The 144,179-nt window shown below is 42.9% G+C and overlaps 1 protein-coding gene across 1 annotated transcript; it reads left to right on the top strand.

Annotated features, from left to right (window-relative positions):
- Window positions 1-28,371: 28,371 nt before the first annotated feature.
- Window positions 28,372-87,476, top strand: dag1 (dystroglycan 1). The gene is made up of 4 exons (XM_030723860.1): window positions 28,372-28,875; window positions 60,364-61,113; window positions 84,171-84,632; window positions 84,724-87,476. Exons 2-4 carry the CDS (start codon window positions 60,688-60,690, stop codon window positions 86,569-86,571), a joined length of 2,736 nt encoding a protein of 911 aa, XP_030579720.1. The 5' UTR covers window positions 28,372-28,875; window positions 60,364-60,687; the 3' UTR covers window positions 86,572-87,476.
- The last annotated feature ends 56,703 nt before the right edge of the window (window positions 87,477-144,179 follow it).

Genomic DNA, 144,179 nt, shown 5'->3' with positions numbered 1-144,179 from the left:
AATAAATTATTCCTGTATGAATTTAATAGTCGATAATCAGTTGATTCTTTGGTTTGTTAAACTTGAACTGAAACAGAAAGAAATTCTTATATCTGTTACCAACAGCTGAAAGATTGTCACTTTCACAGATGGACAAAATGAAGCTAAATGACTGAAACTAATAAAGCTGAGACAACAGAACGGCCTTCCTGTTTTTGTTCCAATGAATGGACATGTTGACTTGGATGTGATGAAGCTATCAGCCGCCCTTAGAGGTGGTTCTGAGTTGTTGAGCCACACAAAAATCATGTGAATCATTAAGGATCACATGAGCCATGGTGTGAATCCTTTGGGTGACATTTCCCCACCCTGCCATCATGTGAGTTGTTAAGGTCACACAGGTCAAGGTGTGAGTGGGGGTTGAATCGTCTGGATAGGGATCTCCAGTCTGCGCTGTAGGTGGCTGGTGTCATAGACCCACCACCTCTGTTCCAGTTGGACAGAGGTGGCCTCCTTCACTCCTCTCTCAAACCATCTGTCTTCTTCTGTCTTCTTCCCCCTTTGGGTGCAGATTACAGCTGAATCCTATTCTGCAGAGCTGGCTGTCCTCTGTGTTGTGTTTGTGGAATGGTTGTTTGGTCTCTTCTATGTAAAAGTCCAACACTCTTCGCCGTATTGCAGAGAGTCAGAGATGGTCTCATTTCTTAAGGTGTGTTACAGTCTGGTTAGAAATGAGAAATTTTTAATACAGTACATGAAAAATGCACCTTTAATGTAAGCAATAATTATAGCTCACAGATAAACATAGTGTAGTAAATACCATAATAAACAGTAAAGCACATATATAAGTAATTGCACTGGGCTCTGTTAACCTCACAGTAACACAGCAGCAGCTTTGTCTCACTCTCAGGGGGGCAGGTTGGATCATGAAGGCACTAAGGAAGCCAGTTCAGCCCTTGTTTACTTCCCATGGATGAGAATGGTTCATTTAGCCCCCTCCTTAATTCTGGAAAGTCCCTTTGTAGGAGTCAACACACACTCATAGCATGTGTGCAAATAATCTGTTTATTCATTGCATTCTGTGGTGCATTAAATCGAATATTTTCAGCTATTAAAATACTTTCCTTGAGCTTTCGTACTGATGCATTACATGTAAATATTATTTGCATTAATGCAGCGACTTGTTATTCGCCTTCCACTTTGCCGCAGCCCACGCCTCAACAGTTCAGGAGATTTCTTCTTCTTCTGCTTCTCTGCCACAGATGGAAGGAAGACAAAGTGTTTAATCTGCATGCACATGTGCAGACAGGCAGTGTAGTAACAGAGTAAACACAACCCTCTGACCTACAGCACTCACACACACACACACACACACACACACACACACACACACACACACACACACACACACACACACACACCACACAGTGGTCCTGCAGCTTGTTTAAATGGCCCTTTGGAAAATGCTGTGTAATGAGAGGATCCATAAAGAGAGACATTCGGCTTTAAAACTGAATTAGGTAATTTCACACGTTGCCGCTTGCAGTGAGAACAGGTGACTGAAACTGGAAGACTTCAGGTCACAGAAGTGGATCTCTCAGTGTGACACATTAGGCCAAGAGTCTATTAAAACTTCCCAGAAAGCGTTGATTAGTACATAACATGCTGCCTGCATGACGCTGAGGATTAATGACGCGGTGAACGATCCAAACGATAAAGTCACGTGAATAAACGGATGCATCCTGGTTCCTTAATGTTTTTCCTTCCTCTGTCTTTGGAGTTTCTTTATCTAAAAATACCACCAGTGTATTTTTTTGCCTGCAGCAAGGAATTTCAGACCGGACTTTATTATTGTCTGTCTTCATTGTAACTGGGTCACCAAATATTAGTTTCTCCATGAACCCTGTGCTTTAGGCTCTGTGAGGCCACTGAGACAGTGCAAGGTTTTCCAAGCCATCAGTCCCTCCTTCTTAGCCTCATTTGTTGTGTTGTTCCATCAGAGGGACAAAATGAGGAACACATTCAGCTCAAACTAGCAAAACATGACCTAATGATTCATAATTAGGAAAAAACAACAGTGGGTGTTGCCCTAAGCAAAGGTGTTTCTTGGGATCTTGATCATGAGTGATGGTAAAATGGAAAACAATAAGCCGCCATAATCCACTCAGCGCAGTATGTGAGACAGCTTGTGTGCATGTCTGTGTTAAATGACATGCTGTGTTGCACTAAATGAACACAGTGACATGGATGTGAAGCAGCAGCCACTGCCAGATATATGATAACTTACAGCTAACCACTCTGGCTAATACTATAAAAAACAAATGCATGCCTGCCATCAGTCCCATTTTGTACATACATGTATACTCTCCCGTTTTTCCCAGGATTCTCCTAAACTTTAAGGCCATCTCCTGGTGGCTTCCTGTTTTGCTAATTCATAATTGGGATTATTACATCGATGCACTCAAAGTCAATACAGTTTAAGCCCGTCTGTCAGTGCAACCTTCCAACTCCTTCTTTTTCTTCCCCCAATCCCAGCATCCTCCTCTGCATGTCCTCCTTCACTACATCCATGAACCTCCTCTGAGCTCTTCCTCTTTTTCTCCTGCCTGGCAGCTCCACCTTCAGCATCCTTTGTCCAGTATGTCCACTGTCCCTCCTCTGCACATGTCCAAACCATCTCAGCCTTGCTTCTCTAACTTTGTCTTTGTCCCTCTGACGGACTCATTTCTAATACCAGTTTGTCAAGAGCACCTCGTCCATTGAAAACACTAGTACTGCCCCACCACACGCTCTCAAGAATCTCACCTCATTAACTTTAGCACTTAATGGCAGACCACGAGTTAAGATCAATTATGTCGCCTGTGTCACCGTTATTTTCCCAGACAAGTGTCCCTCTCCGTCGGGGTGATCAATGCGTGCCCTGAAGTACCAAAGCAGACGTCTTCTGTTTTCACATTCCTTCAGCCAATATTGCCCGTGGGGGCTGATGGGAGATAGGACCCCTCCTCAGTGGGAACAGTGGATCAATGGTGTGACTTTGCACGTTTCTCTGTAATTCACTGAATACCTTCACTGACCTGGCCTGTGTGGCCTGAGGACAAAACATTAGACACTGAGAGAAAGAGAGAGTGTCAGGAACACACAGGGTACCAAATACATTAAAATGGTCAGATTACAGATTTTAACACAAGACAGCAGCTCCTGAAATAGTCACAATATTTAGTCTATTACTTTGTGTTTCTGGATAAGAATTTCCTGTGTGTGTGTGTGTGTGTGTGTGTGTGTGTGTGTGTGTGTGTGTGTTCCAATGCATGGATTTCTCCGCCTCGTTTTCATTGAGCTAAATTTGATTTTTCTTCACACTGATCTGGTTTGTGTCCACGTGCAGGAAGTCAAACATTTTCCACTTTTAAATGGGGAAAAAGTCCTGATTTAGAGGCAGGAAGGGTCCATCCTGTCACAGCAAAGAGCAGAGTATCAGCAAACTGATCTGTAAACTGAACAAGTCACTTTGGTTCTTTTAAGCAATGAAAGGTTCAGGCATTAAAAATAATTTACTGAGGTTTAGGCAAGCTTTGGGTTAAAAAAGTGCCACTTTTTTATAAAGCTCTATTTTTGTGTTTGCCAGGTTGACTCATCCTGATAAAATATGCCCTGCAGACACAAAACATAACATATGTGCATTAGTGTCAAATAAAAAAATTAACAATTTGTCTGCACGTCGCCCGACACAAACAAATTAATTTTCATGACTGTTTCCTTTCATGGGTATTTATACATAACAAAACACGAGAAAACAAAAATGTTTTCTTCAGTATGTAAGAGAGCAGGATGAAGCTGGCAGTGTGCTTGGACACAAACACACACTCTGCATTAGTCTCTGTAAGGGCAGTAATTAGATTAGGGATCTGGGAGCCAATTGTATCTACAAATGGTTATTGATCTCACAACAGGTGCTGAACAAAAAGAAAAGTGTGTGTGCACTCTTGTGTTCAGGAATCCTTCTATTTATGGATCTGGGTACACGTGAATGCCTCCGTGTACATTAATGCCTCAGTGTGTTTGCATGTGTGCACAGTTACTTTGGAGTGTGTGTGTGTGTGTGTGTGTGTGTGTGTGTGTGTGTGTGTGTGTGTGTGTGTGTGTGTGTGTGTGTGTGTGTGTGTGTGTGTGTGTGTGTGTGTGTGTGTGTGTGCTGGGAGCAGAGGCTGAACCGGTGACATTTACAGCCTTTGTCTCCTCTGTCAAACCTCTGCTTCATCTCTGGGACTTTAATTTGCTAATTAGGCCACAAGACCCCTGTTTGTTTCCAAAGACCACTGTTAGAGTTTTACAGGATAACTCGCTGACAGGTGAGCATGCTGCTTATCCCAGTTGGCAATTAGTTGTTCCTCAGCACACGCTGGCATTTTTTCAGGACTCAGCCAAGGAGAGAAGTCATTTAATTACCTGTAATATGTTTTAATGTTCTCAAAGCCATTTTAAATTCACAGGTATTTGTGTTGCTGAAATTGGAGCAAAGACTAAAATGTCATGAGCGCACGAAACTCCTGACAAGTAAGGACAAGCACAGCGGTCATGTGGGCGTGAGCCCTCAGTTTAACTTTCCAAGGAATGTCAGAGGTGGTTCAGACTGGACTATGATAATTCCTCATTATCAGGTTGTCCTAAAAGCTCCCGGAAAAGCTTTGAGTTCTTCCAACATGCCTCAACAGGAGTCCTAACAGAGAATAGATGAGCTAATCAGGGTTTTTCCAGGCTCAAAATGAGCCTTTGGGGGCTGACTATGTGTGTAAGCACATGTAGTCTGCATGTAGTTAAGGCAAAGAGCCTGTGTTACCTGACTTAACAGAAGTCTGTGGATTTTCTTGGGATTTCAGGCATTTGATAAATGTTAAACCCTTCCTACAAAAAACAGATTTTCCGTTGCCGTGGTCCCTGGGTCTTGGACCTGGAGTTTTGAGTTTTGTGAGTTTCTTATTTGGGATTTGAGATGATTCATGTTCTTGTTCTTCTCCTTGCCTTTGTGTATAATATTCTCTTGTCCTTCTGAGTTTGTTTGCCTTTTTGTCTGTGTTAAGTTGGGATGTCTTAGTTAAGTTCACTGTGTGAAAGTCAGAAAACCACAGAAAACCATGTTTGTTTGTTTGTTTGTTTGTTTGTTTTCCTTTGGGCAGCGATAACCCTGCAAACTGAAACTCTTCTGTAATATAATGTTTAAATGATATAATTTAATCCTGCTAAACGGTAAACTGCAAAGATGTGACATGAAGGGGACCAGACCGAGCAAACTGGGACTGAGACCAAATGGAAGCAGTCAGATTAGGAATTACCTACTGAGGCCCTAAATTAATTTTGTATTCATGGATGAGAAAATGTTTCCAAAAAATGACATAAAATGTGCAGCAGTTTGATTAAAAGACAAAATCATTAAAGAAAATTTTCACTAAAGGGCCGCACCCAAATAAGAGTCTGTGCACTACAACATGAACTGTGTGGAGCATCTGATTTCAAACCAGAAAAATGTGTAAATTATTATTTTTAATGTCCAATAAAATCAAATGTCTCTGATTTGCTTTTTGTTTTTAAGCCTGAGCTCTTAAACAATTTGAACATTATTTTATTAGATATTCTTAAACATGAAAACAAATCGTTAGAATTCACAAGATTTTATTGATTTTTCAGGACGAAACCCTGTGTGTGTGTTTGGTTTCTTTAAATTGTTTTATGATAGGAGTATCAGCTGAGACACTGAAGAGGGTTCAAAAACGTAAAGAAAAGGATTAAAGATCCATTTTTGATTCTGCTGTCCACTACAGACTTCGGGACCTTCACTCGAGCTGGACATTTGTGCGACACACAGTAACGACATTAGCTTCAGGATTATAATTCTGCTGCATCTGTAAGAAGCTTCTCTTTGAAGTCGAGCAGATTGTGTCGTGAGTTATTCCCTCATTAGTCGTCTCCATCAGCCAAACATAAAGTGTCATCGTTTCACTTTCCAGTCGGGAATTGAGACAAATCTCTGTCAGTCTTCTTCTTCGTCCACATGATGTACTGATGGTGGGTTATGATAGCCGATGAGGCCGCACTGCGGGACGGTTGATGACCTGTGTAATTTGACAAATCGTCAAACAGCCGACGGGAGTAACGACCTTTTATCTCGAAGAGGAAAATCCCCTGATTTTGTTTCCGCAGTAGGATTTCAGAGTGTATGAGCTGCACTGTGACACCTCCAGGCCAGCTCCAGTCAGAGCGTCACTTATCTTCGAGCACAGGCTGAAAACTCATCTGTTGGAGAAGTGCATCATGTCCCCTTGTCCCCACTGAATCATATCCCCTCTCCCATATCTCCCTCCCTCTGCTGGCTACAATATGTTCTTATCTCGAACTTCACAGAATCGTTTCTGCCTCTCAGCTTGGCTTTTATTTCTCTCCTTTCTCTTTAAAGTGCTCTTCTCTGTTACATGGTAATTCTCTGGTCACTGTAATATTGTCAGGACACTCTGGCCTTGGTAACTGCAGCAGCATAATGCCTGAAATCTTGTGTTTACAGGGAAATTTCCATTTTATGTTTTTCGTATTCAGCTTAAAATCAGTCATAATTTTATTGCTGTGATTTTCCACCCATCACAACAGCACTGAAATCATGACTGTTTGCATGATTACTGCAATTATCACCTCCAGACACAGGGGAACAAACAGTTTCTTGTCTGACTGAATTTCGTTTGCTCTGTTTTTGCAGCTCTTGCTCAACACTTTCATCCTCGGATCTTTAACTGCACACAGCACAGTCCTGCAGCTGAGTGAGTGAGAGAATAAATGAATAGATGAAATAGGTTGGCTGAGATGTGCCAGCAAGCACTGCTGTGCAAAAGGCTTCCACCTACAGTCCTTTATAATTCATACTCTGTATATTCATAAGACATCATGTAGTTTATAAGGTCAGCCGTGCTGTGCTGCAGTGAGAGTGACTTATGACCCAGTTTCTCTCAAATTTATTGCTCATTCAGGGTGTGAAGAACAGATCTGGAGTCAGATTAGATTAAATGGTCATTTCCTTCTGCTAGTCTTCTGAAACATGGTGAAACACCCTAAACGCCCTTCTCAGCAGCCAAAGGAAATCTCTTTTGTTCTGTCGATTGATTTTAGGATTTGTATATGAGCTGAGATTTTAACAGGGCCAGAAGTAGGAAAAAAGAATTGTTTCATATCAGTATGTCAAAAGAACCGACTTAGTTTCATTGCTTATTCTTCTCCCAATGATATCTGTTCAAAATCCCGCCCACATGTCTGCTTGTGTTTCCCTGACATTTCCTTGTGCACTCCATCATCCACAGGTAAACACACGGATGCTTTGTTTGGGATTGTGAAATTCATCACTCCTGCTGCCATCTTGCTCAGAGGGTTCTGACCCCTTCCTGTTTAAAATGCCAAACTTTTGTGCTGCTTTTTAATGTTCTAGTGGAAAGCAACAATACAGAAATATTTCACTGATAGGAACATGTTTAACTTGACCCTTCTAAGCTGACTAAATGTTCAGTGACTGTCCCGGCACTAAATGAAGCTAACGCCAGCTTGTGTCAGGTATGTGCTGTGAGGTGTTATGCAGCCCTTATCAAAATGATCTGCCAGTGCTAACTCAGTTTCCTCACATCAACATGTAACCTGAGTCTGCACCTGAGGTGTGGCTGCAGAAACTTGCAGAGCTGCACGAGGTTGTTCATGTTTTGATAAAGTTAGAGGACACTGATGGAGCGCAGCGCTGACGAGGAGAGACTAATGACTCGTCTGCAGCTCTCAGTTCAAGTCAGACTTTGACAGGAAAGAAAAGTATTCAATAATGAAGGAAATCCATCACTTTTTACATTTTATACTCAGTTTCTTGTGTAGGATGTCCCCAAAAATAGCTTCAAAGATTATATTACAGAACTATTAGTTATTATCAGCATAAAATGACAATTTTGCCCTGAAAACCTGCATTTTAAACTTAACATAGATGTTGTAATAAACTGCAGTTTTTCACTTCGCCTCAGTCCATTTTATGCGAGCTTTGGCCCAGAGAAGGTGTTTCTGGATCATGTTCACGCTTTAACCTGCCTCCGTGGATGGCACGGTGAGCTCACACAGTGAGTTCTGTAAGTGTTCCTGAGCCCATGCAGTGATTTCCATGACAGAATCAGGCCTGTGTTTAATGCAGTGCTGCCTGAGGGCCTGAAGATTACAGTCATTCAATATTGATTTTCAGCCTTGTCCCTGGACACAGATTCTCTGAATCTTTTGATGATGTTATGTACTGCAGATGATGAGATATTCAAAGTCTTTACAGTTTTACATTGAGGAACATTATCCTGAAATTGTTCCACAGTTTGTAGATGCACTTTTCTGCAGATTGGTGAACCTCTGCCCAGCTTTACTTCTGGGAAACTCTGCCTCTCGGTTCATTTTTTTCATGAAATAATAAAATTTCTCCTTTTAAACATCTGTGATGTTTTCTGTGTTCTATTGTGAATAAAATATGGGTTTATGAGATCTCTAATAAATAAATAAATAAGTCTGTTTTCTGTTTTTATTTCCTTTTTGAATTGGGATTGTAGGAATACTACATCGTGTGACATCAGCAACTACATCCTGTCTGTCACACCGAATCTGTGGTTACAGCTTCCTGTGACAGGATGTGCCACCTGCGCACAAGCTGTTTCTTGTTTACAGACAGACACCAGCTGAGAAAATTAGGCTGTTTTCAGCCTAATAAATATGTTCAAACTGACATCTAAAAGCAAAGATTGAATGTATAAATATTCCAAAACTGAATGTAAAACATCTAAAATCAGACAGGATATAAAACTTCCTGGCAGCTGTTCAAACTTGGTGGATTTGTTGCTCAGGACCCAAGAAAGGTCACTATCAAGCTTGTGGTCATTTGCATGAGCGGTTTTCAAATCAAGGCTAAAAATATTTCCCATACAGCGACTGCTGCTTGCTCCACTTCGTGTGCTGGGGAGTGTCAAGTCTGTCTCTAACCCTAAAACCAGTCTTAGCCCTCAAACAGTATTTGGTGCACTTGGAGAAGGCATTTCTACTGTGTGCCTTATAGTACTGCTTCAAGAGTGTGATGGGTCCATTGTTACAGGCTGTGTGGTCCTTGTACAACCTCAGTGAGAGCTTTCTCCACACCGCAATAAGTCAGACGTGTTCCCCGTGAGTGTTAGGTTGCCCTTTGTCACCAATTGTGTTCATAATTTTTTTGGACAGGATTTCTAACCACAGCCAAGGAACGGAGCGTGTCAGGTTCAGTGGTCACTTTTTAGAGAGGACGTGGTCCTGTTACCTTCATCAGCTGGTTAACAGTAGAGTGACGTGGTGGGGATGAGGAGCAGCATTTGTGGTCAAGCCTGAGGTCATGGTTCTCAGCTGGAAAAGGGTGAACTGCCCTCTGCAGGATATGAAGGATTTTGCTATGAATGATGTTTCTGGTTCTCTGATCTGTGGTCAGGGACAAGCTGCTACCCCAAGTGGAGGAGTTTAAGTATCTTGAGGTCTTGTTCACGAGGGGAGGGAAAAGAGGAGCGGGAGATTGACAGATGGGTTGGTGGGGGGCCTGCAGGGATGTGGACTCTGTACCAGTCTATTGAGGAGAAGAGAGAGATACATAAAGCTTAGTTTTTAGTCACCACATTGCTTGTATCATGTGCCAACTGTGACATCACCACAGCCCCATCACCGTTTATACCAGCGCTGTGGGGGTGCCAGACTCACCCCAGTCATGAACAAAGGTGCTGCCAAAAGAGAAGCAAAGAAACTGCAGAGTTTTTTTTATCTAAAGTTTGCACCAGAAAGTCATCTTTTTCCAACTGTTGCAGCATCTCTGTAATCTGATAGTGGCGGCGCTCCTGTTCTGATGTATCACTGTAATGTTGGTAAAGACTGAAACTACAGTCCAGCTGCACCAGCAGCACCACATACACCAGGTTACAAAAATCATGAGGTGTATGACCAACTGGAACAACACTGAAGGGTGGCATGCACCAGTTCTTGTGACATCAGTTGTGGCTAGTGCCAACGGTCGCTAGGCCGATAACAGCAAGCATAAACCGGGCTTAACTTTTGTGCAGCACAGAAGAGTGTTTGACTGCTAGTTTATTCTTCACAATGCCGGACAGCCAGGAGGAAAAAAGAAAAAAGCAAGATAGAAAATAGAAAAAAAAACATAAGAATAGAGCACAAGTAGAAAAACACACAAGTTCACCAACTGCTGCACCTGTAAAAGAAAAAGAAGGAAAAAAAAACAAACGGCACCTGAAAAACAATATGATAAATGGACCGATTCTTATATAGCGCTACACTGCACTTTATGCAACATGTCTACATTCACCCATTCATACAAGCACGATTTTCTACACCTAAGTGCTTTCTATCTAACATTCACTCTCACACACACATCAGAGAGACACTTGGGGTTGAGTATCTTACCCCAGACAGAGGCCCCACAGCTGAAGGGCAAGAGCCCAGAGAACCAGAGGCAGCGAGAGCAGACTGTCCCAGCAGTAAATGGACCCGTTCTTATACAGCACTTTTCTGCTCTAACTGAGCACTCAGTGCTTATACAACACGTCTGCATTCACCCATTCACACCCATTCATCCAAGCACTTCCATCTGTAGCTAAGTGCTTACTATCTACCATTCACACATTCATGCAACTTGGGGTTCAGTATCTTGCCCAAGGATACTTTGGCATGCAGCCTGGAGCAGCCAGGAATCGAACCGCCAATCTTCTGATTAGTAGGTGAGCCACAGCCACCCCAAGCAGTCTGTCCCTTGGTGGATTTGTTGGCTTCGCTGATTGATCATCTGTTCCTGACCCCTGCCTCTTTTGGAATAAAGATCAGGATTTGGGATTTTTTTCCCAGTCTACTGTGTCCTGGGTTTGGGTCCTTTGTCCTGTGGAATCATTACAAAGTGGTTTGTATTGCCCAACCAGGAGGAGACCCCAGGGCAGACTTAGAACGTTGCTAGTGAGAGTACGACTGTTGGCAGGCTTGGGAGCTCCTCGTTATCCTCTGAGAAGAGCTGGATGGGGTGCCTGGGGAGAGGGAGGTCTGGGCAGCTCTGTTCAGTGTGCTACTCTGGTGGCCTGGATCCAGGCAAGTGGTAGAGAATGGATGTATAGATGGATCTTTTCAAAAGAGTAACTATGTGATTGTTAGTACGTGATGCATTTGGGGGATTTATGCAAATTGTAGCTCAATTAAGCAGAGGGAGGCTCCACTCTTTGTGAGATGAAGTCATAAATATAGCACAACAGTGCGTGCATTTCATGTACAAAGTAATATGTGTGTGTAGAGTGTAGCTGACGTGTGATTTTTTACCTCTCGTCTATTGTATGTAGGGTCACCAGATTTACCTCTTAATGTGGGACTGCACAGCATTTTTATTCCTTGTCCCCTTGTCCCACATTTTGAGACAATGTCCCATATTTTGACTAGTTCTTCTTTTCTAAAGCCTGATTTTTACCCGGTATATATGAAGGGAAGCCTTTTGATTGCAGTCTGTCTAATGTCATACTCATCAGGGAATGTTACAAGTCACAGTCACAAGCTTTGCAGATTTTGTTAAATATGATGGAAATTGCCACAAAGAAAGATGTTGCAGGAGTATATCCTGAGAAATAGAGTTATTGTTATTTTCCAGTTTCACACATGTCAAGTGACACAGCAGATCTGTGCCATAATTTGATAAAAAATGCAAAAATCCTTAGGTATGCCAATCTATGGGTAGCTCCAAACTGAAACCTAAAAACTGCTGAAATAACAGTGAATTAAAAAAGACTGTGGTAATATATAAAGATTGGCACCATGAGAACAAACTGAAGCTTCATTTTCTCCTCATTGTATTTACTTAGGAAGAGAGTTTGAAATATTTTTGGCCTGCACATGATAAATGACAAGTTGTCCCACACAAACACAGTGTTTGCCCCATATTCAGTGTGTTGGGATCTGGTCACCCCAGCTGTATGCAACAGAGGGTCAAATCTGCAGCACAAAATCTGAAGACACACAAAGCACACATTTCTGTATGTAATCAATCATAGACACGGTTCCACTGAAATCACAGGCAAAGGCAGCGCGTTAGCTTTGAAAAACAGGCACAACAATCTGAAACCATCGGAAATCAATGAAATCTAAACAATTCAGCCACAAAAAAGCACACACACACAAACACACACATCCCCATGTTATAGAGTGTCTCCGTCACATTAGGCCGTCTGTGTTTCTCTGCCCCATTTCATTCTGCCAGTGCTGAGATGAAATATTAACAAGGAGGACGACACCCTAACCCACATGCTGTATCGTGCACTGCCAATTTAACTCAGTGCTTTAGTAGGCACAGGAGCGGAAAACAACCACACACTCCGACGACATAGCTTTCCTTTTATTTTGTCACAATACAACCCACATTTGTCCAAATACTCAATAAGAAATGACAAAACCAGCCACCACAAAACCAAGAAGCCTAAAAATATTCCAACTTTACATTGAAAATAAGGTTTTACATAAACATGGCTGCTGCACAAACATGCTTGAGTATTAATGGAAAAAACCAAAGTGTGCAGTGGGTCTATGAGCTGCAGGATACCCCGACACATACTCCAATGAAAGCTGTTTCGCCTCATCGACTAATAAACGCCCACCAAAGATGGAGACTCGTCCTATCAGAGGTGCATTTTATCTTTCTTGTAGATTGATTGAGTGCACTGTGAAGTTTTCCTATCACATGCTCATCAGATAATCTGACACGCTCTGAATACCTGCCATTCAATAATCAATTTACTTGCTATCTTTCAAATTACAGTGTCACACCGTTCCTCTGCCTCGCCTGCTTTTTCTCCCCAAACATCTGCTATTCAGTAGTGAGATACCGCCTACAATTTTTCACATTATTACACATTCAAAGCCAATCTTCTCTCCCTCTTTTTCCTTTTCCCTGCAGGACAATTACAATATTTAAAGTATAATAAGGCTATATTGGCAGCAAATTTTCATAAAATTGGGGAGCACTTATTCGGAGGCCGATAGGAAAGAGATGGAAAGTGCTGGTGATGGTGATGGTATGGGAAGTGGTGGCACTGGTGGTGGTGGCACTGCAAGCAAATAGGATTTGAAGCCTAGCAAAACAGGAGGACTTTCCGGGAGAAGAGAGTTGTCACTTTTCATTAGATACAGTTGCACGGATGAAGCCCCGGCTCGCCTTCCCTGCATTCACAGTTTAAAACGAAGAGCTGAGCATCTGCAGAGATTTGCCTTCTTTTCCCCTCGAGTGTGTTTGTGTGCATAAATATGTGGTATTTTAATGTCCTACCTGTTTCCCTTGTGTCTCATTTTCTTTGTATACAACCTGTCGTTTGTCTTCCAATCTGTAGAGCTGAAAATGAGGGGAAGTTACTGTGGACAGCCAGCTTTCTGAAAAAGAAATCATTTATTTTGTTTGGTGGTTGACGGTTGGAGCATTACCAAAATTCAAATGAGCACAAAACCCCTGCCTCTATCATCCAAACATGAGCAGCTCTATTAGAAAAGAGCAACCCCTTTCTTAGAAAATCAAAGGTATAAACCTGTGTAGTCACTCATTAAGAAATCAATCACTGAGCTTCAATTATTGTTTAGCTAGATGCTGTTCTTTGTGTATTTCTGATAGAGTCAGCAGCTGAGTGTTCATAGAAATTTCCAGCAAATAATGCACCCTGTACTGTATGTAGTGAGGTGAAAGTACAGGCAAGAACTAGTTCATAGCTCAAGCACTTTGAAAGGAAACAGTAAAGTCGGTATGAAAAGTCAGCCATCACGGTGCGATATGCTTAAATATTGGGCCCATTTCCAGCTCCATATTTCATTCCTGAAATCTAGCGTAGTTTTACATGACCCACAGTTCAAATGAATCTTTCTCTGTCTTAGACTGGGCCTTAGTGCAGCCCCTCTGTGTGAAACAAACTGTCTCCCTTTGAGCCAACTTTCTTCTGATTGGAGGTTTGGGCAGCAGGTGGGTGGGCCATCAGTTTCTAAATGACCATATTAGGGATACATGTTCTGTTTGACATCATTTGTGTGTCTTTTGTCCTGCCCCCCCCCCCCCCCCCCCCCCCCCTCCCAGCAGATGACCCCCCCCCTCCCTGAGCCTGGGTCTGCTGGAGGTTTCTTCCTGTTAAAGGGAGTTTTTCCTTCCCACTGTCACCAAGTGCTGCTCATAGGGGGTCGTTTTGACTGTTGGGTTTTCTCCGTATTATTGAAGGGTCTTTACCTTAATATAAAGCACCTTGAGGCGACTGTTTGTTGTGATTTGGTGCTATACAAATAAAATTGAATTGAATTGAATCATGTGGATATGGGTTGAGATGCTCAAAGTTAAGTACACATTTTATGAATTTTGGTCAGAAAGGAGGATTATTCAGTGCATACTCACTTGAATTGAATCAGATCCAAGAGCAGAAAGCTATGATAAACTGAGCATTTAGAGCAGTCTCAAAGCTCAGCTTTAGCTGTACATACACTGATAATCAGACTTTACATGAGGAGAGGAAAACAAAGAGAAAAGATGCAAAATAGATGCTGACTGAAGTTCTTCTACTGAAATATTATTCAGCCAATAAACACTGACCTGATTATTAGAAGTTTTGACTGTGTTTAACATGAATATTCACCCATGGAACAGAATAAATGACAGGAAATCAGGAAAAGCAGAAGGTTCCTTTTGAAAGTACAGTTATCCACACAATTAGAGTTTTTGCAAGAAAGATTTGCTGTTTTCACTTTATACAGAATGGACATTTTTTCCTCCTCACATCTGGCTGACCAATGACTGAAGTAGGTTTGCCTACATTTCCTCAGAGATGGAACTGTACAATAAGCTTAAGGGCAGAGGTCTGGGTGACAGATGGGCATGAGGCAGCAAACCAGCGTGCTCTCGTTTCCAAAGCGTCTAACACCCCTCTCTGCACAGGTGTCCTTTGGCGTCTGTGCAATAATGCACCGGGTTACACTAGAACCATCTCTTAGTACCAGATTTTCACATATGGATGCTTTTAAAAGATTCACATTTACACTTAAGTATCATTCATTAACACGCATGGTTAATGTTATGAAGGGGCATATTTTAAACCAATCTGCAAACTTTTACTAAACCCAACCAAGTAGTTTTTGCTACCTAAACCTAACCAGTGGATGAAATCAGCTGGTAACATTTTTTTGAGTCTTTTCAATCACTCAAAGTGCTTTTACGCTGCACACCACGTCTATACAAAGTTCCTGAACCATTTGCCACCACCACCTCTCCAGCTGCTAAATGTGGACTTTGTTACTCTTTAAAAGAGGACCTTCACCTCTCAAGGTCCAGCATCGAAGCACCAACAACAAATTACACGTGCAAATCTCTGCACTGGACAGAAAGGCAGTAACTGACATTTATTCTTTGTCCCTCTTTCAGTTTAATTGCTCTTTTATTGTGAAGATAAATTGCTCATTAGTTTCTGGGTTTTTACTTCCCTCCTGTTTTCATTTTTTCACCCTGGTCTCAGTCTTGACGGAGTTCACCTGTGCCTTGTTGTCCCTCTGCCTGCTGTGTATTTAGTCCCTCAGAAAGTCCAACTGTTCTTCATCAATCACGTTGGGAGGACACAGAAATTTAACATTAATTACCATTATTTTAACAGACTTACAGACTTTAGCAAAGTGTTAGTTGGCTAACTCAAATCATACCTGAGGTGCATTTTCTTTACTATAACCATAACTGCAGAGGAAGCCAGAACTGTAACCTTTGGAGTTCTGCAGGTTTATTCAGTATGTTTTTGGATTCTGGGCCATCTTTGGATTAATGTGGCATCTAAGACAGTGTGTTACGGCATCAGTGAAAACCTTGGATTTAATACAGCTACAGATTTGTTCCTCTGGCTGGTGGCTGAGGCTCATGGGTGTTGTAGTAAGCAGAGTCATTTTCACACCAAACTGACAGATTAAAACAAGATTTCTCATGTGAGGCTGACCTCACTGAACTGATGGCTGAACAAAAGCTCACAGAGTGGTGTAAATACATTTTATGTTTATTCATAGTAAATATTCATAGTGAATGGCTTGAATGTAAAAAAAAAAAATGTAGCCTAGAACAAGTGGCCACTACACACTACTCTTTTTGCCTGATATTCTATGCAGTATATATAATATAGTTTACTCCTGTCTCCTCTTATTCTTTATATTTGTGGCAGGTCTTGCTATGATCATCCCTTCTTTCTCAGTGTCTCGCTCTCCAGCTCTTATACGCTCTCTGTCTTTGTCAGACTCAATATCCTTTCTACCTCTCTCCCCCTCTCTCCCCCGCCCTCCCTGGCTCTCTTCTCTCGGCTCCACTTTATGCCTCCACAGTGTTGGTTTACTCCTACTTCTCCTCTCATCCACACTTCTGTCATGTACCATCATGAATATTGAAACACCACCCCCTCGGTAAAGCATGGCCTGTCTGAAGACGTTAGAAGCAATGAATACCTCCTCCAGCAGCGAGCCTTTGCTCTGTGCGCTCAGCACGAACACGCTGGTAGTCCATTTGTTAGGTACAGCTGGAGTTCACAGACAGTCTGCTGACTTAAAAAAAAAGAGCAAATCAAATTCGCAGGAGCCAACTGGAGACACAAAGATGATACAGGAACAAGAGGGGGACCTCTAAGGGAGAAATGAAAGACTAAATATACACAACAGGGAGAGGGATAACAAGGTAAAGGAGACCTCAGTCAAAAAAATCTGCATCTTAAATGTTTCTGTTTCTGGTTCGAGCGTCTCCTGCGTTGGATGAGGTTCTCATCTTTTAAACAGGTCATGTTGTAAATCCAGAAAAGAGACCTTAAAGTCCCATAAAAGCAAATCTATGATGCTAACACAAAGTTAGTAGCAAGCAGTAGCAACCCAACTAAGCAACAGTGCCTGACTTTCAACAACAGGTAACAAAAGCAGTCATGAACAGATTTGCAAGTTTGGACAATTCTAAATGTGAAGCACCATTTTCACCCACTCTGCTGTTAGCTTTCTGCTAAAACTTCAACAATAACAAAGAGTTTCTGAATGGCCTCATGATTAGATTAAGGATTTGTGCAGGTATGCGGACAGACGAAAAGGTTATTGTTAGATTCTTAACTGGCAGTTATTCAAGAGCAACACAAAAGTAATGAAGCAGATCATTTTACAGGGAGAAACTTCTTCAAAACCAGCATGGAACGTGACCCCTGAGCTTACAGCTGCATCTTACAGTTTATTCAAGAAGCTTTCAAACATTTTCTCCCACATCATTATCCCTCATGTTCCTGCCTGAGTTGCTGGCACTCTGTCAACTGCCTTTCCCTCACTTTTCTGTCATCTTGCAGACACCCAGCATCACCTCAGCTCCACCTTCCTCAAGCCCCCACAAGGCAGTCAGGTCTGGATCTGTGGCAGTCTTGGACCACATGAGCCTGGATCACGGCTGCACCAAAGCACTCACTACAACAATTTTACACCCTATCCCTGGTCTGTGACGTGCTTTTTTCCTGTGTGAGAAGGCTTTTTTTTAGGGTGGGAATTACAGCTACTAAAAAGTACTTTTTCTTTGTGCTTTTACTTTTTTTTTGCATTTAGTGAGTATTTTACAGACTTATCTACCACCTCCTGACTCCTGAAGTCCTACAGAGACCTTCAAGTGACACAAAAACTTGTGCTTTTGATGATGAATTGGTCAATTGTTCAGTTTTGGCTCTGTTGTTTGTGGCATTTAACAATACATTTTTCAGTTATCTGTCGGAGCCTGAGAGGCATGGAACAATTTTTTGTATCTTCACAATTGGAACAATGTCTGCTGTCAGTTACAATAACACTCTCAAAGATGGCCTAGTTCTCGGACAAAATACCAACAATTTTCGAGATATGTTTCATCCCTCAGCCCCCTCACTCATAACTCTTCACCGTTTCTCTCGACTCCACTTCAGTGGATGCTTTAATGTCCTGTGATGTTCTGTACATTGTCAAAGCTAAGTACATACCATCAGAAATACTCTTTACTTGACTTTTCTTTCACCTTCGGACTTTAATATATAATCATTGAGTTGTTACAGGGTGGGCACTGTGAGTTTCAGTTTTACACTCCTACTCGTCTGATCTAAGAAACCTTAACTCCCAATTAAACGCAAATGAAATGAAGTGCATTTAATGAGCAGATTGAAGTTTCACATCTCACTCACTCTGAAATGAAACATGCATTACTTAAAAGTGACACCTACGCTCATCTCATCCTGCAGATTTAATGACAGAAGAAAGCAGAATCAAATTAAAGCAATTTTCTAAAGGACAGTCAACCACTTAACACCGACACAAAGATAACACCTGTACAGGTGCCAAAGAGGAGCAGAACAACAGTCTCATGCTCAGATCAGTTCACCTGCCAGTCAATAAAGGAAGAGCTTTTTTTTTTAAAGAGAGCAGAGAGAAAACTTCCCTTTAACTTTACAAGGTTTGTAAGGAAGTCCTGCACACAAAAGAAACAGAAAAGGAGAAAATACTTTTGTATTCATTTAAAATATTGAGAATTAGTGAGGAGCATTTGTTATCTAACCAAGAATTAAGCTTTTTTTTTTGTTACACATGAACTCGATGTCAAGAGAATCACTTCACTCTTCCATCTATTTTCTTCTTCTCCAGCTCCGAGTCACAGATGGACTGGTGCAACATCTGCATTTATGGGTCTCCTGTGGTGGAGAGAGAGCCGAGCATGAAAGTGAAGCTGTTGATTTACTGCTGAATGTTCTGACCCTCATCTCTGACCATGAGCTGTGGATAGTGACCAAAAGACTGAGATCAAGGACAAAAGCAGCAGAATGAGCTTCCTCTGAAGGGCGTCTGCGCAGCCTCAAGCTGTTTCACACCAAATGCAAACCTCCTTTTTCTTTGGCTGCAGTCGCTGGAGGGTTTTTAGAAATTTGTTCTTGTCTGGAAATATTCTGTTTAGTTCAGAGATACAGTACCAGTCAAAAGTTTGGACACTGTGAACAAATCCTGGCTTTAGACCAGACGTTTGCCTGTACTGTTCTCACTTCACTGGATATCACACAGACTTTGTTGTGGGAGCTGACGGTTTAAACTCCATTTAATGTCCGATCCAATTTTGTGGCCTCACATTTAATGTTTCAAAAACGGGTCCAACTTATTGCCGGCAATACGGACCAAGCTCTCGCTGCAGTTGTACAGGTGGTACACGGTCTGTAACAACAGGCCAGACACCCCATTCTCCCAAAGCACCCCCCACAGGATTTTCCAGGTCCACAAAGCACATGTAGGATGGGCAAACTCCCACACCCACTCGAATGTCCTTGAGAGGAGCTGGTCCAGTGTTTTGTGACCAGGATGAAAACCACATTGTTCCTCTTGACTCCGAGGTTCTACTAACGGTCTATGTCAGGATCCTCTGCAGTATCCTGACATAGACCTTCCCGGGGAGGCCAAGGAGTGGGATCCCTGTATAGTTGGAGCACACCCTCCTTCTTAAACAGTGGAACCACCACCCCAGTCTGCGAATCCACCTCAGACCTCCATGTAACATTGCAGAGCCGTGTCAACCAAGACAGCCTACAACATCCAGAGCCTTCAGGAACTCAGGACAAACTTTGTCCACCCCAGGGACCCTGCCACCAAGCAGTTGTTTAACTACATAAATGACTTCACCCTCAGTGATAAGCATCCATGGTCTCACCAAAATCCTCCCATACCCGAGTTTTTGCTTCAGCCACTGCCAGAGCTGCACTCTGATTGCCCTACCGGTGCATGTCAGCTGCCTATGAAGTCCCACAGGCTAACCAAGCGCAATAAGACTCCTTCAGCCTGACATCTCCCTTCACTTCCAGTGTCCTCCATCTGGTTCTGAGATTATCACCACGACAGGCGCCAACAACTTTGCAGCTGCAACTCCGTGCAGCCGCTTCAGCAAATGAGGTGCGGAACATGGTCCATTCAATGTCCCCAGGCTCCCTCGGAATACAATCAAACCTCTGCTGGAGGTAGGAATTTAAGATCGCGCAGACTAGGGCCTCTGGTAGGCATTCCAGCTAACCCTCACTAGACGTTTGGGTACACCAGCCCCATCCATCATCTTCCCCCCATCACCTGATCCAGCCCAATACCAGGTGGTGATCAGTTAACAGCTCAGCTCCTTTCTTCACCAGAGTGTCCAAGACATACGGCCACAGATCTGATGACACAATTACAGAATCGATTACCTATCTCCAGTGACATTCAAAGACACCAGCTTCATCTGACAGACCAGCAGCATCTGACATTCCAAGATGAGAAAGCATCAAAACTGCGGAGGACACTGACCTCTGTTTATGAATTGTTCTCACATCTAATACATAAATTCATCTTTCTTTCTTTGGAAGCTTTGGCATAATAAGCAGATTCTTAATGTGTTTGATATTTTTGAAGTTTCATTTATTATTAGTTCCAAACTGCACCAGACTTTCTTGAAAATACATATTTTTACACCTAAAATGCTAATTTTTTAGTAATTTTAGTAATTATTTTACTATTCAGGCTTCAGGCACTGTACAACTCTGAATTAGATAAGCAGAAGAAAATGGATAGATGGAAATAAATTGAAATATGCTAAGTGTTTGAATTGGTTTTTTTTTAATAGACTAACAAATTAGAGTAACACATTACAGGGAAAAATCTTTATGCAATGCTTAAAAATGCTAATTTCTTAGTAAATTATGAAGAAAGTTTACATGAAATACTCAACTGCTGGGATATGTGGAGTTTCCAGGAAGTTTTCCAGGAAATTATTTGTTAATAATTAGTAATTAAGCAATTATCATTTACTCCTAATTTTCTGAAAACTGTCCATCCATCCATTCATTCTCTTCCACTTATCCTGTTCAATGTCACAGGGGGGCTGGAGCCTATCCTAGCTGTCATAGGGCGAGAGGCAGGGTACACCCTGAACAGGTCGCCAGCCTGTCGCAGGCCAACACAGACAGACAGACAACCATTCACACTCACATTCACACCTATGGGAAATTTAGAGTGACCAATTAACCTAACCCCAGTAAGTGCATGTCTGTGGACTGTGGGAGGAAACCAGAGTACTTGGAGGAAACCCACGCAGATACGGGGAGAACATGCAAACTCCACACAGAGAGACCCGGGCCAAGGCAGAATTGAGCCCAGACCTTCTAGATGTCATTGTAGCTGTGAGGCAGCAGTGCTAACCACCGTGCCACCGTGCTGCCTCTGAAAACTGTTAATTGTTAAAATACAAATTTTAAGTAAATTATGAAATAAAGTTTCCAAGAAATCAGCTGAAAAATGTTGGACTGGATTTTGAGCTCCTCTTAAGGCCCCACTGAAGCTTCTTTGAGCCTCAAACTACTTGTGATGAGCAGGTCAGTGCTTTGTGTGGTCGGTCCGACCGCCTCCAGTGTATGAACCAGCGTTTGTGCCCGTCAGATAAATGCAAGACACTGCACAGAGTGCTGTGAAGTGCTCTTCGGATAAAGGCACCATATAAATGCAATCCATTTATCCTCACCTTATTTCACACTCACATTATTGCTTATTGTATACTCACTTAACAGTGCTGTGTTCACATACTCTGTTCATCACTGGCTCAGATTTTAGAAAGTGACCTTCCTGTCAGTGCTCTGTTTCTTTAACAGCATCTTCAACGGAATAACACCGTGTGCCACACCAAAAACAACTCGTTAAAAATGTGTTATTCACACATCAGATCAAAAGTCTGTTTTGTTTTTTTTTAACCCTGGCATGTTTGGCAGTCTTCACAATCAGAATCATGATCCAAATGCACCGCTGTGCCAAACATAATTCCTTTTACAAGAAGAACTCTATAAGTTCTCTATAGGCTACTCTTGCTAATGTTTTTTTTTTTTTTATTTATTTATTCATTTCTAATACACAATATTACTGCCAGGTCTGACAGGCAGGAAGAAAAGAGTAAGAAGAAGAGAAGAACAAAAAAAAGGTACAGGGGAGAAAACAGAAGAAATAAGGGGACAGAGCACAGGTACACATGCATACACACACACACACACACTCACAATAGTGCTGTGTTTTGTTGCATGTGTGTGTGTGTGTGCATGTCTCATGACCTGGATGACCTGGATGACTGAGAATCTACACAGACATACTCAATAATGAGGACAAGAAGCCACAACAACACCCCCCCGGGATCTAGAGGCAGACAGGGAAAGACCCAGGGGACTGGGGCAATCCACAGCCCACCAGGAGCTCAAAAGACCCGAGGCCAGAGGAGGAAGAAAGTAGACCCCAGATGGAGCACACACAGCCAAAGGGCAAGAGGTCCAGAGAGCCAGAGGCAATGAGCAGCCCACCCCGACAATTGCCACCCAGCAACGCAACCCCCCATGGGAGCTGGCCAACGGCCACACCAAGACATCCGGCCACACATCCCAGGACCTACAGGCACCCAGGGGGTGCCAGCAACAATCAGTGGGGAGTGGTAGGGAGGGGTAACTCCCAGCCTCCACAACTATGTCCCACAAAGGCCAAGGCTCAGTAAGCCACAGACCCGGGCCCAGCTGTACACATACACACCCACACACAAAAACAGACAGACCACATACTCATACACACAAACACACATATACAGGGGTTGGACAATGAAACTGAAACACCTGGTTTTAGACCACAATAATTTATTAGTATGGTGTAGGGCCTCCTTTTGCCAATACAGCGTCAATTTGTCTTGGGAATGACATATACAAGTCCTGCACAGTGGTCCCATTCTTCTTGCAGGATAGTGACCAGGTCACGACGTGATGCTGGTGGAGGAAAACGTTTCCTGACTCGCTCCTCCAAAACACCCCAAAGTGGCTCAATAATATTTAGATCTGGTGACTGTGCAGGCCATGGGAGATGTTCAACTTCACTTTCATGTTCATCAAACCAATCTTTCACCAGTCTTGCTGTGTGTACTGGTGCATTGTCATCCTGATACACGGCACCGCCTTCAGGATACAATGTTTGAACCATTGGATGCACATGGTTGTCCAGAATGGTTCGGGAGTCCTTAGCAGTGAAGCGCCCATCTAGCACAAGTATTGGGCCAAGGGAATGCCATGATATGGCAGCCCAAACCATCACTGATCCACCCCCATGCTTCACTCTGGGCATGCAACAGTCTGGGTGGTACGCTTCTTTGGGGCTTCTCCACACCGTAACTCTCCCAGATGTGGGGAAAACAGTAAAGGTGGACTCATCAGAGAACAACACATGTTTCACATTGTCCACAGCCCAAGATTTGCGCTCCTTGCACCACTGAAACTGACGTTTGGCATTGGCACGAGTGACCAAAGGTTTGGCTATAGCAGCCCGGCTGTGTATATTGACCCTGTGGAGCTCCCGACGGACAGTTTTGGTGGAAACAGGAGAGTTGAGGTGCACATTTAATTCTGCCGTGATTTGGGCAGCCGTGGTTTTATGTTTTTTGGATACAATCCGGGTTAGCACCCGAACATCCCTTTCAGACAGCTTCCTCTTGCGTCCACAGTTAATCCTGTTGGATGTGGTTCGTCCTTCTTGGTGGTATGCTGACATTACTCTGGATACCGTGGCTCTTGATACATCACAAAGACTTGCTGTCTTGGTCACAGATGCGCCAGCAAGACGTGCACCAACTATTTGTCCTCTTTTGAACTCTGGTATGTCACCCATAATGTTGTGTGCATTGCAATATTTTGAACAAAACTGTGCCCTTACCCTGCTAATTGGACCTTCACACTCTGCTCTTACTGGGGCAATGTGCAATTAATGAAGATTGGCCACCAGGCTGGTCCAACTTAGCCCTGAAACCTCCCACATTAAAATGACAGGTGTTTCAGTTTTATTGTCCAACCCCTGTAAGTCAGTCACACACTCACATACACACAGATCATACACTGACACGCCCTTCCTCATTAAACACAAAGTGTGGGTGAGCAGGTACCAGCACAGAGCTAGCAGCGTCCTGGGAAGCAGCTGTTCCAGCCCCAAACCACTAGCCAGCCCCACCCCAGGCAGGGTGCAAGAAATAGGGGTGTGAGAAGACCCGCCCATCCCCTCCTCCCACCCGACGTGTTTGGGGTGATGTGTTGGGTGTAGGTGCTGGTGTATGTGGGTGTACGTATTGAAAAGAATGTGTATGACGGTGTGAAAGCTACGGTGCTATTAAAATTGGATACACAGATGTCACATGAGCACTGACCAACAGCGCTCATCCACCCCCCCCACCCCCACACACACCCAAGGCCCTCAATGTCTAAGATGTAAATAAAATTGAGGAGCAGGCAGCAGTGAAGAGACAAGTGAGGCCACCTCAGCAGCTCTACCCACCAACCACTGTGTGATACACCTGGTCCATTTTTGGCATCTTTTTACCTGTCATATGATGGCATACTTGAAAACCTTCAACTCTTCTGGGAAGGCTTTCCACAGGTTTAGGAGTGTTTATGGGAATTTCTGACCATTCTTCCAGAAGCACATCTGTGAGGTCAGACATTGATGTTGGAGAGAAGGCCTGGCTCACAGTCTCCACTCTGATTCAAAGGTGTTCTATCAGGCTGAGGTCAGGACTCTGTGCAGGCCAGTCAAGTTCTTCCACACCAAACTGGCTCATCCATGTCTTTATGGAGCTGCTTTGTGCACTGGTGTGCAGTCATGTTGGAACAGGATGGGGCCATCCCCAAACTGTTCCCACAAAGTTGGGAGCATCAAACTCTCCCAAATGTCTTGGTATGCTGAAGCATTAAGAGTTCCTTTCACTGGAACTAAGGGGCCGAGCCTGAAAAACACAGCTAATTTTAATTAAATTACATTTTATTTATACAGCGCGAATCACAACAAAGAGTCGTTCTTTCACAAATGTTTGTAGAAGCAGTCTGCATTGGTTTGATACACCTGTGGCCATGGAAGTGACTGGAACACCTGAATTCAATGATTTGGATGAGTGATTGTATAATTTTGGCAATATAAAGATGATATACACTATACTGATATACAGCTGACTTCCTGATAACTTGTAATGTGGCTAAACCTCATAAATGCACTTTTTGATAATCACCTGAATGTTAAACTTTATTGTACCACCTGGGAGAGCAGGTGAGATCATTTTAGTGGTGCTGACAGGATTTGGAACGCTTTAACTCTCAGTGGTGCCTCAGAGTTTGATTGATTTTGGGAACAGAAGAAGAGTTTGAATGCTTAATAATGGTCAGGGTTTATTTTAAAATATAAATATAAATATAAATGAAGCTAAATTCAAAATATGAGCTGATTTGGTCAAAGTTACATGTCAGATACTATCTTTTCCATTATGAGTTGTTAATCATGCTTCTTCACTTCACTGCAGTGCACAGATATCGACAGGACCTGCATGATGATTATTCACATCCTGAATCAATGTCATAATCATCACAGCTCCACAGGAGGAGGCGCTGAGTAAACGTATTGATTATCCGCTCATGATTAGAGGGTGAATGCTTTACCGATAAAACTGCAGCATGGAAGCTCACCTGAGGCCGTGCTGCACCAGGAGAAAGCGGACCACAGGGAGATACAGGGAGGCGCAATTCAGTTTAAAACTGTAGTTACTTATTATTCTGTGAACTTTAAAATATGAATCTAATCCTGGAGATAACCAGCAGTATAATAATCACTCAAATAAATTCCAGCTGCAACATTAAAGTGATATACACATTAATGAATGAATAATTATATTATGAATATGATTCTATGTGATGAATACTTTTACTTTAGATACTTTAAGTATATTTTGATGCTATACATGTAGACAATGTCTCCTTAATTTACATTAATGCATTTAACTTCATAAATACTAGTTTTTGTATTTTACTTGCTTAAATTGATTTTTCTGCCATTTTCATTGAGCATATTTGTGCATACATATTTTTCAGTTATTTGTGTATTCTCGTGGATGTGTGTACGTCACACAGACCGACGTGACCGAGATTCCCGCAGTGACTCCAGGTCAGAGTTCACGTTCAAATGTTAACAAAATCAGTGTTTCTGTAACTGCACGGTGTGGGGCACAGGATGCAAGAAAACCCCTGAGACAACAGCAATATTAGCAAGAATAAATAGTTATATTTTTAAGGCATAAAACTTGCCTCTGTGTAGGAACTGAGTGCATACAAAATATTGATGCATTCAATTAACTATTCAATGGTTCAGTGTTTTGGGAGCCACTGATTTGGAGTCTTAAAATCCACCAAGGTTTCAAAAATTTACTTAAAATGTACTTAAAGTGTTTGAAGTAAAATTAGTGCAAAAATCATATCCTTGATATTATTGAGTTATAATTATTGATTCATTAAGGTGTATATAAATTTAATGTTCAGCCGGAGGTCATTTTAATTACTGTTATACTGCCGGGTAGCTTCATCTATTATAACGCAGGATCATTTATTAATATAATTATATTTTAATAACTACAAAATCAGAAGTGACAGCAGCTTTAAAAGAAATGCTTTGGAAGAAAAACTACAATACTTCCATCCAATATGGCAGTATAATACAGAAATACTTCAATAAAGTACATACAGAAAACGTACTGTTACATTTCACCTTTCGACTGATGTGTGGTAAAAATTATCAGGACTCTGATCAATTATATTATAGTTCATTATAAAGTAATCATTTCAGTCACTGAAATCAAAATTAAAACTAGATTTCTGAAAAAAACTGTGTGTGTGTGTGGGGGGGGGGGGGGGGGGGGGGGGGGGGGGGGGATATGCCTGGACAGGTCACCAGTCCATCACAGGGCTAACACATAGAAGCTGACAACCACTGACACACACATCCACACATAATGAAGCACCCACACTGCTGAATGGGTGTCTGACTGTGGCCTCCTGGATGTCAGATAAAAAGTTTGAAGAACGACTGAATGGAGAGAGGATGAAGAGCAGAAGAGACGAAGATGATCAGATGGAAGGAAAGTCATCACTGTAGGCAGAAAGGGGAAGATTCACCTGAGTCCAATCAGTCAAAATAGCCACGATGTTTGGTTACTTGTTTTATTTGAAAGTGTCGCCCTGTCCTGTCTGATGCAGCTTTGGTGCATCTGTTTACTGACACTTGATGTCCACATGACTGTGGATGAGCTGACTTGTAGTGTAACATCTACTCTGCAGTCTTAATATCTGCTTCTGACAAACACCCCCCCCCCCCCCCCCCCCCCCCCCGTATTATGATCACTTTAAAAGCTAAAAGTAATTAACTAAGGCAAACGAACTGAGAGTGAACAGAATCTGAGCTAACAGTGCTCACTTGCAGAGCACCCCAGGGTCCATTCTCAGACCTTTGTGCTCCCTCCTGCTCAGATTTTAGAATAATATAATATCTCTTACCGTAGGTATGCAGATGATACACAGCTGTAAGTATGAGTGTCACCACGCGATAACAGCATGCTACACTCAAAAAGTGCACTGAGAGGATGTGCCAGAATTTCCTGCACCTAATCCAGAAACGACCAAAACAGTTGTTTTCACCCCAAAGGAAAAAAAAAAAGTAAACGTGTCGCCTCTGTGGAAAACATGATGCTTCAACTTCCAATCAAGCCAGAAATCTTGGAGGAATTATGGACTCTGCCATATAAAGACGCGCATAAAACCAGCCAAATATCAACTGAGAAAAAAAATAGTAAAAATGAAAGTATTTCCAGCTCAAGTAGCGTCTCAAAGGATAGATTTTCAAATCCTTGCACTGGTTTAAAAAGCATTAATGGACTTGGACGGAGTTCCACTTCAAATCTCCAGAACTGTGAGGTGATCAGGAAGAGGCGCACACTTCCTGAACACCCACGATCGGCTCAAACTGTCGCTTTATTTATTTATTAGTTTTAATTTTGAATCATTTAGTTGTTCTTGTTTTTTTAATCCTGTTGCTATAATATAATTATATTTACGGATGTATATACACGATTTTCATTGCAATTGGTTCGTGTCTCATGTATTTCTCTCGTTTCGCCCCTCTTTAAAGCGCTCTGGTTGTATTCATAGGGCTACACAAATAAATTTGACTTGAATTAAACTCAAAATGAAATAAATAATTGGAAAACATAAAATTGTGATAACTCTGCTCCCACCCCATGCCCCCCCGTGGACAAGCCGCCGGTGTAGAAGTTGCTGGGCTGAAAAAATGAAAGGAGGTTCGGGGGGAAGCAGTTTGGAGGGTGGAGTAATTCAGAGAATGCAAGACACTGCCCTCTCCCTCTCTCACCCTCCCTCTCTCTCTCTCTTTCTTCACTCCTCCTCCTCCTCCTCCTCCGGGTGGAAATTCATCCTTCAGGCTCGGTAGCGGACATTTGTGTGGAGGACCTCGGGAGTGCGGGACGTGTTGAAGCTCTGAGGTCCACAGTAGCAGCAGCAACTTCTCCTGCCGGGTTCGTCGGCTCTGCAGTCCGGCTGCAGCTGACTGAGCCGCTACACAAAGCGATGTGATTTATTTCCTTTCTCTTTTTATTCTCGCCACTCAGCCCGTCACATTTCCCCGTTTTCCTCGGAAATTTTCCAGCTGCCCGTTTTTTCACTTCAGCTCCGGGCGCTGTTCCACTCGGAGCTTTAAAAAAAAAATCTTTTTTTTTCTTTCCTGTCTAACTTTGGAGGAGATCCGACACCGAGCAGAGAGCCTATATTTGTCCGCTCGACTCCCGAGTGAAAGGGAAGGAGGTAAACCGAGCTCCCCTGTCGCCTCCTCCGCCACCAGCCTCCGTTTTCCACCGCGGCGGCAGCAGCAGGAGCGGAAGGGAAAGAGGGATTTAGCGTGGATATCAGGGAGGAATATAACCCCGGAGGAGCCCTCACGGTCAGTTTCTTTCTTTTTAAATTTGTGCCTCTGTGTTGCGTCCCGCTGTCGCTCCTGTGCGTCACTTTGTCGGATGTGTGGCGTCTTTGCTGCGCCTCAAATGTTCTCCGTGCCTGCGTGTTGCTGGAAAGAGAGAACGCGTCTGTTCAGAGATTCACGGAGAGCGAATGACACGGACTCCAGCGCGGCTCGGCTCCCTGACCGCCCCCTGTTTGTGCTGGTATGTTTGTGCGTGAATTCGGTGCGTTTGGAACACATCCGGGTCCGCTGCGCGGCTCTGGAGACGCCGTGATTTACAGCAGCAGCGGCGCAGGATATTTTTAGGCGATCGCTGTGTTATTAGCTGGCTTGCTGGGCTACTTATCCCAGCTTTCACACGCCCATGCTCTCCCTCCTTCCCTCAGCTGCCTTCCGTGTTTCCTTCTGTCCTTCCTGAATCCCACCAGGCTCAGTCCTCTGGCTTCAGAACCGAACAGGTGCATTTTAATGCCAGGCCAGGACGGCTGTGGTCCAAGAGGGAGAGGAAGAAGGGAAGGAGGGGTGCCTCTCTATAAAATACTCTGACTGTATCTTTCAGCTATATTCGGGGTTCATTTTTGGCATCACGTGAATGCACAGTGTCCCCTGAAATCCAGAACCCCTCTCCGTGTAACGTGGACTCGGAATGAGGCTGAGCTGCCTCAGTAGTGGGTTAGTGACCTCATTGTTCCTCAAACTGCCTCCTGGCTCCTCCAGTGTTTCTCTCTGGACTCTGGTGGGGTCGGAAGTTGGTTAAAGTGCATCAGATGCGTGCAAACGTGCCGGGTGACATGGACGCAAACCTCCACCTTATTATGAGCACCACAGGTTTGCAGGGAGCGCCGCTGTGTGAAGGAGAAGCAGAGGAAAGGCGACAGCTGCAGGTGCTCCGAGTCTGCCGCCACAGAGAGATGTGAATAACGCAGAGCGCTTTTAGAGGTGAAGTAGGTGCGCACCGCAGGGTGTTTTCACCCAACTCTTCGTCATTCCTCTCACGTCCTCTTCGCCATGGAGACGTTTGACAGTCTGCCGCGGTGTGGAGATGTCTCCTCTGACCGAGAGACAAAACGGAAAGAAGGAGAGGAGGATGAAATCTGAGGGGGAAAAGTAGCAAGCTGAGCAAGGCTGTTATAGAGCCAGAGCCAGGGAAGGGAGCAGGGACTAAAAAATAGCTTTGGTTTAGTGTTCGTGGGGCTGGAGTCATTAATCAGTCAGTTAGCACAGAATCATTAAATAAATAAAATAAAAAAAAGAAACAACTGAACACAGAATTATAATTTTGGTCATTTTGAAAGAGACATTCCAAAATGTTTAGATTACTACATTCTGAAAACTTAATATTTGGGGTTTTATTGAAAAACTGGCACTTTGATTACATATTTTTATCACTTGTAAATCATATTGGGCATTTTTCACAGTTTTTGTCATCTTCCAGTCAAAACTAATATGAGCCAGACTGTGTTTTGTGCCACGGATGTGTGAGGAGATTTTAACTGCAGGATCTAAATGGGTCCTTCACACCAGCAGAGGATTGGAGAAATGTGTCCCTGTCCTGCTGCTGGAGGTAGTTTACGAGCTTCTCAGGTGTCCTCATAATGTTTTTACTGGAACCAGCACGCTGCTGGACCCCGAGGGAGCCCGATGCTCTGGACTCACTACAAAGCGGGTTTATTTCAGACACTTGGCTGCTTCAGGCTGACCTTTGAGGTACTGCAGTTTGTCAGCTCAGATCCTGGGTCTGATTAGCCATTAAACTTCATCATCTTTTCCAGAGTTTTAGGTTCTTTCATTCAGTTTTATTTTTCTTTCTGGTTGGTCCAAAGTAACTTGGCCCCTCTGCTTCACAGGCCCTAAATAAATTAAAGGACTCTGCTGTTCAGTAATGGGTAATTTGGAGGGTTTTGAGTGGTCCCATGGGTGCTATTATTCTCTGTCTGAAGCAGCGAGGAGGCCTGGAGGTCCACCTGTTTTCCTATTACCACCAATGGAAGTAGATCAATACCTTCTCAGTACATCACCATGGATTCTGTTCTCTTCTATTTTGTTGAGGCTTCAGTGACGTAAATCAGCCAGACCTGCAGCTGAGCACACTGTGTGAGAGTGTGTGTGTGTAAACAGGCGTCACGTTGATGGGACTGGTGTGTTTTGTACACATGCTGACTTTAATCCTGCACACTGAGAACGGTGTTTGTTTCCGTCTGAGAGGCAGGAACTGATCAGCATCGTGGTGATGATGGCGTGTGTGTGTGTGTGTGTGTTTCTACACTGGACTGTTAATTTGTTCACTTTGTGTACTGAAAGCTGTGAGTGTGTGTGAGTGGACTCTGAGGTCCAGTTGTAAAACTGTGTATGTGACCACGTTCCACTCAACGTTTGCTGCTGAAGTTTCCGTCCTTCCACACGAGGTCGTTTCAGTTCGTAAAAACATTTTTTTCTTTAATCACTCTTTTGTGCAAACTGGGGCTGCCAGTCTTTTTATTACCATTAATTACATTACTTTTAATCTCCTTCTGACAAAAACAAATGCATGTACAAAAATTAGGGCTGCACCAATATTTCGGTATGTTGGCAAATAAAACGCATTTATGTTGTGTTGCCGGTTAAATGTTCGTGAAGAGCTGCAAGATTTTAAAATGACACAGCTTTTTTTCTGGAAAAAATATAAATGAATAACAGCAGAATTTCACGGTCAGCGTTTCCCTGTGAAAATGTCTGTTATAACTTCAGAGGTCAAAGTTACATTTTTAAACGTTTTGTCTTGTTTAACAGTTTAATAATACCTGATGATGATCATATTAGACAAAGACAAGACAAGCCCCCCCCCCAGGAGAGCTGATGGAGGTCCGGGCATGTCTTCGTAGAGTGACACCCAGAGCCGGATTAGGGTTGAAAATGCATGGATGGAACTTGTTCATCAGCTAATCATTGCAGCTCTTGCAGAAATCTCAGCGTGTTGGTGAAAAACAGCATTTATTTAATTGGTCCAAGAGTCTGATTCCTGTTGAGGAATTGCACCTCAGTCTGTTACAACAGAGGATTCAAAAAGGCATGTGTAGCTGCATAAGGCAGAATGAAAGGGCATGGCATTTCTTCTTTGCAGGATGTCTGTGGCTGTGCTGCTTGTGCACGAGGAGGTTTGCCTGTTTTGGGTCACTGGTGAGTCGTCCAGGGTTGGTTGAGTTTGGTTTTAGGTGCTTGCTAAATAGACAAATGTTCATAAACTTGAAGCTTTGATGTTTTGAAAGAAGTCGCATACGCTGATTTTTTTTTTTTTTTTTCACGACATTGTTTCAGTTATTTGAATTTTGGTGTTCCAAGCTGGTGAAAATATTACAAAAAGAATGAATGCTAACCAAACTCTAACCCCAGGTGGGTCACCGGTGACCTGGTGGTTGTTGGGAAGTTATGCTGTGGATGCTCTGTTTTTATTAAAAATGTCTTTTCAGTCTGCATGGCCTGCAGACAGACGTGCACATGTGAAAACGAAGCTGAAAAAGGGCAAACGTGTTCACTTGACTCTCCCTGAGTGAGAAAAGCTTTAAAAAGACAGATTAGTGTTGCAGGCAGTTGCAGTAAATAACCTCGTCTTGTCTTTCTGCTGAGGACCACAGAGAACGTACACATACACTCAGAGCCATCAGCTGTGTTTGTCTGGATTTGTGTATCAGCTTCCACTGAGAGCTGCAACAGCATGAGGTGAGGAAGGTGAGAAATGTTTTGACATCTCCGTTTGTGGTGGTGAAAAAGATGACTTTTCTTGCACCCTGTTTTTCATCTTGTTTTCTGTTGGTTTCCTACAGAAGGGGTCTCTGTGTTAGCCTGTAAGGGTTAGTGAGCAGCGTGCATTTACGCTCGCCTCTGAAATGCCCCTCAGTCTTCGTTAAAACATGCGCTTCAGGCTTGAGAGGTTTGAATTACCTCTTGGAGCTGCTTGTTGTGATGATGAGTTTAATAGATGTGGTGCAGGCTTTGTGTTCTCCCTGCTGTGTGTTGGCAGACTAAAGCAAAGCCGGTGGGTCTGTCTTTGAGGTTTGGAAAGGAAACCCTGGAATTCAGCTTTGGGTTTTGGTCTCTACCCCCCCCCCCCCCCCCCCCCCTCATGTGAAGCTTACATAATCTGTAATGTGCTGAGTAACTTCAGACCAAAGGGCAACCTCTGGAGCCAGCGTGCAAACTGCAGTTCCCCTAATGTTCTCCAGCAGCGAGTCAGTCTCCATAGACTCTCGTGTGAAAATGTCTAACTTCCCAGCAGAAAAAAACGGGGGTATAGCCTGCCTCAGCGCCTCTGGACTGTTTTCCCCCTTCATAACAGCTCTGGTGGGGGGGGTTTCTTCATTTTATTTATAACTCATCCACTGGGGCAGCCAGGAATTCTACCACTGAGGTTCTGACTGGTGGACGACCCGCTTTACCTCAGGAGTCACAGCAGCCAAAACCACCATACAGGCTGGCTACAGCATCTCAAAGTCCTGCAGGACATTTATGAATCCAGGCTGCAAAAATAAACCTCGCAGTCTGATTATTAGGTTAGTATTTTTTTGTGTGCGTTTGTGTCTCTAAATCTGACAACAGCTTTGGTTTTGGTCCCATTTTCATCTTGCCAAACAGTCAGGCAGCCATACTTCCCCAACACTCCCACTCTTCTTCCTCTTCTGCCTCCGTCTCTTGCAGTATATCTTCTGTCTGAGATGTTCCCCATTTCAGAAATCAATATCATCCAAAGTAGGACCGAGTTCTCGTCGTGTTATGAAAAGCCTTGTGCATCTGCAGGATGATGATTCTAATCTTTGGCTCCCTGCTTTCTCAAACTTTAGGTTATGAAGCGCAAAGGGAAGATCGTTTTTTTTTTTTTTTTTTTAAATGTATTTCTATTTCTGAAGCTTTGGGTTGAAGGTAAAGAAAATGTGTGCATGCTGTGGAATAAGCCCACTTTATCATGTTGGGAGATGAGACTGAGATTCTTTAGGCGCTTTCCCTCCTCTCCTGCTGAGCTCTTGTGGGCTAAAATAGGGGGATGAGGCATCTCTAGCATTCCTCTGCCTACAGTTGACTACCATTCTGTCACTGTGAGTCATGCTCTTGCCACGACTCGAACACCACTTGTCGATGCGCGTTTGTCAGAACTTGAAAATAAAACAGTCATGGGATGTTTAAAGGGCCTCGCGGGCTTTAGAAGGTGTGGGACGGCGAGGGCTATTCTTGGTGTGAGATAACAGGGCTGGCGAGCAGATTCAGGAGTAAACTGGCCGAGCGCTGGGACGGGGCGCTGCTGAAGCTGCTGGTTTAAAGCACGGGCCTGTAACCGAACACACGGCCTGATGGCTTGCCTTGTGTTGCTCTTTGGCCGCCTCAGAAACGTTAGATGCTTCCTTTTTGATTAACAATCGCAGCTTTCATCAGCAGCAGTTCTCTGTAAAGCTCGTCCTCAGGGTTACAGCATTCAGTGCAGATCCCATCAGTCTGTCAGGGCTCATGTTGCCTTTCCTCAGCTCTGCAGTGGAGCCTTCAGCTGCTGTTCTCACTCACCTGATCGGCCGAAGGCAGTCAGAAGGAAGAAAGTTATTTCGGCACAAGAAATCTTTCCACAGTAGGAAGAACATTGTAGTTAATTTATATCAGAGTGGAAATTTTGTGCTGTGTCAGTGTTTTGTAAAAGTTCACAGCTATTAGAGTTGACTTAACAGTTTTGGATATTTCTGAATGCTTGCTTGGAGCCACATCAACCCACAAGTGAACAAACAACACCCTAATCAACACCTGTCAGCTTTAAATAATCATCACTGAAACTGCTGGAACGAGTGCTGTGAGTTCAGAGACTGCAAATCATTTCAGACTGGGATATATTTCTCAGATAGATTTTATTATTTTTTTCCTGCTCACGAAGTTACAGGATTAATTGATCCTGATGCCACTAAATTCATCAGAGAGGAGCTGCAGTGGGTGATGATAGCAACAGAACTCGTGACTGGTGTGACTGCCCTTCCACAGCGAGCTCAGCTGTGCGAATGCTTGCTGACAAATGTGAAGTGTGCTTGAACTGTGGGGTGTGTTTACAGCGGCTCATTATGGCACCCAGCAACAGGAAGAATCCTCACTATTTGGGACAGTACCACTGCAACATCGATTTTCTGTTGTTTATCGGGGTCCGTGTCACAGGGACTGAAGTCAAAGCTGCCCCCCCCCCCCCCCCCCTCCCTCTCTCCGGTGTGTCTGGCTCTGCCCCAGCAGCTGTTCTCGGAGCCACCTCACCTACAAGTCCGAACCACCTCAGCTGGATCGTTTCGATGAGGAGGAGCAGCATCTCTACTTGGAGCTCCTCCTGAATGATCGAGCTCCTCACCCCGTCTCGGAGCCCAGATACCCTTCAGAGGAATAACATTGCTGCCATGTGGCAGGTCATTGCCCAGAGCTTGTTGTCATAGGTAGAAATGCAGATTGTGCATCATATCAATAGCTTTGCTTTCACACTCCACTTGGGGCAGCCACTCCTCCTCCCAGACTGAAACCATGGCCTTGGGTTTGGTGGCGTTATCTCAGTCACTTTGCACATGACTGGAAACCACCCCAGGGAATTTTAATTCCAATTATATCTGTATCTTAATGAATTAAAGCAAGATAATCAAGATATGTAATTATTGCGCTGAATTTGGTTTCATAATGATGCTCTTGTTTCCTTTGTTTGTTGCTCCACTTAAGCCCAAAATCCCTCCCTGCTGGGCTGTGAGATGTTCACTACAGTTCATTCACTTATTTTCAGTTGATTTGCAATTAGAGTAAAAATAATGCTGTTTTATTAGCATGATAAATCCAGGATTCTTCTAATGCATCTGCATAATTGTATTAAGTAATTGAGATCTAAATACAGACTAAAGTATGGTACGGGTTTTCTGGCAATAATCGATGAGCCTTACCTGAGTTGGAGGTCATCGCTCAGTAAAGGCTGCTCCTTAAACTTCATGCATAAAGATTCTGAACAGACTCACCATTACAGTTTTAATATTTCAGACCTTTTATTGTAAATCATTCACAGCAGCGTCCTCCATAGATGAGAACAATCATCTAATCATCTTCATTGTGACATAAACACCTTTCATTGAGCGTCGTTTCATTTCCATCGTGTGTGTCTGCACATGTGGCTCTGCAGCTGCACGGTGGCAGTTTCTTGTAAATTCTCTGCCGGCGTGCTGCCGCAGCAAAGCTGAGCGATCAGAGCAGCTCGGTGCTCAGGCCTGTATGTCGCTGATACGGAGACCATTTTAGAGCTCGGGAGGGAGGGATGTCGTTCCCGTTGCGACGCCTCAGTGCTCGTACCTGTGGCGCTTCGCTGAGGCTCATATTTGTTTGGATTAGCTGCTGACATGCCTCATGCACATTAGTGGAATAAAAACATAAACATAGAGGTCAGAATTCCTGCTTTTAGCTCCTTGTTACTTCCCTCTATTTGTCCGGTTGGCTGTGGCAGCAGCAGATATCCCAGCACTGTCGTCCCCCCGCTCTGTGTGCGCGCTCACATGTCACACTTCTGATCTGGGAGGAGAGAAAACAGGGTGGCAGTTCAGTAATTAGTTCTGGGGCATTAACTGCTTATCAGTGGACACTTTTATTAGCCCCCCCGTTTTGGCTGGTTAGCCTTCTGGACATGGAGCCAAATGGCGCCCTGAGTTGTCCGGTCAACCATGGAGGAATTCCGCCGCCATGCCAGAACCCTCAATGCTGGGAGAGGACCTAATTGTGATTCAACATCGTTGTCGACACAGTGGCCACATGTTGCTCCGTGATGTTTTAAAGATGAAGCCTGATTAGCTGAAATATTTCTAGCAGCAAGCAGATAAAATGATACAACAGAAGCCTGGGTGGCATGGCCGTGTGGGGTTTTCTTAACAATCAGGTCATCGTTGATCCATATAGAGTTAGGACTTAAGCTTCAGAAACCAGATGTTCAGTTTGCTGTTTTTCTTTCCATTTGTGTCCAAACAGACAGAAAGTCTTTAAAATGAGCTGAGAGGCTAATCAGATGCATACCCTCAGTGGCTGAGCTGGTGGATGGTAAACAGGAAAAAGTGTTAAGTGAAATACCTGGCAGCTTCAGTTTGAGCAGTTTTAAATCAATATAGAAAGAACAGTGTGGGAGATGCAGCCCTTTAGCCCACAGAGGTCAAAGGTTAATGGTTCAATAGTAACTGGACAGATACGCATGGACAAAATTCATATCGTATTGAATATTTGTGAATAATCTCTTATGTTACCTCATAATGACCACCAGTTCACTGGTGACCCATTTGGTTAATGTCCATCTTTTTATCTTTGTCTGTTTGTTGGGTTTTGTTTTAATCACTCTAACGAGGCACATTTTCAGAAACAGGACGATGATACATGACACAGTCATACAGTCGGGGTTGCAGTGGTTCTGTTAAAAGTCTGTGTAGATTCATCCAGATCATAGTAGTCTCTGGAGCTTGAAAAAAGCTTGAAAAAATGACCCAGGGTCTCTCCACCATTTGGTTGAGAGCTGAAGAAGCCTTTCGGATGAGAGGTGAAACGTCTTCAAGAAACAAAAAGAAGTCCAGTCGCCTTTTTTCAAGCTCCAGAGAGTTCTGTTAAAAGGTTTGCCATCTGTGTCAACAGAGGAATAGATTATAAAAACTGATGGACAATAACCAAATCCAACCACCAGTGATAACTGAGACCACACAGTGTTACAGCTTCTCATTCCGGGTGGAAAAACCAAGGCCTGACCTTACCTTACAAATGTTAATCCAACATGGTGTTCTCCTGAGCTACAGTCCATGATGAAAGAACACCACCTTCAGTGCCTTGTAGTAGAACCTTTGAAAAAGCATTTCCTTAACTTACACTCAGAGTATTTCTCGCTGTGATCTTCAGATTTTGCGTTTCTTGGAGCAACATGAAACCTGTGTTGGAATCAGATTTCCGTTCTCAAATTGCTGTTTGACGTGCATCAGATCTTTTTGAAGTGCTGGATAAAGACCCGCGTGTGTGGGCACGCTGCTCGGTCATCTGTGAAGGAATTCAGCTTCACCACAAACAGCAGCTGCCATGGAGACCTGCCTGTTAGCTGACAGAGGTGTGTGTGGGGGGGGGGGGAGCCAGGCAGACACAAATATTTAAAATAACTCACTTTTACTTTCTTGATGATGATCTGTGATAGCAGCAGATTGAAATAAAAAAGAAAAACGTTTGTTTGCTTTTCTCATGTGTTTCTTATCTGACACATGGTGTTGCTGCTTTGCAGACAGTTTGCATGCTTTATTATTAAAAATTAATGACTGCAGTGTAACTGTGAGAAGTGAAAGAGACTCAGGAACCAAAGAAATGACACATGAAGAGGAAAAGGAACATTTTTCACATTTGTCTCCCGCGGTGGAAACACATTTCCTCTGGATGGATTTATGGTTCTTCTGCTTTTCAGTTTTATTTTTTTGCTGCACTCCATCTAAGAGGTTTTTTTTTATTAATATGAAAGCTGAACAAAATTAATATTTTGCACACAAAAAGAGATGGCATGCGTTTACAATGTCAGCTCATTTTTATAAACGAAGTTATCAGCAGAGATAAAGCCAAATATTAATGAGCAAAAAACAAACTGATGATTGTCAGGAGTTTAATCGCTGGAGGAGTGCTGCTTCTCAGATATGAGAATTTGCTGTTTTTCCTGTTTTAGATGATTTTTTTTTTTTTTTTATAAGCCACATACGTGTCACTTTAAGCTCTGAGTAACTCTGACAAGTTTGTGAAAGCAGGAGATTCATTGATCAAACAACCAGGAGAATCATCCATAGTGGAAACGATCGTTAGTTTCATGAGTGAAACATTTAGTAATGAGCTCCACCTCTGCGAGTTACAGCAGTAAGATGCTGATTACACACTGATGCATGATTAATGATGATCTAATGATATAATGCGACTCTCACGGTGACCATTTTCCTCCAGTGAGGTCTGTGATTTCAATTCAATTTGTCTGATTACACTTAAAATCTTTGATATCATTTTAAAAGGCCATACCCTCTGTGTGTGTGTGTGTGTGTGTGTGTGTGTGTGTGTGTGTGTGTGTGTGTGTGTGTGCGCGCGCGCGCGCGCGTGCGTGCGCTCGTGTGTGTGTGTGTGTGTGTGTGTGTGTGTGTCGTTGACTCAGGCAAACAGCTCGGCCCTTCCACCTGGCCCAGAGCTTTTAAAACCTCGGAGGCAGACAAATACAGCCGGCCGAGGAAATGAGACATGATGGAAGGTGACATGTTAAATCTAACAGTCAAACACCACCCGGCTGACTTTACACCTGCCCCTCTGTGTGTGCGTGTCTGTGTGTGTGTGTGTGTGTGCGCAGTTGGATTCTGAATAGGTGACATTGTCCCTGGCGTGGATTCAAACACGTACACACTCGCACACACAGGCGACACAAACAGGAGTAAAAGGCTTCGGGTTGCTCTCGCTCTGCATGTCTGGACGAGTCAGCAGCTCTCAAACAGGGACGCATTCCAGCAGCAGGAGGAGGAGAAGGACGAGAGGCAGGAAAACTCGACGTTTGATCATCTGTTTGCGTGTTAGTGTTACTGATCAGTAAGCTTTTCATAAATTACGGCGACATTTGGGATGAACTTACCAATGAACTGACTAGAAACTCCTGAGGATGTTGAGTTTTCAGCAGAGAGGACCAAAAACAGTGAAACATGGGTTTAAGTGATTATTTCACTCTGACATTTGTTGCTGGTTGCATTCTTAATAAAAGTCTAATCACTTCAGTATGAAACAGGGTCTTATTATTCTTCATGGTATTCTTCTTAGTGTGTTAGTGCTGCAGTTAATGGTTAGAATGCTTAACAGTCAATTATTTCTGTCGAGTAATCAGCCTGTTAGATAATCTAATTAACTTCCCAGCGCCGTGATGTCGGCTGATACTTCTGTCACCAAACAAAGCAAAGTCACATTTATTCTCAGCAACAATACTGGACCTAACAACAACTTTTAAAAACGCGCACACACCTTCAGCTCACGCAGAGAGAGAGGCAGCGCCGCTGCAGCGCATGTTAAACAAATGATGCTGACGTGAAGGAACCGAACAGCCACCTCAGCTGGCACCAAAATAACAATTACCAACACAAACCACCATCTTTGATACTGACAAACATTAAAAATAAGGCTCGCACTTTAAAAAAGGTAAAACAACAAACTCACGCAGACTGACACTCAGGCATGATGGGAAATCAGGGCCGCTCCCACAGATTGGATTAATTAACCAGCTGGACTGTGGTGACTGCACCCCCTAACAGATGTGTGTCCACGCTCACTGTCAGCTCTCTGCAGCTCCCTTAAAGGAAGACTGCGAGGGCCCCTGGTTTAAAAAGACCTTTAAAATAATCCACAATCAGTGGTGCATGCAGGTCCCACAGCCTACCCAATGAACTGATATCTCGCTTAGCGTCACATTTAAATGCCCCATGTAAGCATCATTTTTCAGCATGCAGGGTTATGGCTGTTTTCTTAGCTGGACAAGGGTCACCTGTGACCATCGGCTGGACACAAGCAGCAGAAATGAGCTTCCTCTGTAGTGTGCATGGGCTCAGCCTTTGAGGCGAGGAGCTCAAAGTAGAGCTGTTGCTCCTCTGCATCAAAAGGAGGGAGTTCAACATCTGACTGGGACCTCCTGGGGACCTCCTAGATGAGGTGTTTTGGGCACCCCGGGGCAGACCCTGGACACGTTGGAGAGATTTTTTCTCTGAACTGACTTGGGAACACTTTGGTTTCCCACCTGAAGAGGAGGTGGATGGGGGGAGAGGAATGTCTGTCTCTGCTTAGACTAGTGCCCCTGTGATCTGTATAAGTGTCAGAAGACGGATGGCTTATGGATTAATATTGTGAAGGGATGCATTTTTCCTGAACAGGCAGGTTTTTGTGCCTTAACCAGGAAGGTGAAAACAAAGCAAATCGTTTCCCAGTGGGATAATCTTGTGATTTCCTTCACCAGCACACATCCAGCCTCCTAACGTGGCCTTTTTAAAATAGAGATGTTATAAATCACAGTCCATCAAGTTTCTACCATCACGTGTATCTGACATGCAGGCAGCAGGAGGACGTGTTCGTCTGTAAGGGTGAAAATTCCTAAACTGCTTCCTGAACCCAACATGAAATGAAGCTAATGAACCACTGGTTTCCTGAATTTTCATTCGTCAATAATATTGACTTGTTAAATCTCCTTTTAGTATTAAAATTGATCGGGTGTGTTGGGTCAAATATAAATTGATTGTTTTATGATCTACTTTTGCATTTCTCAGTTCAGTGAAAGGCGCTGATGCGCAGTTGTAAGAGAGCCTGATACCTGCTGGATGATCCACTCCTGTGTGCTAAACATAAACTTGGCTGTGACTGTCGAGACTTTCGGGCTCAGATAAATCAGAATCTTCCAGCTTTCTGTTAAAGGAGTGCTTCACATTTCTGCAGCAGGAAGTAAACATGAAATGTGTCAGGGCGGATGAATGCTCATCTCCAATCCTATTTGCAGATTGTGTAACGGATCAGGATGTCATGACTCACCCATTCATCTAGTTATTCACCCTCCTATTCACCCACCCACCCTCCCATCTATCCACACACTCATCCACCCATCAAGCCGTTTATTCTCCCCACCCATTCATCCGTCAATCCGTCTTTTATGACGAGCAGTCATTCAGGGGACGAGCGCTGCCGTCTGCCAGCTTGCTCTGATGATTCACGTCCCGGAGACGCCATGGTGGCGGGGCAGGAACTCGGTTTGTTTGTTTTCAGGCCACGGGGACGGAGGAGGAATTTGGGAGTGACAGTGGATGTATTAATGGGATGAACTGATTGATAGAGCTGCAGAAATGCACAGCAGTGGGTGAGATGGAGAGAGAAATGGGGTTAATAGAAAGCTGGGGAGTGAGAGCAGCAGGGAAAATGAGCACAGAGGTGGAGGTGGTGACAGCAGGAAGATGGGCTGAGAAGGACAGGTGAATTGAGGAAAATTGCACAAGGGAGCAGTTCATTGCCCCCGAACGTCCTTCCAGCGTCCGTCTGCAGCTCTGGACCTCGGGAGGGACGGTGTTGTTTATAGTTGCTGCTTCAGTTTGTGGCTTTGTAAGTTTGTGGTTCGTACAGAGGTGAAGAGACTCGCTTTGGAAGAACCTCACAGTCTGGACTGACAAATGATGACACGTTTCTCCTCGTTGTTATTTGTTTCCTCCAGTTCAGAGAAATTGGAGGCGGAGCCAGTCATATTTTTGGTGGAGTGTGTGTGTGTGTGTTTTTCTTTTTTTTTTAAATCTCCAAGTCCCACTTCTAAATGATAACACTGTGCAGCCTTTTAAGTTTGTGAAGTTAATATGGCACAGTCATGGCTGCTGGCATAGCCCTTTTTCTTTGGATAACTTTTGGTTAACAGGCCTCACCCATAGGCCTCACCCTCACAGGCCTCACCCATAGCAAATATTCCCCACCTAAAAATGTCCCCCTCATGGAGCCATTTGGAATATCATCCTGGGATGGTAATCCTTTTACTGTGGAAGTGATCCTGAAGTGAATGACAGGTGGTGCTGGGGTGAAACAGAGCCTGTGAGACTGAGGTGTCGGTGTTCAGTCAGAGAGGACTGAGAGTAGGCCTCAGGATAACGGTGATATTTAGCATCACGTAAACCAGCGAGTGACACACAGACCCGCAGATCCTCCTATAAAGTGCACACATGTACATCCAACAAACACAGTCTGTGTCGTGTCTGCAGGGACTGTAGGCAGCAGACATACGGCTGCATGAAGCGATAGCTGCTCGCTCTCCCTGCCCTAATGACTCCTTCTCTCTCTCTGTCGGCTGAAGTGGGTCTCTTAAAGTGCAGTCCTGTACCTCCTGATAGCACAGAGCAAACAATGAATGTATTGGCCATGCTAGTGAGGGTGCTAGCATCTCAGAATAACAAGTCGAGAGAGGACGCTCTGGAGGAATTACTGCACTTCAAAGAAAATCCTCCTCTGTGAACAAACACGGCGCGGCCGAGCAGCCTGTCTTTGTCTTTACTTATAAATTAAAGAGGGAAAAACAGATGCTGATTAGTTTGTTTCTTTCCTGAGGATTGCACCTAGTAATCGTTTCTGCTCAGAGGCGGATATGGGACAAAATTAGATCCGCTCTAAGTGTCAGAACTTCACTGATGCGTGCAGATTTGCTAAGAATAGCACCCGCAAAAAATGGATTCCTGCAAACTTACATCTCAGTGAATGAACAGATCAAAAGTCTTTTTTTTTTTTTTTTGGGTGGTGTTCTTCATCATAAGGCTGTGAGGCTTTTGGACCTTATCCTGAACGTTCAGACAGCCGGGCTCGGCTGGAATCATAGGAATTCTGATTACAGGCCTGGCTCTGCAAAACTGAACACCTGGTTTGAGGTGAACTTCAAGAGGAGCTCTGCAGTAAATCCACCTGATGTCTCAGGACTTAAATGCAGAGCAGATGATGGCAGAGCGCCTTCAAGCGTCTGCATTTTTCCTGAGATCTAAGAGCACTTTGAAGGTTCCTAAAATGTTTATCTAAGAGGTCACTGCTGCTGTTTTTGGAGCTTTTACTGTTATTGCTTTTTCATTGGTCAGTTGTATATATTTAGTTGGGCTGCATGACTGAAATATTTTCATCATATGAATGTTCATTTCCTGAAAGTTGGATTTTAATAGAAAGTACATCAGGGTGATGGTTGGAAACAATTCTCCCAAACGTGCCATCTCTGCATGCAGAGGACTTGACGAGCAGAGCTGGAAGAGTCCATCCAGCTCTCCAGATCCCCCAAACTCACACTATTACTCACATTACGCTCCATTAACTTAGCAGGTGACACAAATTGGCGACTTTGAATGAAGCCAGTGTGAATGTTGTTTTATGAAGCGCTCTGCAGTTTTATGACTTGTTTTCTCCATTAAGAGCCTTTCTGAAATTAGGATTTTCCCTTTTATTAAAGAGACATTGCTCAGTTCTATTGAATTTAAAAAGGCTTCATTTTATTGTTCATGGGGTCATCTGCAAACACATACACTTCAAATACATTTGGGAAAAAATACAAAATACAAACACATTCACGTAGAAAAAGCTGAAACAAAGTTTAAACCCAACAGCATGAAGGCACATTTCACCAAACAGATTTCAAACCCACTAATGATGGATTTACTGTCACTTAAAGTGACTCACTTCCAGCTCCATATTTATTCTTGCACTCCACTACAGTAGCTTTACATGATTCACAATTCAAAATAATCCTCCTTATTCTGGGCTTTGGTGGCCCCTCAGTTCATCCTCTGTCTCAAACAAGTTGTTTAAGCTCCTCCCCTTTCAGGCAAGTTTCTTCTGATTGGCTGCCCCTCATAAACATGCACATGTCCACCGTCTGCGACATCATACAGAGCTGAGCATAGAAAACACAGATAAACTGAGCGTTCAGAGCAGTCTGCAGCCTCAGTGTTTGGGTTATTTGTGACGTCATTATTAGAAACTTTGGCTGTGTTTAATATGAACAGCCACCACTGGAACAGGAAATAAAGAAAAGGATAATGTGTTGTCACTAATCTCATTGGCAGTGTGAGAGTAGAGACACCTGTATTTACTCTGAAGCTCAGTCTGCCACCAAAAGCATCATTTACACCATGCATTTTGTTCTGTGAAAACAAACTGCTGAGGCTTGAAAAGCTATTTTGTGTTATCATTCAGAAGTGGGACTCAGAGCTTAATAAAAATTATGTTAAATGACAGCAAATTACAGCTGGTTCCAGCTCTAATGTCTTTGAACTGAGGAGATCATACGAGGAGAGCGTCTCACCGTTTGAGAGCCCTGCTGCGCGGCTGTTGCTGGTTAAGACTTTTCCTCTTTGAAAACTCAACATTTGAGCTTGAACTCGAGCAACGGTTGCTGTAATTTCCCCATTGTGGGATCAATAAAGCATCATCATCATCATCATCATCATCAACCTGTGGTAAAGAATAGGTCCACTTTAATAGATGAGCCCGGTGATTTTGAAAGGTTACTGGTTCTGATTTGCAGCATTACGGTCAATAAGGGAATCTTCCTGATGCAAAGGACAAATTCATAAAGTGTAATTAAACTCAAGGTCATCTCCTCATGCACCTCTGGACCTGAGGAGACCTTCAGCTGCTTCCATTACAAGTTCTGCATTCCTTCTTTCTTTTTGTTTTTTTTCCAATGAGCAACTCCTAATGTTCAGGCTCGAGCTTTCAACCTTTCACTCGCTGCCAGGCTCTCCGTCCTCCTGCAACCTTCCCTTTAATGTTATCAGTTTCTCCTGTTTGTGGGTGCTTATTACTTTTTTATATATATATATTTTTTTGATAACACAAGTGCAGCGTCACCTTCACAGAGCCTTCTGCAGCACAGTGCTCTTAAATCAAAGCACCCTTAAAGTCAGAAGTGAAGATCACATTTTAATTGACTGATTAGCATCAAAGAGGTTTCACACAGAAAATGCACAGAAATGCCGACGTTGTTGATGTGATCCAAAGACCAAAGCAGACACAGGACAGCAGAATAACTAAATTACCAACCTTGAATTGTTTGTTCTTAGTTTTTACCTGCGTGTCAAAGTTTCAGTTCTCTGCCTTTGTGTTCGAAGTCTCTGACCTTCTTTTCGTTTCAGACGTTTTCTCAGTCCTGTCAGAGACGAGCTTCCACCCTTCCTCTAACCCTGTTAACAACGTGCAGTCGTGGCCCTATCGCTACTGATGGCGTGTTCCCATCAGTAAAAATAAGCCACACTGTCTTAATAGTCAGCGAGTCCCATGTTCTCTCGTGTTTTCATTTGCAACAGTTTAGAGGGATTTCAGGTTTGATTCCTCGTGACATTTACCTAAATCTCTCCACGGCGGAGCGTTGAGTAACATTCAGCGCTCAGGTGAAAAACAAAAATCTAGTGATAAATATCAGCTGGCTGTCTCGCTCCATTGGGCTGAGATAAATTTTGTAGATGGGGGCATCTTTAGCCTGGCAAAAAATAAAAAATTGGAGCCGTGCTACCTTTAAAACCCTGCCAGCAAGTTGGAGGTCACATTGCTCAGGCTGTAAGGCTATCAGCCGTGGCCTGCTATTATCATAGAGATAAAGAATGGGGCCTCGGAGCTGAGACATCTGCAGTGACCGTGGAGGGACTTAGAGGTGGTGGAAGAGAGAGGAAGGGAGGTGGATTGAAGATACTGACTGGCTGAATGAGCGTCTGGCTGCAGTGAATTATCTACTCTGAAAAAAACACCTTACCGGCTGGCAGAAATGTGAATTACCGGGCGGGTGAGCGGCTTTCTGGCCGTATCACTGAGAGTACAACCGGCTGGACTCGTGAATGACTCAGTAACGCTAAATGTGTGGCGCTGCCTGGCAGGCTGATGGAGTGAATAAGTTACTTAAAAGCTGACAGACAGCCTGCCTTAACGTATGACGGATGGAGCTTCCAGCAGATTGAACAAATTAATAAATGTTATTGATCAGTGACCTGCTGACTGCTGCCGCTTGTGGCTGATTGACAGAAAAGTAGATTTTTGATTGATTTTTCTTGTTGCTGTTGGATATGACTCACAGTTTTCTAGATCTACACTACACACCAAAAAGCCAGAACATTTAAACCACCTGCCTCAGCTCCGACCTGCTGGGGCATGGACTCAGGACCTCTGTCACAGAGAACATTGGCAGTAGGGTTTGTTGAGTGGACAAATGTGTCTATCAGTTTCCCAAAAAAAATCATGTAAATTAAAGGTTCCTCATTTTCAGGATAAACTCCACCGACTAATATTGCCCATTGCAGTGGGTGGAGCTGGAGTTTGTCCCACAGTGGGACGAGAGACTAAACGACTGAATGACACCGAGGAGAGCCCTGACGAGTGACCTGACTACAGGGAAGCATGATGGGAAGGACTGGAGCTAGCTGGTTGGCAGTAAATGAGCTTTCAAAATAAGAGCGAGAGGATTATCCAATCAAATCAAAAGAATTGTTATAATAATTGTTAATGTTAGATACTGTAGTCTCCATTCTCATGTCCAACGAACTTCTGAGCTAATGAGCTTTAGCCTCTGTTAGGGAAGCCATCTGCATGTTGCTGGTGGGGCTCTAAACCTGCAGTTCCTCTAATGTCCACTGGAGGCTCCAGCCTCTGACTGACAGGTGGATGGCGACACAGGTGGCTGTAGCTGCTAGCTGTCTGCTAGGCTTCACCTCAGCTAACTGGAGTCCTTGAACTGAACCTCTGGACCTGTTGGAGCTGTTGGAGTCTTACTAGCAGACAAGAAGTCTGAGCTCCAGTTTTGGTGAGTGCATTTTATTTGGATGTAACTGAGCACTGTGGATGCTGCAGGTATCTGTAACATCTACATAAATACCAGGAGCTGAAGTACCCCACAGGAGCACTGCATTGTAACAGGAAAATCAATGCGTTTTACTTTCCAAGGTTATAGTGAGTTCCTGAACCTGACCTCCTTAACCTTGATGTCAAGTGATCCTGCATCCAATAGAAACTTTTAATGGTGCCAATTTGACATCATTCCACCATACTACCACCCCCCCCCCCCACCCCCCCACCAAAAAAAAAAAAAAATGCTAAACAAAACAAGGCTTAAGCTGCAGAAACATCATTCTGCCTCTTTGCATGCCATGCCCTAAGGCATTATGGGAAGTGTAGAAGATTAATAATAGGAGTGTCAAAAATGTGTTAATATGAAGTGACACTCTGCTGTGTGGACAAACATGGATGTTTTCCCTGCTCCTGAAGCTCTGTGTGGTAATAAAGTCAGATTTTTAAATTGTATATCACTAAAAACATACAGCTTATTCTGTAAATAACAATGAACGACACGCTTGGCTAATAATACACATGTAAATAAAGAGAGGAAAGGAAAACAGCCGCGGGCTTTAAATGAACGTATATGCAGCAGGCTGACTGTCTGCGCTCCTGCTCGCTGCCTGTGTATTTATAACTCGGCAGTGGAAGCCAGATAGGACAGACACAGAGATGAGAACTGATGACCTGCATCAGCTGGAGACGGGAGGAGATTCCTATCACTGCAAACTCATCACACACTGATACAGGTGACCACATGAACATGCAGTGTGAAGGGAGACCATCAGCATACATACAGGAAATATATGGCTGTGGTTGCTGCAGTAAGGAGGTCACTGCAGTGTGTGAAAACACGAGCTCTATCATCAGAGGTGTACCTGCTCACAGCTGACCCAGATTAGGCCTGTTTTATCTTGGTGGAGGAGGAAGGAGACGTGTTTGCAGTATGGAGCTAAATGGAGCCTGTCACAGACATGAAACACCTGAGGGCTCATGGAGATGGAGGTTTGGGGGGGGGTTTGTAAGTCCACAGTGTATTTAGCCTGTTTTAAGCAACCCAGAAAGAGAGTAGAGCCTCATACATCAAATTGTGTTTATAGCTAAATATGTTAATACGTACCAGTGATCTCCTCAACATGGAGCAGTACAATGAAACATCATTAATGCTTAAACAATTTGAAGATGCCACTGCCCTGTTTGCCAGCAGGGTGGTATAATCTCCAGTGAGTCCCTCATCCTGTGGGCAGACTCCACGTCCCCCTCTCTGGACTGCAGCTGGTGACGGCAGCCCACCGCATGAAACACTGCTCAGATTAGAGCGACCCTCCAGCTCACACGAGATCCTCAGAGCAGACCCAGGTCTGCTGACACAAGCTGTAGTCCACAAAGCTGGAGCTGTGTATGTCTGAACACAGGATGAGAGACTGTCCAGATAAAAGCAGCTCAATGATGTTGGGGACCACCATAGCAGCAGCGGGGCCAGTGAGCCGCTACGGAAAACACAGGCCAGAAAGGGCCCAGGTTCAACTGGCTGGCAGTGACTGAACTTTCAAAATAAGAGCAAGAAGTTCCTATTTTACCAAGCTAGAAGAGAACTGACCGTGGATGCTGCTGTTCTTGGACTGGGAAAAACAAAAAAAAAAGGAAGTTTTAGTACATTATGACTTAATAATAATAATAATAATCAAAAGTTAATTTGTTGATCTTGCACTTGGATTTATTCAAACCAAACTGTACTGCATAAATCAGCTCTGTCCAGAGTTTATTGCCTTGCTTGAACCACTTTTTTTAAATCCTCTCAAACACTTGTTAGTTTTAATCCACAAAGTTAAACTTTCAGTTTGTTCTTTGAAGTGTTTTCATTTGCGATGTTTGTGCTGTTGCCTCGCATCATTCCACTGCAGATTTTGGATAAAAGTTGGCTGTTAAATGTCTGATCTGTAGAAACCAAATCAAGAAACCGAGGCCTTTGTTCTTCATCTGTCAAGCATTGTCTCTCCTCCGGGAGGCGTAGTGCGTCCAGTGAGTGCTTTTGCTTAGTGCGTGTGGAGCAGGTACGTTTGTTAGTTATTACTTTAATGATACAATCTGTAAGATTCCTCTGAAAAACAGATCATTTGGCAGCTTAAAGCACATTAAGACCTGCTGTGCTGTGTGCTGATTGCCTGTTTTCTTATAGAAGAGTGCTAAACTGTATATGGAATCTGAAGGAAAACCCAAGACTGTTGCATTCAGCACTGGATGGATTACTCCCTCTAAAAGTTTCAGAAAATTCATAATTCATAGCTGTTCTTAAATCTTTTTTTCCTCAGACTTTCAAATGCAGTAATCTGTCAAATGTATGACAAATAATGTACTGTTTCTGCTTCGTGGAAGATGAACATGTGGCTGCGCGAGTCGAACCGTTTCATCTAAACTGATCCCCGTTTGTAAGCGCCCACTCCGACACCTTCTCCTGTAAAATGATTCATCTCAGAAAAATAAAGTGCTTAAGATTACTCGTGGAGCTAAAATAGATGCATATGAGAGTGGATTGTTTTCTGAATGACGAGTGAAGGTCAGACAGCCGGTCTAAAATAATGAATACGGTGCTTAAAGTAAGCTGTTTTTGGAGTTTAAAACTGAGAAGAGTTTCCACACAGCTTCCTTTAACCTCTGACTGAGTTCAAGTCTAAAAATAGTCGCTGTTGGCTTATTTACTTTTGCCAGAGCTGCCGAAGGGAAGGAAAGCAGAGCACATTTGGAGGGAACTGATGGCACCTGGGAGGGAACGTTCATGATTGAAGCAAACCCTTGGATTAAAGGGTGCAGATTAGCAAGACTTAAGGTGTGTGTGTGTGTGTGTGTGTGTGTGTGTGTGTGTGTGTGTGTGTGTGTGTGTGTGTGTTGGGGGGAGGGAGGGGGGATCTCATGTTACCCAGCTGTCATTTTCAGTCATGCTAGCAACAGTACCCAGCTGTCTGACACACACACGAGCAGCTGCTCCCAGCTGTCAGTGTGCCTCGGCTCTTTGCTGGTGGTCTCAGCAGGACCAGGATCACACACGTGGGCTCCTTAAACACACAGGTTTCTTTTTTCATTTGTCTGTCCTGAAGAAGCTTTAATATTGTAAAAAATGATCTCGTGTGTGTGTCTGTGTGTGTGTGACAGGACCGATTGTTTGAACTTGTCCGATGTTTGAGGAGGACTTTGAGTGTGTGTGACCTGCACGTTCGATCTTTTCCCTCATGAATCTGCTTTGCTTTTAGCTTCTCCAGCTCACTTCTCCTAGCCGTTCTCACACAGTGCAGTGTAGCCCAGAACCTCATCCACAGTCATGGTCAAAGGTTTTTGCAGTGGTACACGTTCTGTTTCACACACCCTGCCACTTCAGTTTTTATCTAGATAATGTTTTACACGTACAAGCAGGTGGACAAGCAGAAGCCCAGAAACTTGGAGCTCTGATAAGGCAGCGATGGGTCCGCATCAGGCAGGATTTGGCCCAGAAGCTGATATCTGCAGAAGTTATGAAGAAGAAGGGTGAACACTGTAGATACTTTGAATCACTGATTTATTTGCCAGTAGAAGCCTTTGAAACTTCACTGTATCACTGGAACATGTGAAAACAAATAATCTGAATAAAAACTGAAGCAAAAAGTGTCTGAAACACAAAATTTGGCCATGACTGTAGAGAACATGTGAGGAGATGTCTGACAGTCAGATCTGATGTTTGATGGACTTTAAGTAGTAACTCCATGTGATCCTGATCATTCATCATTACCTCTGTCCAGGCAGCTCAACCACACGGAGCGTTTCCAGTAGTGCGAAGCCGAGTAGTTCCATCGGGTTTGAAAGGAAAAATGTCCTAACATGATTCTCCTGAAACTGACAGTTCATTCACACACACACACACACACACACACACACACACACACACACACACACACACACACACACACACACACAAATCCATGTGTGCACTCACTGACAGCACATGCGGTTTGATGTGCGACCTCATCCCAACAAACTAAATGTCAAACATGTTACTAATGCTAAAAGGTGATTAGCATGTGAAGGGCAGATTCATTTTATTTGAGTTTTCCGTCTCCCTCACTAAGGAAATAAAAAGACCTGTTCACATGCTGCTTTGTTTGGGTTTCAGTGGGCAAACATGAAAAACATCTTTTCATTTTCCACAGAACTCTGTGTAGCTCCTGACTTTGACTTCTTCTCCCGTTGGGCAGCAAAAGCCGGGGGCATGTTTGCTCGAAACGCTGGACACTTTTCTGGAAAGGGTGGGTGTCCTGCAGGTTGTCTGCAGCCGGAGCTTTAGGCTCACAGAGATTACTGTACATGCACTGAGCTCATTATTAGGAACTTTGATCATGTTTAATATGAACATCATCCACTGGAGCAGGAGATACATGACAGGAAATGAGAAAAGCAGAGTGCATTGGCTTCAGTATCACAGCAGAAACAGATTGAACGTTAACAAGAGAGGAAGGTGTGTGTGCGAGAGAAAACACAACTTCAGCAGTGTAATTGGAGTGAAATGTAATTACTCTTCCTCCTACACATTCTTTAACAATAATTATATTTCCCCCTCCTTTCTCTCCCGATTTGTCTCTCCATCTTTCTCTGATTGTTAATTCTTTCATATTTCATTTTGCAGCCGTTGCACTGTTATAATTAGCTTACAGAGATTTGCAAAGCATTGCTGCATCTTCCCTTTATGAGCTGTTAGCCACACACACACACACACACACACTTTGTCCAAAACCTATGAGCTTTGGAAGCGGGCGAGTGAAAGCGCTGATGCTCCGGCGTTGCAAAAACACGACTCTAATCAAAGTGGACGTGTGTTTGGCTGCGTCCGCAAAAGAATTCCCAGGATTCTTCCTGCTGGGTTTGTTCTTATTTATTTATTTATTTATTTTCAGCTTTGCCTCAAATTAAACCCTCATTCTGATGAAGTTGAAGCACACCGAGCCCTCGGGTGGGGGTGGGGGTGGGGCAGCGCTGGACCTTCTCATTGATATGAACAATATTTTCAGACTGCAGGAAGTGGGTGTGCTTCTTTCATCTCGGTGAAGGTCAGGCTGAGGTTTCATTTGTTCTCTGATGAAACCCAGAACAAGGATGTTTTGAATGCTCCGATGATGGGTGGTGGATCTTGTTTTCCATGACAGGATTATTTGATGGATAAGGCTCCTGTTGTTGGAGATAATACATGGCGCTCCAGCCGCTGCAGGTAGCCCGCCCACACAACTCTAGAATCCAAACTTTCACTGGGTGTGTTTGTGGAGCTGGGAGGTCTGGAAAAGCAGCCCCACCTACAGCTTTGTTGTTGTGTCTTTGTACATGTTGACTCTGAATTTTGTCCTTGTATGTTGGTGTAAATTTATTGAAGCAGTAAATTTTGATGCATAGTTTCCACTAAACCCATGAACGGCACATTAATTTCATGTTACAGGCTCCAGTTTCTTATACATATGCATACACATCTGTGCAGACATCTGCACATTGCACAGTGGCTGTAACACGCTGACGCGGCGCGCTGGCTGCCGGATGGATCATATTTACGTCGGGGTCCCGCCCGTGAGCCGAGGTTGCTGTTTTCTTGTCCTTCTGTCGTGTTTTTCCCGCTCTCTCTCAGAACTCTTGTTTTATGAGGCAGGTTCACATCTGCTTCCAGCTGTCTGTCACTGAGATATTTCAGTGACTCCTATATCAAAGCCGGGAAGGCTAAGGAGTGGCCGGAAATTTCCGGCTGGGAATTGTTATTCCTGCCGGTTGGATTTGTGGTTATTGTTCTCAGAATTCAGTGTTATTAAAAATCAGTTCGTTTGTTGGTTTAAATGGAGCTCCGACTCCCACGGCTCTGCTCTGATCTCCTCTGCACTCTCTCTGTGTCATGACCCAAAACATGTTTATTGACTGTGGAATTATTAAGTGAAGTATTAAGTTTAATTCATTCAAAACCCTCAGTGGAAGAGTTAAAGAATCTTTGGTATAGCTGGCTTATCATGCATAATCATAAGTATTTTTTAACCTCTGTTTTCTTTAACTATGCTCACACAAAACTAATTTGACAGCAAATAAACTTAAAAACATTTTTAAAGCTTTTAAATGAACCTTTCACTTGGATTAGAGCTGCAGAAATGATTCGATAAACAGCAAGAAGATTCCAACTTCCGGAACCAACCGGGATATTTTTTCATTTGTCTTCAGTCGCGCTAAACTGAAATTTTGGGGGGATTTGGAGGGTTTTATTAAACACTGATATTTGAGTATATTGAGTACTGGAGTGTTGAAACCTCTGACGTCCTGTATTGAAGCCTGTTTAGTGTTTAGGCCGCCGCCATCTTGGTGTTTTGAAAGCTGGGGACACAAAGATTTACTTTACTCTAAACGGGGGCCAAAATTTTCAGAAAAAACATTGTTTATTCAATTCAACCTGAAATTAGCAACTGAGACCATAAACTCAGGGAAGTGTTAACTGAGTTTCTAAAGTAATGGAGAGAAGTAGGCTCATTGTCTCAATCACTGCTGCAAATTCAAATTTAGAGCCGGGCCTACGTACTGCGGCAGCCTGTAACAGGGTTAGAGGGTTTTCATAATCTGAAGGTAAAAGTTTGCATGGTGATGCTGGGGGGGGTCAGGTGACTCTGGATGCAGTTCTGAGTCTCTGGTTTGACAGTTGGGTGTTTTGCGCACCCCCATCATCCACCCGACCTCCTCCTGATGACGTGATAAAATATTCGCCTGAGAAAGTTATTCAGTTTCGGGGTTTTCTCAGATTTCGCGTTGGATTTTGCAGGTTTGTCGGGAGAGTTTTCAGTCTGAGGTGATCAGCGCAGGCGCGGCACCCAGACTCGCTCCTCGCCACCTTACGCGCTCGCGTACAGCACGTGGCGGCGAAGCAGCCGCAGCCTGGAGGGTGGATTTGCATTTCTATTATTCTGTAGCTGGAGCTTCTTCCTCTTGTTCCAACTGGAGCCAAGCTAATTACAAATGTAATTACGAGTGGGAATGCGGATTAACTTGAATGCATTTTAGAGCAGATTTTAGAGAGGAAGTGCCGATTGTTCAGTCACCAAGGTCCCCATTTGGCTCTTGATGCTTCCGTTTTTGAAATTCATCCATAAGTCGCCAATAATGAGGCCTAAATTATCACAAAGACACACGCTTCCCCCCCTCTCTCGCACACCGTGACAGAACAATGTGGACTTCTTATATCCTCACACCGGAAGAATAAGCTCTCTCTGTTTACGCACTGCAGATCAGGCTGGATGAAGGAACCGGTTAAATAGCTAAAATGTGCCTAATCTCCGTGCTAAATATCCAAATCGCATTGTAAAGGTAAACCACGCTGTAATCCTGACTTTCACTCACTGCAAACACAACCTGTAGTCTCGTCCCAAGGGAGCGCTACCCGCTGCTCAGAATGCCGCTCCTCTCCCGGGAGTGTGAGGAGGAATATTTCGGTTCGGTGTATCAGTGGGATGCAGATTTACAGCACTGGTGCTGGACAGCGGGAATATTTGCGTCCTGCACGGCGTCAGTGTCACCTGTCAGTCTGGGAGCTTCTTCAGGAAGGTGACCATTTTTAGAAGCGCGCCCTCTCTCTCTGTTTATCACGCCGCTCTCGTCCTGTCTGTGCCAATAATAGAGGCATCAGCTGTGACTCTGGGGGACTGAAAGGTGACGGGAGGGAGAAGGCAAACGGACGTGGAGTGAGGAGAGAGTGAAGGAGGGACGGGCAGAATTTTAAAGTGCCGTTGAAGTGCTAAGACGCCTGTCTCTGATTATCTGCCACGGGGGGATGCCTTTCTTCTAATTGGCCCCTGCGTGGCGTTTCTGTGCGCTCATTGGTTGCCCAGGGTATTTCCAACGGAGGAATTTCCTCACAGGTTCTTTACTATTTCATGCTTGGAGACTATTCAAAGTACAAGCCTCCACACAGGGGTGAAATTATTTCTTGTGGTATTTTATTAATCAAGACACCATGAAGACAACATATCCAGGTTTAGATCATCTTCACACACAGTATATTAGCTTATATTAATATAAATTAGTAGCTCTTATTTTCAGCATTTCATTTCAGTTTTATTTATATAGCAGCAGTCACCTCAGTGCCCACCCCTGCTACCGCTAGCATGAAATGACGCCCTGATCATCTTGGCGCAGACACTGGTGGGAAAACAAACTCAAACACAATAGAAGGTTGTAAAACGCTCAAAACAAAAGCTTTGGGGTCCCAATAAAGAAGACGGTCTTTTTGAGAAGCTGTTTGTACAGAGTCTTCCAGCTGTTACCATGAGCACGCCAAAGGAGGGCCGTGACATGGAGACAAAAACGGCATCGTGCGAGCATCAAACGTGAAGTCCTAACAAAGTGTCTTGGATCCATGCCACACAGTGCAGCTTGAAGTAAACGTGAACAATTTTAAAATAGCCGGTGTGCTGTTTTATCAGTGTGTGTAGGTGTGGTCCCTGTACACAGGAGGAGATCTCCAGCAGAGGCAGACTCAAAACCTTTGGGAGGGTGAAGGTGAAGATTAAAATATCTATAGTCTAAAAAATGCTGACCATCAGTTTTCCACAGTCAGATTAATTCAATTTTTTTGGCTCTGCCAGCAGCTATAACATACCCACAGATCAGTTTTCTTTAGAATATTGGAAGCCAGATTCAATGTTTGTTGTGATGGACAGGCTGACAGATGAGGTCAGGCAGGAGACTGTGATGTTTGCAGATGACATTGTGATCTGTAGTGAGAGCAGGGAGCAGGTGGAGGTATGCTCAGGAGAGAAGAGGAATGAAAGTCAGAGGTAGCACGACAGAATACGTCTGTTAATGAGAGGGAGGCAGGTGGAAAGGTGAAGCTGCAAGGAGCGGGGGTAGTGAATGTAGATGGGTTTAAATGCCTGGGGTCAACCATCCAAAGCAGCAGACAGAGAGGTGAAGAAGAGAGTGCAGGCGTGGTGGGGTGGGTGGAGACGAGTGTCGGGGTGATTTGTGACAGGAGAGTAGCGAGAGTGAAAGGGAAGCTTCACGAGATGGTAGTGAGACCTGCTGTGATGGATGGTTTGGAGACGCTGGCACTGACACAAAGACGGGAGGCCGAAAGAAAAACACGATCAAAATAGTTGCAGGTTAATTTTAGAGGTTTGAACACGTCGACAGTGACGGTGGGTGGAGCTGCAGGAAGGCTTCGTCGTCCTCCATCTGTCCTCGCTCTTAAGCTTGCTGTATGTTGTGTTCAGGGTGTTGAGCTGCACTCCAAAAAAACCTAAAATATTTTATTCCATTCATCTTAAAACATTTGGGTCGCTTCATTCTGATTAGCAGCACCCACAAAACATGTTTGCAGTTACCTGCTTTTAAAAAGTTTTACTTGTACAAAGGTACTAAGTACTGAAAGTACTACCCACCCCTTTTAAGGGTAAAACTATCTCCCTGAAAACTAATGTAGACCCCGAATGCAGCCGTCCTAAACTGAAGAATTTGGTGAATAGTTTTAAGGCAGACGGCAGCCACAGGTCTGCTCATCATTGTCCTGGTTTATGAGTCAGAGACGGAGAGAGTAGCATGGGAGCCATTTCTTTATAAAGAGGGAATGACATCAGATATTTTGTGGTTAGGCTCAAGCTGTTTCTGCCCACGGGGGCCGTTTGAGGAAGAAGAAAGGGGCAGAACTCCCACCTTCTTGTTAACACCGGACAGGAATGCATGCATAACTCGCTAAGTTTAGATTTCACTGGCAAGTTTTCACATTGTGCTCTCAAACTGATAATGAATCATCTCCCAAACCTCTCGAACGTCCCACTCCCTCTCTGCTTTTAGTCCTGCATCCCACCCCTCAACAATCATCACCCTCTTTCTCTTTTAGGCCAATCACCACCGTCACTAACCCCCCCCCCCCCCCCCCCCCCCCCCCCCCCCCCCCCCCCAGAGGAAGAGCAGCAGCAAGTGTCTGGTTTGTGGTTTATTTATAATGCTGGGCGATGGAGTCATGTCTGGATATTTATTCTGATCCCTGAGCAGCAGGGAGCACCTGAGTACGTCAGGCTGTATTTCAGTAAATGAACATTTGCTTCTTCCCAAATTCTTTTATTTTAGTTAGTTTAAAAAAAAAAAAAAAAAAAAGCAAGAAGAAGCAGAAAACTTGTGCTGCAGAAAAATGTTTTTGTTTTCTTTTCTGATATTCTGTTCATCATCTCTGGACCTCCAGGTCGGTGCAGTGGGTAAATGTTACACCGAAGCTGGGACAAACACCTAATCGACTGAAGGGAAAAAAAACCCGAAATATTTTGGGATAAACGTCTGGGGTTCAGGCTTGTAGTGTCGGCTCCACGTTTGCTTTTTAAAAGTGGATTTACTTTGACATCCTTCTTAGAAATACCCCCGTGTTCCTCACCAGTCAGCTGCCGTTACACTTGCATTAGTTTGGGTGGTTTTGCACAGTGTTGCCTCATTTCTTAGCACGCTGCAGCCGCTGGGGTTTTACAAGGAAATAAATTCAGCTCCAGGATTGTTTTTTTCTTCTGTTTTCAGGAATATCATCAGCTTACATAAAGACACAGAAAGGCTTTAGTGATGAACTCTGAATTATGCTGGAGAGTCCGTTTCTGACTCTGAACTCCAGTTTCAGTCAGCATGGTTATTTCAAGTAAATAAAACACACAAGCCGGTATAAATCAGTTAGTGGGTGAAAATTTGTATGTACGTAATTCCTGCTTCAGTTTCTTTTAAAACTCTTAAATTGTGAAATTAACTTCTTTCTAAATAAATGTCTTAAAAATACTTTTTTTTTTTTTTTAGGGGCCTGCTTGGGCAGTTAAAAACAAGAAGTAAAAATCAGAGATCAAAGTGATGCCTTCAAACTCAAGATTTTGTCTGATCAAAGATTTTCTTTTCTGGCAGAGAAAGCATCAAATACCATCTCTGCAGTGATTATTGCACTGTTGCTGACCAAACGACTTGGTGCATGTATGAAAGTGCAGATGTAACTCTTTGTTTCAACATTGTTCAGCCTTCAGTTTTTGTTTTTTAAGTTTTGATTTAAATTTGTAAATTTGCTCTTTAATGCTGGACATTTGAACGCTGCGGTCTGTGGGGGTGGACCCAATTTTGGTGGCAGCCTCTAGAGGACATTAGATGAACTGCGGCGTTTCCATCCCGCTCGGTCTCACGGCCCTTTCTCAGGCTAAATCTTTGAGCCGTGGGTAATGTTGGTAGATGTGCACAAACACAAAACTTACCAACATGTCATAGTGTGGTAGTTCTTTTTGGATTAGACCTCTTGTGATGCACCAGGCTTACTGTTTGAATCCAGCTGACCTCTAAGTGTTTTATCCTGAGATTTTGCTAGTTTCCCAGCCCACCTGTGCCACAGTGCTGGGAGATGGGCGGAGCCTGTTCAGGGGCGGCGTTGAAGGTGTTGAGGTAGTGACGGCTTTCTGTCCTGCTCTGAGTCAAAGATTTCTCTCTTTACCTCTCCGTGTGTACGTGCCTCCTTTCTGTGCGCTGACAGCTCCTCTTTATCCAGCTCGCTGGCGCTTTCACAGTGATACTCCCCCGCCATCGTCAGCCCTATTGTCATGCGATGAATAGAAAGGCTGTGTTTTTGATAGGTGAGTGAGCGCCAGGAGGGAAAAAAAGAAGAAAAATGGCCTTGAAGGTTTTGGAGATGTGTGGCGTAGCTTAATACTCTGGAGGGAGGACAGGAAATGTTTCAGATAAAGAAAGCCGTGCAAGGACAAAATGTAAAACAAAAACCATCCTGAAACAGAGAAGCAACTAAGGCAATCAAACAAAAGAGAAACTGATGACAGCAGAGAAAAGCAATAAGGCGGAAGAGGAAATGGGGGGGGGGGGATGTTGCCTCTGGCAGTGCAGTTGAAGGTACCCTACGTGAAATCAAGGGGGTTTATCTATGGTGGCCATCTTGGACTACTTTTATGAAGCCTCAGTAAAACTTTAAGGCTCCAGAAATAATTCCAAGGAGCTTCAGTGGAAAAAAACCAAAAAAACATTTAAAAGTAGAAAAAAAAAGCTGGACAAAAAAAAGGTAGAAATTCTGAACTTGAGTGAGAATTCCAGTTTTTTCCCCTTCTCGCTGCGGATTTTGATTCTTTGTATAAAAGCTTCAGCAGCGGGGGGATCGACTTGGTGGCGCTCCTGATTAAGAACAAAGTTTTGACCAAAGGTGATGCATGCCGAGGGTGACGCAGCGACAACAAAGGGTCCTTTGAGCTGGTTGAAAAGCTACCTGGGAGGCCTGGTGTTGCTGTTGCCGGGGAAGTCCTGCAGTGATTTCACTTTCTCCAGCGGGCAGCTGCTACGGGGCAAAGTGGAGTCACAGCGGGGGTCTCTCTTTCTCGTTCTCACCCTCTTTCTGTCTAACCAAAGCACTCGGGGAAATCGTTTGTGTTGTGACACACACACACACACACACACACACACACACACACACACACACACACGCGCGCTCAGGAGGGGATCCTCTCTGCCATGAAAGAGCCGTATGAATAACAACCTCTGCGTTCACTCTACACACACACACACACACACGCGTGCACACACACACACGCGTGCACACACACACACACACTCCCACTCAGTTTGACCCCAAACACAATAGAGAAGGCATGCATTCATTAGCAATTCCAAGAAGGCTTTGACTGGTTTGGCATTGTTGGCTAATCCAAGGTCCCACCGTATATCACCTTCACCTCCCCCTCTTCTTTTATCCATCTTAGTCTCCCTCTCTCTCTCCATCACACCTCTTTCACTCCTTTCTCTCGGCACTTTCATTCTCCAGACTCGAGTCATTGAATAACCCAGCAATGAGTGATTTAAGGGAGGAGGGGGTGAGAGAGAGCCAGAACTGCTGTAAGAACTAATCAGATTACTCCAGAGCATTGATATTATTATTCCTCCTTACACCCTCCCTTGGTGTTCACGATGGATTTCTATCAACAATGAGATTTGCGTTGCACAAATCAGTTTAAGACGCTGAACTTGTCGGTGAGATTGACTTTTGATTGAGTGTGAGCTTTAAGTTGGGCTCTTTAAGTTTCACTGGATGTTTTTGCCCCTCTGCCCTGAAAGCAGCTCCTCTAACCGTGCCTTCCTTCTGTTTCCTCACAGATCTCAAAGGTGCACGACACAATGGGACTCCTCTTAAACCTCTGAGGGGAAAGCACAAAAGACGGAGGGGAACAGGAATAAAGCCAAGTGAAGAAGAAAAAAGAAGAGGACAAAAGAGGAGGAGGAACAGAAGAAAGAGAAGATTCTTCCTCAGCGCCAGGCAAAAAGGTGGGCGGAGAAGGAGAGGGAGGGAGATTTGTAAAGAGGGATTTGCTCTATCTGTTGGGGGTGCATGCTCCCTCCTGAGTCCCCCCCCCTCCCACTTGGACATCCTCCTTTTTATTTTATTTTCTGCATCAGTGACAGTCCGACAAAAGGGGAAGAATGCGCAATAAACAAAGTTTGGGCTGGCTCGAGCCGAGCAGGGGCCTCGATGTGAGACTACCCAGGACTAGAGTCTTGCTGCTGGGCTTGTTTCTCGCTGTGGCCAGCTGGCTGCCAATGCCGGCCGCTGCGGAGATGGACATTGACATGCTTGGTGGCATGGTGTTGATAGAAGCAGGTGGAGAAAGTGAGAGGTTTGACGGAGGCAGAGGTGAGCTCGAGGCCTCCATGCACTCCTCAATCTTGCAGGACTTCCAGGAAGTGACAGAAGGTATCCCGGCGATGGATGTTGGTGATACGGTCGCGATTCAGCAGAACGGTGCTGCACCCACAGCCTTCCCCGACTCCTCAGCAGTGGTGGGTCGGATTTTCTGGATGAAGGTGCCAAATAAGATGGAGGATGTCTACCTGGGTGATATCATCAAGGTGAGTCTATCAATCAGAATCTTTAGGCTTTTATTCCCACATTTATTTCTGCATTTTCATTAAAAACACCTCTATATGAAGATTTCTTTTTACTTTAAATTGTATTCTGGTCTTTTTTCTAATCTTATTAAAATCCTTGTGCAGACTTGTGGCAACTCAAAAAGAGATACAGATAGTTCTCCTACATGGAGTCATTGCTCAAACGCTGGACACCAAATGCACTACACTGCCAAAAGTATTCGCTCATCTGCCTTCGCACACATACACATTTGACATCCCATTCTTAATCCACAGGGATTAACATGAAGTGGGCCCACCCTTTGCAGCTATAATAGTTTCAACTCTTCTGGGAAGGCTTTCCACAGGTTTAGGAGTGTTTATGGGAATTTCTGACCATTCTTCCAGAAGCACATCTGTGAGGTCAGACACTGATGTTGGAGAGAAGGCCTGGCTCACAGTCTCCGCTCTAATCCATCCCAAAGGTGTTCTATCAGGCTGAGGTCAGTCAGGTTCTTCCACACCAAACTGGCTCATCCATGTCTTTATGGAGCTGCTTTGTGCACTGGTGTGCAGCCATGTTGGAACAGGAAGGGGCCATCCCCAAACTGTTCCCACAAAGTCGGGAGCATCAAATTGTCCCAAATGTCTTGTTATGCTGAAGCATTAAGAGTTCCTTTCACTGAAATTTTTAAAATTTTGCAGTGTAATATCTTTGTTACTATAAACCCCATTGTCATTTTATTAAAATTACAAGACACAAGAGAATTATGAGCATTTCTACCTAGAACTCCCATAGGTGGTCATTTTGACCACAACACATTATTTACATTAATTTATAATAAATAAATATGATATGTTTAAATATAACTTGTAATCAATAAAAGATCAAAGAATACATGGATAATGCTACCAATCAAGTAAAGACGGTCGTGTCCACGGTCATAGCTGTCATATTGCCCATGTGCATATACAGCATAATTTGGTGAAACCGGATGCTTTTTGATCCCTGACAGCTACCGCCTGCTGTCGATGGGCAAAGTGTCGTTCCTGGTGTTCTCGTGAACTTGAAAAAAGGTGACTGGACTTTTATTTAAACCCTAATGGGCGACGTCCCCTTTGGAGGTGGTTGTTAACCCATTGTTAGTCATCATCACATGATCCAAGGTGTGAAAAAAATGTGTAGATCATGACCACAAAGGGAGACCTATGAGACCTTGTCACTTCAGGTGGCCTCAATAGGTCACCTGAAGTACAGTGTACGTGGGGTTTAAGGCACCTGGAAGGGGTCTCTAGGCTGTATTGTAGGAAGTTGACAGCTGGTGTCATAAGCTGCCACCTCTGTTCTATGATGGCTGTTCACAGTGGGCATAGATGGCCTCCTTCACTCCTTTTTTAAACCATCTTTTTTCTCGGTCCAAAATATGAACAGTGGCATCCTCAAAAGACGTGGTTATCCCACCTGGGCCTTCATCAAATCACTGAAGATGCACAGGAAAGAAAGTCAGACATCCCAGCCACCCTCTAAGACAAAAACTGGTCCTAAGGACAAAACTCCCAAACACAAGCTAAGCAACACAGCTGTGCAGTGCAGCGAGGAGTGCTCGGACCTTTACGCTGGAGAAACTAAACAGCCACTCCACAAAGGCATGGCGTAATATAGAAGATCCACCTCAGCATAACAAGACTCAGCTGTACTTCTGCACCTAAAGGATGAAGGACACTCGTCGAGGTTGCCAGTGTTGACATTTTGGACCAGGAAGGGAGGACAGCTTGAAAGAGGAGTAGAAGTGGTTTCACCTGAAAACCCTGGTGGTAATGACCCACACTTTTTTTTTTTTTAACACCTTAGCTCATGTACAAGAGCACATGAATAATACTGGGTCAATGACTGCCTCCAGAGGGGGCAACTCCCACTAGGGTTTATTTCTTGGATAAGAGGGGAACCGGTTTAAAAAAAAAAAAAAAAATTAAAGAAGTCCACTCACCTTTTGTCGAACTATTGAGAAAACCATGACCTGGATAACTGAGAATCTACACAGGCATATGTTCCCGCTACTGACATATTTAGTTGATTGGTGACATTACAGATCCATGCATTCTTGTTTTTATTGATTATAAATCCTTTTTATATGTATGATATTGTTTTTTTTTTAAATAAATACATTTTAGCAAATAATATATGGTTGTCAGAAAGACCACCTATGGGAGTTCTAGTGGTTTTTTTTTTGGTTTTTTTTACAGAGCACGCCTTGAAGTTGTCTTTTATTTTGAAGTTTATGAATCCAAAAAGTGCTGCTCACAGTTTTACTACTCACAACTTTGGGAGAGTTTTGGAAGGTGCAGCATTAAAACATCGGTAAACACTTGTGCAGTTAATCAGATTCTATTACTCTTAAATTCCCAGAAGAAGTAATTTCTGAAGTGGACACATAATGTGATTAAAATCAGATAATTTCAGTCATTTGTAAAAAAAAAAACTGAGTAAAGTTTTTGGCTCATTATCATGCTGCAGGGTGAGTTTGGGCTCATCAGATACCTCCCTGATGTTATGATTGATGAATATGACTCTTCAAACCTTCACTGTGTACAGACACAAAAAAAGAGGCTGCCTCAGGAGGTTGAAGGCATATTGGGGGTGTTGGGGTACAAGTGCTTCATCCTGAGCGAATAGGTTGACTCCAGATGAACTCCCCAGAACAATCAGAAAGGAGCCGTTTCACTAAAAAATATGTTGGGGAAATTATGCAAGTGTGTGCCATTGCTGAAAACCTGCCCGGAGGCGGCACATTTCTGAAGTCATTCACAGCAAAATGCCCTTTTTTAATTGCACCGCATTTTCCACAATAGCCAATTTTCTATAATATATGTGGCCTTGTATCTGAGTTAGAGGCTTCAGCGGCATTTCCCTTCTCTCTCTTCCTTCCTTTTTCTTCTTCTTCTTGTCCTCCACTTGTTTCGTCTCCTTCTGGCCCTTTTTTGAGTCTAATCCCAGTTATTCATTCACTGTTCTCTTAATTCCATTTATCTTCCTCTCCTCCTGCCTCCTTTTCCATCTCCTCTCCTCTCCTCCACCCTTGGATAATTGTTCCAGGCACACTTTCTCCGCTCACTCTGCTCTCACACTCGGTGTGATCTCTTTCAGCTCCCCCTCCTCCCATTCCTCGTTTCCTCCTCTTCATCCACTTCTCTCTCCAGGGCAAACCTTCAATATTTTCTTCATGCCATCCATCCATCCTTCTTTTCTGTCATCACTCGCACCTTCCTGCTGTTCATCCACCCCTCTCTGCCTTTCTTCTTCCTAATTATCACTTTTAACCTCCTCTCCTCTCGCCATCACATTCCAGCTTTTCATATCCTGTTGCTTACCCCCTCCCCTCTTCGCTCCCTCCTGCCTTCATATCTCCATTGCTTTTAAGTCCCATCTCTGCCCTCCACATCCTTCCTCCCTCAGCCTCTCCTTTCTTCCACCCCTGTCAAATCACATCAGATCATATCAATCAAGCTCCCCCAGCGACGAGCAGCATGGAAATTTACTTTAAACCGCCCCAATAAAACTCGGCATATTTGCACACAATCCGACTTCGGAAAGATTTTATTTCTGCACATACGGCACAAAAATGTCAGAGATGAATTTTTCAAATGCTAGGAAGGATTCACAGAAGTTTGGTTGTGTAGAAAGAGTTTATTTCATACTCAGTGGGAGCTTCTCTTTAATGTTTCATTAGTGTTAATGTTCTTTTACGGTTTACAGATGACTGAACGAGGCTGTTTGCTAAATTTTTAGCCGATCGGCACCAACTTGCTAGTGAAGAAACTGGGTGCTGTGTTCATGTCGGTGTTCGTGTGTGTGTTCGGTCTGGAAGTTTAAAGGGATATGATGTAGATTCCATGTGACAGCTGAAATAAACCCGCTGGGGCAGTCGCCTGGTTTATGAGGTTAGCTTTTTCTTTCTAATGTAACATTGGTTTGTGAGTCAGTGCGCTGAGTTGTGGCCCTCACCTTTGTTCCTCTCCTCCTTTCTTTTCCATCTTCCATCGCCTCCTCCTTCCATTGCCCTGACCTCCCTTCTTTATTTTTTAATCATGCTACTCATCTTCCTCTCACCCTTCCCATCACAATTTCCAGCTCTTCTGTTTCCTCCCTCCCACCCCTTCTCTCTCCATTTGTCCCGCAGGCGAAAGCTGTTCTTCTAAACCTGATTATATCTGTCACACTGGAAGCTTTGGGCTTCTATTAAAGCCAATAGGAGCTGACAGCGTGGGCAAATAAGCCAAAAAATGGAAGAAGTATAGGAAAGGAAGAATGGAGAGATGGGAGGAGAGGAAGAGAAGAGATCCTGACCTTAGAAGCTGCAACTTTTGTAAAATCCTGTAAATAAAGTCATAGATTAGATCTGCAGCTTGTGATACACCGTCCTGCTGAAGCGTCCTTGTGAAAGAGTCAGTGCCTCCTCCCTTCTTTGCTTTTGGACTTTTAGCCGAGCCAAGAAATCCCTACAACTTCAACAAAGTTTGTTTACCTCCCCCTCTATTTCTAATTTCAGCCCTGCGTCTCCCTTCCCCTTCACCACTGCTGCTCTGTCCTCAATTACAAATTTCAACACTTTCTACCCACCATCCCCTCCTCCTCAGATGTTAGTCCCCTCCTCCTCCCCCTCAGGTGTTTTGAAGGTCGGCGCTCAAGGTTGTGGAGCGAAAGGCCAAATCAATTTTTGTGCTTGCCGTTGCACTCATACTAATGGCCTTTTCTTATGAAAATCTGCCAGAGTTTGAGAGGTCTCCAGCTCCATGACAGCCTCGCCTGCTCATTCACCTTTAGCTGAGCAGTCTGGGCCCGTCAGTGAATGCACGGCCGTTTAGCCATTCATGCCACGAAGAGCTGAGGATTCTCAGCTGGGTGGGCAGACCGTCAACCTCAGAGGAGGTTTTAAAGAGGTCGCAGGGTGATTTAAGAAATCTGAAATGCAGTATAAGCCTTTACAAGTACATGTTATTTATATTCAGTAATATCTCTGAGAATGATGACATTTTCCTGTGCTCTTGCAGCTGCCTGAACACATTTTCTAAGTCCTTTTTTAAGGTTAATGTGACACACCGTTTCTTCATTAAAGGGTCAGAGTGAGTTATTAGGTGATAAACTAAATGGGTATTTCACCAATACTGATCTGATATTGGCCAATGGATGGCTGCATTGGTTAATGGATTTATAATGCTCTTTCTTACCCAGAGTCATTATGAAACAGAGAAAATGCAGTTTTACAAACGTTCTCGGAGGAGTCGAGCTGCGGTTCTCATATTTTTAATGACTCATTTAGGACACTGACAAACGATTCAAGGCGGCACAGAACAAATGCACGTTCAGTGTGTATAGTGTGGTTTACGCATTCACTTAACAAGTGAAAGATCCCTGGTTCGATCACAGGAGGAGACACAAATCCCTCTGGGGTTGCGTCAGGAAGAGCATCCAGCGTAAAAATCTGCCACTTGCCGAGCTTCCCTGCTGTGAATAGGGGAGCAGCCAAGAGCTGCTTGAGTGTGTCTCTCCAGTGATGAAGCTGAAGCATGTCTGAAAGCACATGATTAAACTGCAGCCCCTCCTTCTCCTTGGACAAGTTGCACCTGCTGTGCTAAACAACCTTTCCGAACTGCTTTTCCATCTCATGAAAGCCACTGCATGTAACAAATGCACATCTCCAACCACAGGATTGTCAGTCCTGTTTTTGTGGTTGTAGCTGTTTCTATGCTGGTTGCCAGTTGGCTTATAACATAAACAACAGTGGGTGGGGAGCTCTCTGGTGGACTGTATCATCAGGGACTCTCTGAAAACTGCTAGAAGCTCCAGGTGTTCGAATCTACCTGGTGGAAAATGACCTGAGAACTAATACTGCAGTGGCAGGCAGCAATGAAATGTGTATGGTTCAGTTTTCACAGGTTATCTGTTTGAGAACACACAGTGGTGAGCTGCTCTGAAGGGGTGGGGTGTTAATGGACCAGTGTTTTTTTGCTTGAACTCATTCCTGAAAAGTTCAGGAAAATATATTGACTTCTACTCTGAGTTCCTCTCTGAGCAGGTTAACTTGGTCAGAGTGGGGGGATTTTATTTTAGGTCTTTTAAACCTTTGCGACTTGGAATAGATGAAAAGCTTTGGCCCATATGTGCAAACTGTACGCCCAAACACGGAGCTGAAGAGAAGCCCTTTTTTTTAAGTTTGGCTGTGATCGTTCGCAGCGGCTGGTGAGGTGGAACCTTTGTGATTCCGGTGTCTGCATGCAGGTGCTGCTGGGACTCAAAGACCCTGCTGTGGTTCTATCTACTGTTATTAATAGATGTGGCTGGAAGTTTGGGGTTCCTGGCCAGCAGATGAGCACTCTCCGTAGCCTCATTACTGCAATTACCAGTGTAATTAGCTGATTGGCTGATGGGCTCGCTGGCAGGCAAAGCACGCTTATCCCCTTTTCCTTTTTTATTCCAGGAAATAACTGACGCTAGCTGAAAATTCTTTTGTACTTCAGTTCTCGTAAAAAGAAAAAAGCCAGCGTGGATATTTTATCTGTTTGCCTACGAGCGTATGTTGCATACTGCTTTGTTATCTCAATGTTATGATTGTGCATGTGCATAAAGATTAAAGAGATATACTCACAGCTAACCCTTTTATAATTACTTTGTGAAAGCACCCCCACCAGCACACCTCCAGCCTCTGCGTCTTTGTCCTCCATGTAAAAGCCCCCCAAAGCAAAACTCTGGATAACAAACAGTTTATTTGGTAAAACGCTGGTCTCGCTCTCCACGGAAGATCTGAGATCACACCGAGAGGAGGAGGTGTGAGACGGAGGAAGAGAGACGCTGACAAAGACACATGCTGAGTGTGGACATTGTTGGTGATGTCTTATCCAGTGATATCAGGATTACTTTATTCACCTGGATAGTTTAACAGGTGAGCCTCATCAGGAGTTAAACCATCATTCCTTCTTCTGTTTTTATAGATTAGAGATTAGATTAAACTTTATTAATCCCTTTTGGGAGGGTTCCGTCAGGGAACTCATCCTATTCAGCCAGTCGAAGCAGAGACTCCCAAAGCTCTCTGTCCCCATCCGCTTCCTGCTCCGAGACGTAACTTGTCCCCTGAAGGTACAGCGTCCACAAAATTTCAGGCACTGCACTAATCAGTCTGTCCAACTTCCCCCACTTGTGAACAAAACTCTGAGATATTCTGTCATGTCTCTAGTTTTGTAAGAGCCTCTGACTGCTGCCCAATCCGCTAAAGTGCCTATGGTCCTCCCTGCTGGTGGTGGACCTCCATGAGTTTAAATTCAATTTAACTTTATTTCTATAGCAGTAGTTAGATATATTGTATGTCAGCAGTTTTCAAACCACACCAAGTTGTGGCTAGCACCAAAGGTCATTGCGGCTGCATTCTTATCAGCACAAAACAGCCTCTGTGCCATCTGACAGTTCTGCTTTTGATAGCATATTTCTGGTTTCTTCTGCTTTATAAAGCAGTCCACTAACATATGACTTGTCTCCCTTATCAGACAGGAGAATATAGACCAGATGGTTTCTGGTTTGGATTGTTTAGTACTCTTACAGCATGAACCAACTTTTCCAACGTGACACACTTGTGGGCTCAACCTGTCTGCACAGAACGTCTGTTGTCAGATGGAGGCAGTGTCCAAAATGATTCCCTATTAGCACCACTGACTGAGAAGACTCAGGGAGTCATTTGCCTCCTGTGGTTGGTTCAGGGTCACCTGATCCAGCTCTAACTATAAGCTTGATCACAAAGGAAGGTTTTAAGCCTAATCTTAAAAATAGAGAGGGTGTCTGTCTCCTGAATCCAAGCTGGGAGCTGGTTCCACAGAAGAGGGGCCTGAAAGCTGAAGGCTCTGCCTCCCATTCTACTCTTAAGTATCCTAGGAACCACAAGTAAGCCAACAGTCTGAGAGAGAAGTGCTCTATTAGGATAATATAGACCTCTTAGTACTATCTTGGGCAGTAAAAATAAAGTTATGATACTCTAGGCCTGTCTTGGAGTCTTGTTGATGCTTCTTTGGGCTCGCTGATCTGCAGCAGGATGAATTTGAGGTGACTGGGCTCGTTCTTGATGAGACTGATGATGGGTCAGAATCTAAACATCCAAATCTTTCAAATTTCCTGTACCCATACAATAGAATAAGTGGATGCACACTTGTATGCATATTTGTGGCAGCGTGTTGCTGTGTGTTTGCATGGAGGGAGGAAGCGGCTGTGTGCGTGCGGTTGTCAGAACGCATCGACTCGCTGTTTGGATCACTCCCCTCTTGATGAATGGAGACAGTAGCTTGTTGTTGTTAACGGCCGCTCCCTCGGGGGCATTTTGGTGGGAAAACTAACTTTCTCTTCTCCTCCCCACTGTGTCCTTTTCCCTCCTCTCAATTAAATCTCTTCCTCCTGCCCCCCCCCATCATTTACTGTCTCTTTCTCTTGTTAAGTTTCCACCACTCTCTCTCCTCGACTGAAGGGAACTCCCTTTCTATTCTGTAGTTTATTTTTTTCTTCCACATCAGCAATCTGCCTCCCCTTTCAGCTACTGCAGATTAGCTTGCAACACAAGCATGAGTAAAAATTATTTTTCTTTCTTTGCCTTCTCTGTAATTTTCTCCTTTTGCGAGACTCCATCTGCATTTTCTTTTTGATGGGTTTTAAAACCACAGCATCATTCATTTTTCCCTCTTTCCATTTGCTTCCATCTCTTAACTTACAAAAACTTTTCATTTTGACTCTCAAGGCTCTCCTCTCATAATGACAGCATTGTCAGCCTTTGTCGTGGGCCTCTCTGCTTGTCCTGCATTTTTTTCAGTCTTTTCTTTTACAGACAGGCTCGCTCTGTAAGCCCATGTAGCTCTGGATCTGTTAGCTGGCAGGACAGCAGTGGAAAACTGGTATTAAGAGAGCAGGAGGGAGGAGGCGACCCAAAGATAAAAACACACCAGAACATATGAGTCACCCTAGCTGTAAGCTAGCACGCTGTGATCGTTTTACTGGCACCAGGATGGTGGTGGCCATGTTGCTATGTAATTAAACATACAGCAGGCGAGGCTTCTTGATTCATATGTTCCAAATTATATGCTCCTACAAATTCATTCAGAATTTGGTGGTTCTTAGTTTGAGACGAGGGTTGTGTGCTTCACATTCTGGGACTCAGTCCCTTCGACTCATAGTGGAAAGCTATTTCTCCGCTACTCACATTGATGCCTTCATGTCAGTGCTGGATTTCAGGGCATAATTTCCATTTGACCTTTAGCACACATAATTACTGCCAAACAGCCACTGTTTGACTCCCTAACCCCCCCCCCCCCCCCCCCCCCCCCCCTCTTCCCCAAAGAAAAGCAAGGCAGAGAAAAATGGAGCTAATTTCAGTGGTTTCGTTTCTGAAAGTAAATACTGTTTGTGTCTGATCGCTGCTGCTGAAAAATGCCTCCCGATGATGTTGTTTTGGTGTGTCCTTCTGTAGCCAGGCAACCACAGGTTTTGGGCTGGCCGGGATCCTCCTGCATGCTTGGTTGTCACCCAAAGGGGAAGCAGAGTTGGAGCGTGGTGGGATACTTTCATTGGTTTGGCAGGCGTGGTGAGCCAAGCCATATTTGGTGTGTGAAGCTTACAGTAGCAGTTTATATTTAGACGTGGTTTTAGATTGACCTATTAAAGCAGTGCAACACACAGCAAATTGGTGATCATCACTGGATGTGATGCTTCACTGTTTGAGCAGTCAAAGTTTGATAAGTACTGCATGCACTCATTTTTTTGTAGTTTGGCTGCTTTCAAAAAAGAAAAAAGAAGAGAAAAGAGAAATGTCCACACAAATGAGATTACCTTTCAGACAGAAGACCTGGGCTTTTGTCTGAGGTTTAAACCCAAACGATCCCAACCCTGAACACAGCTAAATGGCAAGAGAACCACGCGTGATAGAAAACAACATACCAACCAGTGCTGAAGTGCCTAAAGCCTGCATTCTGGTTGCAAAGAGAATGTCTAAAAATCGGAGAAAATAAATGTATTGCTCACCTGATTTGTGAGCTCAGTAGCCACTTTCCTGAACTTCATTTTGGAAACTGGGGTCAAAAGAGGGTAAACCCGCGATGCACTGAGTGTTTCTTTTCACTCACCTCTTTCACTGTTTATACCCCACTCTGCATTTAATCATTAGTTATTATTAATCTCTGGCTTTCTTCCACAGTGTGTCTTTTGTCCTGTCTCTCTCCCCTCTCCCCCCTCACAGCAGATGACCCCCCTCCCTGAGCCTGGTTCTGCTGGAGGTTTCTTCCTGTTAAAAGGGAGTTTTTCCTTCCCACTGTCACCAAGTGCTGCTCACAGGGGGTCGTTTTGTCTGTTGGGTTTTCTCTGTATTATTGTAGGGTCTTTACCAATAATATAAAGCACCTTGAGGCAACTGTTTGTTGTGATTTGGTGCTATATAAATAAAATTGAATTGAATTGATTGGAAGAGTCCATCACAAACCATTAGCCAATAAGCATGCAGTGTTTCCATCCCACTGTCGGCATGTTCAGTTTCAAAACACCAAGACACCAAAATTCCAGGCTTCTTTGACCAATGGGTGGCTTAAAACCCACCCTATTAAAGCAAGCCACCAGAGATTTAACTTGCACCTTTTTAGACAACCACTAGAGGGCTCCGACACAATTTGGATTTGGGATCAGAACATGATGAAGAATCCTGTGGACTACAAGTAGGTAGATAAGTTATTGTAACTGAGCTATAAAAGTTGTTAGAAGGAGCCTTTGGGGGACAGCTCAGGTTGAGCGGTTTGGAGACAAAGTTAGAGAGACAAAGCTGAGAGGATTTGTACATGTGTAGATGAGGGATAGTGGCTATATTGGACAAAGGATGTAGAAACTGGAGCTGCCAGGCAGGAGGAAAAGAGGAAGACCTCAGAGAAGGTTCATGGATGTAGTGAAGGACATGCAGAGGGTTGGTGTGACAGGGGAGGATGCTGGCATAGGGTGAGATGGAGGCAGATGATCCGCTGTGGCGACCACTGTTTTTACAAGAGTCATATGGTTCAAACGCTTGAAATCTCGACTTGGAACGAGGCCATCCGTGTTCTTCCTCTCATCTCAAACTGATTTTATTTCCGTCTTCTCTTCAGGCCGCAGCATTCGGCGTCACCACCACTTCAAAAGAAGGATGCTCTATACCACGTCTCTCATTATGCCCGAGCAATGCGTTTCAAATTTAATGGCCGGTCTCGACAGTAAAGCTCGTTAGCCGGATATAGATAGCTAATGTTTTATTCACAAAAGAAAAAGGACATAATTGCTGACCTAGGGACAGGCGAGGCCTTGGCCGAGTCGTTCATCTTTAAGGACGCGCTCGCTCTGTCAGGTTCCCCTGATGAAGACGGCTGGTGGGAAGCTTGAGTCTGTCAAACAGACGAGCAAATCGAATTGTGGTTGAGCTCCTTTTATTCACATATCAGAAGAAATGATGGGAGCTTAACTTTGGGTGACATGTGTTTAATTGTCCATTTTTTTCCCTCCATTGTAGCCGTGTCACAATGGATTTAACAGCGTTCTTATTTGGCCCACAGCTCTGTCTTTAGTTTACACTTTACTATGAATCGCTCCACTTTCTCACAACACTCTGCTGAGTGTCTAACTCTGCTCACACAGGACTTTGCCACACAATATCGTGAGCACAATTTTCTCATTTGTCACGTTTTGTGATGTAATTTTTTCAGTAGATGCGGCAAATCACAGCTGCTGACACTGAGAAGAGCGTACGTGTTTTCTTTGCAGCTACAGCGGGCTGTCACTGAGTGGTAGTCCCATCCACAGCCCATGTGCTCTTCTGCACACAGTATAGGACACACCATTGAAGCTGCCACATCTACTGCTGCCACTGCAAGCCACTTTGGAACCCACCTCCACCCCAGGTGTTCATTTTCATGCATTATGAAGGGCTAAACTGTGATCAAACACAGATAACACACCACACCAGCTTTATTTATAAAGCACTTTAAAAGAGCCACAGCAGATACAAGGTGCTGTATACCAAATGAGTAAAAATCTTAAAACAAAGAACCAGCAATTATTTAAAAATCTGTTAAAATGTTAAAACAAGTAAGATCAATGTCTGATGCCAGGTTGAAGGCCAAATGTCTGCAGTATCACGTCGTTGTTCCGTCTTCTCGTAGCGCGATCCCCACGCACAGACCAATGAACTCTTGGTTAAAGCATTTGAAGAGGTCAAATCCAATTATGACCAAGTGATCAGGCAAGAGTGTTTTCCCTTATTTATTGTTACTGACCCTCTCTAAAACAAGGTTAACTGTGCTGCCCCACAACAAGGGGATCTTGGGTTCAACCCCAGGCAGGACCCTCGCGTGTTCTTCCCATGCTTATGCAGGTTTTCTCCAGGAACTGTTGAGAAACCCGGCAGGTTAATGCTGCCTATCACAGCCCAGGAAGTTTCACTTCCTCTTCAAATAAAGGTTAATAAATCCAAACTGTGCTCCAGAAAATTGAGGTATAACCTGAATTGTGGTTGTGGAGAATTGTTACACACTGCAGTGAAGTCCAAAAACAGAGCTGTACTGCCAAAGCTGGATAGATATTCTTGGAATGATTATCTGATTGACAGATAAATCAGGCAACTTTAAGTTTTTTGCTAACGATCTAATTACTTTGGATAATTTTTAAGTCGCTCAGCCAAACTTTGCCATTTTATTAAATAGCTGTTAAAAATGCCAAATATCTGTTTCCTACATAGACTGTGTATAGATGATGGAAGTAGCTTAAACCGGCATTCTGTCTAATGGCCAGCAGGGGGCGACTTCTCTGGCTTCAAAAAGACTTACGGTCATGTGACCTCAGCAAACACTTCTCTGATGACTTTAGGGTCTCAGTCGCTAGCCTTACATCTTTGAACAAAAGATGAAGTTAAGCTTTCCAAGTAATGCCCTGATTAGAGCCAGAAAGGAGGATAAGACAGAGTTTATTGGCTAACAGCTTAGCCAGTGAGCATCAGTGTCCCTTGGTTTCTCAGTAAGATCCACCCCTCGCTCATCACATCCCCATATTTTAAATTGTGGCTGTAAGATAAATTTTTTTCTTTTATGAGTAAAAAAATTGAATAACCTTGTGTTTGTGAATCAGTAAACTGAATAAGTTTAAAAATGGACATGAACAGTTTACAAGATGCAAGGTGAGAAAAGGTGAGTTCAGGAAAGATACCTGGATAAAGAAATTTAAGAGACAGGGATGAAAGAATTCAAAGTTTGTGGAGGAGGAGGTACCTGTGTCATTTTAGAGGACAGCTTTAGAGAGCAGACCTGTTTCGTCGGATGGATCGGCTGACAGAAATTTAGGGCAGTCTCTATTCTGAGGAACGTGTATTTGTGTACGAGTGCTGCAGAGAAAGATGAAGATGTGGGTGTGTGTAGGTGTGTGTGTGTACTCATGCTGCTGTGCCTTCCTTGTGAGGCTGAGAGGAAAGAGATAGTAGAACATTTTCTACTGGTGAGGATTTTGTGTGCGTGTGTGTGTGTGTGTGTGTGTGTGTGTGTGTGTGTGTGTGTGTGATGGTGAGTAATTCTGGTGGGGCTGCAGCATTAGTCAGAGCTGAAAGTGAGAGTCTGCGAAAAACGAGCCACACGCTGAGACAGAGATAACACACACGCACACACACGTTTATTGTTTCAAGCACACAATACACGTGCGTGCACATTATAGGCAGTGTGTGTGTGTGTGTTTGTGTGCAGTTTTTCACTTTCTTTGCCCTTCCAGCTCAACTTCTCTCCCTTTCACACACACATCTGTCTCGGCGGGACTTTGTTTACACCCTGTTTCATTTTTCTTCCTCGCCGTGTCCGGCGTAGCACGGTAGGAAGTGAGGCTCCGCCGTGTTTGCTAAGTCGAGACTGCTCCTCAGACGGCTGCTGCAAAGGCTGCAAGCTGTGTGCTCGTCTCCTCGCTTGCCTTCCAGTCGTCCTTGTCATAACACAACACGCACTCTTCTGCAAGCTTTTTTTTCCTGCTTCTCACACGCGTCTTTTTTCTCCAGCAGGAGCAGCTGATGCATGCACATCTTTCTCTTTTCTTCCTTTGAATCTTTTACCCACACAGCTGGAATCCAACAATGGCCGGCTTCTGTTGGCTCTGCAGTCACTGCTCATTATTGTAACGGCTAAAAAAGAATGAGAGAGAGAGGTAGAGAGACACAGAGGGAGAACTGTGGAGGAGAGCGTTGAGAGTTTGCTGCAGGCCTTGGTGAGCAGGTTTGCCACAGTGTGTGTGCGCGATATAAAGAGAGCATATTTGAGCGCAGGTTTTATAGCCTAGAGCCCTCTTCATCGTCATACTTTAACGACTTTATAATAGGAGTGAATATGTGGTTGAGTGTGTGTAACGTGCGCACACATATGTGTTGGTGTATGTTTGCTTGTGTGTGTAACTGCAAGCTTCTGCGCAGCAGTCGCAAACATTTTAATGACTTTTTAAACTCCCGCAGCCTATAATGTCTTCCTGATGCAGCTGATTCCTGTGGATCCACATTGATCCTAAAATAGAGCCTATTAATCGGAAGGGTATATTTTTCCTGGAACGCGTTTCATCTGTGGGAATCCGGTTCAACTTTATTACCATGAAGTAAGCTCACCTTCCACTGGTGTGCTTTGTTTTGGGCTTCAGCTCAAAGCATGCAGAGTTCTGTATATTCATTGTGGCTTTTATATTAGAGGATCTGTTAATTATATTACAGCGTATAATGCAGGTAATGCATAATAACTGCAGATGGCAGCTGTTATTGGAGATTAAGGTGAAACGCTGACATTAACACTTTTCTTTTTAGTCATACTGAGCATGGAGAATCTTGTTTGATAGCCTAAAGGATGATTTCAACAACACTTTCTCCTGCCACAGTGTAACTGTATGAGGATGTTCAGTGTTGTGAACATGTAATGAGGTGAGTAAGTAAATCCAAACTCACCAGAAAGAACTCCAATACTGCTCAGTTGTTTACGTAGATAACTTCCTGCAGTTGTGTGAATGAGTGCACGTAAAGCAGAACTTTGCCATCACAAATCCCCTTTAGAAACAGTCGATTTTATATTAAATGGTGCAGAACTTTGAGCTCCTTGCAGACATTTTTCCATTGATTTGAAACACCAAACATGAGTGCATTCTAAGACTAACCTAACCAAGCAGTTTTGGTACATAAACCTAAAGAAATGGTGCCAGGAAACCAAAATAATCCTAAAATACCTAAAACCCAGATTTCAAAATAATGGTCCCAAACATAAACCTCTAGTCTCCTGGGTGAAAGTCTGGGTGTTTAATCCATACATGACTTCCTCTGAACGGTGACTGTTACCAGTCTTTATACTAACTCACCTGTCTTCTTAAAGGCTTTGTGTCTCTTTACTGTCATCCTGACTGAAGCTTTTCTCATACATGCACTGAAGTACCAGACAGAGGTGCACCGTACAGGTGTTTGACTCATAGTCCGTGTGGTGTTGGATTGCGTCGATGTGCAAACAGCATTTGCAGCTCCTGAGTGGCTGTCGTTCACGCTGCCTCGTCGGCCCCCTCACCTGCAGCAGACTGTGTGCCACAGGAGAGAACAGGTGACTGTGGAAAACGTCCTGACCTGATTCTCCTCACGCTGTCCGGAGATCCTGCCTCTTTTTCAGGTCTCAAACTTTTCCATTTTTAAAAATGTGGTTGTTTTTTGTTGTTTTATTTTTGTTTTTTGTTTTGGATTTTTTGGTGGGGGAGTTGGAGAGCTTGCAGCCCTTACTGCTCATACATCTCCAATTCCTGGACTGCAGTCTGAGTGTGAGAGTGTGCCTGCTGTGGAAGGGGCCTTGAATTAATTTTTAACAGCAGAAAATAAGCTCTAAGATGGATTTCCCCTTGTAAACATCTGCTTGCCTTTTGGTCACCCTAACCCCCCCACCCTCTTTTTCTATAGCTCATCCATCCATCCGTCCGTCTTCATATTTTCCACTGGAAACACTGGACTATGCCAGGCAGCCATTCCCTCTCGCCCTCTCTCTTTCTCCCTCTGTAGGTTTGGCTTTCCTGCCTCTCCTCACTCTCTGAATGCAACCTTTCTCACTCACCCCACGCTGGGTTTCTCTCAGCTCGCTCCACTTCTCCCCGCTTCGCATTTCCTTACACTTCCTCTGCTTCCCCCCATCATTTCCCCTCCTCCATTCCTCCTTCTCTTCCTCCCTTCATGCCCCCTCTATCTTCCTTCCTCTCATTCTGAGTTTCATTTCACCCCAAGTCATCATATCACAACGCTGTGCTCCGGCTGCACCTCCTCCTCCTCCAAAATATGAGGCTTATCTGTCGAGCTGTCACCGGGTCCGCGGTAACAATGGACTTCTTTCTCAGCCTTCGCCTCTTGCCGCAACAATGAGCTGCTTTCTTTCCACCGAGAGACTCGACGCCTCCTCGTAATATCTCTGTGTTTAGGAGATCTCTCCCTCATTTTCTCTCTCATTATTCTTGCTTGACCTCTTTTTCTTTCTTTCTCTCCATTCCTGCTTCCTCCTTCCTGTCTGTCAGTATCTCAGTCTGCCTCCCTCTCACTCTGCATCTTTGGGACTTCTTTGAAAGAGCTCTGTGATTGCATGTTTCTTCGGGGTAATAACAGTGTGTGTGTGTGTGTTTCATAAAGGCACAGTGTAGCTATGTGCCATATTACCAGGTCATTAGTGCAGTGAGTGTGAAGAGTAGGAAGGTGACGTTAATCATATACGTATCTGTGATCCTAAAACACGTGTTAGCTGTGTTCAGATTCAGGGGCGTCATTCTTAGAAGGGTCGTAGGTCACGAAGGCCGGAACCAAGCGGCCGTTAAATTGGACGGTCCAGCCTATGAAGCGCCGCGCCTGTTGCCTAGCAACCACGATGCTAGCAGCTGAGGGTGTTTTGGGGAGCATTGTTTGACAGATGGAGGTGAAAATCTTTCTTTTATCTAATTAGTTTCATTTTTATTGGGGAGGTTTGATCAGTGTGTGAGGCTGAGAGTCCACGGCCATTAAAAACAGACTCTGACCAGCACTAATGTTAACATCAGCTAACGCAGTTCGTGAGACTAGTGTCACTTCGCTTTAACAATATAACAGGGCCTACATCAGACATATTAATATATAAAATGTTACAAATGACCCGTGATGGACCGCAGCTCAGTTGACTCAAATACTGAGCTTCAAGAAAAATTGAAGGTGCTAATATTTCCAGTTCACATCTGTTTATACGTCATTCTTCTCAACTAGGCTTCATCTCAGACACAAATACTGTTCTTTTAATACATTTTAATACACAGCTACATTCGTTTGAAGCCTTTAGTAACTTATGTGGGGGGAAAAATCACAAGATGTGATCATTGTGCATGTTTCTGATCAAAAATGAAAGGTAAGCTGATATTCTTTCATGGGGTGAGAAAATCATACCATTTCATAACTGTCTTCAGTCAGACGGAGCACATGTCTGAGCTGGAAACAGGCCGATTCAACAGGACAGAGATGATACAAACATGACTTCTTTGTAAAATATAATGTAGATTAATTTACCTCAAATCATATTAAGGATATAAATATGTGCAGAAGTCATGACTGTAGCTGTAAGATTCATCCAATTATCCAATTATTACATTTATTTTTGAGCATGTTTTGTTGCTGATACTCACATGCTTGAGTTTTTACTCTTCACTGCTCCTTATGCTTTTTTATTTAAAGGACCCTTTCCACTGAAAACAGCCATGATCCCACTTTGACACAATTATTTTAATGTCAGCTCAAACGATGGATTATGGATCGATGAGAAGCTACCTGAATCTTTTCCCCTCAGAGACGCCACAGCTGAGCTGCCTCAGCCTGTCCTGACTCGGCAGCTAACAAAAATGGCTGCAAATCTTATCAAAATGTGTTAAGTTCTAGAATTAAAAGACAATTTTAACTTAGCACATGTACATAGTTTGTGAGGAAAAATAGGAAAGGGGAAACAGGACAGAACCAAAATCCTGCAGAAGTGTTTGGCTGTATCTCCAGTGGGATAAAAGCTCTACAACGAGAGCACAGGAAGAGGATGAGGATTTCCTCATTTACTGCCTGGCTTATTATTAGGGGCTCTGTTTAGGATGAGAGCTAAACTAACTGGAATATCCCAAATTAAATTGTTAGAAGCCAGCTGAGGTGGTTCATCTGCCTCCTGGACGCCTCTTAACCCTTTACATCCACCCCTGTGGTAGTAATAGGGTTAAATTAGGTGGTTTTGGGCATGTCCGGCTGGAAGGAGATTCAGGATGTACTGGTGAGATTATGTTTTGGTTGGACTGGGAAGACTTCAGTGTCCCCTTAGACGAACTGGAGGAGGCAACTGGGAGAGGCAGGTCTGGGTATCTCTGCTTAGACTTCTTCAACCCTGAGTCAGATAAACAGCAGAGACTGGGTGGCTGGGATGGATATTAACACCCTTTAGGTTCAACTATGTATGACGTCTGTCTCACTTTGTGTTGCATGGTGAATGTGTGTGTCCTCTCTGACCCCAGGTGTCAGCAGCATTAACCCTGTGATGTGATTTCAATCAGAAAAGTCAAGTAAACTTGTAGATGAAGTCGATGGACTAAAAGATTTAGTAACATAAAATAGAAATGCTCACTGAGAGTAGAATGCATCATTAACGAGCTCGTTAAAGTATCAACGTCCATATTTGTGTCGAAGATCAATGAGAATATTTAAATATAAAAATTTCAAATTGGATTTTACATTTTTATTTATTTACTTAATTTTGATCATATATTGGAGTTTTACACTGATGAAGAATACTTTCTGCCGCTCTACAGCCTCTGTAGCACCAACCGGCAGCGCTGTGGCTGCTCCGACTTTTTTGTCCAGGCGTCTCACTTCGAGCTGCAGCGACTGTAACTCTGAATAAAAAAGCTGAGACTGCAGAGAGCGAGCCCAGTGATGCGCAGTAAAATAAGGATGATGCCAGTGATATGCGATAATGTCTCCTAGTGTTTCATGCCTGTCGTTCACACAGACTTCAAATACATTTTCTGCCTAGTTTGTTGCAGCACAGCGCCCGTCACTGCAGCCTATAGCGCTGATAGTCATGGTGGCTTTGTGGCTGATGTACATGTCAGGAGGGGGCCACGATGAAACAAGCCCCAACTTTGATGAGATTATCACATATTTCATTTTAATTAAGTCTTTTAAGTTGGGGGGGGGTGGTGCTGCACTTGGCTGATGGTGACAGTCAGACCTCTTCCTACACGTCAGTGATTCGTTCTTTGAATCAGCCACAATGCTTCCATCTCCGAGGGCTGTTCAAGAGCACCAACATTATCATTAATTGTACACGCTGCTTAACGCTGTTGTGTTCATCCTTAAATGTTAACACTCAAAAGGGCTCAAATGATTTCCATGCTGTAAAGTCATTGAGCAAGGCATTTAACTGATGCTCTGAAAGGTCGCCATCCTGCTCGGACAATTGTTGTTGCTTCTCCTCCACCTTAATAAGGTCCCAGAAAGTAGTTTAGTCGCCTCCACTCTCCTCCTCCTCCTCCAAGTAATCCTTAAAAGTTTTCCCCGGCTGTTTCAGAGGGGCTTAGGCTGTAACCTTGCCAGAGGTGTGTGTTGTACGGGAGGAAGAGCGGAAGCCAGAGGAGCCTGTGAGAGCACGCGATAACCTTTAGGGCCAAACATCAAGCTCCTCTGTGCTGAAGCCTTGTGCCAGGAAGAGATATGAAATATTTTTCTTGACATTTTGAGGTGATTTGATGTATTTTTCATGTTCTTTTAGGGAGGCAGGAAACTACACGCTTTTGCTGGGTTCATGTAGGAGTTAAAAAGCTGCTGTTGTGTTTTTGTTTTAACATACACTGAGCCAGGAACGCTGACTTGGAGAGCTTTTTGGTTCATAGCTTTGGGGAATGTGCTGTGGAGGGGATACACTCACTCAGTCACAGCTGGAATCACGCCTGCACTCTGAGTCTGTGTGTCGTTCAAGTCAGGAAGAAAAAAATGATGTTTTTTGGTAAATAGCCACTTCTGGACCAAACGGGTCTGAATACCTTCCAAGCTCGATTTTTATATTGCACCATGAGGAGGATTTTTCTTGCATATAAAACCTATGCAGGAAGGAAAATCATCAGGACTGAGATAAAAATTAAACTAAAGTGGAGTTTAAGCACTTCAATGTATTAAATCCCCCAAAATAACAGAACAGTGCATTGACATTGACTGACTGCCTAAAGGCCATTATAAGCCCTGTGTGATGAGTCAAAATCACCTTTAAAATCTTTCTCATGAGTGAAGGATCGTAAATGCCTCAAAAGTGAAGAATAAGTCATTTTTAACCCCATATTCTTGTTTCCTTCATTCAGTTTATTTTTAAAATTGAAAACTGAAAAATGTAAACTAAATTACAGAACCCGAGTCGTTTAGCACTGCAGACGAAGATCCCAACGGATGTTTTCCTATTGAATCCTATACGAAATAAACCAAAAGGATTTTCGTCTGATTCAGGTTTATCCTCTGGGATTAAGCTGTATAATAGTTTAAAAGGTGTAACTTTCAAAATTGTTTCATTTTTTAAATCTTATACAATTAAGGATTTCAGTTAACTTAAGATTTTTAAATTCTTTCTTTTTTAAAAAATAAATTACCTTTTGCAGTCCACTTGCATTACCTTCCCATATATTCACTTGAATAAATGTAACTTTTATATGAATTTTATTATTTGTTTTAACATCCTGTTAAAAGGTGATATTTTTACTGAGGTTCGTCGAAGAGCGCGTGAAACCGGCTCGTTCCCGTAGTCCCATCAGGACAACCAGCAAAGTGCTCACGGGGCTCCTGTACGGTACCAGCTGTGATATTTTCATGATATAAAGGACCTGATAAGTGAAACTGTCACCCATTGTTTTTCCTCACACTCATTTAATTAGCAGCTCTTAAGTAAGTGGTCACCCGTCTGATTTTTGGACACAAATTAAGCAATTTACTGAGCAATTAGAGAACAGTTAGGATGAGATTACTGCCTGACAGCTCGCTTGTCCTTCGTCGTCTCTTTGTGATTTAATTTGCAGTGCCGTGTCAGGAGGCACTCAGTCTGAAGTTCTGCATTTGGAGAACACTTTGTGACAAATTCAATCAGCCGGCAGAGCCGACATTCGAAGATTTTAGTTTCTTGATTTCCAGCCATCAACCAATTCTCTGATATTTTGGTCATCTCTGCTGCCTGCTGGGGAGCATCACAGAAAGCTGTTGGTTAAAAAAGTGTCAGTTATAACAGGCCCTGCATGCTTTTCTGTAATCTATAATTATCTAGGTGGACAGAACTGTATCTATAATTTGTGTTTTCCTGCAGTAATAATTTTCAAGCTGAATTATGACATCCAGAAATTAGCTTTTATCTGCCAGAGAAGAGGACCATTAGATTTTAATCATGACTTTATAAAATGACAGCAGAAAAAAAAGGACGACAAGAATAACACAGAAAGAAAGAGAGGAAGAGGCAACAAGACAGGAAACTGAGCATGAGAAAAGCAGGCGAGGCAAAAAGAAAAAGCAGGAGGATATAAATCAGATAATTGGAACAACATATTTACACTTTGCTGTTTCCACTGCTTCTGGAAAAATGGAGGAGATCCAAGAGTTTCTAGGAAACAGGGATGAGGCTTGAAGACGTTTGTCCAGCAGGGGACATGAGCAGGATTGCTGGGGGTATTTAAAGGAATTGTTGTCCACGAGGAGCTAACTGGTAAAAGCCCAGCTGCTGGCAATGCCAACGTGTGCATGCATTTGATTTTTGTCTAGGTGGCCACATGTGCTGTTCCTCTCATGGAAAATAGTCTTGGATGTGTAACTTTGTGCGTTCATGTTCCACTGTTTATGTGTCTGTGTGTGTTTGTGTTTATGTGTGTGTTTTCCCCCGGCGGTGCCTGTGTGCTGGTTAGACCATTAATGATGTGTCTAGGGAGCGCTGCCTCTACATAATTTATCAACCAGGATTTATTAGCTGCAGAATTAACTTGTAGGGGCTGCTGGGAGGTGGGGGTGGGGGGGGCACAGGATGCATTTGCTCTTGTTTTTGAATTTATGTGCACGGATGCATTGTCACTCCCCTGTGATCCACTTCTCTCCATCAGCCTCCTGCCATGTGGGCGTCCCCAGCCGTATAATTGGCCAAGTTATTTTAATTTTAGTCGGGTTTAAATTACAATTCTGTTGAGTGTGTCTGTATGCGTTGAAGGAGGAAGGCTTAAACTGGATTTATGGTTAATGTAGAGGATATGTTAATGCCATCGCAGACACCTATGACACAGTGATTTATATTTAAGCGCTGACATTCATGTAGACTGCTAGCAATATGCGCTTCGAGGGGCAGGTTCACAATTACACGAAGAAGCCACATTTATATCGGTTTAATTGCAGAATTAAAGTAGAAAGGTCACAAAAACGACATACCTGTCTTCTGCTATTATGGGAAAGAAGGCAACGGTACCATTGGACTGCTGTCAGAATTGACTAAAGATCATGTTTGATTAGTAGCTAAAGCAAACCATAAAACACTACATCTCCAGCACCCCCTCCAACCCCATTTTTAGGATGTTTTGTAGACACACGCTATACCCATTAAGCTAGCTAATGTATGGTAAATGGACTAGCTCTTATATAGCGCTTTTCTACTCAGTCAGAGCACTCAACGCGCTTATACAACACGTTTTACATTTACCCATGCACACCCATTCATACAAGCACTTCCATATTAACTAAGTGCTTTAATTATCTAATAATTAAATTAGATAAGTACCTTAACCCCAAGTTAAGTACCTTAACTTGGGGTTAAGGTACTTATCTACCCAAGGATACATTGGCATGTAGCCTGGAGTAGCCAGGAATCGAACCCCTGACCTTCCGATCAGTAGGTGACCTGCTCTACCTACTGAGCTACAGCCACCCCCAATGTATATAATAATGCTGCCGTTACCTAGGAAATCGATGGATATTTTAAGCCTTTGTGTGTTCCCTTCTATCTTCCAGATCACAGAGATGGGTAAGGACTTACTCCCAGAGTGGCTGCACTGGAATGCCAGCAGCAGAATCCTGCAGGGTCTACCTTTGGAAGAGGATAAAGGTGTCCACTACATCTCTGTATCCATCTCCAACCACACGAAATCCTCATCTTCTTCTGAGGTGTTTTCCATTGAGGTGCACCCTGAAGATCATCTGGATGCAGATTCAGCCCAGCTGACATCCAATCAAGCTTCCACTGAAGATGATGTGCAGCCGTTCATGTGTGGCAATGAGGAACCGGTCACGGTACTGACAGTGATCCTGGATGCTGATTTGACCAAGATGAGCTCAGAGCAGAGGGTGGAGCTCCTGGACAACATGAGGAGCTTCTCTGGTGTTGGACTTCAGCACATGAAGGTACTCCCTGTGGTCAACAACAGGCTGTTTGACATGTCTGCATTCATGGCTGGCCCTGGGAATGCCAAAAAGGTGAGTGAGTGAGTGGTAATGTTAATGAGTGCATAAGTAAAAATGTAATAATTAGATGTTTAGCAATTCAGTAACAATTATGTCTCTCCAGGTGGTGGAGAACGGCGCTCTGTTGTCCTGGAAGCTTGGCTGCTCGCTGGACCAGAGCACAGTCCCAAATATCAACAGTGTCCAGGGTCCTGCAAAGGAAGGCACAATGTCAGCCAAGCTGGGCTACCCTGTGGTGGGCTGGCACATTGCCAACAAGAAACCTCATTTCCCCAAACGCGTGCGACGGCAACTAAACAACACTCCAACACCTGTTCTGACTGTGCTTCCTCCAACAACTGCAGTGGAGCCACCGGCGAGAATCATCCCAACCCTCTCCTCTCCCTCTATTGCTGCACCAACTGAAAGTTCTGCTCCCCCCGTGAGAGGTCCCGTCCCACTTCCAGGCAAGCCTACAATCAGAGTTCGTGACCCTATTGCTCACACCCCAACTATGGGACCTCCTCAGCCAACAAAGGTCATGGAGACCACCAGCACCATTCCCATTATGCCAACCATGAGCAGGCCCACCCATGTAGAAGCCACTCCCACACCAAGCACAGCCATAATAACACCCACATCTACCAGAAAACCTACGAAGAAACCCAGGAGGCCCAAGACGACCACACCAGCATCCAGAGTGCCAAAGACCCCCGCAGCAAAGACTCCTACAAGCACCACACCATCACCTGGTGTTATTCCAGATCCATACAACGAGAAGCCCGTCTTAAGGAACCCCATCGACCAGGTCAATGCATTGGTGGGCACATATTTTGAAGTCAAGATCCCATCTGACACATTCTTTGACAAAGAGGATGGAACAACAGATAAGCTGCGTTTAACCCTTAGACAAAACCACAATGAAGTGGTGGCAGAGGGCTCCTGGATCCAGTTCAACACCACCAGCCAACTTCTCTATGGTCTGCCTGATGTCCACCATGTGGGAAAACACGAATACTTCATGCAGGCAACTGACAAAGGTGGTCTCAATGCAATTGATGCTTTTGAGGTTCGTGTAAACCGCTGGCCAACCAATGATAAAACCCCTGTGATATTTATGGCCCGTTTTGAGGGTGAGCCACGGTCAGTAACAAATGACATCCACAAGAAGATCCTGCTGGTTAAAAAGCTGGCATATGCCCTCGGGGACCGCAACAGTAGTACGGTGAGTCTAAGGAATATCACCAAAGGGTCCATTGTAGTAGAGTGGACAAACACCAGCCTCCAGCAGCACCCGTGTCCAAAGGATCAGATTACAGGCATGAGCAGGACACTCGCTGATTCTGAAGGAAGACCGTCACATGCCTTCAGGTACACTATGGAACCTGAATTCAAACCACTGGACGTGAAGGTGAAGGGAAGGGCAAGCTGCCGAATGCATTCTTTCATCCCACCAGGAGAGATTGATATCCCAGAACCTCCAGCTGTCACTCCAGGTCTGGGATCAAGCCGGGATAGTGCAGATGACGTCTACCTCCATACGGTCATTCCTGCCGTGGTGGTGGCAGCAATCTTGTTAATAGCAGGAATTATTGCAATGATCTGCTATAGAAAGAAACGAAAGGGCAAGCTTACCATCGAGGACCAGGCCACCTTCATCAAGAAAGGCGTGCCAATTATCTTTGCAGATGAACTTGATGATTCTAAGCCACCTCCATCCTCCAGTATGCCCTTGATTCTCCAGGAAGAGAAGCCCCCACTTCCACCCCCTGAATACCCCAATATGGCCACACCAGAGACCACTCCCTTAAACCAGGAGCTGCTAGGGGAGTACACAGCTCTGCAAGATGATGACCCCAATGCACCTCCCTACCAACCACCACCTCCCTTCACCACTCCCATGGAGGGCAAGGGCTCCCGTCCAAAGAACATAACTCCGTACAGATCTCCACCTCCTTATGTGCCACCCTAAGACTTAATTAACCCTCCCCTGCTAGGGTGGAGGGAGAGGATGCCTGAGGAACTCTGACGGTTTCCTTTCTGGTGTTTGTCTATTTGGACATTTACAGGGAGAGATGGTGGTGCTAAAGTACAAAACAGCTTCAAGTGACTTTGGTTTGGGACGGGGGGAAATGAGTTGGGTGGGTTTTACAGTACACAGGAAGGGACTACTGTTTTAGTGGTAGCCCACCTATAATAGTGGCCTAAGACAAGCAAATTCTCATCACACTGGCTTTCGGTTTGACCAACTGGTCTGAAGCAACAACTGGGAGATATGCTCTTCCTTCCCAGCATTTTCTTTTCTCCTGAGTTGATTTTTGGATTCTGGATTATTTTTCATCTTTAGCCCAAGATTCTGGTTCTTTTCTTTTTGGAGTGTTCTGAAGCGTTTGCCTCACAGCTCTTCGTCTGCCTGGCTTTTAAATAATGCGAGAAGACGGTGGGTGACCTGTCAACAGACCACTGCAGGCAACGACCCGCGTTTTTAATAAAGCAAGAGTGAGATTCTTTGCATATGAGAGAAGCTATCAGGAGGATCTCAAGTCAACCCTGCAGACGACACAAGACAATAGGAGGCCCGTGTGTGTGTGTGTGTTTGAATGAGTGGGCGTGTTTATTCAGATTCAATACGGTTTGCCTTTTAACACTAGTTGTCTGTTTTTATCTTTATTCACAGTGTCTAGTAAAGATGAGAATAACAAGGTAGCCTAAAAAGATTTAGAGATGAATAATAAATAATTTGTTTGTTTCATTGGTTTTGAAATTCACTGTATATCTGGAAGATGTCCTGAAAGATTGTTCTATTTTTGTTTTGTGGAAGAAAGGAACTGCCTCACTAAAACAACCCACAGGAGCTATATATATATATATATATATATATATATATATATATATATATATATAATTACTTCATGTGTTATAGCAATTGCCACATGAACCATCCTCCCTTCAGTACAGCTAGCAGACTCAATCAGATTTAAGCAACGAGGAAATTTCGTTATGTCAGGTTGACACGAGGACTCCTGTTTTTATTGAGATAAATTATTTAACTGTCAGAGTTTAATGTGGAAGCAAAAATGTTGTTTTAAGTTGGTGGAATCTGACAGGGTTTCTTGAGGTTAACGTAGCAACACAAGTTTTGCCCTTTTCCACACACACCCCACTCCTCCAAGTCGTACACTAACAGGAAGAACACCCCTGCAAATAATTTTGGACCAGGGATCTTTTTTTTCTTTTGTGTGTGTAGCGAGGCAGTTCTTCTCTCCACTCAGAAGAGAAACGTGTGCCATTCCCTCACGGGACTGTACAGATATTCACATTTTAGAGGTCACAGAGGAGACGATGGAGGCAGAGATGAAAACTTTTAGATCACTGAAAGAAAATCTTTTTAATTTTTTTTCTTTTTACAAGAGTTTTTGATACAGCCTCAAATTGATTGATGATTAAAAGAAAAACATGAGTAATGATTAGTCTTCTGTGATTTGTAAAACCTTAGCTTAGAAGTTCAATTATTGATTCAGTTATGTACTTTCTTTTTTGTCATGGGTCACATGTTTTCAATGTTTTACTTTACTCTGTGTGTTTGCATTTAAAATGTATCTCCCACTATTCAAAGATGGAATGACCCATATTTTATGTATTCAAAATTTTTATTTCTATGTCCTTATGTTTGCTGATGAGTTTCAGTTGAAAGTGACCCTTTGCAATAATAATGTACGCTGCAGTCGCGCAGGATAGAGCGAGTGTCTCGTACGGTCATAATGTTGTTGGGATTGCGGATGCCAAGGCTTTTATTTTTTTGCTTATCAAGTGTGTAATAATAAAACCAACTGGTACCTTAAACAAAAGGAAAATCACCCCTTTCTTCATTTTGATTGAACCCGTCTTTGCTGGTTCTGTTGGGAGTTTTGGCCCACGGAAAATGGTTTATCCGGTCACTCTCCGCCATCAAACCCTGAATGATGTTTATGGATGAGATTTTTGGTCACTGTCACTTTTCTACTGCTCCCACTTAGCCTTGAATTGATAAATCAATCTGTCTGAAGTCCACAAGAGGTTTTACCTCCCTAGGCAGCTCGCTGCCTGGCAACCATCTGTAGTCTTTGGACTCATTGGAACGGTTGTACTGCTGTCCTTTTTGTACTAAATTATTCTGCTATTGAATGACTAGTTGGACAATTCAGTTTGAAAGCTCTGCCCATTAAAAAGGCTATGCTGTGAAAACAGTCTCTCAGTTCAGTCTGTCTTTCCACACACTGCATGCAGATAATTTGCATTGATTACTTGGAATATTGATTAGATGTAAACAATTTGCCGGCTCTGTTGCACCTCTGTGATAATTCATGACAGAGTTTAATTTGGAAGTAGAGGAAGCAATGATCAATGTATTCCCAAGATGTCACTAGATGCTGAAATGGATAAACCAATTCTAGTGATGACAAAGATTAATGGAGGATTTATCTCAGTTTGATTGACACAACCTGTGAGGTGGCTCAATGTGTGCTGAGGATATGACGAGATTCTCAGCCTTCATATGAAAATGAGAAATGTAGTCATCTGAGGGGTAAAAATAAAGGGTTGAATCAATGTAACTCTACCTGCTGTCTTTCTGATAACTTATTATAGGTCTAAGGGTCTAATTAATTGGTGAGAACCCCGCCCTTGAATTGGGGGGGGGTCAGCAGAAAAAGGTGAATGTTTATTGGTTTCAGTTCTATTAGGGCAACGCGCACTCAGATAAAGTTAGGCTCACCAGTGAAACATGAAGGGTTAGACTGCAGCTTAGCCACAAGCTAAACAAGCTTAGCTTCATAAAATATTCACTCTGTTCATGCAGTTAGGCTTTTCCATTTGGATGTATCTTATAAGTAAAAATTTCATGTAAAGGGGAAGATCTGAACCCACCCCTTAGTAGTTCACTGGGATGCAACTACAGAGTGAGAATAATGGGTTGAAGTCATAAAGTCGGCTCTCATTTCACCCGGTTACTGTGATAACTGATCATAACTTGGCCCAAAGCAGCTTTAAAACTGTGGTGATACCTGTTATCTTTTAAGGTTTTGTTTCACCAAGTAACACAAAAAAAGCCTATCTGTCAGATTTACTTCATAGTTACACACTGCTGTGAAGAGGTCAACACTATAAACTTAAACTGCACACATACTTTCTGATTGGAGAGAAAATAAAAGTGCAAAGTTACATTAAATGATGAAATGGAGGCCAGTAAGATGAGAAAAGCACAATATAACTGCCAGTTCATTTAAGGAAATCCCTCAGACCGCCCACAGTTTGTTCTGCTGCGACACCGCACAGGTCTGAAGGACCTGATCCTGTTTTAAAAAAGGTGAAGTGCTGTTGGACCTGTGAAGCAGTTCTTTTGACTCAGTCTATTCCTGTCCTGTCTGTAGCTGTTAAAATAACAGTGAACACAAAGGAAAAAAGGAACAATCTTAACATTATTTACTTGTGTGTTTATAGAAAGTACTTGATGATCAGGACTTGAATGCCGGTGTAGGTATTCCTTATATTTTAATCAACTCACAAATCTGGTGACACAAAATCAGCGATCTAGGCCAAAGTTTGCACAGGTGTACAGTGACTCTCCAGAAGCACTCTGCTGGTGGATGGACCTCCCACCGGGACAATACCAACCCCCTTTCTCATTTCCCAAGCTGTACAATTTGACTTTTCTCCTTGTCTCTTGGCCCCTCCCACCAGAGATGTGATTTGAGGAGGCGAGGCAGCAGGTATTTAAAAAAAAGAGAGACAGAGACATCCTCACCTTCATTTTAAAGCGAAGTCACTTGGGTCATAAATAATTTTGTTATAGCCCAACTACAGCTGGATTTATGATGTGAGGTGTGACGGTGCTCAGGACAACTTTTATAATTAGAGCCGGTTTTAATTAAATTCACAGCATGGCGCAATGTGACAGATGCTTTTTTTTAATCCAAGACACAAATGGTGAAGGGCAGAAAATCTGATCATTTTTAATAATTGAAACAACTTCTGAATAAAAAGGATGAGTTGTTACAGCTGATACATGCTCCATTAAGCTCCTGCAGCCTGCTGTCCTCAGGATGCATTTTAGTTCAGGAAGTGAGACCTTCAACGTGGAGCACAGACTGCTTTCAGGTCACAGGCAGGAGGATGGAGGAAATCTGTGAAATGCTCCCGCTGCTGTGGCCCGGCATCGTGCTAGCAAACACAGATGGGCTTCAAGTAAGTGCAAGTGTGGACTGCAACCTAAAATGAGACTGTGTAAGCAGTGAGGATGAACCCATTCAGAAAAACAAAAACCCCACAAACCGAAAGGACAGAGCAGTCCAAGCAAAGCTAATGTGAGCACGAATCCTCAGACTGATAATGCCAATGTTGTTACCAAGGTGAAGAAACAGCCCAAAGATGAGTTAAAGCTGAGTGTGTGAACTTCTAACAGAGCAGACGTGAAGACAAGAGCAAAGTAAAGAACTCAAACTGGCACACAGCATGAATGGCACAATCTGAGGTAAGAACAGGACAGTGGAAGACATGGAGGTAAGCTCACAAGTAAATCCCCCCTGTGGGGAGCATTTAAGGGTGGAATTCCCTCAATTTTGAAATATGAATTTCAAGCCCCAGTTGATTCATGTGTATTTCTTTCACTTTCCTCGAACACGTCTAATAATTTTCGCTGGTTTGAGTGCTGTCAGATTTCATCTTTTTAATGATCTTTTTTGTAGCTGTAGTATGTATATTTTAGGTTTGCTTTCACAATCTGTTCTGATCTTTTGAAAGTCTCTTTTATGTCGTTTTTAGATTTCATCTATATCACAAAAAGCACACACCGGTGTGACAAGAAACCTTTAACAACACAGGGAAAATTTTCCTATCCAGTAAAAATGTATCCGACAAAATGGAGCAGGGGGAAAAAAGCTTTTTGCCTGAGTCAGCCATCTGATAGATGATTAGTTTTCTCTGGAGTTGTGACAGACTTTATGAGATGTAATTTCAGCTGACTGAATCTCTTTTTGTCAGTAATTGAACAGTCTCATAAAAGGTACAAGATTGTACCTTTTGACAGTTTTGCAGGGCTTTGTTTGAGGAAATACTATAGCCACAGCCACAAAGACTTCACTATCAGACTTCTTTTTGCAGGGAAGGTTGATTAAAACTCTCAGTGTCCACACAGGCTACAGCTGAATGCAGTTGAGTGCACTGGGTCTCTATTAAAGGGGGGGGGGGGCACATGAAGTCTGATAGGTGGGTGGAAACTGCACTGTGCAGCCGAGGATCAGGACTTTAAATTGGAAATAAATTGACAATCAATCCCTGGAAAAGTCATTCAGAAAACAATTCAGCTGATCTCCTGTGGCCTGGCTATTACCCATGCGGTCATGAGGACTGTCCACAATGACATACTCCTTCATTACAGCCTGACCCACTCAGCAGAGTAAACATGAAACGTTTGTGTCCCCAGGTCAGTGCACTGATGTCTAGCCCACAAACAGATACTTAACAGGCTGAATATACAGCTGCAGAGCTGTGTTAGTGGCTAAATGTGCACATGCTGGTACAACAATTACTAAGTAATCCTGTAGGAAAGGAGCTGCTCTGCAAGTATAGGTAGATCCAGGTTTTGATGGATTAATAGTGCAGCAATAATCAGCTGCTTCTCCAGTGAGTCTCTCGTCCTCTGGTTTCACACCAACTCCAGGTGGTCCCTGCTCATCAAAACAGCAATGAACCAGTTCTCCACCTGCTGCAGGCTCTGGTTAGAGTGGACCTCCAGCTCGCAGAGGATCTCCACAACAGAACAAGGACTACTCTCAGCAGCTGCAGTTCAAGATGGAGGAGATGGAGTCTGTCAGACCCCCGAATGATGTCGAGGACTGCCGCAGCAGTGCTGGTCAGCCTGCTGTCAGGGACACGAGACAGGAAGGTGTGTCAGTGCAGAGAGCATCAAACTGGGATGTGATCTCTCAGGTGGATGGAAAACCAAACTAAATAAACAACTAATGAAGACACTAAAATACCAAAACAAGTTCTGAATATATAATATTATTAATAATTATGTATTAATACAGTGGTCAGTTCTAAGACAGTGGTGTAACTCTTGTATATTTAGCAGTTACTGGGCAACATTTGAATTTTTTGTCATGAGGAGTTTATTTTTTTCTATTTGTGAAATTTGTTCTAAAAAGATGAACAAGTTGCATCATTTGAAAGGAAGATAATAGCTCCATATGTAGTTCAGAAACACAGTTTGACCTACAAGGCATTTAGTAGCAAGAGACATGGTGGTTTATCTAGGTGGGGGGAGGGGGTACTGCTCCCCCCTTGTATGTGACTGCCATCCTGGGTCCTCTCCCATAGAAGCCACTGAACTAGAGTACAATTAATCGTATGTATTTTATGTATCGTAGTACATTTAATCAATTACTTTACTAAAGTATAGTGTAAATGTATTTCCGGAGTATTTTAAGTAATTATGTTCATCTACTTTCTATTAAATATTGTAATTTGTCCCCTGCACCTTTTATTTTAAAGCTTTATTTAATTCTTATTTTACAGATTGACAGGGTGCATATGAGCTTGGAATTGGTGCCCAGTGTTTCCTACACCATATTTATTTCTGATGAAATAATCTAGTTTCCTGGTTTTGCTTTAGGTTTTCTAGCATGCAGTGCCATCATTCAGCAGTAAGATAATAACGAGAAACAACAGCAACAACATGGCTTCAGTTTGGGACCTCCAGATTCATAACCATCACACAGAACCTTCAGGAGAGCATTTGATGGGCCCCAAATTCAATCTGCAGCATGACGGCGAGCACAAAAGTTCGACCAAAGTCATTAACAGCTTCCTTCAGCCACATGAACAACAAGGAGTCCTCCAGCGGGTCTGGTCCTCACAGAGGTCTGATTTCAGCATCATGGAGTGTGTCTGGGATCTGACTGTTTCTCCTGTTTACTCCACTCAGTTAGGAAGCCAGAACAAATTAACCAAAGCAAATAGTGACAACATGTAGTGTGGATTTCAGTAAGGTCGGTGGCTAAAATAAAACAGAAGCTAACAAGAATGACAGTTCCTGTGGAGAGGAGCAGGGAGAGAGAGATTAGACTGCAGCCAGGAGTCATGTGACCTGAGAACAAACTGGTAGCCACATATGTTCCAGCTCACACCAATCAGCTACCTGCAGAGCAAACAGAGATGCAGGTTAGTGCCACATCAAACCCCAGGAACACCCGAGGGGTCATCACACTTCATTATAGCAGCCTGAAAATCTGCAGAGTACTGTACACACAAACTGCTGAGGGTAAGATTTACAATTGTGCTCCTGTTCAGAATTTTAAAAAAGCCTGTTTTAGTCCATCATGCAGCAGCAGAGGGGTCTGAGTCAGTCTGGTTTTCAGGAGCATCAACATTCATTTTGCTCAGTGTAACAAGAGACATTTCTCCCTTTCAGATCGGCTGATGGAAAACTCTCCAGGCCAAATACGCTGGAACTGCAGGAGAAATGCAAGTGCAAAGTTACTGTCTGTGCACCCTGACAAGAAAGAAAATCACTCCAAAGCATTCCTTCATCTATTTTTTCTTTGCCTTCTTAAAGTATTTTTTTAGATAATAGTAAAATATGATATCACAATTTTGTACTAAACAATTATTTGACATTGGCACAATTAATGTTTACTTTTCGTTTAAGAGACATTTGAATCCCAAGCTTCCTGGTTCTGGATGTGATCACTTGTAAATTGCAGTTTAATTCAATTAAATTTTATTTATATAGCACCAAATCCCAACAAACAGTCACCTCGAGGAGCTTCATATTGTAAAGTAAAGACCCTACAATAATTAGAGAGAAAACCCAACAGTCAAGTTTACAGCTGACTTCCTGGTTCTGTTTACATGGTCCAATAAAACACTTCTTTTACTTCCATTCATATCTCAATTATGCAAAAGTGAAAATAGGACAGCAACCTCCTTGCAACTAGGGGGAAAAAAATACATCCATCTGGGGCCAGGTCACAGGTCACAGGTCACAGCCTAAGCAAAGAAACGCAGACTTCCCTCACCTCCTCCAGCTTATCAGGGGAACACCGAGGCATTCCCAGGCCAGGTGAGAGATATAATCTATCCAGCATGTCCTGGGTCTATCCCGGGGGCCTTCTCCTGGCAGGACATGCCCGTAACACCCCACCCAAGAGGCACCCAGAGGCATCCTAGTCAGATGCCTGAACCATCTCAACTGGCTCCTGTTGATGTGGAGGAGCAGCGTCTCTACTCTGAGCCCCTCTCAAATGACTGCACTCCTCACCCTGTCTCTAAGGGAGAGGCCAGCCTCCCATCCCCTCATGTGAACAAGACCCTGAGATACTTAAAATCCTCCACTTAGGGCAGTAACTCATCCCCGACCTGGAGTGGGTACCCCACCCTTTTCTGGCTGAGGACCACAGCCTCAGATTTAGAGGTGCTAGGACCACAACATCCGCAAAAGAGATGAGAAAATAAAATGAAATAACTGGTGGTTGCCCGGTGATTGCATTCTTCTTGGTCAGTGATCAATTGCAAGGAGTTGCGGTGATCACTTTTGATCACAAGGTGATTGCACGTTATCTGGTGGGAGACAACCTGAGTCCAAACAACTGTGCTCCAGAGTGTGTGAAAAGCTCCAGTCTTCATTTCCATGTAAATACGCTACTTTTTAAAACAAATTGGGGGGGGGGGGGGGGGGGGGGGGGTGGGTTGCTGGCACATGCACACTATGATTGTGACTGCTATACACACACTGCAACTTGTGGCCTGGCATGGGAACTACATCGTTTTCAATATCTTGCATTTCCATGCATACAGAGTTTACAGAGTATATACAGTTTTTTAAAAGGTTTCTGTCTGAATGTGTTACTTTTCAAAAACAAAAATGGAAAAACGACACATCGTTCTTGTGTAAATGGGGCCTCGGTTGCAAACTGATAACAGTCTGATATCACCAAAGTTGCTCTGAAGATGGGAACTGACTAACATACTAACAGTATGACTGCAGATTTCAGCCATCTTTTAAGCACAGTCAGTGGCACGGTGGCTACCATTGCTCCTCTAGAGTTGCTTAACCAACTACATTTCATTAAGGAGAGCTCATCTGGAAGAGCTGACCATCATTTATTGAAGCTGAGAATTTGAGTTACTGTTTAGACTCAGATGAAGCTACGTAGTAGAGCAGAGTCCCAACAATGACAGGAAGTAAAGTAGCACATCTCAGAGTCTAGACACTATTGTTGGTGGTGAAGATGAAGTAGGTGGAGACTTGGATGAAGATCTTTGAGCAACAAGGATCAAGTAATGCAGGTTGTATGAAAGACAATGTGAAAGGTAGAATGACTAAAGCAAGATTTAGAGCAGAGGAAGGAGGACCAGACTGGCTCATAAAAGCAGGCAAGAAAATGACTGGAACAGAGTGATAATGAGCAGCCCCAAACGGCCAAGAATGCAGATGGACGAGTGAATACCGATCTTCCTTGTTGAACTTTTTCATAGAATTCATCAGAAGATTCTGGTTTAACATGGCAACTTTCAGATGTGAAACCATGAGTTTTTAAAATTTTCATGAATTAATACAGAGAAAAACAGCACGTTTCACGGCATTTTAATGGCCCACAGCATCTCTCACACACTTCTATTTGTTTGGAAGGTGCATCTTTGGAGCTGTGTGGTGATCATCCAACAGACAATCCTGGGAATGGTTTACATTTGGAGACAGTTTTCCTCATTATTGGGCTGAACCTGTGACTGTCTGTCTGGTGATCCAGATCTGTCCATCTCCGTGTGATGTGCGGACAGACGCTCTCAGAGGCGCCGCACTTGTCTGATTCCCAGCTATTTTAATGGAACACATTCTGCTTTAAACTCCTCTCCAATCACTCATCTTGTCACGCTGAGTGTTCTTGACCTTGCATCATCCAGCAGAGGGGTGTGAATAGGGCCCCCCTGCCCTCCTTTCGATCCCAATCCCCCCTCAATCTTACCTCCTTTTCCCCCCTCCTTACCATCCCTCTATTGCTTTGGTAAATCACATAATGAGTTCTTGTCTGATGTTTTTTCCTCCCGCGATTTTTTTGGTCTAAAATGGTGCACTATTGACAAGGTCGTCCCCGTCCTCTTCAAACCCATCATTCTGAGTCTGTGTGGATGTCCCATTCTGAGAATTACACATAACTGTAGAAGACTTGATATGTTTTGGTTGACGTGGAAAATGTGTCTTCAAAGATTTTTCTTTACACCACTTTTCCACAACCCATCAGGTGCTTACTCTCAGTTGACACTTTGTTTGGTGCACCGAGCTAAAATGAATGCAGACGTTTAGAGAGGCGCTGGTTCTGTATGAATGCTTTGGAGGCTGTGTTTGTACTTATTTTACATTATATCTTTAACTATATCTTTCTCACTTGAAGCCTAAACCATATTTGCACATTTACACTTTTTTTTCTTGTTGGATATATTCAAATTTAAATAAAGTAATTTAACAGCTCAGTTGTTTAATTTAGTAGGCTTTAATTCAATTTGATTCAATTTAATTTATATAGCACCAAATCACAACAGTCACCTCAAGGCGCTTTATATGGTAAAGTAAAGATCCTACAATAATACAGAGAAAACCCAACAGCCAAAACGACCCCCTATGAGCAGCACTTGGCAAAAGTAGAAAGGAAGATACCTTCAGCAGAACCAGGCTCAGGGAGGGGCAGTCATCTGCCTAGTGGGGATGAGGTGAGGGAAACAGGACAAAAGACACACTGTAGAAGAGAGCCAGAGATTAATAACAACTAACGATTAAATGCAGAGTGGTCGATGAACAGAGAAAAAAGAGGTGAGTGAAGAAGAAACAGTCACTGCATCACGGGAACCCCCCCAGCAGACTAGGCCTATAGCAGCATAACTAAGGGAGGGTTCAGGGTCACCTGATCCAGCCCTCACTATAAGCTTGATCATAAAGGAAAGTTTTAAGCCTAATCTTAAAAATAGAGAGGGTGTCTGACTCCTGAATCCAAGCTGGGAGCTGGTTCCACAGAAGAGGCGCCTGAAAGCTGAAGGCTCTGCCTCCCATTCTACTCTTAAGTATCCTAGGAACCACAAGTAAGCCAGCAGTCTGAGAGCAAAGTGCTCTGTTGGGGGTGATACGGGACTATAAGGTCTTTAAGATAAGATGGGGCCTGATTATTCAAGACCTTGTATGTGAGGAGAAGAATTTTAAATTCTATTCTAGATTTAACAGGGAGCCAATGAAGAGAAGCCAATATGGGAGAAATCTGCTCTCTCTTTCTAGTCCCTGTCAGTACTCTAGCTGCAGCATTTTGGATCAGCTGAAGGCTTTTCAGGGAGCTTTTAGGACAGCCTGATAATAATGAATTACAATAGTCCACCCTAGAAGTAATAAATGCATGAATTAGCTTTTCAGCATCACTGTGAGAAAGGATGTTTCTAATTTTAGAAATATTGCGCAAATGCAAAAAAGCAGTCCTACATATTTGTTTAATATGTGCATTGAAGGACATATCCTGGTCAAAAATGACTCCAAGATTTCTCACAGTGTTACTGGAGGCCAAAGTAATGCCATCCAGATTAAGTATCTGGTTAGACACCATGTTTCTAAGATTTGTGGGGCCGAGAACAAGAATTTCAGTTTTATCTGAATTTAGAAGCAGGATTAGAGGTCATCCAGGCCTTAATGTCTTTAAGACATTCCTGCAGTTTAACTAATTGATGTGCATCATCTGGCTTCATGGATAGATAAAGCTGAGTATCATCTGCATAACAATGAAAATGTATGCAATACTTTCTAATAATATTGCCTAAGGGAAGCATGTATAGTGTAAATAGAATTGGTCCTAGCACAGAACCCTGTGGAACTCCATAATTAACCTTAGTGTGTTAAGAAGACCTCCCATTTACATGAAAAAAACTGGAGTCTATGAGATAAATATGATTCAAACCACTGCAGCGTAATACCTTTAAAACCTATGGCATGTTCTAATCTCTGTAATCATATATACTGACCGTAAACAGTGTGTACAATATGGTTATCAAACAACAGGTTATATGGACATTTCTAAGGGGGGGTTCCATAAGGGTCAGTTTTAGGACCTACACTGTTTACCATTTATATTCACAACTTGGGCCATGGTCTTACAACTGCAGCTGTTCATTTTTATGCCGACCATTCAGTAATTTATTGTCGTGCAAAATCTGTTGCCCTTGTTTTTGAGCACTTACAGTCCTTTTTTGACAGCTTTCAGTCTCAACTTTTGCAAGTTAGACTGTTACTGAATGCAAGTAAGACAAAGGGCATGTTATTGTCCAGTAAGAAGAAGGTGCCCGCATATCTTCCTGCTGTCACCAGCACACAGGGCGTGCTCACTGATTTTGTAATGTCTTATAAATATCTTGGCATCACTATAGATGAAAATTTAACTTTTAAGCCCCACATTCAAAATCTGCTTAAAAAATGAAAGTTAAAACTAGGCTTCGTTTTTTGAAACAAGAGTTGTTTCTCAAAAAACGTCAGAAGACAACTTGTCTCTGCCACTTTTATGAGTATTCTAGACTATGGGAATATTGTGTATACGAAAGCCTCTGCCAGATCTTTATGTCTGTTGGACACTGTCTATCATGGAGCGCTTAGATTTATCACAGGTAGCAAAGCCCTCACTTACCATTGCACCCTATATTCTTTAGTTAAATGGCCCTCTCTACATATTCGTAGACTGTTACAATGGTATACTCTCATTTACAAATCCATCCTCCATATGGTTCCCTCATATTTGTCATATTACATTTCACACAAAAAACAATACCACAGTCTTCGCTCTCAGGACTCTGTTATATTCAGTGTTCCATCAGTGTGTACTGAGCTTGGCAAAATAAGCATTCTCCCTCTCTGCCCCCTCCAACTGCAACAGGCTTCAGCAGGATCTGAAGCTCTCCAGTCTAGTTACACTTGGGGAGTTCAAAATTTTAATAAAGGAATTTGAAAATATGTCTGTAGGTACTTGTGTTTGTTATCAGTAAAAACCCTTTTGTTGATAATTGTATGGTACTGATTTTTAGAAGTGTTATTACTGTTTTTATGTCATTTTTTTGGTTGTTGATGTATGTAACAGGTCTCTCTTGTAAATGAGACAATGAGTCTCAAGAGATTTTCTCAAGGGGTGGTGTCACCTGTGTCACGGTGGGTTCTTATGGGACTAAGGACTAATAATAATATATTATGGTCAAAAGTATCAAAGCGGAGGTCCAACGGGACAAGAACAGAGATGAGTCCACTGTCAGAGGCTGTAAGAAGATCATTTGTAACCTTCACTAATGCTGTTTCTGTACTGTGATGAATTCTGAAACCTGACTGAAACTCTTCAAATAAACCGTTCCTCTGCAGATGATCAGTTAGCTGTTTTACAACTACTCTTTCAAGAGTCTTTGAGAGAAAAGGAAGGTTGGAGATTGGCCTATAATTAGCTAAGACAGCTGGGTCAAGTGATGGCTTTTTAAGTAGAGGTTTAATTACAGCCACCTTGAAGGCCTGTGGTATGTAGCCAACTAATAAAGACAGACTGATCATATTTAAGATTGAAGCATTAATTAATGGCAGGGCTTCTTTGAACAGTCTTGCTGGTTTGGAGAAAGTAACTACTGAAGTTAACTCAGAAAGATCAATCACAGAGAAAGAGTCTAAATAAATATCAGTAGTATTAAAAGTAGCTGAACATAAATATATTTCTTTGAAATGGTTCTGAATATTTTTTTTATGGTTAAAATTTTGTTTGTGAAGAAATTCATGAAGTCATTACTAGTTAAAGTTAAAGGAAGGCCAAAGGAATACAATTATTAGTACAGTTACAATTATTGCTTTATAATTTGGCCCTGTACATGCATCATGCCCAAAGGTTTTATTTTGTTTTATTTTGTTTTGTTTTGTTTCTTGAACTACTTAACACTAATCATACAACCATAAAATTGCCCCTAACTCATGGGATGAACCAGTGTTGTTGTCTACACATAACAGACAACTTAGCAAATTTGAAATTGTATAAATTATATTCAGGCACTTTGTTACTAGCAGCTAGCTCAGAGTAGAGTAGAGCTGCTGCTCCTCCACTTCAAAAGGTGGCAGCTCGACCTCTGACACCTGTCCAACCAGGTGACACAGGACACACTGGAGAGATTGCATTAGTTGGTTTGGGAACTTCTTTGTGTCCTCCCAAGAAGAGCTGGAGGAGGTGAGAAGGTGATCTGGGTATCTCTGGATGGATGGATGTGAAATCTAATCTACAGCACTTTGAGTGGTCATTAAGACTAGCTTTGTCCAGCCATTGGCAGAATTTTTCAATATTAGCGACTTCTATCTGCCTGTGGTACATGCTGTGCAGAGACCTGTTCTTCCATGATGGTTCCTGTTCTTTCTCCTCTTCTTTCTCAGGTTTCTGCTGCCTGAGGTACTCACTAAGCACCTGATCCTTTGTGGTCATCTTCCTGATGTATTCATGGATCTTTGTTGTTTCATCTAGGACAGTGGTTCTGACGCTCACTAGTCCTCTGCCTCCTTTCTTCTGCTTAGCGTACAGTCTCAGGGTGCTGGATTTGGGGTGAAACCCTCCATGCATGGTAAGGAGCTTTCTTGTCTTGTCATCAGTGGCGTCTATCTCCTCCTTTGGCCAGCTTATTATCCCAGCAGGGTATCTGACAACTGGCAGGACGTAGGTGTTGATTGCCTGGATCTTGTTCTTCCCATTCAGCTGACTCTTCAGGACCTTACTCTCTGGAGGTACTTGGTGGTTGCAACTTTCCTAGCAGCTTCCTCATGATTCCCATTTGCCTGTGGGATTCCAAGGTACTTCTAGCTGTCCTCAATGTCTGCAATGTTGCCTTCTGGTATTGCAATGCCCTCAGTTCTGACTACTTTTGCTCTCTTTGTTACCATCATGCTACACTTCTCCAGTCCGAATGACATTCCTATGTCAGTGCTGTAGATCCTGGTAGTGTGGATCAGTGAATCGATATCTCATATGTGAGACTCTTTCTTGGATGTCTACCAATGTGATGGTCACTGGAGCCTGTTCAGGGAGGTTGCTGTGGTGTGCTCTTAGGTCTACTAGCCACTGAGCATTGGTGTTATGTGATGCATCCTTCTCTCATATGCTCATCCAGTATTGCTCCGTTTCCAGCATTGGTGGAGGTGCTGTTCTCATATTGTTCCCCTGCCACTGAGAGTACACCTTGGATGGTTTGGTGGAGAACATCTGGTTTATTGTCCTGAATTCTATCTCTCTGGTATACCTCTTCAGGCGGTTAGCAAAGGCTGTGTTTGGCAGGCTCTAAGGCCTCAGGCACGGACAGCTTGTTGTACTTCTTGGGCACCCCTTTCTTCATCACCCCTTTCTGCACTTCGGATAGCTGGCTGACTTCCCTCCGTGCTGCCTTGATCTTAGCCTCTAGTCTTCTTTCCATGGAGAGTACTCTTCCTTGTGGCTATTCATCTTATAGCCAAGTATCTCAAGGATTACCACTGCCGCGGTAAAGATGAACTGATTGGTTTCAGTGATGGTCGAAGAAGGGCTGAATGAACTGAATGCAAATTCAAATATCTTTCTGGATCCAGGGACTCAATTCAAAGTGGAGGGAATTGTATAGCTTTGTCATCCTAGGCTGTTTTAGCTAAGTGTGCCTAATAAACTGGCAAAGTATGTCATATATTGCATGTGGACACAGAAATAAGCATTTCTGCATGCTTGACAAGGTAAAGTATGAAGTGTAAGTTTTTTCTTTTCTGTTAAAAATAATGAAAAAATAATGAGCTGCAACTAGATCCAACCATCCATCCATGAGGCTTCCTTATCCCGCCGGTCCTTCCATCTTTTTTTTTTTTCCATCATTCTAAGCTCTCTTTCACATACTCTATGGCTTCATGGAAATCACTATGGTGGTCACGCATCATATGTATAATATGATGCACAGACACACAAAGAAAGTGGATTTAAGATGAAGGAGCTCCTCTCCACCTCCATCTCTTTATAGCGCTCTCTGTCTTTGGTTGTATAAGCAGCTCTTCTTTGCAATAAAATGACTCGACAGGCACTATATGCAGCCATAATCCTTAGCATATTGATGGGAAAATAAAGAGCACATACATACAGCTAGATATCTCAAGTGTACAATAGAAATGAATAAATCACATATACCTGTGAAATAGCTCAGGCATATTCCAACGTCAATATCTCATCTGATTCATGAGCTGCTGGGAGATTCAAACCTGATGCTGTGGCTAAGAACAACAAAAAAACCTCTTCTGAGATCAGAGCGTCTCTGAGCTCCTACTACAATCATTGTCACTAACATCAATACATTTTCTTATCCTTGGATGTTCACAGTAATTCACTGAGTAAATATTATTATTAAATTCTCTTGACTCCCTTGTTATGAATAGCTGGTCTTTAGTAGAAATTTTTATCATCTCTTCATTTTGGAACATCTTAAGTCATCCAAATTTTGGGAATCTTAAGCAATGCTGGACATTGTTTTGTTTTGTGAAGATGTTTCACGTCTCGTCCAACAGACTTCTTCATTTTGAAAGTCCTACCTTCAGCCCCTCACCTCCTCTTTGTCCTAATCTGTGGCTGCAGCTCAACCTGAAGCTCCCCTTCAGTGTTACTGAGCTCAGCATTTAACTATCTGACTCCAGTCGGCTTGTGACAGTTCAGTTTTGGATCAAGCAAAACAATTTTTGCAAAATCCCTTTTAAGCACTCCAGGATTTTTCCTGCAGATAAAAATTTGGCATCCACCAAAGGAAAATCACCAAGGTAGCTTTTTATAAAATTTTTTGTAACAGGGGTTTATTTGTATTTATTTTTCATTTAATTGTTTTTCTTGAAGTTAAAGCTTCTTATAAACACAGACTCTAACAGCCAGACTTTCATCCGCAACATCTGAGGACCAGTTCTAGAAACCTGCCAAGTAGGGCACAGTGCAAACACTGCGCTGAACATTAATAGACAGAAGTACTCGAGTGAATTTCCTGCAATTAAATTACATGCAATACTCACACTTAAATCCAATCCCTGAGCTGAAGTTTCAGAGCTAAAAGAAAAAATATTTTTCTTCTTTCGGCTGCTCCCTTTAGGGGTCACCACAGCGGTTCCTCTTCCTCACCCTATCCCAGCATCCTCCTCTGTCATATCAACACTCTGCATGTCCTTCTTTACTGCATCCACGAACCTCCTCTGAGGTCTTCCTCTTTTCCCTCTGAAAATATTAAAACAATTTACAGAAAAATAAAAAAAACATTAATAATATCATTATATTAAATTTCCCTGGCTAGAACTGGCCTCGTTTTGCCTCATTGCACAAAGTTTGTATGAAAGCATGCTGAGCGAAACCTACACTTTGTGTTAGGTGTGAATAAACTACAGTGATATGTATATTGAACATAAACCACTTGAAAGATGGATGTACGGTGACTGCAATGACGCCACCTGTTGGTTTGTGAAGTCCTGCTTTGAGGGTATGTTCATTGGCTAACAACCAGTCACAATTCATTAACCAATGAGCATGCGGTCTGACAGTCTGATCCACCCTCGCTCTTCATATCAGATTTCAAAACATCAACAGTTCAAGGATTCATAACCAGACTTCCTACACCGTGATGGCCACGCCCATCTTTTACACTCTGTTGTTCACACATCTAGTAACCAGGGAGCAGCCAAGTGAGTGCTGATGTCCACGAATCGTGAAGTGTTGCACTTCCTGTGGAGTTTTTTCTTTCTTGGAATAAACTGACAAACCAAACTGTGGCTGAGACGAAGGCTCATCGAGTAACTGACTATCAGGGGACGCCTGACTCACTTCACGAGCAAAGACTAACGCTGAACATGGTGCTGTCAGATGTCTTGAACTGACCAACATCAGCGGTGGTACATGATATCAGCTGCACATAACTGATGTTAATATGTGTTCTGAACCTTTACTCTCCTGAGCGTACTCTGCGAAAGTTCAAGTCAGTGAAAGGCCATACACCCTCTAACTTCAATATAAAACCACCAGAGTGGAGACCTAAATACAGAGGTCAACTTTTTAGACTTAAAATCAATATGTGGAGCCCATTAAACTCAGAGTTTGGACTTCGGTCTCCATTTCGATCAACTAGTTTATGAAAAAGTCTAAACTTTCAGCATCAGAACAATCAGGATCAATCAGCCATCAACATTTCATGTCTTCTGCTCCTTGTGTCAGTCCCAGGCTGGAGCTGCAGGTTGAAAAAAATCAATTAGGCTACCTTGATTAATGTTAATATTGATTCATTTAGCTACCTACAACTGAAAAATCCAGTATTTCAGGCTTGTCTCTCAAAACCAGCAGATCATGAGCTGAACCCATCATATAGAACCTTTACTGAAGTGCAATAATGAAAGAAAAACATCACTGTATAAATGCAGGGTTTCTGTTGCTTAGAAAAGATTTTGGAGCATTTTGAATGCAATCATCTGCAAACACTGAAGTAGAGTCCACACACCAGAAGTGGCTTCTAAACAACTTTAATGGAGACCACCACAGATGTGACATTTCGGGCACAACTGCCCTTCATCAGCCATCTTCATTTTCCTGAGTCTCCTTTTCCAATCATTGCAATTATCTGATCAATAATATTGCTGCTGTGTGGTTAACTGTACAAACAGACCATCCAAGAAGGCTGAGCTCCAGTTTTAGTCAAATTCTCGGCTTTTATTTGGATGTTACCGAGCACTGATTAGCAGGTCTGTGTGATGCTGCCATTCAGTCTTTAGATGTGTGTGTGTGTTTGCTGATAACTTCGCGCTCCTCCCTCTCATCTAAATATAGTCACTTCTGATTCAGACAAAGCAACATGCCGTCAATCAATGCGCTAACATCAAAGTTTCAAAATGCTGAGTCGAAAACCAGCGGTCGACTCAGTGCTGCATATGAGATTTAGACATAAAAAGCCAACAGGAAAAACTTTAAAAATGATAGTTAACCATGTTTTTGATTTAACGGGTAATGTGGATTAGGGGGCACTCTGTAACTTTGCTGTTGTCAACAAGTGCTTAGAACGTCACACAGCCAGCTGATCTGAGCAAAGCACAAATGAGTAATCAACAACTAGTTGTGACAATTAAACAAGATTATTTTTAAGTAGCATTATCATATAAATTTAGTAAGAACTCATAAATAATTGCAAACAACCTTTAAGGAAATCTCTACTGTATGTTTCATGTGTCTGAAAAAAAAAAAATCATCCAATATATTTGATTTTGAAATCACCAATTATTAGTATTAGTAGTCTTAAAAATCCTGTACTGGTTGGGCACTAAAGTGGACTGCAAACTGAATATTTGGAAGTGTCATAAAAGCAGAATTTAAGGTAGAACTACTGTAATGCATTGCATCAGATTTCACAGGTGTACTTAAGTCTCCAGGACAGGTGCTCGGAAATGCTTTATGCGACATCCGTATTCACAAAAACAAACATAAACCTCTTTAAAATAACCTGGAATATGTTTAACATATATTTTGGGTGCTTCAAATTATTACCTCTGCACACTCTGCAGTATAAGCCTGGCTTTGTCAAAGCTGGATAGTTTGCTAGGCTGCTGCATTTTAAGATTAGGTTAGTAATATGTTTTGTCCTGCAGCCATTTGAGCTTAATCTCAAGTCTCTGGACTGCAGATAAAATAAATACAAGTGAGCGTCACTGTCTCCATATTTGATTATTCTTCTTTCAAATTCAGCTACACTGCAGGCTGCAAACATCCACGACACACACACAAAAGAAGTGCACACAAAGCTGCAGAAGGATTCACAAAGGCAAACACACACAGCAAGGTGCACAGACGCACAGGCACACACACACACACACACTCACACTCCACACAGGGGAACCACAATTCAATGTCACAGCTATTTTACTATCATCTCAGCCATGGTTAGCATTCTGTCACTGTGCCCAGTTTACTATGAAGCAGTGCTCATTTGTATGTTGATAAAATGTAATCTCCCAGGTGCCTGGCTGCATTTGTGAACACTGTCCTTCTGACATTTGCAGAATGCCAAGCAACACACTGCTCTGCCAGTTGGGGTGAAAGTGTGCGTTTCCACAGCCAAATGTGTGTGTGAGACATTAACTGTTTGTGTCACATGTGCCAGTCAAGATCCATAAACTTGTGTGTGTGTGTGTGTGTGTGTGTGTGAGAGAGAGAGAGAGAGAGAGAGCGTCCTTCCGGTCTCATGAGGTGTTGGAGAAACCAAGACAACAATAATGATCATGTCTGATAGGAATTAAGCTCTCTGATAATAAGATGAGTTTGGCCTTTCAAACTGAGCGCACTCACTGTGCTCTGCCTGTCATGGAGGGGTGGAAGCTGAGCAGGAACTGGTGGAGACTTTTACATTTTGTAGGCTGCAAAATGTTTGGTTTCATATCTTTGAACAAAGCAGTCACACAGTAAGCGATCAGTGTTGATGGAGTTTATACAGCCATTTTAATTCTACTGATCTGTGGCTTCTTAAAGACTGAATACAAGTAAATAATCAAATAATGGATAAGTCTGACAGTAATGTTTGGATTATGTGTGGGGGACACTATTGGTAATCTTTCTTGGTGAAGAAAGAACTTTTGAATCATACCTCCCTACCTAAAAACCAAACCAAACATCTGATTTAAATTTGGCTCATCTCCTCTGCAAGGTCATGTTCTCAGGCATATTCCAGACAGATTCCAGGCTGACTGCTATTTTTAGACTTCTCTCTGGAAGAACCACTCTGAACGCTTGCACTGTGCACACTGCAATTTTACTGTAGACCTCAAACCTGCACAGGAAGAGCAGGGACTCTGCTGCACTTTCAGCACTTTGCTGGATCTGGAGGGGATCCAGCACCCATCAACGAGTACTACAGGACATAAAGCCTCAGTCACACAGGCCCAGAGGCCGGTCGGCAACCCCCTGGCAACCTCTGATAACAAGGGAAAATTTGTATTCCCCAACTGGTTAGCAAGTGGTTGCTGGAGGTTTCTGGCTGTTGCTAGATGACATTGGTGCTGCACCAAAAACCTCCTCGTGATTGCTTTGGTTGCTGACAGATTGCTGCTGACACCAAAGGGTTTGAAAACAGCAATAAGGTCCTGGGTTCAAATTCACCATCTGGTCGGGGCCTTTCTGCGTGGAGTCTGCATGTTGTCTCCATGTCTGCGTGGGTTCCTCTCATAGACAATCGGTTCACTAACTGATTGTCTTTGGCAGTTGTTGATTCTAAAGGGGTGAATGTGAATGGTTGTCTGTCTCCATGTGTGTTAGCCCTGTGACAGACTGGTGAGCTGTCTGGTGTGTACCCTGCTGTTTGCAGTATGGTAGCTGGGATAGGCTCTAAATTGGATATGCAGAGAAAGTGGATGGATGGCGCAGTGGTCACCAGAGGGTCACAGACCGGTCTCTAGGCAGGTGCAAATAGAGATCCAAAAGTAGAAGCAGAGATGAGAAGGGTCCAGAGGTGCACAGAAAAGACGATCTTTAAAATCAGATCTACACAACGTCCTTTTCAGGGAAGGACTTACAAGAAATATCAAAGCACATTCAGCACATATTCCAACAGCATGGCTTTGTAGTAGAAGAGTTGAGATGTTAAACTGGCCTCACAGTAATCCAGACCTGTCACCCATTAAAAAGATTTTTGCCATTATGAAGAAAAAACTATGCCAAAGGAGAGCCTGAAGCTTTCAAAACTACAGCAATCATCCTCTTCAGTTCTTACAGAGTGCTGTGAAAAGAAGAGGTGATGCACTCAGTGGGAAACATGCCCGACTTTCTTCAAACATTTTGCTGGCATCAAATTAAAAATGAGCAGATAGTTTTCAACAAATTAAATACAGCATTTAAAATATTTGAAGATCATTGCTGTTTTTATTTCTTGTCAGTCATCCAACAAATATTCCAAATATAGCAGACTATGTTTCAATGCACTGAAGCAGGTTTATAAATGGAATGTAAAGGAAAAAACTTTTGTACCTGCATGTTAAAAACTTCTCCCTATCCAGTTTTAAATGCTTCCTTTTCACACAGTAAAAATGTATTAGATTAAAAAGCTATCTTAGAAGGACAGGACAGAGGTGTTACTCCAATACTGACATGAGGTCAGTTTGCTGGCTTGCATCATGAAATTAATTGTGTTATCTGGCAACACTGACCTTCAGAAATGTGACCTGTTTGTAATTTATCTGAAGCTTGTAACTTCTCACCCAGCAGAGTAAAATGCATCACACTAGCTTCTCAGTGTTTCTTCACATGTTCACAGTAAAAGCACTGACTGATGATTTGTCATACAACAGCACTCTTGCGTTAAAGTGCTGCAATATTTCAGACATCCATCAAACACAGTATTGTGGTGACTCTACTTAAAGCTGGAATTGGTTTAGCATCCATGGCAGCGTACCGATGGTTTAAAGGATAAGAGGCTGATGACAGTGGATTTCACTGGCAGAAAAGCATTAAACTTGAAGACAGTCCAGTGTCCCTGCGGCTGTGTTGTTACATTTTTAACCTTCATTATGTCACATCTGTGTGGGATTTGTAAAAACAATATAATTGTGAACCAGAAAAGAAGCATTTAGCTTTTAAAATGTAATTTTTTTAAAAAACTGTAACATGCACATTAAACAAATATGATTGCTTTCTTTCAGTGAGGTCGATTATCTCGTCAATAGTTTTACATCCTCACTGCGTATAACTTTGGATACTGTGGCTCCTCTGAAAAGGAAAGCTTCAAATCAGAAGTGCCTGACTCCGTGGTATAATTCACAAACGCACAGCTTAAAGCAGATAACCCGAAAGCTGGAGAGGGAATGGCGTCTCACTAAATTAGACGATGCTCATTTAGCCTGGAAAAAAAGTTTGTTGCTCTATAAAAAAGCCCTCCGTAAAGCTAGGACATCTTACTATTCATCATTAATTGAAGAAAATAAGAACAACCCCAGGTTTGTTTTCAGCACTGTAGCCAGGCTGACAAAGAGTCAGAGCTCTGTAGAGCCGAGTATTCCTTTCACGTTAACTAGTAGTGACTTCATGGATTTCTTTACAAATAAAAGTTTAGACATTAGAGAAAAAATTATTCATAACCATCTCAAAGATTATTCTTCATGTTTGGCTGCTTTCAGCACTGCTGGTATTTGTTTAGACTCTTTTGCTCCAGTTGATCTTTCAGAGTTAACTTCAATAGTTACTTCCTCCAAACCAGCAACATGTTTGTTAGATCCCATTCCTACTAGACTGTTCAAAGAAGTCTTTCCAATTATTGATGCTTCAATCTTAAAAATGATCAATCAGTCTTTATTAGTTGGCTATGTACCACAGACCTTCAAGGTGGCTGTAATTAAACCTCTACTTAAAAAGCCATCACTGACCCAGCTGTCTTAGCTAATTATAGGCCAATCTCCAACCTTCCTTTTCTCTCAAAGATTCTTGAAAGAGTAGTTGTAAAACAGCTAACTGATCATCTGCAGAGGAACGGTTTATTTGAAGAGTTTCAGTCAGGTTTCAGAATTCATCACAGTACAGAAACAGCATTAGTGAAGGTTACAAATGATCTTCTTACAGCCTCTGACAGTGGACTCATCTCTGTTCTTGTCCTGTTGGACCTCAGTGCAGCTTTTGATACTGTTGACCATAACATTTTATTACAGAGATTAGAGCTTGCTATAGGTATTAAAGGTACTGCACTGCAGTGGTTTGAATCATATTTATCTCATAGACTCCAATTTGTTCATGTAAATGGGGAGTCTTCTTCACACACTAAGGTTAATTATGGAGTTCCACAGGGTTCTGTGCTAGGACCAATTTTATTTACATTATACATGCTTCCCTTAGGCAGTATTATTAGAAAGCACTGCATCAATTTTCATTGTTATGCAGATGATACTCAGCTTTACCTATCAATGAAGCCAGATGACACACATCAATTAGTTAAACTGCAGGAATGTCTTAAAGATATTAAGGCCTGGATGACCTCTAATTTCCTGCTTCTAAATTCAGATAAAACTGAAATTCTTGTTCTCGGCCCCACAAATCTTAGAAACGTGGTGTCTAACCAGATACTTACTCTGGATGGCATTACTTTGGCCTCCAGTAACACTGTGAGAAATCTTGGAGTCATTTTTGACCAGGATATGTCCTTCAATGCACATATTAAACAAATATGTAGGACTGCTTTTTTGCATTTGCGCAATATTTCTAAAATTAGAAACATCCTTTCTCACAGTGATGCTGAAAAGCTAATTCATTCAGGCAGTGAATGAAGAAGTGTGTGAAATTTGATGGTCCAGCTTGAACAGTGTGCATCTATGGTGTGAATTTGAACATCCTAGGTGAGATCTTTCTCAAATTGTCATGTTCACAAGATTTTCAGAAAGGTTGATCTCTAACCTTTAACCTTTGAGGTCAAGGTCACCAAAATTGGAAGTCATCTGAGATTTTTAGTAGATGATCTATAATGTGAATTTGGAGAATCTAGGACACATCATTCTCCAGTTATGGCCAGCATTAAAGTTTTTGTGGAACAGACACCACCGCCAAGGCTGACAATAGCTCAAACTTTCCTTCAAAACAGCCGAGCTAACTAGTTCATGCATTCATTTCTTCCAGGCTGGACTATTGAATTCATTATCACGTTGTCCTAAAAGCTCCCTGAAAAGCTTCCGGTTAACCCAAAACACTGCAGGGAGAGTACTGACAGGGACTAGAAGAAAGCATATTTTTCCCATAATAAGCGTCTCCTGACTGACAGAATTGAGTTTAAAATCTCTCTTCTCACAAACAAAATATTGAATAATCACACTCCATCATATCTTTAAACTCACAGTAACATATTATCCTAACAGAGCACTTCACTCTCAGACTGCTGGCTTACTTGTGGTTGCTAGTATATATAACCCCTTAACTGGCCATTAGTGGTGGGCAGATCAATCCAAATATCGATAATATCAATACCAATGTTGGTATTGATATTGATCAATACCAACCTTGGTATTGATCAATACCAGTGTAATGAGATCCATACTTTAGCTTCAGTTTCTCTCCTGTATGCAGTGCTGTGGTTTCATTAAAGATGTGAGCTGACTGTCTGTTTAAGTGCCGCTCCTGTCACAGCACAGAGCAGGGACACTTTGTTCCTCCCCTCCCTGCAGTGTTCTGCGTTATCCCGTCACATGACACATAACATATTTTACTGGCCACTTGCGGCCCCGCCCCCTACTTCTGGCCTGCGATTTGATGTCAAAAATATAAGACAATTTGGCCCTTTAAGCTACTTTTTTGATTAAGAGGAGTTAGCAAAATGTCAAAAAAGTAACTTAAAGGGAAAAACTGTCTTATATTTTTGACATCAAATCGCGGGCAGGAAGTAGGGGGTGGGGCTGGAAGCATAAATGTTTTATAAAGTTGTGGAGTGATAAGTTTGTACAGCTTGTTTATTTAAGAAAAAATTCCAGAAAATGAGTGAGTGAAGGGATATTTTTTATTACAATTTTGTATTTTCTGAGCAATCTACCTGAAAAAAGTATTAATTTATTCTTAAGTGACCATTTTGAAAAATCCAGACATCACAATGCATGGGAAAATTTGTTTTGTTACTGTTCTAATGTTTCAGAACAAAGACTTTCATTTGATAAAATATTTTCTACTTACCTATAAACTTTGCCCAATTCTATCCTGGTTTTTAACTAATTAATGATCCACCAGGGGAACAAAAAAAAAAATGCATAAAACATTTTAACTTAATGAAAATTCTTCATAATTATTAAAAGTATCGGTGTTGGTATCAGTATCAGTATCGGTGATACTGGCTCTGTATTTACTTGGTATTGGATCGATACCAAATCTTGCACTCTCGCACACCACTACTGGCCATGTCCCGTCCGCAGGATGTTTCATTTTATATGGCAGGCTAGACCCTCCTATTTTGATTGACACCTCATTCAGCCAATCATGTAACTGGCTGCACCAAATCACCTGACAATGGTATGTGACGCCCTCTCATTATTATTGGTTCTGTGAAACCCATTTCTTAACATGATTGGCCGAATGAGGTGTCAATCAAAATGGGAGGGTCTAGCCTGCCATATAAAATACACTTCATACGTCCCACAGACAAGACATGGGCAGTTAATAGGCTACGAAATGGGTTTTCGAGAGCAAATAATAACCAGAGGGCGTTGTGTAGCGATGGTATGATGAGGCTCTGTGAATGTGTCGAATCTTTCCGACCAACTGATTCACCAAAAGCCTGATCACACGAAGCCCCATTTAACAGCTCATTTAGGAGTGCTGACACCTGCTGGACATTTGATGTACAACATTCCTGCTGTTCTGCTACATGTTGACTGGTGGATCTTTAAGCATAATTATGCAATCATGTCAAAATCTCTGTATTGCAAAACTAAATTAAATAAATCTATGCTGATCGTGGTATATCTAAGTGCTATATTAATAAAGTATTGTATAGAGACAGTGTGTGGTTTGTTTGTGGATAAATAGTTACAGGAAGTGCTTGGGCGGAGGTGGGGGTGTTTTATTAATTTTCATTCATTAATAAAAGAAACTGACAGTGTTGGGGCTCAGGCGATTCCTTCTTTTTGGTATAACTTCCACAGCCTTATAAAAGACACTCACAGAAGACTGAAGAAGCAAAGGTACGCAGAAACTGAAGTTCTAATTTGTACAGGATACAGGTGCTTTCGATTATGCTGCTCTAACAGTGGATCAGACCCAGATCACCCAGAGCACTTCCTCTATTTCCCACGTCTTTTTCAGCAACTCGAATCACATAATGAAGCAGTCACGTGATTTCAGAAAACAGGGCCTCACTTGGCTTTTGTCACATGATTTTCTCAAAAACAATACGGGCCTCGACACAGGCTTCATCTGGACACACCCCCTTTTGCTCAGCACAGGCCTCGGGGCTTCGGTACAAGACCTAACATCACTAGCGTTGTGTAGTTTTTCAGGTGATTTTGGTGCTGCCAGTTAACAGGTTAAGAGTAGAATGGGAGGCAGAGCCTTCAGCTTTCAGGCCCCTCTTCTGTGGAACCAGCTCCCAGCTTGGATTCAGGAGACACCCTCTCTATTTTTAAGATGAGATCCTTTTTGATAAAGCTTATAGTTAGTGCTGGATCAGGTGAGCCTGAACCAACCCTTAATTATGCTGCAGTAGGCCTAGGCTGCTGGGGGGTGGGGTCCTGTGATACACTGAATATTTCTCCTTCCCTTCTTTCTTTTCACTCCCCATGTATGTCTATGTCACTGCAGCATGTCTTTAACTTTTGTCTTCTTTCTCCTGTAGTCTGTGTTTTGTCCTGTTTGTTGTTCGTGGTCTCTCTGTGCGCCTGTTCCTTTACTGCTGTTTATTGTGAGTGTTTACAGTGCATTAAACACATTATCAAAGACAGATTTACATTTTCAGAGCATGACACTAGGAGCATGTTTATCACTTTAAATGTATTTAACATTCATCAAGCTGTGTACCATAAATTTGTCCCCAAAGGTGAGACATTCAACATGCAGTGGAAACACAAGAGTTTTCTGCCTACACAAACACAATCTTTGTCTTCACCTGACCTTTTCACCAGATTTGTGTAACTTTGCCCACTTTCTGAAAATTAAAATCAAGCATGAGTAGACAGAACGGGACTTCCACTGAAAGATCTAATCATAGAAGTCTCAATGAAAACTGTCCAGAGGTGCACAAGAAGATGACCTTGAGTGTGAGATGAGCCAAATTTAAACCAGGTAATGTTTCAGATTTTTAGAGGTGCATTCAGGAACCAAACTTGTTTACTGGACTGTATATGACACCCTTTTCAGGGTCATCATGTATTCCAGCTGCATGGCTCTATAGTAAAGGAGTTCAGGTACTGAAGTGGTCACATTTGGCTTACTATGAAACAAAGAATAAAAAAGGAGGGCCACAGCTTAAAAAATATAAAAGCTGCAGATTAAAAAGGGTGCAGAGGTCCACGTGGAGGTTACCTCCTCAGTAGATCTGCTCTGAGAGCAATCTGATCCCACCTCCTGACTGAAAGTAAGAAAAGGAATCTGTTCCTGTAAATGTTTTCACTGACAACACATTATTCCAGAACACTCTTATAACTTCATATCTTAAATTTGACATGCTGAATTACCTTTACAACTCCTGCTGTGGCCAAAATATAAGCAACAAACAAGCCAGGTCCGTGAGCTCCTCAGACATATGTGTGAGTTTTGCTTGAAAATGCTGGTTTAATGTTAAGACAGCAGCGTGAGGTAAATTGTAATGGCAAGAATAGCAGTATATCTTCTCTCTTAAATGGTGAGCTTTTCTGTGTTCATCTGCTCTGAGCACATACCGCTGCTTACAGCAGTGTGACCTATGTGTCATGTTGCTGCATTTCTTGCCTGGGGCAGCGAGATATAGAGACCAAGTCATCTGTTTCAAAGACAGTGGCGTTTAAAGTATCAGTGGAATCCAACTGTCCCCCTTCTTCTTCTTCATCTGCTCACTCTCCCTCTGTCTGGGTACATTCATTCCCCCGAGGAGTCATGTCAAACAGAGAGGAGCCGTTATCAAAGGTTGCGTTAGCCCCCTGTGGGTTCAGGATCAGAGGGGTCGAGCCAGAAAGAGGCAAAATGAGACGAGAAGAGGAGCAGAGGAGGAAGGGGGCAAGGTGAGGAAAGCGGATAGGAAAAATAATTTTGAGGGAAGAGATTTGCCATATTGCAGCAGGGCAGAAGGGGCAGATGAAAGGAGGAGGAGGAGGAGGAAGAGGAAGAGAGAGCCAAATGTACTGGAAAGCAGAGTTAGAGAAGCAACAATCACAGTGGATCCCAGCCATGGAACAAAAGAAAGTTGAGCTGCTTTCTACTCTTTCCAAGTCTTTCATTCGTCCTTCCCTCCCATGGGTGAAGAGATGGCAGAAGAGGAGAGGAGGGGTGGAGAGGAAGAAATGGAAAAGGTTTCACGGGGGGGGGGGGGGGGGGGGGGGGGGGGTAAATTAGTACAGTAAAAAAACAATGTCAAAAAAAAACAGCATCAGAAAAATTTATCACAATGTCAACATGTTACCTCATTCAGTATGAAACTCCATCAGCACTGCATTTCTTTTCTTTATACGTCTCCATGCTCTCACCACTGTCATCATATTTGTTCCAAACAGATTAACTCTGTACAACAAGTGTTTCTGAGGCAGTCTGGGACCCAAACTCAACCAAAAAGATGACTCAAAACAAAAAGTCAAAAATGAAAAAACAGTCCTAATGTTAGATGTGAAAATCCATCTTCATAAGGGGCTGTAACCAAGTTGGGAGTAAGAATTTGTTGGCCACATCCAAATTATTAAGCACAGCAAACAGCTGCACAAGTTAAAGCTTCATTAGACATAAGTTACATTTGACTGCAAATGCTGCAGAATTTGTTTACTTATTTATCACCCGGCCCGGATAAATGAAAGAAAATGGATGGATTTAACGGCAGGAAGCTGCGGCACATCCTGTGATTGCAAAAAGACTTCAGGTTTCATAAAAGTCATTGAGTCACTGAAGTAGGATGATTGAGAAAATAATCCTACTTCTAAATCTTATTTAGTCAATCAAAATGTTCACAATGAAACAAGGCATGTTACATTCTGACTGTAAAGCTGCTGTCACATTTGAGTGGACAGAAACTGGATTTGAGGACATCCACCTTAAAAGAACAATGAAAAAAGTGCTTACAGCCAAAATCCAAACATGATGGTTAAAATTTTTGGACTTTATGGTTGCTGGTTGCATCACAAATATACTGGTCTACATGGTCTCATGTTTATCACTCTGCTGTACAAGAACAACTTTGACTGTACAACATTTTTCATAACGATATTAAAATTAAGAGGTGTAAGAGGAATGATGCTGGAGGGAAAGAACTACCTTGTATCAAGTAAATCTGAATCTGTTATTAGAAGTCTAAAAACTCAGTAAAATACTTCTTGATTTACATAAGTTCTCCCTTAAATATGCATTAACATGAGGAAAGCAGATGAAAACATATTTATAATCTAACACTGTCAAGTCCTCACTTAGTAATTCAAGCAAGAGAGAATATAGTTTCAGAGAACTTGTTCAGATATTTGAAAGCCAGAATTTAGCTGGCAGGCTGATGGTTTTTCCTTGGCAGTACTTTTTTGGCCCAGCTGGAGTGTTAAAGGGCAAGAAAATTGGGGAGATGTTTACAGCGCAAATTACATAGAACCACAGAAGCCTGGGGAGAGCTTACAGGCTCCGGTGGGCCTGACTTAACTCATTAGTTAGAACTGCTGCAGTGTGGATTTCAGAAGATCTGACAACAGCACTTCACAAACAAAGTAGCTGAGTTCATTTTCATCCATAACACTGTAAGGGATGGGTCATTGAAGAAGTATTCAAATATCGCCTCAGCTAAAATAACCTGAAGGTGGAGAGAAAAAAGACCAATTTCCTACAGCTGCAATGTGAAACAGCTCTTTCATTACCTGAATGTCTTGTCTGTCTGGTTCTATACCTGCTATGAAAATTAAAAAAAAAAAAAGTTATTTTCTCTATTTAATTTCAGTATCAATACATCCATCCATCCATCCATCCATCCATCCATCCATCCATCAATCTATTTATTTTCTCCTGCTTATCCATGGGCATGTCACCACAAAGCTTAAGCAGAGAAACTCAGACCTCCCTCTCCCCAGCCACTTCCTTCAGCTTATCCGGGGAAACACCGAAGTATTCCGAAACAACCTTAGAGATTTAATCTCTCCAGTGTGTCCTGCATCTGTCCTGGGGTCTCCTCCTGGTATGACATGCCTGGAACACCTCACCCAAGAGGCGCCCAGGAGGCATCCTAGTGAGATGCCTGGACCACCTAAACTAACTCCTTTTGATGTGGTGCAGTAGTGGCTTGACTCTGAGCCCCTCTCAAATGAATGCACTCCTCATCCTATCTCTAAGAGAGAGGCCATCCCCCCTTCAAAGGAAGCTCATTTCTGCTTGTATCCACGATCACTACCAAAAGCTCATGACCATAGGTGACGGTAGGGATGTAGATCAACCGGTAAATCAACAGCTTCACTTTCACACTCGGCTCTCTCTTCACCGAGACAGATTGGTACAGTGTCTGCATCACTGCAGATGGGGCCCCGATCTGTCTGTCAGTCTCCTGCTTCCCTTTCCCCTCACTCATGAACAAGACCCCAAGATATTTAAACTCCTCCACCTGGGGCCAGCAACTCATCCCTGACCTGGAGTGGGCACTTCAAACTTTTACAGCTGAGGCCCATGGCCTTAGACTTGGAGGTGCTAATTCTCATACCCATTCACACTCGGTCAGAACTCCTCCTGTGTGAGCTGAAGGCCACCACCTGATGAAGCCAACAGGACCACATCATCTGCAAAAAGCAGAGATGAGATTTTGAGGCCACAAAGCAGAAGTCCTCTGCCACTTGGCTATGCCTAGAAATTCTGTTCATAAAAATTATGAACAGAATTGGTAATAAGGGGCAGCCCTGATGGAGTCCAACACCCACCAGAAACAAGTCCAACTCTCACTCAGTAGGCAAGACACCCCATACTCCTGCAGCACCCCTCACAGCAGACCCTGAGGGATGCAGTCGAATGCCTTCTCCAGGTCCACAAAATATATGTAGTCTGAATGGGCAAACTTCCATGCATACTTGAATATCCTTGAGAGGATAAAGGGCTGGTCCAGTGTTCAGCAACCAGGATGAAAACCACATAGTTCTGAGGTTCGAGTAAAAGATGAACTCTATTTTCCAGCACCCTGGCATAGACCTTCTCGGGAGGCTGAGGAGTGTGATCCCCCGTAGTTGAAGCACACCCTCCAGTCCCCCTTCTGGAACATGAGAACCACCACCCCAGTCTGCCTATCCAGTGGCACTGCCCCAGATCACCACACGACATTGCAGAGGCATGTCAACCAAGATGTCCTACAAGATTCAGAGTCTTCAGGAACTCGGGTTAAATCTTGTCCACCCCAGGAGTCCTGCCACCAAGGAGTTGTTTAATTACTTCAGTGACCTCACCCACAGTGGCAGGTGAGTCACTCCCCTTGTTGCCAGACTCTGCTTCCTCTACAGAAAGTGGGATTAAGGAGGTCCTCGAAGTATTCCTTCCACTTCCTGACTATATCCTCAGTTGAAGTCAGCAGCGCTCCATCTGCACTGTACACGTTTGCCAGAATTGTTTTGAGGCAGTCCAAAAGTCTTTTTCCATGGCCTCAATGAACTCCCCCGACACCCAAATTTTTGCTTGGCCTGCTGATACCTCTCAGTTGCCTCCGAAGACCCACAGGCTAACCAAACCTTACAGGACTCTTTCTTCAGCTTGATGGCTCCCTTCACCTCTGTTGTCCACCATCTGGTTTGGGGCTTACCACCATGACAGGCACCAACACACTTGCAGCCACAGCTCCATGTAGAAGCTTAAACAGTGGTGATGTGTAACATGCCCCATTCTGACTCAGTGTTCTTAACCATCCTCAGTATGCTCCCGAAGTTCTGCCAGAGGTGGAAGTTGAAAGCCTCACAGACTGGGGCCTCTGCCAGGCATTCACAGTGCACCCTCACTACGCGTATAGATGCAACAGATCTGTCCAGCATCCTCCCCATCACCCGATCCAACTCACCACAAGGTGGTGATCAGTTGACAGCTCAGCTCCTCTCTTCACCCAAGTGTCCAGAACATTCTGTTCAATCTAGTCTAATCTAACTGATTTCACTAATAACTGCTGTTACAACTTTGTTTTAGTTTGGTACAACTTGTTTTGTTTGTTTAACTCAAAAAAACTAAAGTTAAGCTGATCAGAATATTTTATGAGCTTCACCTCTCTACACCTTTGTTAACCCAACTCAATATGCAACCAAGTAAAATTTCTCAGTCCAATAAATTAATCATTTTTAGGCAGCCAGGTTACAAATGTAGTGAGTGCAGTGTATAAATCACACTGTTTAAATGGTAAATGGACTAGTTCTTATATAGCGCTTTTCTACTCTGTCTGAGCACTCAAAGCGCTTATACAACACGCATGCAGCCTGGAGTAGCCAGGAATCGAACTGCCGACCTTCCAATCCATAGATGACCTGCTCTACCTCCTGAGCTACAGCCACCCCACAAAATCACTGCAGTCATATGATGCAGTCACATGATGATATTATGACCAAAATAAATGTAATTACATTTGAAGTATGTGATGAAGTCACCTGCAGTGCAGTAAAATTAAAGATGCAGAGCTCAGGAAAGACAAGATATATTTCTGATGAGTGTTTTAGCTTAGGCCTTTCTCTTGTCATCAAGCAAAATATTTTGACTGTTGTTTTGAACATTTTTACATTGATTATATGTAGATTGAATACTGTATAGTATACAATCTACATATAAGTATACTGTTTAGTTGGTATAGTTTGTGTTTGTTTTAGTTTCCTGTGGTGATATTGCTTTTTAGGGCAGCTGAACTGTGCAGCTTAATGGAATAACAGAATTGATAACTGAGTGTGGAGGGCTTGTTGCTGAGCTGCAATTTGATTTTTAGTTGTTCCTTGTAGTGAGCAGTTGCAGCTGCTGGAGTAGTTTTATAAATATTTCAGTATTTGTACTATGTTTAATGACCAAGCCACAAGTTTAACACATTCCCAATGCCAATCCCATCAAGACTTGCTGCAGTCTGTTTAATTCCATTTTAAAGCAAAATTAGTCAGTATTTTTTTTTCTCAAATTTAGTTAGTGCTGTTTCAAAAATATTTTAGATCTTATTTTTCATGTATGAATAATCTGATGGCAGATGAGTGAGGTCCTTTATGGCCACAGTAGTTTTTTGCTTCTGTTTTCTGTTTCACAAAGATGAGAGCAGCAACAGAGAGACAGATGAAGTGAAGATAACATTGCTTGAGTGGAGAGCAAATCATTACATTACTGTAGGATAATAAAAGCTCTGCAACATATGTTAAATTATCTAAAACCTCTACATGAAAGATGGTCTGCTTTGACTAAGAAACCAATGGATGCTATACAAACATACTTTAACTACTTGATGTTGTTAGGGAAGATTCACAATTATTGACATTTTCCAAAACGTACGATGAGGAGGGGGGGTAACACCCAGCGTACGCTTTTCAAATAGATAGAAAGTGTCGGTCGGTCTATGTAATTCGAGCGGTGCTGCCTTACCGCCTGACCACATCCACACCACTGCACTATTGTGTGGTCTGCAGTGATATGGTCTCAGGTCTGGCAGATCAGTTCAAAGGCCTCATTGAATTCTCTAAAATAGGCCATCATCGATTCACAAAATCGTTAGCCTAATAGCATAATTGCCTAAGTCATATTTTGGCATATTTTGATATACCAACCTAATTCTACTCTGCTAACAGTGTAGATTCATTTAGATATATATCTCAATTTTGGCCAAAATATGACTTAGGCAATTATGCTATTAGGCTAACGAAATGACTCTACTGATGATATTAGACAGGAACAAGCTGTGACTGCAGCGCAGCAGGTGTGGAAAGCAGCCAAAGCCGCCAGAGATAAATTCAACAAGAAGTGGAAGCATTGTTCCAAAATTAGAAACCGTACAAAGTAAACCACAGAAAACGATGATGGATTTTATTCAGAAGGTATGTACATTAATTCTACGGGTTCCTGGCCTGTTTTCATCTATGCTGGCCCATATATTTGCGCGTAATCTGGTGATCGGTGGCCAGCCAACCTTTGTGTAAGAAAACTCGCTGTCGGCTGTCTCAAAATTCGCTAGAAGCCACTAAAGGTCCAACTGAGGTCTGGACGATGCCACAGCATATGAAGGGACGCAGTACGAGCGCTGTATGTGCACAAAACACGGAGACAGCGGAGTTTTCAGTTTCTGGTGTTGAGTCAAAAAGGGATTTCCTCTTTTTTTTTAAATGTCTTTTCTTTGCTATTATCGGTAAATATACTGGTGCACAGGATTTATTAAGGGCTTATATATAAAAAGAAGAAATGATTCGTTCTTACCCTCATGAATAAAGAATATATTGTAGCATCTGTTAAGACGTTGAAGAACATGGTGAGAGATTGCCAGCAAAAGTTGCCCTTTTATTAACAATTAAATGGTTGCTGCGTGCGGCAACTAAGCCAACAACAATAACAAAATGGGACTCCCTCTGACTCCCGCTGTCCCTCCCCCTCACGTGCACACACACATTCAAGTACAAACAAAACAGTGGGAAATCACAGAACATCTGCACAGAACCATCTAACTTTAAAAGAATTGCTACAATATGAAAGTCACTTTGCCAAAAACTGACTGCAGCTTCTACCATGTGACAAAAATGTTCTTTATAACTCAAAATGAATTGATATCATTCATAAGAGATGATGTTTGAGATATGCTTCACAGATTATTGGTCCGCAAGTCATTTACAACAATATAAATACTAGCAATAATTTTTGGGGCAAATACTGGAAATCACTTTTTTGGCACAAGACCGGCTATTCAGATGACAAATGGCTCCACTGCCACTGTGTACAGTGTGGCGGCGTGTACATTTTGCATACATGCAGTGCAGTACACATTCACATTGAAATTCAAATCAGTTTATTGCACTCTATAAATTCTAATATATCGGTGTATCTGTTAATTACAGGGTTACCCTGCCTCTCACCCTGTGACAGCTGGGATAGGCTTCAGCCCTCCCACGACCCTGAAAAGGATAAGCAGAAGAGAATAGATGGATGGATTTTTATTAGTGCAACAATACAATGATTTAATAGATAGGAAAGAGTATATTTAATACCAAGATCGACAGAATTTTTCAACACCAGGATATGTTTTTTACAGAATCCCGCAAGGGACGTGGGAGAAAAAAAAATGGGGGAAAAAGAGAGAGACATACCATTGTTGTTTTTGGCAACCATTTTAGTTTTAGTTTTGGACAAAAAAATGCTTCTTAGTTTTAGTCAGTTTTAGTCAACAAAAAAGTTTTAGTCAGCTTTAGTGGGAAAAAAAAGAAGAAAGTATTAGTCTTTACAAAATAATTTGAATAGTTAGTGGTAACAGTGGAATAAATTACTCCAAAAAATGCAATAAACAAAAACATTATCATTTTGACAATTGGGGCTTTATTTCTCAGAATTTGCTAAAGAACAATGAACATACATGTGCCCAAAATATTAGCAATGGATGAGGAACACATGCTTAACTTGACCTTGTCTGCCAGGGCAATTAAGTTGCATATTGTACATGAAAACGGACACCACACAACACCGGGCTATCTTTAACTAATGCAAAATATCAGGGCGATTAAAGGCCACTTTTGCTGCAGTCTCTCGCTGAGCCTTTCAACGTCCTGATAGATGCGCCGTATCGAGATTAACGTGGAAGCGAATGGTCTAAAAATAAAACGTTTTGTGAGATCTCGCAAAAGTAGATCTCTCTCTTTTTTTCCTCCCATGTCCCTTGTGGGGTTCTGTGGTTTTTAATAATTCCTGTTACAGTACAATACCAAAGAATCAGGTGAAATTAAATGTCATGAAAAAGATCAACATTTTCTTTAGGTGGGTTGTCTGAAAAAGAGTGTGCTAATTGCACTTTGGAAAATGTTGATAATTGTGAATCATCCCTTACTACAAAATGAACCTCAAGCTGTCTTCAATGACACTTGAAATTAGCAACTTAGACCATGAAGAAAGTGTTTACTGAGGTCACAGGTCACAGGCACTGAGTGGGTCTTTTTCCCACAGAGTTCTGTACAACCAGACTTCTTTTTGCAATCAACAGTTGCCTCCTGTTGGCCATTCGAAAGAATGCAGGTTCAAGGCACTTCGGGATTGGCTTAAATTTTCCGACAAAGGCACTAAATCCATATTTTACAGTCTATGCTGAAAACCAAACACTGACAGATGTCGACCACAAACGTCTGACTTTGGTCTTTTTGTCTTATTAACAACCAAAAAGAGGTGTGAGCAGGCAACCAAATGCCTTATGCTAAAAGTCAGCAGCCCAGGTTCATGTCCGACTCGTGGCCCTTTGCTGCATATCTTCCCCCGCTCTTTCCCCAACTTTCCTGTTGTGCATTATAGAGGGTGGATAGTGCTACTGAATGGGTCCAACAGCGAAGCCATCAGTCATCGGCAATGCCACAGGGAAGCAATCAGAGGACTGGACGATGGAGCAAATCACCCAATCCTACTCACAACAGGTTCTGACAGGTGACTCTGCAGCAGGGTTATAATAGTTTTGGATTTTACATTATAGTTTAGTTTTAGTTAGTTTTTACTTTTATTTCTCTAATTCAGTTAGTTTTAATTAGTTTTCAGAGAGGTTTTGCTCGTTTTTATTAGTTTTTATTTTTGGTTTCATGCTTAGTTTTAGTTAGTTTCAGTTAGTTTCAGTATTAGTTTTAGTATTTTCATACCTGATCAGGTGCAAGATTCAAGGCGCAAAAGTGACTATTGTGTAATGAAAACTTGACAAAAGATACAGTTTAAAGAAATATAGTCAACAACCAACTGTTCACAAGACATGCTAAATTTGTGTAATATTAAGGACACACATGAACATCAACAGGGAGAAACAAAGAAAAACATGAACTCCCAAACTCAATCAATTCTACAATAAACTCCACAATAAACTTCAGCATCAGTGCAGCAGATTAATAACGCCTACATGTGGTGTTAAACAAAAACAAACTCTTTGAAGGAGTCAAAGGTCAAATCCATCTGCATCCTGATGTTCTCACCACCTGAAGCTGCTTCTGTTTTGGAGCTAGCTTGGTTAGATGCTCGCTAATTAAACCTGCAGGGTCTTTGCGGCCTCTGTACACAAGCTACAGAAGTTGCCGACCTCATGTCCGCATTTATGCTTGTGTAGCTGGATTGTGTGTGTTAATTACCTTGTGGTCGTGTGCAGGTGTTTGTACTCAAAGAACCTCCATACGGGACTCTGCCGCTTTCTCGGCAGACCGCAGCCATTACTTTGCGGACCAGCGCGGCGAGCGCACGCACATGCGCACTCACACAGTTGTCCTGTGGCGCTCCCAGCTTAAACTCGGAGAGCGGAAACAATGATTTCATATCAATCCACAAGGCTTAAAAAACCCCCCCAAAAAAACAAGTAAATGAAAGTCAGTTTATCGATAATTTCAGTTAGTTTTAGTTAGTTTTGTAAACTCACAATTCAGTTTTAATTAGTTATCGTTTTTTCCTTTTAATTATAGTTTTTATTTATTTCAGTTAACGACAATGTTTTTTCAATTTCAGTTTTCGTTATTTCGTTCGTTTTCGTTAACTATAATAACCCTGCTCTGCAGAAAGGTAAAGACAAATGAAAATTTTCCTTAAGTCCAGCCCTGAAAAAACTCTTTGGATCTGGACGATTCACCGAGAAAAAAGCCAACATTAGACCAAAAGCAAGTTGCCTGCATCCTTCAAAATAAAAACAGCCACACTGGCTGAAATGAGTTTAACAACACATTTTCTGAAAGTCTTTCCTTGGAGCCATTGATGTTGTTTTTTAATTGGGTACACTGTGAAAAGCACCTTAAATAGTATGGAACTATAGCGGTAATAAATATTATAATTATCTTGACATGTAATTATAAAGTGAGGATGAGTGAGACACCCTAGGGAGAAGGTGGTGGGAAAACAGAAAGCTGAGTCTATTAGTGATTTGGAATCCCGATCTCCCTCCATTCTCCTTGAACTGTATTGGACAGCAGAGACTGTATCTCAGCATTCAATTGGTCACTGTCAGAGCTCAACTGTCCAACTGAAATCAGGGTGGTGCTCAATATAATGGATTCCTATTGGTTTCTGACATCCAGACAAACGACACTGGAGGTGAGAAAAATGGCTTATTGATGAATGCCTGAAACTGTGGTGAGTCTCAAGGTGCAACGGCAGCATGCACAGGGTCTCCCCATTATCATCTATCTCTGTTTCTCTCTGTCTCTCAAACACACACACACACTCTCTCTCTTAAGGAACTTGTGAGGACATTTGAGTCACTCCTTAAAGGTTTAACCACAGAATGGCCCAAAACAAGTCTCAATCAGAAAAAAATAAAATCTCTAGTCTTTAGATGGGAAGCGAGTACCCACCGTGTGTTCATGTGTGTGTGCATTTGACTCCTGCAGTCTTTATTAATGATTATGTCCCACACTGGTGTTAGGCTCTTACTTTTGTAGCCTTATTGGCATGTTCACTGCCATTTTGTTTTTTTTTGCATCTGCCACCTTGCACCCACAGACCATATGGAAGCATCACACAGACACAGATTCCTGCTAATTAGTGCTCAGTAACATTTAAATTAAATCCCAGAATTGCACTCAGCAAAACTGGAGCTCAGCCTTCTTGGATGGTCTGTTAGTCTGATGAACTGAACAGCAGCCGTATTATTGGTCAGTTAATTGCATTAAAAAGGCTCCAACAGCACAAACATGGTCCAGAGGTCCAGTTCAGAGACTCCAGGTAGCTGAGGTTAAGCTTAGCAGACAGCTAGCAGCTGCAGCCGCCCATGTCAACACCCACCTGTAGGTCAATGAGGCCACGCCCCTAACAATGCAAACTTTAAGCCTTAATCCAAGGTGTAAGAAATCGGGGTTTCTTACACCTTGCCCGGGGTGGGGGTCGGGTGGTTCCTTGGGGCCGGGCTGGCGGCGTCTTGGGGTCACTGTTGGCCCTGGGGTGGTTTCCACTCGCCCCATCTTCAGAGGGTGGGTAGCTATGGATGAATGTGTGTCTTTGTATTTGTCACAGTCTTTGTGAGTATGGGTGGGCGAGTGGATGTGTACGTATGGTGTATCTATGTTTATATGTGTGTGGGTGAGTGTGTTTGTGCATAAATGTGTACACAGGTGTGCTTGCGGGTGTGCGTGTGTTTGTATGCTTGGCTGGACCTGGGTCTGGGCCTGTGGCTTACCTCCTGGCCGCTCCTTGCTGGTTGCCTCTCCCCCCCTGCCCCCCTGGGGTGTGGGTACCTCCGGGTTCCTGGGTGGGGCTGGATGTTCTGATGTGGGTGGTGACCTGCTTCCCTGGGGGCTGTGGCGCAGGGCTGCATTGGCTTCTTCGGCGTAGGGGGGGGCTCTGTTGGGGCTCGGGAGGCCCTCGGGTGCCGGGGGCCCTGGGGCCCTGCTGCCGGCCGTGCAGGGGGGCTGGCCGCTGGGGGGGGGGCTGGCTTCCGTCTGAGACCTCCCTCCCCCGTCTGCTGGGAGGGGTGTACGGTCGTCTTTGGAATGAGTGGCCGCGGGTCTTCGTAGGTCTTGATGGGCTGCTGGTGGCCTGGGCTACCTGGGGTTCTCTTTGCCTGCCTCTAGCTTCTGGTGGGCGGGGCTGAGGCTTTCTGCCTTCATTGGTAAGCACATTTCATGACACAAACACATACACCCACATAATAACACAAATGGTTGGTTTGTGTAACTATGCTTATTCTTTTGTTTTGTTTTCCCCACACAATCTTTAATTTTGGAAATATTGTCAATATCTTATGTTTAACAAGTGACAAACTATTTGGTTTACCTACTTGCACTCTTTCCTGTTTCTTTTTTCTATTTTTCTCCCCCTTTTTTTTCTCTTTTTCCCTCTTTTCCTTTCTCTTTTCTTTCTTTTCTCTTTTCTATTTCTTAAGCCTGTCATTTCTGGCACAATTTGTTAAATAGCATGTTAAAAATAATTCAAATAAAATAAATGGTCACACAGTAACAAGAGGAGCCTATAGAGAACCTATAGAGCTCATCTTGAAACAGCAAATATGTTTGGCACAACAATGCATTCAGATCACAGTTCTGTTTGCAAGATCTGCCAGACATGACAGGCTAAAAAAAAAAAATAAAAAAAGCCTTAATCCAATTTAAACAGGTGAGTTCGTTCTGTTATGAAGGGGGAAATGAGCCACAGAGGCTGTAAACGTGTTTATTTCTGCTGTAATGTTGGACATTTTAACATGGGAGTCTATGGGGACTGACTCACTGCTGGAGCCTCAAGTGGACATTAGAGGAACTGCAGATGGTCTGTGTCATGCATTTTTCAGTCCTGCTGCTTGGATTTACTGCATGGCACTTGTGTCCTTGTCAGACCTTAACTGTAGCAAGAGATCTCAGTGTAGACCCTGGGGTGGCTTTTCATCCTGTATCACCTAATGCCATCATGCACAAGGTGTCTTGGAGTCGGGGGCTTGACTCAACTTGTCTCAGCTGGCATTTTATTTTTTTTTATGGGGACAGCTTGGTTTCTGAGCTATTCCTGTCCTGGGTCCCATTCTTATGGATTTGCCCAGCTTTTTGGCAGATAAAGAGCTCACTGCAGTGGAAATCATCTTCTGTTATAGATTTATTTAAACCCTCACAATTATACATAATAATACATAATACAAAATATTAATATCTATTTGGAATAAGTGCCAAAAAACTATCATTTTCCTAAAGCTAAATGCTAACACCACAGCCAGGCTTCTGGCAATTTTTTTGTCCTTTCCTGTTAAATCTTCCATTTTTAAATGTCTGATTCTAAATCAACATGTTAAATATTTAATTCAATCCTGTATTTCCACTGGCTCCCCATGAAATTATCAATAAAATTTGCTGCTCATTTTATGACTGCATGGTCAGGCTCCTGCCTGCTTTAAAGATATACTGCAGCCCTTTGTCTTCAGCAGGTCTCTCTGGCCCTGGCATTAACATCTGCGTCTTTCGAGTGACCACTTGTTTTTGCATCTCACTGCACCGCTCTATATGCTAATAAACCTGTGCATTATTTCCATTTGCAAAGACAACATGGCTGAGCCCTGCAGTGCTGCCCACCTGTTTTTAATGAGTACTGCAGCAGCAGTGTCAGTCTGAGCATGACCAGACACCAAAAAGGAGTTTAAATGGATCTTTATTTTGGTCAGTGAATAATCATTACTAATAAACCCCCACAGATGCACAAATAAACACAGATATTCACATGTATGCTTCCAAAACTATTGGTGGAAAATTATAAAAAAAAGCGCTGAGCTCACTGAAGCTGCAGAGAGAACAAGGACCACTGTCGACAGTCTGCAGGATGAGAGTTACGGGAAAGCAGCTTGTTTATTGCTCTGTTACATTTCACAATGAAACCGAAGTATTTAATAATTCATTTTGGAACACATTTACATACACATGCCCACATCTCCCCTTCCTCATCACAAATACAAATGGAATAGATCAACAGTTTTGTGGCAAAGGCACAACAACGAGTGAGCCAAAAGCCAACATTAGACAAAGGCACACCTGTATTTACAGTAAATAGTCTATATGTCCTCTGAAACAGCTTCAATTCTCCTCTTAATTACATATCATCAGGGAGATGAAGGCGCTGTGATAGCACGTCTGAACTGTAATTGGCTCCACACAAGAACGGAATATGGCACCCTTGAACTTGCTGACTTCAGTGATCCATCTCACCAGGATCTATAGAGAGGACATCAGCGTGGCAAAGACAGGGAAGGCGATAAAGACTGAAATGCCAGAAGACAGGATAGAGGACATATGGGTCAGTTACAAGAACCCAGGTATCCCACAGGCCAACAGGAACCTTGATGAAGAGCAAGAAGTTCAGCCACAGTCAAATACCTCCACAAGGTGAGACAAATCCTGAAAAGGCAGCACCTGTCTTACCTTAAGTATAAAGCAGCACTATGCTAGTAAACTCTCCACTCTTGGCCTAAACAGTATGTGAGATTTATTATTTTTGTAATGTGATATGAAACATATTTGAAACACCAACCGGGGACTTCATAACAGGTCTATGTTCTTCTGTTTTATAGATTCCCTTGAACTCGCTTCTGCTTCCTTATCATTATCCGCTCCTATGGGGAACTGTAATATAATACATTCTCACATAAACAAGCTAAACTGCCCCGAGGTGTCCTGAATAAAACATGTGGATGCTGAAATTCAGTGAAATTCTTCTTTAAGTGTATTTGTAATTCCACGCCAATTTGTTTTTCTAAACTTGCCCACCTTGTCTCTGCCTGTTTCTGACCGTGGGTAAGTGCAGCGTTTGCTCCCTGATAAAAACGAAGCCGAGCGTTAACGGGCACGCGTGGTCATGATTTTCAATTACAGTGATGTAGAATTCATTTAAGGATATATGAGAGCAGTGATGCTGACTGCTGGCTGCGCTCCTCTGAAATAATGGCAGATTTAATAATGGCAGGAAACAAACTAGAAATGAGGTTATCTGAACATGCTGTTGTTGTCATGCAGTACAGTCCAGCTCTCAAACACGAAGACGCTCCACGGCGCGTGCTCAGCCGCCTATAAATCATTTCAGTATCATAATTAAATGTCAGACAGTGTGTTATTAAACCCAGTGACGGTAACATTTTATGATCCATATCATAGTTTCCGTTCACTCTTACCTGCTCATATGGGTCCACACTCTATTATTCAAATTATTCTGACTTTATGGTATTTGTATAATTCATAAACTGCAAGCCACGTCCTCAGGCATGTGTGTATATTTGGATAGTTTACACCGTTGCTGCCTGTGGACACCGTTCACCCCATGAATCATAATGTGACACATGATGATTTATATACATGCGTGAATGCCAATATAGAGCGAGGAGCCCCAGTGCCTCTGCTTTCCATATTATATATATATATATATATATATATATGTGTGTGTGTGTGTGTGTCATTTCTGCACCTCTAACCCTTCTTTAATCGCTGCAGCTTCTAAATTCTAGACTAAAACACAACAGAAATGGAATAAAATATAAAATTTTGAAATGATGAGACTCACCTCTTTTGTAGCTCATGTATTATTTGTCTTGACTTACATATAATGCTGCAGTCTTTGATCCTTTAGACCTGAACTAAAAGAATAAATAATATAAAGATCAAATGGGATGACTCCATATGTAAAACTCTGTATGGTGGATGAAAGAGAACTTCCCCCTTTGATAGTCCGCTCACAAAACACGAATTGCTGTTTTTTTCCTGTTTCTGAGCTTGAGAGACAATAAAAATTATTTATTTGAGAAGCATAAAAGACAGTGTCATAGTGAGCAGCTGTTCATTTTTATTAGATGTAAAGTGATTTTTTTCTTCTAGTGATCTGTATCATGTTTATCATCTTGTGTGGGATTATAGTTTGCCAACATTTGCTAAACCACATTTAAGGCAGACAATCAAAACTATTATTTTTGATAAATTCTGTAATCTCAGTTAATCTCAATTTAACATGATTAGTCATTAATTAGAACCTGAGTAATCCAGAGATAAAGACTACCATTAATATTCTACCACAGGTTCACCTACACAAACCTGTGAATGCTGGTGCACGGCTTCTCTCCATCCCGTCCAAGCGGCTGCTTTTGTATGAGCAACAATGTGTCGAACTGCGTCGAACTTATAGAAATTAAGATTTACACCCAGTGCAACTCTTTCAGCTATTAGGTGGGAGTTGGAACACCAAGGCCTCAGTCATACAGGTCTAGAGACCAGCCAGTGATCACTAAATGGACTAATTCAGTGCTTTTCTACTCTGAGCACTCATACAACATATTTGCATTCACCCATTCATACAAGCACTTCATTCTGTGCTTACTATCTAACATTCACACGCATTCATACTCCGATGGTTGCATCAGAGAGAAACCTGTATCTTGCCCAAGGATACTTTGGCATGCAGCCCGGAATCGAACCACCAACCTTCCAGATTAGGAGGTGACCTGCTCTACCTCCTGAGCCATAGCCAGCCCCTACTACTCACCAAACAGCAGTAAAACTGAAAAGTGCGGCACAAATGAGACATGGAGACTGTTCACCTTCAAAGTAAAAGTTGTACCTTTTTAAACATGCTGGTTGCAGTGGTAAGGCATACTATTACTTTGAAGGTGCACATTCTGGTTTGTGTCAAACTTTTTCCACTTTCACTACCACTTACTGAGTAGCTTGCCAGTGTTTACAAGTGAACCTCCGGTCACCAGATGGTCGCTGACCGGTCTCTATGCATCTGTGACTGAGGCCTTCCAACCTAACATAACCCCCGCTGGTTTAACGAGCCACAGTTGTTTTTAGATTTCTAGCAAGTTTAGCCCAACACCTTACTAAGCATGTTTTATGTGATAACTGACACATCACGTTTTAGGCTCACAATGTATGGTTCAATGAATGTGCCCCCATGCTGAGTTTATGTGAAACAGTTTCCTGCAGTCACAGTGCTATTTTCACATCATAACTATTCCTGCTGCCACAGATTTACTGGCATGTGAGTTTCTCTTTCAAAGCTCAATACGACTCTTATCCTGCCACAGTATATCATTCAGTCTAAGCCCTGCTCTCCTCCTCATTACAGCCTCTCATAAGGTCAGGCAGGCCCTCAAGAACAATATGGCAAGAGAAGACAGATGGGGAGAGACAGGCAGCCACTCAAACAGACAGGCAGAGCTGTGTCAAAACTGAAAGCTGCAGCTTTGCCATTCTGGCATGAGGAGCCATAAATGGGTCTCTTAATTAAGGTCCCTTAGCCCCATACATGTCGCCAAAGGCTGGTGCTGCTACTGACATCCAGCTAATATGGTTTTTATAAGGGCCTGGAGAAGGATAGTGAGGGATGAGAGAGGGACAGAGGAGTGAGAGAGAGACAAAGGAAGTGCACATCCTGACAGGCATTAAACATGGAATTCTTTGAAATAAAGTCTGAGTATTACTCTGGTAATGCTGCTGAAATCTGTGGAAGTAAGAGTTAGAAATGGGCATTTCAACTATTAGACTACACTCCCCCAAACTGCTCTCAAATGCATCTGCACAGCTGTGGTAAATTTGTCACACCTTAGCTTTACCTGGCAGTGTCTCATTCCACCCTGTCTTTCTTTAATGTTCTTTGCCATTGTCTTGAGGTGCACTTTAATCCAGTAGCTGGGGGCTGCCAGGTCGTGTCCACACACCGGTGGGCCATGCACACTACACCCATACCTGTCAAGTCTCCCGCTTTGGCCGGGAAACTACTGTATTTTACCTCTCTCTCCCGCCGTCCTCTCATATTAGTATTTTCCCGTAACTTTCCCGTATTATAATAATTTTAAAAAAGCATTCCTGTGCCTCTCCAGACTGAATTCTGTCACTAGCTTACGAGAACTGCCACCTGCAGTAGCCTGGGTGGTAATTCTCGCGAGGTTAGCGCCGACAGCGGGAACAAACCCGTAACAACAACTGGACCGCGGTTGGGCTCAGTGTTGCCAACTTAGTGACTTTGTCGCTAGATTTAGTGGCTTTTCAGACCCCCCCGTAGTGACTTTTTTTTCCAAGAAGCGACTAGCGACAAATTTAGCAACTTTTTCCATGACGTCGACAACTTCTGGAGAGTTTTGGAGACAGACCGGAAACCTGAAATCCTCCACTGTCACTGTTTTTTCTGTACATAAAGCCTTCGCACAGTGTCGCTTTATATGCTTTGGCATCGCCCAGGACCTCACTTTGGCTCCACCCTCCAACCCCCGGACCACACTTAAATGGACTTGTTCTTATATAGTGCTTTTCTACTCTATCTGAGCACTCAAAGTGCTTATACAACATGTTTACGTTTACCCCATTCATACAAGGACTTCCATGATTAACTAAGCTAAGTGCTTTTATTATCTAACATTCACACACATTCACACTCCAACGCTTGTGTCGGAGAGTAGTTAAGTATCTTACCCAAGGATGCATTGGCATGCAGCCTGGGGTAGCCAGGAATCGAACCGCTGACCTGTAGGTGACCTGCTCTACCTCCTGAGCTTCAGCCACCCCCACATAAACACCAAGCCCGCCCACCTGCTAAAACTGTATTGTGAGTTTAAAAAACTAACTAAAATTATAGATAAAATGACCTTCCTTTTCTTGTTTGTCATTTTATTTTAAAGCCTTGTGGGCTGATCATTTTTCTGCTCTCTCAGTTTAAGCCGGGAGCGCTGTCGGGCCTCTGTGTGCGTGCTGCGCTCACCGAGCCGGTCCGCAAAGTAATGGCAGCGGTCTGCCGAGAAAGCGGCAGAGTCTCATATGGAGCTACTTTGAATCCAATAATACAGATAGAAGAGTGTCTTGTTGTGAATGATGAAAAATGTATGGAACACGTCTCAGTGAGGAAAAAACACCAACATCAAAGTCCACCTGAGAAGCGCACACAAGGCAGCTACGGAAACCGCTCTGAGCGACGGAATCTGGCGTTCAGCTCCGGAGAAATGTGACGACTCCTCGCTGCCACGCAGCCGCAACGTTGTGATGAACCCGTTCCGTCCTTGTGCGTTTCCGGTCACTTTATCAGTGAGAGAATAACAATCAGGAACAATCAATACAAGGAGTTGAGGGAATGAATGGTAAATAGTAAATGGACTAGTTCTTATATAACGCTTTTCTACTCAGTCAGAGCACTCAAAGCGCTTATACAACACGTTTTACATTCACCCATGCACACCCATTCATACAAGCACTTCCATGTTTACTAAGCTAAGTGCTTTTAATTAGCTAACATTCACACACATTCATACTGCGACAGGACGGTCGGAGAGCAACTTGGGGTTAAGTATCTTGCCCAAGGATACATTGGCATGTAGCCCAGAGTAGCCAGGAATCGAACCACTGACCTTCCGATCAGTAGGTGACCTGCTCTACCTACTGAGCTACAGCCACCCCATATGAAGAATTAGGAAAGTGAAAAAACAGGGACAAATATGTTTGCTGCCAAAAAACTGAGCACAAAGAGGAGGACCAAAAGAAGTCCCAGCCAGCACGGCATATTAAACACCAGCACACGACCGTAAGGTAATGAACACACACAATCCAGCTACACAAGCAGAAGTGCGACATGAAGTCGGCCACATATCGACCAGCTAGCTCCAAAACAGAAGCTGTTGTTAATCTGCTGCACTGACACTGAACTTTATTGGGAGTTTATTGTAGAGTTTATTGAGTTTGGGAGTTCATGTTTTTCTTTGTTCCTCCCTGTTGATGTTCATGTGTGTCCTTAATATTACACACACTTAGCAGGCAGTGCTGCTGTCTGTGAACAGTTGGTTGTTGAATAAATTTCTTTAAACAGGATCTTTTGTTGAGTTTTTATTACACAATAGTCACTCTTGTACTTTGAATCTTGCACCTGACAAAGTATGAAAAACTAAAACTAATACTGAAACTAACGAAACTAAACTAAAACTAAGCAATAAACCAAAAATAAAAACTAATAAAAACGAGCAAAACCACTCTGAAAACTAATTAAAACTAACTGAATTAAAGAAAAAAAAGTAAAAACTAACTAAAACTAAACGATAATGTAAAATCCAGAACTATTATAACCCTGGCCCAGATGAAGGAGGAGGGTTGTATGTAGCTGGCAGTCGCACCCCACACAAGTGTTTTAATTAAATTTGATATTCTAACATTAAACAATACAGGACAAAATAGATTTTTGTAATGTGGGTCTAGTCAAAGCATTAAAGTTATGAAGTTGTTTGTAGTTCTAAACATATTTATGGGTATTTTTTCTTCACTTTTTGTCTCTCCAACGAGGTTATTCCTCTCTCCTACAGCCTCGATTGCAACTACATGCAAATGACCAATTATGCAAATTGGGTGATGACAGCAGAAATTTCCTGTATTTTTAAATACAAAACTTGACAGTTATGTACACCTGCAGGGTACCAACCTGCTCTGAGGTCTACTGCACTTCTGCCGGGAGCCACAAGGTGTCCAGTTTCTGTGGTGTAGAAGTCTCGGCAGAGGAGAGGCTATGCACTTTTAGCCTCTTTTTAGCCTTCTGGCCTAGCCAGTGGGTGTAGCTGAAAATGAAAGAAGCAAACGCTAATTTACGCTATATTACACTACAACACTGGATGTGTCACACTACTACACACATTTTAAAATAGTTTTATTGTTCTATAAGTTTTATTGTTCTATAAGCGTTAATATACAATCCTAAAACAGAGCAGTAGTGCACATTTAATTTGCATGTAGACTAATTTGTAATTTTTTCTTTATTTACTTTGTGGTGTGCACACAGGGTAGTGACACATCCAGTGTTGTAGTGTAATATAGCTACAACACTGGATGTTTCACAGTATGTGTGTATGTGTATATATATATATATATATATATATATATATATATAAACACACACACACACACACATACTGTGGCTCCATTTCTGTGGAAACTGACATAAAACTGTCGTTTTGATGGGTTTCGGCCGTCCGTTTACACAGCGGCATTTCTGTGTTTACACGGAGATGGATGAAATGTTGAAAATGATGTAGTTCCCATCCCACGCCACAAGTTGGCGGTGTTTTTTTTTTTTTTTTTGCAAAGCTTGTTTACGCAAGATGCGCATGCGGGGAGGGACACACAAATTGTTCATTATTTACAAAATGGCCAATGTGCGAGGTTTTGTGTGGACTGAAGATGAGGTTGGATTGCTGCTGCACACAACACTCAATTACAAAACGGCAAAAACACAAGAAAATGTAGACTGAGAATCGTGCTACTCAAAGTACGCTGACATTCAAGGTGAATACCTTGAGCGTTATCCTGCAAACGGGACGGCAGATGGCAAAGACTTTCCGCACGACAGAAGTTCAATAATGAAGGCCCAGGTGAGCGGCAAGTTGAAAGCATTAAGGATGAAGTACAGGCAGGCAGTGGATTTGGGATGTTGTAGTGGACATGGACGTGTTGTCCACTACAACGTGGTCTTGAAACCACGGATTGAGAAGACAGTGCGGCAGACAGCACTGCTTCGAGTTCACGGGGCTCTGCATCCTTGCCAGCCATGAACATCTCTTCCATGGATGACTGAGGCGCCTCCCCAGTTCAATTGGACGTGTCACAAGCCCGGCAGGCTGAGCTAGAAGTACATGTCAATAAACAGTGCCAAACAGTGTAATTGGTGTTTGTTTTGAAAATATGCTGAGATGTTCACCACAGTGCCGTATTTACAAATCACATATCTGCCTTATTTTTTTAAGGCAAAGCTGTCCGGTCACAGGAAGGACAGACTGAAGCAGAAAATGCACTCTGACCCAGCAGTTCTGGAAGCGCTCCAGCTAAAGAGGAGGATGATCGACCTACTGGAGGAGTCAGAGAGACACAACTCAGAGAGACTGGATACAATTTCAGAAAACATTAGCAATATAACCTCAACGATTAGAGATGGCTTTTCACTTTTGGGGCAACTAATGACCCAGCAACAACAGCCATACAATTTTGCACACGGGCACATCGGAGGATATGCTCACGGGCCATTTGCACCCAACAGCATTTTTACAGCGGCCCTGCCAATGCTCAAGCACACAGGGCACCAACGCAGCATAACTCACAGCACGGGAACATGTTGGACCTGTGACAGACTTTGGAGTACACTTCCTGTACTTAAATGGGACATGCAGATGGTGTGTAAAAAAGCACACCATCTTTCTTTAAGCCTTACTTACTTGCCTTTTCACGTTTTAATAACCTTGCCACTTTTTAATAACCTTTTTACTATTTATGCATGTATAGCGCTGTTAGTGATTTTGTATTGACATTTTATTTTCCACAATAAAAGTGTAAAAAAAAGGCACTACTTCAGGTATTTGTAAACAAACATTACTCAAAAATTATACAGAACTTTTTTTTTTTTTTGCCAAAGCAATGTCCAAGTACTGCTGTTTATATCTGTCACTACCTACATGAGCAGCTTTCCGTTTACATTGATTTCACAAGTACTCACAATAGGGCAACTCCAAATAACATGCAGTGTGAAACTGTACATGACAATAACAGAATCGTGTATCAAGGTACTTTGTGACAATTCTTCTCGCATGTTTCCCAGCATTTTCATTGCAGCCCGTGACATATTTATTATTCTGTGTGCGAGGCTGACAGTCGTGGTCGATCTCTATGGTGTTACACACACATTGTGCATCCACAGTCTCTTGTGCAGCCTCGTAGTAATTGTGCAGGACAAAACGTGTAAATCACATAGGGCAAGTCATTTAAGTTAATGTCCATTGGTCGCCTAAGTGCTGCAAATTGGGCTTTGAGTCTGCCAAAGGCACACTCTATAACCATTCACGCTCGACACAAAGTCCAAAATACTGTTCCTGTGCAGTTGAGCCACCGTTTGAGTATTCCTTCATGAGGTATGGCAATAATGGGTAAGCGGGGTCCCCCAGAAGAAAAATTGGAATCGGTCCCTCACATTCAACGATTTGCTTTCACAGGGCTGGTGTTTTACCAGTCTTGAAATAAATGTTTATCTTTGAGTTTGGAAAGATGCGCGCATCGTGCATGCTTCCAGGCCACTTGATAACAACGTCCATGAACCTGTATTTATAATCGCAGACCGCCTGAACATTCAGGGAATAATTACCTTTCCTGTTTAATGTAATCTGTGGAGTTAGCTGGTGGTTGTTTTATGGCAATGTGTGTCCCGTCGATGGCTCCCAAACACTGCGGCATACCGTGAGCATTTTGGAATCCGTGTACCAGCCTTTGTGCCTCTGGTTCAGTGAACGGCAGTAGTATGTGTTTTGGCCCGAGGTGAATAAATATGGCGTGGGAGGTTTGCCTGATAATTATAGACACAGTTGCCCTTGACAAACCAAAAGCATTAGCCGTTTTCCGCAGTCTCCCCTCATCACTTAAGTAATATATTGCACAAGCCACCTTTGTGAGTGCATCAACCGGCGCTCTCATGTGCGTATTTTCCCCATCGATGTAAGGGCAAAGTTCCTCCCACAGGGCTACAAGAGATGTTTTGGACATTTGCAAATTTTCCCTACATTCATCGTCATTGACCACATCACAAAGTCACAAAGTTATCCCACCATTTGTGTGTCCTTCCAGGCCGCTTCCAAAAGCGCCTTCTTGCTGCCCTTCGTCACTGAATACGCCCCCTCAGAACCTGACGCATGATTGAAATGTGTCTCCGCTGACCCACATGATGGTGTAGGAAATGCACATTTTGTTGAAAAAGGGCTGTTAAGTTTAAAAGACTGCACAGCACAAGAAGCACTTGTGAATCCACCACTGTGAGTATCGTTCATCAATTTGTGCATGTGATAGGGGTCGCAACCATAGTGTTCGAGTCACCTGTTTCCAAAACATGTCGTATTCATCCGTTTACACGGAAACACAGGCCGGTGCATTTCTGAAACGCTCCACTCTGGACCCCGTTTCCAAAATGTATCGTTTTCACTCCGTTCTCATGTAAACAGAAGGGCAAAACGCATCAAAACGATGGTGATTTCATTTCGAAATGGTGTCGTGTAAACGGGGCCTGTGAGTCAGGCCTTCTCTCCAACATCAGTATCTGACCTCACAAATGCGCTTCTGAAGGAATGGTCAAAAATTCCCATACACACTCCTAAACCTTGTGGAAAGCCTTCCTAAAACAGTTGAAGCTCTTATAGCTGCAAAGCGTATTGTACAGTCTCAGGGTGCTGGATTTGGAGTGAAACCCTCCATGCATGGTAAGGAGCTTTCTTGTCTTTCTGGTTAGAACCCTGTTATGTCCTGGTTCCTCAACACCTGACACGGTCCTTGTTAAACCAGGCAACATCCAAGCTAGTATGGCTTCAATCAAATAGCTCTCGCTCATAGTCCGAGGCAGGCTTGGGTAGCATAGGGAGGCTAGCCTAACCTGGGGACTGGATGCAGGCCCTGGCCGGGATTCGACCTGTTGTTCCAAATGCAGTAGTGTTGCCACTATACTATCCAGCTACTTACTATACTACCACTCAAAAGTCTGGGATAACTTGGAAATTCTGCATTTTGCAACAATTAGAGCCTAGCAGACCTAGATTAGGCATTCCAGCTTTCAGAATTTTAAGGTAGTCTGAGAGATTTCACCTCGTGCTTTCTGGAGCATCTGCCCCAGCATGGAGTGGCTTGATGGAGTCTTCCTCCATATACAGTCAAGCTACTCTGACAACAGCTCAATAGGGCTCAAATGTGGAGACTGTGCTGGGTACTCCATTACAGTCAGAATTTAGGCTGACTGCTTATTCTTTAAATATTGCTCACACATTTTGGAAGTGTGTTTCGGGGCAGTATCCTGTCGTAGGATGAAAGTGCCGTCCACAGGGTATGGCATGGTGCTGCAAAATCTTGTTATAGCATTCCTTCCTCAAGGTCCCTTGCACCCCCAGACCATCATGCTGCCTCCACCATGCTTGACTAATGGTATTAAACACTATTCTTGCATCTTTTCATTTGTTCTGCATCTCACAAATGTTCTTTTGTTTGATCTGAAGATCTCCAACTTGGACTCATCTGTCCACAGCACTTTCTTCCAGTCTTCCAGCATCCAATGTCTGTGGTCTTTTGCCCATCTCAGGCTTTTTTTTTTTTTATTGGCCAGTCTGAGATGTGACTTTTTTTTGGCAATTCTGCCAATCTCGTCACTATTGATGCTGACGCTATTGATGTTTGATGGGTACTGTTAAGTGCAACTGCCAGTTGATGACCTGTGAGGGGTGTTTGTCCTAAACTACACACACTCAGATATTTGTCTTCTTGGACAGTTGTGCATCTTTTTCTTTCTTTATTGGAGCCAGTTTGTGCTGCTCTCTGAAGGGAGTAGGGTGCAGGGTAAGAGATTTTAAGGTTCCTTAAGTTTTTTTAAGTTTTTTTCCATTGACTAGCCTTCATTTCTAAGAACAATAGACTGACGGGTCTCTGAAGTTCTTCCTTTCTCCTTCCTTTCATTTTGAGTCTGTAAACAGCTTCGGATTCTAAATTAACCTAAAGAATTTCATGCTCCCATTTTTGCTCCCTTATTAGTTTTCAGCTGTGCAACACAATTGCAAAAGCATTTTCTACTAATCAATTATCCATATAAAATTATTAACGTACCAGGAGACTGATGCAGAGGACTGACAGTTGTTCACAATAGGCCTCTATGCAAAAATCATTCTTTATAAATCGTGATTAATTTTGAGTGGTTCTGAAATGGATAATGTGTTTTTCTTTGGAAAACAAAGGAATATGCAAGTGATCCCAAACTTTTGAGCAGATTGTTTTTTAATCTAATGACTGTTCAAAATCATACATATCCTTAATAAGGACCAACTTTCACATGTCTGAAATTTACCTTAAAAACTAGCAGTCTCAAGCACGGGCTGTATATGAAAGACAGACATAGCCATCGTGACATCAACCATTTGTTCTGCCACTTTGAAGCCTTAGTGTTAGAATGTTGGCTGCTGACATTTTGTTTTTTGTGGTGTGTTTTTATCAGCTAATGCTAGCTAGCTTGCATCCATGGACTCTATGGCAGCATCACACAGACACGGAGGCCTGCTAATCAGTTCTCAGTAACATCCAAATAAAATCAACAAATTTCACTAACCAAAACAGCAGCTCAGCCTTCTTGGATGCTCTGTTAGTCCAATGAAGTGCAGAGCAGACAAATCACTGGTCATATAATTGCATTAAAAACTGCTCCAAAAGGCTCTAACAACACAAAAACGGTCCAAAAGTCCAGTTAGCGGAGGTGAAACCTAGCAGACAGCTAGCTAACGCTGTCTGGACACATGCCAATAACTCTAGTGTCCAGACATTTGATTTCCAAAGTAAATAAATCCCCTGTAGAGTTACTTATAAAGGGAGACACTATCTACAGAGGCCAAAGCAGTTTTTTTTTTTTTTTGAGCAGGCTGTAAACATGTTTATTTCTAGACATTAGAGTAAGTGGACATTAGAGAAACTGCCACTTTAAGCAATTTTGGCTTTATTTTTCAGAACAGGAGGTTGCCATTTTGTCCTATCACATACTTGTGACCCCCCACGCCCAAAGATCACACATCTACAACTTGTAGATGATGGTATCTACATCTGCAGTCTACTAACAAAATTCAGCAGAAAATGCTGAAGTTTGCAGATTTGTCACAAAAAGGTGAAAGACATGGCTTCATTATGAAGTGGATTTCCTAACAAACTACAGCACTCTCAATTTTACTGCTGCCAGTGGCTTTTTCACTAACTTCCACAATCTTTCCTCTCACTTTTAAGTGAATACTAGTCTGAACCAGTCCAAATGTAGGCCAGGGCAGCATGCAGGCCAACCAGTGAACACAGCATGCAAAACAAGCTCTGGAGAGCTGAAGTGCACAGAAAAATGTACACATCGCAGTGGCTGCTGCTGCTGTGCACTCAGCACAAAATTATGAGACTGTCAAAGGTGCTGACAGATGAGCCACACACATCTCAATGCTGATGACAGAAATGTTTACTGTGAATAGATAACAGATGTGATGCTGAATTATTTATTTCAATAATGTCTTCCATTCCTGTAACGACACTGCTGACAGCCGCGAGCAAGAGATGTACAGACAGAGGGAGAGAGAGTGAGAGAGAGAGACATGTGCTGTCAGCTATAGATGTGCCATTGTCACTCCTAATAAACCATGGCAGCCTGGTGACTAATTAGCCATAATTTTGCTCATTGGGGCTTTGAGAAATGTTTGAAAATCTTGCCCGAGTCACAGTCGCTCTGCCAGGAGGAATGTCACAGCCAGGCTGGGGCTAAGCGATGCTGGCACGGCATCAAGAGAGGCTGGCGTGTCGTTGAAAAACTCTCTGAATGCCCCCAGCCCTGGAAGAACTCGCAACAGTTGGAGAAAACTTCAGGGAGAGCATGGGTTAGTTTCTGGCCTTGATGACCTTGATGGAAATGAGGAGTTCATTGGTATGAATACTGTCTGCATATGTCTCTAGGACTGAAAACATGTAGAGCTACTTTTAGGAAGTAGCCACTCAGTATAGCAAAGGTTATCACTGAGCAGATCACCAGTCACGCCATTTAAATGTGAGGAAATCACAGGTAGGAGAGGTAGCTTTTAGAACAACGTGCTCAATGGTCGGATAATTAAGTACATCTGCAAATGTGCTCCAAATAGCAATTCCACAGATTGTTTCCACACCTAGTTTTGTGGTGGTGGCCTGTAAATATGTCTGCTTCGCAATCTAAATATCTATGACAGCAATAATGAAATAGGGTTTAAGATGAGGCTGTAAATAAGGATTTTGCAACTCCATTTGCTGCAGCGTACGCTGGATCTATCTCTGGAGGGCAGAATGTGATATTGGTTACAGCAAGACAATATTTATGAGCTGGTTATATATCACCAGGTAGGGTGAAGCATTCTAAATTTCCAGATGTTTGTGGCATTTAAAGGTCACCGAGGGTAACAGAAAAAATATAACAAATAACTATGCTTATGTACATTTTTACCCATTTTTTAGCTGCCTTCACCAAGAACTTCAGCTCATGGAGTTTATTTTTTACTGCTAATATTTAACTGCAGACTAAGTATTAATAAGTAAATATTAAAAAACCAAACAAACATCGGGCTGATATGGATTACATTGGTTTAATGAGAATATGAATCAGATCAAAAAGTTCCCATTGCTAGGGAAAATATTTGTATTCCCTGAACCGTTGGTGAGTAGATGCTGGCTGTCATTGGGTGAAATCACTTGCAAAAAGGGTAGTCTGCATGAAAAGTGCTGATGTGTCTGCAAACACTCACATTTACTCTCTGAGCTGTAGTAAAACTTAAAAAAGTGGGGCACAAACAGAAAACATTCACCCTTAAAGTAAAAGTTGTGATATATTAATATAATAATAAAATAATGTTATTACATTAGAATCCAAACATTATTCCACTCTAAATTCTAATTCTAATGAGCTTGAATCTGTTATGTAGGACACAGGCAGTGAAAGGGAATTAAAGAGCGCTGTCTTTGCTGTTGGTTACATTGTAGATGGTGACTGTGTCTCCACACCCAAACACAAAAATGAGAATAATCACAGATTCAACAGGTGGAGGGACCCTAAGATCAGTTGCAGTGAACAACGGTGTAGGTTTGGGATTAACATTGGTAGGGACATGAATCCAGTGCCAAACCCCCAGTGGCGCCACCTTCAGGTCAATATTATTTTGTTTCACAGCAAATTTTGCTCAGCTGTGTTCCACCAGCAATCTCCATCATCTCAGTCCCAGTCTCAAGTCTGAAGTTCAGAACTGCAGTAATTCAAAAAAAATAAGAAATGCAATTGATGTGAAAATTTGCAAATCTTGCATGTGATGATTAACCCATTCAGTCTGCAAATGTGTTTTACAAGTGAATAGCTCATTGACTCCCAGGAGGAAGGATGCTCCTGTCCCTCATTAGATGATCCTGTGACAGATCTAATGGCAAAACAGTACCAGGGCTCTAGAACCTTTCTGACACACGCACAGGTTACAGTTTTACTTGGCAAGAAAAATATCTGAATTCTGATTGGTTGTCGTTATATTATTGCCCTTCCCGGAGAGGGGAGGGTGAGGAGGTAGTGACCGGGTTCTGCCAAAGCACAGATAGCATCCTGGTCAAGGAGAATGGTGTAAAATGTATTTCTTCAATTCAGAACATGCTTATTGAGTTCTGTAATGTTAAATGAAACAAATGACAAATGAGGAGGCTGGAAATAAAGATGTATGAACTTTATTATGTTGCCTTATACTTTCTTTTCCATTATACCTATACGTTTATGCCAG

Source organism: Archocentrus centrarchus, unplaced genomic scaffold (assembly GCF_007364275.1).
Source record: "Archocentrus centrarchus isolate MPI-CPG fArcCen1 unplaced genomic scaffold, fArcCen1 scaffold_29_ctg1, whole genome shotgun sequence".
Classification (NCBI taxonomy): domain Eukaryota; kingdom Metazoa; phylum Chordata; class Actinopteri; order Cichliformes; family Cichlidae; genus Archocentrus; species Archocentrus centrarchus.
This window is presented reverse-complemented; position numbering and strand designations above follow the sequence as displayed.

Excerpts from the sequence above, each read along its gene's own strand:
- dag1 (XM_030723860.1), top strand. The coding sequence starts at position 60,688 with ATGCGCAATAAACAAAGTTTGGGCTGGCTCGAGCCGAGCAGGGGCCTC. Across the intron at positions 61,114-84,170 it reads ACCTGGGTGATATCATCAAG|ATCACAGAGATGGGTAAGGA; the intron begins GTGAGTCTATCA and ends TCTATCTTCCAG. Across the intron at positions 84,633-84,723 it reads GCCCTGGGAATGCCAAAAAG|GTGGTGGAGAACGGCGCTCT; the intron begins GTGAGTGAGTGA and ends ATGTCTCTCCAG.